The following is a 113294-nucleotide window of genomic DNA, read 5'->3' as shown; positions in this document are numbered from 1 at the left end:
GGCGGCCTGGCATGTTTCTGGTTAAAAATGGATCTGTTTAACAAATGATGGAGTGCAATCATTTAGCATCCGTGTCAGACCTGAAAAGATGCTGATGATGCTGATGCAGTGGATTTTGCGCTCGTTTTGGTCCCGTTATACCTTTGATGTTGTCACTGCTTGTCATAATCAGTCGGTTTTTAAAGAAATGAACAGTCGGAGACTATAAAGACGCATCACAGCTGTTGCAACTGAGCATCATTGGTATCATATAAGGAAAGATACAGATTTGGCTGCCATATGGAATATTGCATTTTTTGGGGAAGAAACGCTACCGTTATTGCCTTAAAGGCACGAGCCTCTTTATCAATAGGCTACACATTATGCATGTGTATGTCATCAAATATATGCATTGAATGCATCATTGCCATGCGATCTTAGAATGACAATATGTCATTGTCCTTCATTATAGTTTAAACATTAACGTTTAGGATCTATGGAAGCACAACAGGACATGTTTAATTGTAAATGAAGCCATTTCATTTCCAATGTGCATCATTGTCATGCATGACGTTAGAATGACAAATATATATCTAATATATGAGCCAGTACAGGATACATTGCACTTAATGTAGTGTATTATTAGTGTGAAGATTAACACTTATTATATGCAACGACAGCAGAGCAATATCTTAAATTTGAAATATTTTGATGCAATGTCTTAGGTTTTCACAAAGACAAATGCTTAAAGGGAAATGTGTACAGGCGATATGACCTTTCCATGCATGTCTTCATTTCCTCTGCGGGCCTAGTGGTTCAAGGACTCTGATGTATATGAGTGACATTTGTGTATCCTATAAGCCTGGATGTGTGTGTTTTTTGCTTGTATTTGAATGCAGATGATGATTTTCTTCATCATCATTTGTTGTTTGCGGATAATGTCTGTTTGTGTGCTGGGATGTTGGTAGTGTGATTCTCTGCCACAATGCATCTATTTGCAGACTGGTTTTCATTGGGTCACGCTACACGCATCGATTTTTCCACAGGCTGTAACTTTTTTTGTGACATTATCCTAATAATACCTCTGTCATTTAAGCGTTATGGTCTGCCTTTCTTTTTTGCTGCCCTGGTTTGTTTTAAGCCTTTAAGTCTTTTTTTTTAAGTTATAAGAAGATATTTTTAGTTTACACTGGCACATTGTAGGACTATATGGTCCTCGTAGTCTTGTTGCACTACCTCAGACTTTTCAATATTAGATGCTCCTGGTTTCATGGTTTTGATTTGATTTTGGATTTGAAGCAATAAAACATGACAGTTATGTCAGTAATACAGTATTTGCATTTTGTGACAAGTTTGATGGCAAATGCCTTTTGTCATGCATCGTGATACGGAAGTTCAGAGATGTAGAATGAAGACTAAAGGGATAGTTCACCCAAAAAAGAAAATTCTGTCATTAATTCCTCACCCTAATGTCATTTCAAACCCATAAGACTTTCATTCATCTTCGGAACACAAATTAAGATCTTTTTGAAGAAATCGGAGAGCTTTCTGTCCCTCCATTGATAGCTATGCAATTACCACTTTGATGCTTAAAAAAGTTCATAAAGAGATTGTAGCTAATCCACAATTGAGCGGTTTAGTCCAAAAATTTCTGAAGAGACACGATCATTTATATAATGAACAGGTTTAATTCAGGCTTTAAAGCACATATAGACATTGATCAGTGCACATATAATCAGAAGCCCAACCGAACTTGCTTGACGCGCCAGAACAAACCTCATTGGTTCTGGAGCTGAAGCTCAAACTTGCTGCGTAACACGAGAATGAGCCCCATTGGTTCTTACACGTCAAGTGAAGTTTGAGCTTCTGTTTACCACAACTGATGTGTGTTTATGAATGTTTATATGCGAATTAAAGCCTAAAATTAAACCTGTTCATCATATAAAGCGATCATGTCTCTTCAGAAAATTTGGACTAAACTGCACAATTCATATGGATTAGTTTTCTCATCTCTTTATTATCTTTTGAAGCACCAAAGTGTTGGTTGCGTTGCTGTCAATGGAAAGTACAGAGAGCTCTCAGATTTTTCAAAAAGATAATTTGAAGATTCATTTGAAGAACAAGTTTTTCTTCGAATAACGACTTAAATTTTGGTCTAATTCTCGTTCATAATGCATGAAATAGTCCTAGTGCTGAGGGCCACTTTTGTGGTAGTTTTCAACATGAAAGTGATTAAATAATAATATAATTTTTATAATTAGATAAGCTATGACTTTAAATATATTTTTAATGTTAAGTCCCACGTCTTTCACACATTGGACTGCTCGCGATCCTTGGTTGAGACACTGGCCTTTAGTCCCAAAGACATACTGTATAAATCTTTTAGTCTTACACCCACATAGTTGCATAATATAATGTAGCGGTGAAGGAAGTCACTGCACAGCCTCCCACTATATTCTCTGCGCTTTCTCGTGTTCTCTCTTTCAGACCACACGCATCCTCTTACTCTCCTCTCTCTATCTTTTACAGAGGCAAATTATGCAAGCAGTACCAGAGTCCCTCTCTCTGGTGACGTGCCAGCCTGTTGGTGAGACCCTCCGCTCCAGCGCCCACCCCTGTGCCCTCTCCCCTGGCAGGCCCATGCTGGTGGACGCCCTGCTCAGGTCTACGCCCGCACCATGAGCGCCAACGGCCCTGCTGCGACTCCTGCCGCAGCCCCCGCAGCCTCCGTGCCTGTACCCTCGGTGGTACCGGTCGGGTCGCTGGCCCAGAAGAAGCGGCAGCAGTATGCCAAGAGCAAAAAACAGGGCAGTTCGGCCAACACGCGGCCACAGAGAGCTCTCTTCTGCCTCAACCTCAACAACCCCATCCGCCAGGCCTGTATCAGCCTCGTGGAATGGAAGTATCCTTTACCATTTGTAAAACATCGGTTTCTGTCAAGATCGACCAATATCTAAACTCTTTCAGTGTTCAAAATGTTTGAGATGTTTTTTTCCCCAAATTGAAAGTTTTGTCATTTACTCACCTTCATGTTGTTCAAAACCTGTGTGACTCTCTTTTTTCTTATTCCACACAATGAAAGTTTATAAGTTCCAATGTTGTTTGGATCCCAACGTTCTTTAAAATAACTTATTTTGTTTTCTTTAGAAGAAAGAAATGCATGTAGGTTTTGAACAACATGATGGGAAGTAAATCATTCCAGAATTGTTATTTTTAGGTAAGCAGACAATTATATGTATGAAAAGTATGAATACTGGCTTTGTGGTGCTATCAAAACATTGCAGTTTGAACGTATCTAACCAATAAAATTATATTGACCTGACCACTGGTGTGAGTTGGAGCTCTCCGGCTGTCCAATGGAGGACAAGGGGAGTGTTCTTGAAGGTTGTTTGAAAATTGCAATAGAGTGCTGCAATGATGATGTATATTTGTTGGCCAACCCAGAAGTTAGCATCACCCTTGTTCCCTCGACAAAAACCCAATAGGATTTTTCCATTGACTGGATTATTGCAGAAAATAAGCTCTGTGACCAACAAAAGTTTAAGAAGTTTTATCATGATAATCTTCACCAATAAACACAACGTTTATGAACTCTGAAGCTTAAATACAATCTCCAGAGGTAAAAAGCTAAACCTAGACTATATATGAACTACACCCTGATCACATGACTTGCATGACAGCATGATGAATTTTGATTTACCTGAAAACCTCTGTAGCAACTTGTTAGCAATTGCCCATTTCAAGACAAGTCACAAGGGTGCATTACTGATGTATTTTAAGTCATAGAATACATGAAGATATCTTGAGCTTGTATTCACCACAGACCTTATTTCAGTCATTTAACCAAAAACCCAATTCAAAAAACCCATTTACTTAAGGCCGATGGAACCAGAAGTGCTAAAATGTGCTAAAAAAGTGAAAAACTCGTTTCCGGGTTTTGGCCAACAAAACGTCATAGCTGATAGAAAAGTGGGATCAAATATTCTGTTTGCGTTTCATGGAAAAAATGGTGGCATACACGTTTGCTATGACAGAATGATAATTTTTGAGTGAACCATTGCTGTAGGCTATGTGCAGTGGATTGCAGTATATTCTATTTTAGCATTCGAATATGTGGTGAAAAATGGTGGTCTGCTGCTGTTTGTTGTTTGTAAATACGCTTTGAAGGTTCAATTCCTCAGGAAAACTAGCATATGGTGTGGTTTGCTTGTGGCCTGTGCTGAAAATAGTTGAAGGCAGGATGAAGTAATTGAGCGAATCATCAAAAGAACAGGTAAACAAATGAAAGTAGTCCACCTTTGCGTCTAGCAGACATCTCAGCTTGATATCTCCAGTAGACGCTTGTCTGGTGGTCTTTATTAGAGAGAAACTGTGTTCCCTGCAGTGAGGAGCACCTTAATCTCAAGCGTGTATAACTGAGCTTTGAAAAGAACATCTGTTCCCCGGCCACACAGGAAAGATAAAGGTGCTATGCCTTCCAAGCTGCAGATCTCAAATGTATCTCTACAAGAGAGGATCTATAGACCTTAATCAGGGTAGCATCATGTTTAATTTTGATAGGAATCAAAACGTGGCTGTGAGGGATAGAATACAGTGCGTTCAATGGATTGTACTGTTGTTTAACAACAATCCACTGTCAGTTAGGTGTCTAACAATATATCGTGTCACAATACTGTATATCGCAATACAAAAATGCAACATGTATTGTGGATAGTGACAGTGTATTGTGTATAGTTCAACCAAAATGAAAATTACTGTGTGAGAAAAAAATTGAAGTTTACAGAGTTTTAGTGACAGTGCTACATTAAACTACTATATAATTTTGAATATAATGTATAATAATTCAATGGGGGAATATTTGTTGGTCATGATAATGCCAAATGTCTTATGTTACCAGTAAACAGTGGCCTACGTTATTTTAAATACATCTAGCCAGTGACAGAGTGCAAGCATTTTCGTCTAAAATAATTCTGTATTTTCAGCTTCAGAATCATGAATATTTTTATTCTGGTGTCAACATTGGCCTGTGCATTAGGTTTCCATCCCCAAGTCCAAGTCTATTCATTTACACCCCCAATGTAATACCAAATTTAGCATTTTAATCAACAGTAATTTTTTTTGTTAAGCTTTTACCATATGTCTTGGAGTATCGCAATAATATTGTATCTTGAGTTCAGTATCGTGATATGTATCGAATCGTGACATGAGGGTATCATTACACCCATACTGTCTGTAGACTTTAGACCAAAAAAAGTTTTGAAAGGTGTGAGTTAATACCTTTATACAGTGCGTGCCATTGTAAAAACTGTATGTATATTCCTCACAGCATTGTTTTCATCTGTTTTAAATTCAATATGGCGTCTAACATAAGGTCTGTAGCCCAGGATATCTCTTTTTTTCTTTTTGTTGTTGTCATACAATATAATATACAGTGAAAAAAGCAATGCAGATGTGAACATTTGTGTATGAACATCCAAACGCTAATGTTAGCTTAGCGCTACGAAATTCCCAGCTAACAGGGAATGTTCTCAGAACATTAGCTAACGTTCTGGCAAGGTTCTCTTAAAGTTATGAACAAGCGAATCTTCCACTAAACAGAATGTTCTTTCAAAGTTCTCTCTCTTTACTCAAGGGAACAATGGGAAAGTCAAAGAGAACTTTCCCCTGTATGGCGCATAATCCAACATTTTAGTGTCCTAGCTCATGGCCTAATAAGAGTATTTAGCTGTGTAAAATTAGAACATTGCGTTGTACTGGATTTAAAAAACGCATTATGTGAGTACAAAAAGTAATGCGAGACGCAACCCTCAATCTAGCACAAAATGTTGCTTTTTTTGTGAAAGCAGAGTATAGATGTATATTATGTTGAATTAATGTAGACTGCAGCATTTTCAGGTCCTCTGACTCACACTTTTATTTACAATTTGTCTGTCTCACTAGCAGGAAAGCACAGCGGCTGATTCAGTACTGTTGTGATGGGCTTTTAGCTGTTAAAACACATGCAAGTAGCTTCTTACTGCTATTTCCTTCTGACCCTCTTGACCAAACAAAAGATGAGATTTAGCTGGGCTGGGGTTACTAATAAAGATGTACCGATGAACAGGGGTGTGATGCTTTGAATATTATTGTTTTTCTTGACTTGTTATTAGTTTCGCGTAGCCAGACCTTCAGACTGATGGCAGAAGGTCTGGACTACACAGTAGCTTTCATTGGACAAGGACCGCCCCAGAGGCTGTCTGATTGACATGTAAAGCAACCAATCAGAGTTTGTTTTGTTCAGCGTCATGCTTAGGGCCATGAAAATGTGAAGCCAGTGTCCCTACAATAACAGTGCGGCATGCAACTAATAAATAATTAATTCAAGAACCAAAAATACCTGTTTGCAAAACACCTTAGAAGTCGATTGGAAACGTGTGTAGATTTTGTTCTGAGAATTTCAAATCATCTAAATGTCACGACGGTTTTGTTTCTGGGCGGACTTTTAAATAAGTCCTTGTAAGCAATCCTGTAGGATTCAACCAATCAGATGAAAACTTGAAGTGATGAAGTGTTTCCTATTTTGTGTGCCTTATGTATCAGATGTTCAGCCAATTTTGAGGTCTAAGGCTGAGACTTGTCTTGGAGACATAAGTTAGAATGGTTTGGGAAAATACAATTAGAATGGTTTGGGAAAATACAATTATTACCCCGGTTTCACAGACAAGTCTTGCGCCAAGTCGCAGATTAAAATGCTTGTTTAACTGAAAACAACTTGCACTGACATATCTGAAAAAATATGAAACACCAGTAATGTTTATTTTTATTTTCATAAAAGCTACTTAAATGCATTGAACTAAGGCCCAGTCGGTTTAATCTAAGCCCTGTCTGTGAAACCAGTCCATTGGGTTATAATCAATGTTTTTTTTATGTAATTTTTTTTAATTTCTTTCTTTATTTAATTAACATTAAGAAAATATTTTTGTGTGGGAGCCAATGACAATGTCAGTGCATTTCTGACAGAAATCACATTTTTGAGCCTTGTTTAGTACATTAGAATCTAGCAAATTCAAGGGATGAGCTGAAATTCGACCTTGGAATTTCTTTTCTCTAGTTTTCGATGTACAGAACTGTACTGTCTTGTTTGATTGATTCCAGTAGCAAATTTTACTTGTAAACCTTTACAAGAATGTGCATATTAACAGCCTCTAATTTCAAATATTTAATACTCTCTTTGTTCTACTCCTTAACTTTCATCTCAGGCCATTTGATATCTTTATTTTGATAGCGATTTTCGCCAACTGCATGGCCTTAGCTGTATACATCCCCTTTCCCGAGGATGATTCCAACTCAACCAATCACGACCTGGTGAGTAAATGACTTAAACCTTTTGACCTTTCAGGATGTTCCAGCTTGACCCCTGCCATGAGCCCATGACCCCACACTCACATTAACTGGTGTGTACATCTAAAGATGGATCTTTGGTCAAAGAGCATCTTCTACGGGGCATATGTGTCATTGTTTAATAGACGTTAAGCTCTTTTACTGTGTGAAGGCGTCTTTATAGAGCACATAGTTCTTGTGGCTTAAAAACATATACTATCTTCTTTTAAAATAATAGCAAATGAGGACTTTTTTTGGCAAGAATTTGCTTAAATAAAGACCAAATATTGTTAGAAAAGCAGGCCGGATTTCAGTTGTTCCATAGTAATTTCTTCCTTAGACAACTGGTGAATGTCTTTCTCTCCTCAAACAAAACCACGGCATTGTGATTATATGTGTATGTTCCTGGAAGGACATCGAGGAAAATCTGTCTCGTTTTAATCTCGATGATCTTTTCTGAGAGCAGATGCAGGCTCAGCTCAGACATTTTCTTTTCAAACTTGCTTCTCTTCCTGTCGACAAAGTGTTTCTCTTGTACGGTTTAAATTGATCTGATTTTGCACTCTTTAGATTTATATTTAGACAAGCGGAGCATTTGGATCGCAGAATTGGTGAGTTTGGAGGATGTTCTTCGCCGTACGTTAGACCGAGAGGACGATTGTGAGTTGAGATAAGACAGCTGTTCAATCTTGTGGCGGAGTGGAGCTCAGCACGAGGGCTTCGTGATTTGTGAATAGCTCTCGTGGCTACTGGCATGGTTTAATTTAGTGATTTAAACTCAGACAGGAAAGAGAAACGACAGGCAGAGATGTTGCATTGTGGGTTTTTTCCCCCCAAGCACTTTGGGGCTGCTTTTGACGAAGTGTTTCCCTTTTTTGGCTTTAAAACTCAAGAGTAAGTTTGTATTAAAATTTTCTTGAAATGTTCAAACTGTGCAGGGAATGTTTCTGATAAACGTTAATGTGCTTTTTGATTTATAGTCTTACAAATCGTCGCTGTCAGGAGACCTTAGGCCAGATTTACCAACAGATTGCTCCAGCGCAAACCCTCTTTTGGTGTTAAAAACTACTGTCAGGATTTACTAAAGACATGCAGTGAAAAATTTGGGTTGAAAAGGCATGGACAGGGTCATTTTTGCAGCTCAACTTATTGCATAATCATTTGTAGCAGTTTCCCTTTCAGACACAAAATTGATGGGAGGAGAGTATTTAAATGAATCATGCAAGGGGATTTACTGAGGTTTGCGCTAGTCAATTTACAGGTATTTGCCATTATTTAGCTACCACCCAGAAAAAGCATGTCTTTGACCAAATGATCCGGCTGCGTCTGTGTTCGTCAATTTGCGTGTCTAATTTGCCCTGTTTAGTAAATCTGGCCCCTTGAATCTCCATATTTCATAATGTTTTTTTTCTTTTCGTAAATCATTACTATAATCTTTATGTCTTTCTGTGGGTTTTTGCAAATGTTTAACCAATGGAAAGCATCAAAAAAGAGCTTGTGACTAATCCTCATAACTCCATTGGATCCTCAAACTGTTGGTCAAACCTCATAACTCCACACGGCCTCTATCATGAATAAAGTGTTGCGTCAAGTTTGGTCCCTCTCTGCTTGTTTGCAATGCAATGGTAAATAAAGAACTGTTTGTTTGCATATGTTCAGATTTTTCTTTAATCAAAGAATATATATATATATATATATATATATATATATATATATATACTGTACGACTAATGTTTTGTATATTTGTGGAGCGCGGAAGAGTGTCTTAGTCTAGGATTTGTCGGTGAGTCACAGCCCATACTGTCTTAAATAGCCATGCGTAGCACGTCCTTGTCTTTAATAACATGAGATATTGGCCAAATGACAGAAAAAACTGAGCAACTGATGAAACCGTAATGCAATGCACTTTCTCTGTCAGATGCGGACGTTCTAATGACGGACAAAACACTTGTCATACATTCACTGGTCAAAAAACTTTTGGTAAAATGACAATAATATATACATGCAAGTGTCTGACCATATTTAAAGCCACAATTTAAACTTTTACAGTTACAATACAATATGTAATCATTTAAAGAATAATATTTTTTAAAGTAGCGGTTTTGGACGTATGAGGTTTCCACCGAACGGCAATGAAATGTGACCATCTGCACCACCATTATGGTACAGTTCAGATTACCGTAAACCTCACATTGAGCAGGGCATTGTTCTTCAGTGCACACATGTGACAACAATACACGTCCAATAAACATCCTTATCGTCCGTTTTGTGGCGGCTGTTATCTCATCCGTCTGCTCTCCCATGTGTGTGTTAAACAGCGGTAGGTAATCGCGAGACAAAATTTCATCAGAATCCCAGCAGGCATGATAACATGCATCCCCTGTTCTTTTCACACGGATGAGCAGAGGTCATGCTGGGTAGCCTATAGCCTATAGTTACCATATAAACTGCACCATGCACGATCAAGGTCTAAAGATGTGCTTTTATCTTTGTAGATTTTTTTTTTAATGTTACTAGGTAAAGCATCCCTGTTAGTATTACTCATACTTAAGGTTAGTGATTTAAATAAACCCTTTACCATAAGTCATGCTGTTTTAAGTATTCTGATGATTTTTCACCTTGCGTATGATAAACTAATAAAAATAAAAAAAATTCTAGAGACCCAGGGCCGGATTCACAAAACATTCTAACGTCCCCCTTTGGTGAAAATCATGTTTTTAATGTTGTTTAGATGTTTATATGTTGTTTTTAATACACTTTAAGACAAACCATGTGTAAATTCATAGGTCAACACCATTGCTGAGTATTTTCTCCTTAAAACTGCAGTGAACAAACTATCTTGTAACCAATCACGTCAACGTGCGGGCGGGCTTTCGCATATCATCATCATCATTACTCTGCTGAGAAGCAGGGGAGTCTCAAGAGAAACCAGGTTATCCCGGTATATTTTTCTGTTGATATGAAAAATGGGTACATATAGCAATATAGCTTGTAAATAGGATGTATATTATGATGTTATGATGAACTATATATGTTGTTCAAAGTGTTTCTAAAGATACTGATTGTTAGAAGACACTACAGCTCACTGACTCTGGGAGCAAATGGGAACATGGTTTGTGTAACATTAGCAACACATTATTAGCTGTTTGATAACGTAGTCAAGCTAAAGGCTAATCATATTAATTGCCGTTATCTGTCTTGAAGTTGTAGAGAGCTATAGATAAAATGCATTACCATTCTGATACATCGACTTGTGTATGAATTGGCCAAGTGGATCTCTGAGCTGGTATGAGTGAGTGGAGGCGGGGCTAATTTCCATATTCATTGATCTGCGTTTACTAAATGAGCCAAGGGTGTAGAGTTACATTCAAGCTATTTTAAGGCATGAAAAAAAAATTCACTGGAAAAAAACGTTTAAATATGTAATGTTGTTGATCAAAGATGAGTTTTAAGGGATAAAATTGACTACAAGAGGACTTTAGGACAAAACTTGAGAAGAATTTGAATTCATCGTAAATTGTCGTAAATGACCTCTTAAAAGTTAGGATAACCTCAAACTTAAAGTCATAAACAAACATTCTTCCAGTAACATTAATAAAATGTTTGTTCAAAGTTACCAGGTCTTTAATAATTTTCTCAAAAATTTAACATAAAAATATTAATTAATTCAGTCATTTAATGTTTTTTTCCCCCCGAAACATTTTAGTAGGATGTTTGTCTAACCTTTTTTTAAATGTTAGAACGTTCGCATAACCAATAATTTTTTTTTTTACAACTTTTGAACATGCAGAAAACATTCCTAAATAATATAACATAATCTCAGAACATATTTTGGATATTACTACTATTACTACTGGGGATGTGCACGAGTACACTGAAGTGAAACCAGTGATCGATAATATAGACAATGATTATGCGTGACATGACTTTTTAGTTCAAGATAAAGAGAGAGAAAAAGAAAGAGTGATGGAGATGAGGAGAGAGCAGGTACTGACAAATAATCTAGTGCCCACTGACATGGTTTTAAAGCTATTGCTATCCAATGTTTTTGACCTTCAAACGTCTTGAAATACACATATAGACTAGAGAAATCAAAATTTTCTCCACTGAACCCCGCTAACCACCGCAAATCTGTGACCTCTGTGATTTATAAAATTGTGCCTATGGCCCTAAATGGCTTGCAAATGTTTTGAAGGCTGATATCTAATAGAAAGCGAGGAATTTAAATAAATGGGTACAACCTAGCAGCATATTCCTGCTTCTCATAATACCATGGAAATGAATTCAGAGACTGTCTATCACTGATTTTAGCACCACAGAGCACGAAGCACAGAGAGCACAGAAATAGCGTCAGTGGCACAGATCAAGCATTGTTACGGACTACAAGGCAGGTTGGTTGGTAATTCTCCTCTGAATTTTTTTCCTTAGCTGAACTTTAGTTTTAATTGTGGTTTTAGATGCAGCTCAGGGGAGTTTAATTTAGAACACAGACTCCAATTAGGGGGTTGGACCGGTTCAGGATCAAGCGTCTCTTAGTCCATTCAAAATTTAAGTGTTTTTCAAAGCAAAACTTAATCACAGAGCTCACACAGACATCTGAGGAAAATTTCCAGCTAATAGTTTTCCAGGGTGCTTTTAATCCTCATCTAGAGTGTGTGCATACATTATACGCAACACTATCATTCAAAAATCAGGGTTTTTGTTTTGTTTTAATTAATATTTTTATTCACCAAGGACGCATTAAATTGATCAAAAATGAGAGTAAAGATACTTATAATGTTCCAAAGTATTTCAATTTCAAGTAATTGCTGTTCTTTTGAACATTCTAATAAAGGAATCATGAAACAAATGTATTCCACTAAAACATTAAGCAACACATCTGTTTTCAACATTGATAATATTAAGAAATGTTTCTTGAGCAGCAAATCAGCATATTATAATTATTTCTGAAGGTTTGTGTGACACTGAAGACTGGAGTGATGATGCTGAATAAATTACATTTACAATATATTCAAATAGAAAAAAAGTTATTTTAGTTTGTAGAAATATTTACAGTACTACTGTGATCAAATAAATGCAGCCTTACTGAGCACAAGAGACTTCTATAAAAAAAACATTTAAACCATCTTACTGACCACAAACTTTTGTCTGGTATGTACACATAGAATGAAGTATAATAAAGCAGAAATACAGTGTGTGAAATGTGATCGACCTCATGTGTTTTAGTAACCACCTGTTTAACGCTACACAGTTATGAATAATGTAAATGCTTCTCAGTGTATATTACAGTAGCCATGCATCTTTTAATTTGCCATTCTGCCACTACTGACCAACAATACCGTCTGTGCTGTGTTATGGGATGTTTCTATGCCTCTTTTTATGCATGAGTTCTCTGCTTATTAGGTGTCCTATTTCTAAGGGACTGCATTACCCAAAGGTTTCAGCTTTCATTTGGCCTTTATAGGTGTTAAAGGGTTGAGTATTGGAGTATAGAAAGTGAAAACTCTCATAGGAGAGTTCCTGGTTCAAAACAAGCGGATTCATATGTATTGTGAGGATGTTTTAAACCTTTTCTAACCCGTTCCATAGGGCATGTGAACACTTGTGAAACACATGAAAAACTGGAACTTTCTGTGCATGTGTAATGACGTAGAAATTAGAGCCCGACCGATATACCGATATACCGATATATCGGCCGATTTTAGGCATTTTCCTCACTATCGGTATCGGCATTTATAATGGCCGAAAAATGAATATTTTAAAAAATGCGGGTACGGTGATTCATGTAAGGGTGGCGCTGCCAATAAAGCACCTAAAAGCTGTCACAAGAACTGGCAAAAATAATGATTATGAATACAACAAATATAGCAAGGAGACATTTTAATTGTTTATTAATAAACAAGTGTTTTCAGTCAGTGTCAGCCAAAGATGAAGTTGACGATGCTGACTCGCGATCTTCAGTGAGCGCGCGCCAGAGAGAAATGCACATTTCATACGATTACATGAGTCTGTCTGTCTTTCGTTTTGAATTGTTCTGTTTAAAAGTAGACATTTCAATATAGATATATTTCAATTCTCAGGTCTATACGCTGAGTTTCGGTTCATGAGACGAGCTCCAGATCACCCGCAGGCGCCTCCGTGTCGAGATTATCTATCGTCTGCTAAATTTACTTCTTATAAATTAAATCCAGGCAAATGGCTGATGAAACATTGATTAAAATTAAGATACAATTAATACAAAACGAAATTCACTTTGAAACGAAAGGTTTTGTGCTTTCTGTTTGATGTCTATGTGAAAGTTTCAAAGCATTAGTGCCGCTTTCAGAGCGCTCACGTCCGTAGTGCTGTACTGTCGCGTCTGTAACATTGTTTTTTCCTCATAAATGCAAACACGAAAAATAAAATAAAATAAAATAAAATGAATATTTTATGTAGCCTGTGGAGACTGAGAGCCAACCCTTCTTCATCCGGTGGGTAGTAGCCTACTTGTGATTTGCGCAGTGTAATTCACAGAATTGATTTCTCTGCTACAAGCCTCTGTCACGTATTGTGTGAGCTTGTGACTATTGCAAGCGCGCAGCTGAGAAGTCCTGATTATATTGTCTGCTATATTTAGGCCGCCTTCTTATTTATTAAGGCAATTGGTTGATGAAACATTGATTAAAATGCGTGGCGCGAGCGATCTCCGACAGTAAACTGATTCTGCTTTGTCTCGGGTAAACAGCTGTTGCGACGCGAGCAGTAACGGCCGCGTCCGGTGTAGACACAGTGTTAAAGCTCATTCTGCCTGATAACGCTACGTTACAACATCAAGCAATATTCCAAAAATGTATATAATTATAACACTTTATATAGGGCCATTTTGCATTAAGAGTAGCCTAGTTTCACGTTTAGTACATTTTGCTTACTAATTATTTAAAATAGTATAAAAGTACTGTACATATGTAATTAAAAACGTTTTCATTATGATATTATTCATTTTACTTTAGTAAAAAGATCTGAGTTCTTCCTCCACTGGTAGAGATTAGAGGAATTAAGAGTAAAAATAGAAGATAATAAGGTTTTGTCAGTGACACTTTTTATATATTTATTGATACAAGTTATGACTAAATTAAAAGACAAAGTCGTCGTTAGTGAAGATTATGCAACAGTATTTAGAATATAATATAATATAATATAACATGCAATGCAAACAAGTTTGGTTACAGCTCAGCTGTATAATTCTCATTCTATCATTCCCCCTGCCTCCATTACATATCTGTGTCACACAAGTGTTTGATTACCACATTTGAGTGATCATTGCAAAACGTGTTTATAAAATATATTTATTCTGTTTATAGCTACTGTGTAAAGTACCCATCAAAAGTTTGTACACACCAATAGGAAAGTGTCCAAACTTTTGACTGGTATACTGTACTATAATACACATAAATAATATTGCTACTGTATTATAATATACACATAAATAATATCGGCCGATATATCGGTATCGGGCTTTTTTTACTCCCTAATATCGGTATCGGCATCGGCCCCCAAAAATCCATATCGGTCGGGCTCTAGTAGAAATGGCATAATGGCATATGACACACAGAACAAGCTGTTGTTGAATATGTAAGGGATGTGCGTTAAACAATTTTAATCCGTAATGTCGAGACGAAGAACTGCCTTATGCAAAGTGCATTCAAATCGTTAAAGGCACAGTTAGCCGTGGATTGTGCCGTTTATACCATGGTCATTTTCCAGAATTTACAAGTTAAAGCTGTTTTTGATGTTTGCAGCGCATTATTTATCAGTTACAGCTCATTAGATCTAGTATTCTGCCCGTTTTAAATCATACCAGAGATGTAGTGCGAATTACAAGATTACATTAATTTGAGTTAATGAATTTAGGATTTATTTGAATTAATTATTTAGAGAGAGATGAGAGATCTTTATGTGAATTACCTGCGTCTTTGCAGCGTCTCTCTTTCTCTAGAAGGAAGCTGTGATGTTACTTTAAAAACAGGGGTTACCTCGTCGCTGAGAAATATAGTGTAGCGAAGTCACGGAGCTATTTCATTAATAAAAGTTACAGGGTAGCGTTGATGTTTCTGTGTGTGTGCACAGCGTAATCTCCAATCTATGTTCAAGTCTATATATTCACTAAGTTGTCAATCTCTAAAGCTCAAGCTCAATGAATTCTGCACTCTTGCAAAAACTCCCATTATAATAAAAAAAGCTGTCTTAGTTGATAAATTAATCTCTTATTTACATCGTGTGTACATTTAGTTGGTTATGATTAAAGAATTTGTGAGCAAGTATTGAACAAAACAAAATGCATTTAGTTTTGCATTTCCAGAAGTGTTAAGCGGATTCCGATTAACTTACTAAGCATAAAAACACATCCGGAATGACCGGTTACCTTCAGGTAGCCGAAGCAAGTCGATCATAAGCATGAAGGATGTATGGCAGGGTGACGCAGTGGCTCATTTCCTTCTCAGGGAACTATGGTTACAGTTGTAACCTGAGACGTTTCCTTTCGAGGGAACTCGTGCTGCGTTGATGGCGCTTTGGGAACGATAATGCCCAAACGCTATGCTTACAAGTGCCTGTCCATGTGAATACTGAGAGCACAACTAAGACATGAGCACCTGTGAACCTGGGGCAGTGCCCAGTTATGGTTTTGAAACCTACCGAATGTGAGTGGAGAGGACCAGTCTGTCGCATGCCACATCCTGTAGGGATACCTCCTTATATAATAAGGCTTTCTAAGCCGCCATACTCCTGTCCTGGCCTAAGAGCACCACGGAGGAAACGTGTCACCAACGGGTTTCTCCCCAGGGATACACCACCCAAATGGACATGGTAGGCAGCTAAGGCCGCCATGTGCACCTTCAGTGTGAAAGGGGATAACCCTGCGGAAAAACAAACCTGCAGTAACTCCAGCACTGTACCAATTGGGCAGTTAAATGAAGCTCTAGCATAAGTTCTGCCGGGGAGACTCAATTGTTACGTCACTCATTACCTTCTCATCTATCCAATCGTGTTCTTATACTTGTGGTATATAAGATAGGTACTTCAATTTACCTCCATCCCCCCACCACCACCAGAATGGTCCCTTCCCGTACCTCACAGGGGGTCGGCTGCGCCCCTGCCTTCGTCTTCAGGCAGGAAATGATACTCTCAGATTGCGAGCTACGGACGGGGCCTACGCCAAAGAACTTTATCATATATTGCTTGCTGGGCTGTTAATAAATGGTTAATTGTTACAGTATTATCCTCCCGAGTCTTTCTGGTTGAACTGATTCCCACTGTCGAGATCCGCACCATGAAGTGAAAACCCTCCGATTTAATGCATACAGTTTCCTCGTGGAGGGAACTCAGGAGTGAAGTATGGTCCCCACAGACCAAAGTCTATGAGTTGGGTCCCCTCAGAGGCCAAACCCACAGGTTCCATATCTCTGGACGGGGTGAGGGGTCACTCCTCCCACTTGAGACAGAAGGTCCCTCCTGACTGGAATCTCCAGGGGAGAGCCGTTGAGGAGGGACCCCAGGTCCGGGAACCATAATCGGCTCGGTCAGTACGGCGCTACTAATAGTAGACTTACTCCGTCCTGGCGGACTTCCTCCAGAACTCCTCGGAGCCGAGCAATCGGGGGGAAAGCGTTCAGACGTAACTTCGGCCATGTCTGTACCATAACGTCCAGCACCAAGGGAGCTGGGTGTGTGAGGGAGAACCAAAGTGGACAGTGTGTCGTATCCTGAGACACAGACAGACCCACTTCCGCTTGATCGAAAAACCTCCTATATACACTTCACCACCTCAGGGTGAAGTTTCCATTCCCCGGGCCTCAGCCCGGGCCTCGACAGGATGCTCCTAAGTTTTGGTACCCTGGAATGTATACTGCTCTCAGGGAGATCTGTTTTCCTTGGAACCACAGGAGAATTTGGTGTGCCAGTTTGCATAGTGGGCACGGACACAGACCCCCTGATGCTCTATACAATAGGCCACTGATGTGTTGTCTGTGCGAACAAGCACATGATAGCCTCTCAGGTCTGGGAGGAAATGCTTCAATGCTGTGAAGACAGCCATCATTTCTATTTTGGGGTAAACTAACCCGTTAATTAGATAATGTACTATTACTAGAATAAAGTACTAGAATTTTCAAATCATTTATTGCTTATAGGCCATAGATATTTTTTTGTATGTTTTTATGTATATATCTTTAAAAAAATTCAGTTTTTATGAAATGAAAGATGAGTTGAAATAGTTTCTGTGGTAATCGACAGCATCTGTTACATATACGTATTGAACCCTGAACATTCGTTTAAGACTTTTCATTATTGATTACTAGTGCATCAAATTAAATTAATTATAATGCAAGCACCATATATTACAAGCAATTTGAATAACTGTTCAAAAACCTGAGGATGACTTGCATTTACATTTCACACTTTTTGAAAGATAATTAGATATTATTGCAACTTTTTGTTGTCTATTCCGACCCATAAGAATTTTGCTTCAAATAGATCATGCGTCAGTTGACAAAAAAGGAACATCTTGAGTCGAGTATTTGAGAAGCAGTCAACACATCCTGAAGCCCCAAGCTCTCGCTCCACTAATGACGTATAGTACCTGTCTGAGTCAAACATTCCCTAGACAAGTATTCTCTACAATACTTGCCTAGCCGTTACCCTTCCTTGCATACAATATGCCACTCAGAAATGTGGTTTGCAGCATGTATGAGAAAGAAAAGCCATCATTTGGTACCTCTAAGGTGCACAATGCGACACACAGCCTCTTAAGACACTCACATTTCTTTTTCAGACACAAACATAGATGTGGGGTCTGAAATAAGGTTATTCCTGGCTGTTTCTTGCACTAGATTGAAGGCTCCAGGCAGCTCCTGCTGAACACTGCTGTGTACAAGCGTGCCCTTTTCATAGCCAATAATATTCATACTCTCCAACCTTTACCACACACACATGCGCATGTCATGTTGTATATCACGGAGGAAACATTACATTCACTTCTGTTGTTAAATTAAGCTAATTATTATTACTACACCATCACGTTGCCCCTTGCAGGCATTTTTACATGTAAAATAACTCTTACAAAATACAATACCATAGTGCAGTGATTATAATGGGCTTCTGACATGATATTTCATTCTCTGACATACAGCATTTGCCTGCAATGCGACAATTTTAACTGCAGTTTCCCAATTTGTTTATAATTAATTATCCATCTTGTGTTTATGATCTCTTATTTTTTTGACAGACTACATGGATAATTTGGACATTAATACATGAATTGATCACGTTTGAGTGAACTACAAAAAAGCTAGGTGATGTTATGACTTGTTACAACACCTAAATATAAATATGTACACTGGTGGTCTAAAACTTGTAATAATTATGCTTTTCAGTGTTTCTGAAACAAGTCTCTTCTGCTCATCAAGGCTGAATTTATTTGATCAAAAAATACAGCAGTGCTATTTCAAATTTATTAGAATGATTTCTGAAGGATCATGTGACTCACAAGTAGTCTGAAGTAATGATGCTGAAAATTCAGCTTTGCCATCACAGGAATTTTTTTTTAAAAATATTTTCAGTTTCTAAATCTTAATAATCTTTAACAATATTACTGGTTTTACTCGATTTTTCAGCAAACAAATGCACCCTTGTTGAACAAGATTTTTTTTTCAAAAACATAATTTACACCAAGGTAGCCTACTCAAAAAACAACAACAACAAAACAAAACACCATGGTACCAGTGTCTGATTTTTTGTTTTGTTTTTTTGGTATTTATTTATTTATTCAGAGATATTATATGCCCCCTGTGGTGGATTTAATGGGACTTTTTTTTCTGAGGGCATTTTTTGCAACTATGTAAAACATGCACCATTTATGTCAAATACTTCAACTTAATTTAAATAAATGTTCCATCTGAATAATTAATATGATTAACTTGGCTTAGAATTTAATGTTATGTATACAATTTTGAATAATGAAAGCATTGAGCTCTTTGTCTCACACAATTTGAATTTGCTGGCATTTTGATCACTTTTGCTGGCATTTTTGCCACAAACCCCCCTTTTTTTGCCTTGCATGTCAAGAAAACTTGGTTGTACTATGGTACTTTTTTGATAGCAAATGTATGAATCTCTTTTCCTTTGGGGACCATGAGGTTGACCACAATTTAGATTTTTCAGGTTTTAACATCATTATGAAGACAATTTATCCCTGCAAAAAAGGACAGCAAACACAACACACTCTGGCAAATGTAAGCTTTACACCAGCGTTTTCACACATTTGTCAGGTTTAACCTACATTAGAGTCACTGTGAGATTAAAATAGAGCAAAATGATTTGAGAGGAAATCAGCCCCAAGCGAAAACTGCACCATAAGGGCTGGTTCAAACAGAACACGTTTTTGCTTTGAAAAACGCGAGACTCGGGCAGTAGAATGGCAAAGAACCGCAAGGTCTCGAGACTTCTTTAAAAAGTTTAACTTATTTTTAATTGAGTGCGACGTTTTTAGAACGCCATGTCATGCGCGAGACGCTGCAAAAGACGCAAGATGTGAGCACAACGGAAAAGTAGTGCAGTGGAATGGAAAACGCGTTCTTTGTGTACGGCCCCTAAGAAGTATGAGGGAAAATACTGATGTTATATGGGTACTTCACTGAGAGAAAACAGAGAAAAAAGGCTGTTGTCTTCTCCTTTGCAAATAGGAAGGAAAACATCAACACCCATAATGCACTGGGCATGTTGCTGTCCAAGGCCACTCCCACCAGTGCTATGGCTACGCTTACCAGAGTCGAATACCGCCTTGCTTTAGTAGGAAATACTTCTTAGCAACCTTTTAGTCCTGATGGTGTCAACTTGTATTGTTCCCGGGTGCACGAATTCAAAGAGTAAACGTTTAGCGGGAGTGAGTTACTTTCGGTTTCCAGTGAAGGATCCAGCACGTTGTAGGCAGCGGCTAAAAACTGCAAAGAAACGTAAATGTAGAGAGAACGCGCAACGGAAAATCTGAAAAACCTGTGTTTGTAGTCAACATTTAAAACTGGATGACCACGAACATAGTATTTTAGTTCAAACAGAGGGGAAAACTGAAAGAAACTGCTATTCTGACAGTTCCGACCAACCCTCAATGCAAAACGCTGTTGCATACAGATAAGAAAGCTGTTGCCTTAATGTTCCACTTTAACTATAATGCTCTTTATAGAGTAGGCATAGTACATAGCAATTTTCAGTGATAAACCTAGCTTTACAATAATAATAACTGTTCCTTCAATAACCCTTTGTTTGTCTGACTGTCCTTGGGCAGGGATACAAAATGTGGAAGTATAATCTGTAGTTTTCACGAAAGCCCTTGAGCTGTCAAACACGTCGTCCAGCGGACTTTTACTGTCAAATAAACATGATTTTCTCGGTCCAGCCAGGTAACACTGAGAATGAGTAAACATTGTTAATTTGTACCAACATTGTAAGCCGTTGACTCTTCTGAGGTAAGTCAGACGTGTGTGTGTGTGTGTGTGTGTGTGTGTGTGTGTGTGTGTGTGTGTGTGTGTGTGTGTGTGTGTTTCTGTGTTTGTTTCTGGCTGTGTCTCCGGACCCCAGTGGTGATGAAGGCTGAAGTGTATGTTTAATCACTTAGCTAACTGCTTATTTTCACCAGATGCGCTGACTTCCCAGTGCTCTTTATCTTGGCGTGTGTGGGTTTGACGCTTTGGAAAGCCTCTGTCCGTTCATGTGTATATGCATGTGAAATATTGATGGGAATATTTGATTTTGTGTGCCACACTGAGTATGTGTTTTATATGTTTTTCGATTTGTAGGATTCTGTGTAATGGAGTGTGTGAAAGGAAAGAGAGAGTCATATGGAGTTTTTATTATTATCATTTTTGTATATATATATTTAATGTTCACTCATTGTTTTTTTCTTTTCTTTATGATAACATGCATTTACAGCATTTAGTGAGGACTCCATGTAATGCAGCTTTCTATGGAAGCTTGTTTTTGCCCCTGAATAAAAAATAAAAGTACATTTTATCTCACAATTCTGACTTTTTTTCTGAAATGAATGATTAAAGCGCAACTGTGTGTTATAAAGTCAGATTTGCAAGATATAAACTCGGACATCAGTAGGAAAATTAGGCTGCTGTCACGTCAAGAGCTAATGCACGGCTCCAATATATTGATGCACATTTTTTCCCCTCAACTGTTTACATTCACTTAAGACATAACTGACTGTTTCTGAGGATACTTGCCAAGATGAGCTTTTTGACATAATTTTGTTTGAATATGTCCGTTCAAGCACAAGAAAACGTGAAAGTGAACTCAAAACTTGGTATTCGCACGCTGTATGAGATGCGGATTTCTGGAAGCAGATCCCTTTTGTGTCTTCTTGCCCTTGCGTTTTCATGAAAACTCAGCACTGGCCCGCCATCTGTCCCGAGCGTCGTGCACGTTTGTTCGCTTTCATCGTCTGCCGATTTACAACTTTTCATACATTAACCAACGACGATTTTTACTCTCATTTGCGAGTGTTAATTTTAGGCCTTATGAGTAACGTCTCAGGTTACTATTGTAACCATAGTTCCCTGAGAACAGGGAACGAGACGATGCGTCCATCGACGCCATGGGAACGCCCCCAGCGTGACTGCGTCTGAAGCATCTATGTCAACTAGTCCAATGGAAAGAATGAGCGTCACGGGCGGGTGACGTCATGACCAGGATATGATAAAAGCACATCCGGTGCAAACCGGCATTAGCTTCGAAAATTGCCGAAGCAAGCCGATCACAGGGATGCAGGAAGTATGGCAGGGTGACGCATCGTCTCGTTCCCTGTTCTCAGGGAACTATGGTTACAATAGTAACCTGAGACGTTCCCTTACGAAGGGAACTCAACGATGCGTCCATCGACGCCATGGGAACGAGAATACCCAAAGCGCCAGACTTTCAAATGCCTGAGTGTCAGCCTGTTGTCACACTGCACCAAGCACCTGGGATCCTGGGGCAGCATCCAGGTCCAAGCTGTAAAACCTCATGAATGTGAGCGGTGAGGACCAGCCCGCCGCATCACAAACGTCTTGGAGAGAACTCCAGATAATACGCTTAGAAGCCATACTCCTAGTGGAATGAGCCCTGACCACCAAATGGTTGGCCAGAAGACTCACAAGCAAGAAGAATAGTCTCGACTATCTATATGCTCAATAGGTTGGATTTTCTCGACAGAGAAGTCCGATGAACATAAGTGTCCAGTGCTCGCACTGGCACAAGAGGTTCAGCTTTTCCTGGTCCGAAAAATGGGGGAGGACAGAAACCTGCAGCACAATAGGCCTCGGAATAATGGTAGGCACCTTTGGAACATATCCATGTTTCGGGTAAGATTGCCTTGGCCATCCCGGTGCACTCAAGGCAAGTGGGGACCGAAAGGGCCTGAAGGTCTGACTCTTATAGGGACGAAATAGCTAGCAGAAAATAGTCTTAAAAGAAAGGAACTTCTCTGAGACCAAATCTAAGGGCTCGAAGGGAGCCCCAGATAGGCCTTCTAGAACTATTGCAAGGTCCCAAGCCAGCACCTTAGTGCAAGTTGCATGCCTCAGCCTCAAAGTGCCACGAAGGATCAGGGGGTCTCGACCCAAAAATGTACTACCCACCAGGGCGTGGAAAGCCGCAATGGCCGCCACACATATTATACCTTAAGCGTGGAAGGACATAGACCTGATACAAAGCGTTCTTGCAGAAACTCGAATACTGTGTTTACTGAACAGTTAACCGGATCCCACTGACGCTGGTAACACCAAGAAGTGAAAAACTCTCGAAATAGTGAATATAGTTTCCTCGTAGCGGGAGCTCTGGAGCTTAGAATGGTCTAAACAACCTCGGTTGAGAGACCACTCTCTATGAGTTGGGCCCCCTCAGAGGCCAAACCCACAGTTCCCAAATCCCCTGCCGGGGGTGCAATATTGCATCCCCTGCCTGAGACAGAAGGTCTCTCCTGATCGGGACCTCCAAGGGAGGTCCGTCGAGGAGAAAAATTAGGTCCGCAAACCAAATTCAACTCGGCCAGGGTGGTGCTACTAAATAGGCTTATTCCATCCTGGCGGATTCACTCCAGAACTCCTGAGAGCAGAGCAACGGAGGGAAATGCGTACAGACGTAGCCTCGGCCACGTCTGCACCATAGCATCCAGCCCCGAGGGGACTGGTTGAGTGAGGGATAACCAGAGTGGACAGTGCGTCGTATGCTGAGACGAGAACAAATCCACTTCTGCCTGGCCGTAAAACTCCCATATTTGCTCCACCGCCTCGGGGTGGAGTCCCCTGGCCTCAGCCCCTGCCTCGACAGGGTGTCTGCTCCAATATTCTGGCCCCCCCCCGGAATATACACTGCCCTCAGACAGCGTAATTTCTTGAGGGACCAAAATAAGAGGCCACCAATGTGTTGTCTGTGGGTCAAGAACCAGAGTTTCCTCCATATAACCAAGGCGCGGGGATACTGCCGCGTGATCTTGATCGTAAGGAGTGGGTTTCCCCTCAGGGAGAACCCTCTGGTCCTGAGCCACCTCTGTAAAGGTCTCACGTACAGCAGGTCAAAGGGTATCACATTGGACGCTGCTGCCCTGAGGCCTAACAGTCACTGTTCCAGAACAACACATGATGGCCCCTCAGGTCTGGGAGGAGATGTCTCAACGCATTGAAGACGACCATCATCTCTAGGCAATTCATGTGCCAAGAGAGATGATGACTCCTCCACAAGCCCTGAGCTGAGCGGCCTTCCAATACCGCTCCCCAGCCGGTGAGGGAAGCATCTGTCGAGATCACAACTCGATGGCAAAGAGCTCCCAACACCGGACCCTGGGTTAAGAACCAGTGTTTCCTCCATATAACCAAGGTGCGGAGACACCGCCGCGTGATCTTGATCATACGAAGTGGGTTTCCCCTCGGGGAGAACCCTCTGGTCCTGAGCCACCACTGTAAAGGTCTCATGTACAGCAGGCCAAAAGTTATCCCGTTGAACGCTGCTGTCACAAGACCCAACAGTCTCTCTAACTGTTTTACAGTGCGTGACTGGCCTAGCCTCAGCTCTTTTGTGGCTGTTAGGATAGCAGCTACACGAACGGGCGACAGAGTGGCCCGCATCGTCACTGAATCCCATACCACACCAAGGAAAGTGGTTCTCTGTACTGGAGAAAGCACACTCTTCTTGGCATTGAGCCTCAACCCCAACATCTGCATAGGAGCGAGAACGACACCTCGGTGCCGAACCGCCAACTGTTCTGATTCCGCTAGAATCAGCCAGTCATCTATGCAATTCAGAATGCATATGCACTGCAGCCTGGCGGGGCCAGAGCTGCGTCTACACGCTTCGTGAATGTGCGGGGTGATAGAGCTAGACCGAAAGGAAGTGCCTGATACTGGTGTTCTTTGCCCCAAAGAAAACCTCAGGAACCTCCTGTGCTGAGGGAGGATGGAGATATCGAAGTATGCGTCTTTTAGATCTATCGTGACAAACCAGTCCTCGGATCTGATTTGAGTCACGATCTGTTTGAGTGTCAGCATTTTGGACTTGAGTTCCAGCACCAAACACTCCAACAGACGAAGATCTAGTATGTGACGCAGCTCTCCATCCTTTTTTGGAACAATGAGATAACGACTGTAAAGACCCGACGCAATGTCGGGTGAGTACACCTGCTCTATAGCTTTCTTTGCTAACAGGGCCTTTACCTCTTGCTCCATTACCAGAGCCTGCTCGGAATGCACTAACGTGAGCAACACCCCGTGTAGCCTGGAGGACGAGAACCAAATCTGCCTCTTACTACTAACTGCAGGACCCATAGAGATATATTTGGCAGTAGCTTCCGCGCTGCCAGAAAATCTACCAAGGGAACCAGCCCCTCGAGGCTGGCCTCTGGTGTAATAAAGACAGCCAGTTCGGGGACCTGAAGCATACTGGCAGGAACCACCCGAACTGACTGTTTTCGAACCCCCCTCATAGGGCGCATTCCGACGCAATGTCGAGTTGACGCTGCGCCAGAAGCTCGCTGGAGACCGCTGCGCCCCGAAGCACCAAGGGTGGCGGGGTTGGCAGAACGGTCCCCTGAGGGCACCGAGATGGAAAGGGCACCGTATAATGAGGTGTACACCATTCCACCCCGGTTGGGGCTGCCCTCACCGGTCTGACGCCGGTGGCGCCAGACCTTTTCTTTTGAGCCGCAGCCTTCTCAGCGTGAAGAACGGTCCTCGGATCCGGCTTCTGCTTTGAAGGCTTTGGCTGCTGTGTTGTGTATGAGAAACTAGACGGCTGGAGCTGCTCACGCCCAGCAGCCCCAGGGGGTTGGACATAGCGAGGGAGAGATTATCTTGTATCTTTCTCTATGATTCCCATCAAATTGAGCCAGAGGTGTCTCTCAGTGACCACAAGGGCTGCCATCCCTGAGAGATAAATCTGTGGCCCGACGGAGTTCTCAAACCCCATCGGGCCAAACTCCCTCACTTCTGTCCAAATACCGCAGCAGGTCAGCCTGATATGCTTGTGCAAGCAGGCCCATGCTAGACCCACTGCCATATATGCTTTTCCCACTAGATTAAAAAATAGTTTTCTTTAATGGTTTAGTGAGAGAAGCCGACGCCTTCAGGTACGATACTGAACCGGGAGACAGATAGCTCGCAAGCGTCTGTTCTACCCGGGGTATTGCCCCATAGCCATACCCTCTTAACCCCCAAATATCTGAATATACATGAATGTGGGGGCTAAAAGACAAGAGGAGTAAGGCTTTTTCCATGATCTAGACAGCTCGCTGTGCAGATCGGGAAAAATGGAAGGCCCCGTGATGGAGGTGGAAAAATAGAGGGAAGGAAACTCGTTTAATCTATTTTATTTTTAGGACGAGTGCCCCCTTATTTCTGCTGGCCATAAATATTTAATTTATCTACAGCCTTAGTAAACACTTCCACCAGCTTATTATTTTTTATATATATTTTTTATATATATTCACTTTATTTTATATATAATATATAAACTATCATATATATATATATAGGCTATATATATTTCTCATACGCTGGGGAAAGAGATGGCAAATTCACTTCCCCCATGATTGTGTCACTTTCAATGCCCAGCACATCTACCTCCTCGGAGGTAGAGCACTGAAGCATTGATTTCTCTCTCTCCCCGGGCGGAAGAGACCACAGCGCGGGCTTCCGAGACCGGCGAGAGAGCACTGGATCCCTCGTGGAAAGGGAGGAGATAAGATCCGCGGACCCGTCTCCAACCCCGTAAAGAGATCCTATCCGCGATCCACAGGAATGCATTCTCCGCGCTGCCTCGGGAGACGCGGGACCTGTCACCCTGAGAATTGCGAGCCCGGCCACTTTCCTCGAAAAGTGACAGGCGGGAGCGGAGCATGCGAAGCGAAAGCTTCTCACAATGTTGGCAATCAGCCCCCTCGGAGGCTGATACCGCATGCTCTACTCCCAAACCCATCACACAAAGCTCGTGTGTGTCCCTACTCGTTAAATAGCGCGAGCAGGGAGAACACAGAGTTTGTGCAATTGTTTAGTTTCCATAAATATATATATCAGACAGACAACAGTAAATATAACAGACAGTTTGACACAGATCGCTTGCTGAGGCAACAGAAGCTAATGCCGGTTTGCACCGGATGTGCTTTTATCATATCCTGGTCATGACGTCACCCGCCCGTGACGCTCATTCTTTCCATTGGACTAGTTGACATAGATGCTTCAGACGCAGTCATGCTGGGGGCGTTCCCATGGCGTCGATGGACGCATTGTTGAGTTCCCTTCGTAAGGGAACTATAGATACTGGTGTTGTTCTCTGTGTAGATGCATCATTGGCATCAGCACTCTGTCCTAGCTGAGTTTTCCTCAGGTGATCTCGTGCTCAGGCATAAATAGGCATCGAGACTAGTCAGATTTTAGAATCATACTTACTAACATGCAGAGGCACACAAACACATAATAGATGCAGATACACCCATTCAATAAAAGCCAATTTTTTTCCTGCTACTGCAAACAGGCTTTATTTGTAAAGGTGGGTGTAAATAAGTTGATAAGGGATCTAGAAAAAAGGATTCTGGATTATTAGAAAAATTTCTGTCACATGTTGGACCAAAATAATTGTCCATTTGTGTTAAGTGTATCATAAATTGCTTTAGAGAAGAAGCGCCTATAATGACTAACTAGCGATTTTTTATTTTTTATTTTTTCATTACAAAGACATTTCTAGATAGTTGTAGTTTGCTAGATGTGATCGATCTCTTGCTGTTCTGACTTCTTTGCTGATGTTTGGATACAATACAACCTAATTGGGTCTTTACTGGAATTCTGTTGCAAGTTGTTTTCTGCATGAATGGAACATCCATCCATTTATTAGGAGATGTTGGGAAGCATTTCTTAATGTTTGGTTAACTAATTTCCTTTTATATTTATTTATGTATATGTGTATATACAGGGGTTTAAAAAATCTTACCAGCAGCTCTTGTCCATACAATGAAAATGAATGGCCATGGGAATCCCTGCTTCCCTTCCACTTTCATTGTATGGAAAAGAGCTGCTTCTGTTCAACGAATTAAAAAGAAAGTTGGGTGATTTAAATAATAGGGTCAGTTATAGGAACTAGCGACCAGGGCGGTTCCCAGAAAACTTAATGTTCCCCTAGGGCCATTTTCCTAGTTGCATTCACACCACCAGTAGGAATTCTGAAGTGACGTAAAACGCCCTGGTTGTTGTGACTTATTTTGACAACGCGGTGCACATTTATTTTGATGGCGTTGAGAACGGTAGAGCCCGAGCACACAGCGCTCCCATTCTCTGTCTTCATTAGTTTACGATCTGTTTAACTGTCCTATCTAATACGTTATTAGATAGAACTGTTATAGAAAGTAAAACGTATATGAAAAAGTATTAGCGTATGATTGATCCTCAGTGTCGCTAGCTGAGCAGAAAGGTTGAGAGGTCCATCTTTCATTGTTTTCCATGTTCGTAGAGTTAGTTCTTGCATTAAATATATAGGCTCAGTGAAGTAAATATATATATATATATATATGTGTGTGTGTACACTGCTTTTAAAAAATGGCAGGTGCTGTTGTTTTGCGTGTGTTTGGCCAATCAGCATACACTTATGTCACTGGTTGTTCCTATTAGGGCTGCAGGATATTGGAAAAAAAATGCATTGCGATATTTTTTCCCCAACGATATATATTGCGATATTGCAAGCCATCAATCCAGGCTAAAGTCAATAATTACCATTCCATGATATTATTAATTTCACTAATAAGCAAGCTTCATTACAAGTGACAAAAAGGTCACTTCATATTTTATTCCAAAATTAGAACATATTTCTGTAAACAGAAAAGCAGAACACATTTTTAAATAAAACAGCAGATTTAACATTGCACTAAAGCCCCTTTCACACAGAGATTCCGGAAAATACATGGATAAAGTGACCCGGGATTTGACCCGGGTTCGTTTGATTTTGGTTCATTCACACTGCCAGTGATTTTCCGGAATCAGAGCGTGCGTTCACACACAACCCGTAAAAATCCCTTAAAGACACGTGACATCGATGTGACATGTAATGTCTCAGCAGCGTCTATAGTTTGCTTATGAGCTGCGATTTCTCTCTCTCTCTCTCTCTCTCTCTCTCTCTCTCTCTCTCTCTCTCTCTCTCTCTCTCTCTCTCTCTCTCTCTCGAGAAACTACTCTCGTTACAAATAACTAATACAAATCTTATTTGATCATGAACTAGTGCATTACGTACCGTTTCACTAGCCTGCTTTCACTTCACTTCAGCGTCATCATAACGACACGGGATTGATTACGGCTTTTGTTCACACAGGTTGCGTTCCGGGACTGATCCCGGCAATGTTACTAGGTCCCCAACCTGGCATCGATCCCGGGATCAATCCCGGGTCGTGTTTGCGTTCACACAGAAGGCGTTCTGGCAATATCCCGGCAATTTCCCGGGATCAACGCGCTGTGTGAAAGGGGCTTAAGTGATCAGACAAATTGGTGGTGTTTCCTAGTTTTGTGGCCACAACTTTATAACACTCCAGGCAAAGTACCTGTTTTTGGTCAACATCCTCCTTTTTGTAGCCGAAATAGTCCCAAATAGCTGATTTTGACTTTCTTTTTGGTAAGAAGTCATCCTTTTCTTGCAGCGGATCCTCTTCGTCGCTCTTTTTTAGCTACAGGATTGCCAGAGAATGTTGGCTGTGAGCGGTGAGCAGTGGCACAGCGAACCAATCACTGTGCAGGCACGCGGAACGTGCATGTCACCCCAGCAACAAGCCATACAACAAACTTGTGTTTACTGTGTGCTACCGTTCTCTTAATACATCCATGGGTGCTACCCTTCTTCACATCGCACGTTCCGGCGATGTGACTATCGCGCATGCACACATCGCGATGTCGATGCTAAAACAGAATATCGTTCAGCCCTAGTGCCTATCATGCTGGGTTAGACCCTACTCGAAAATAGGAGCTAACTGAGTTCCCCCAAAAGGCGTTCCTAAAACTAACATCGTTCCCAGTTCCTGTGGTGTGAATACGCCAAAAAGTGGGTACTTCCGTCATTAGTTCTAGGAACTATGAAAAGGTTCCTCCTTTGTGGAGGTAAAAGCCCCTAATGACAGATTTGTGAGTGAACAGTCCCTTTCATGCTCTAGCTCAAATGTGTCTGCTATAGTTCCCGTCTGTTCGATCATTTACCACATTTTCAGGTGAAATTGCTTTGCTCCAGAGGTCATCATGATAAATGAAATCTGAATTGAATGTGAGATGGAGTTTTGAATGCATTTGAATTGCAGTATGATGATGTTTTGAGGGGGATCTTTGGTCTTATTAGTATTCAGTCCTGTATTGCATCTGCCTGCGTTCTCCCGCTGCCGCCCCCACACACTGCCCCTCAGTGGTCAGGGGTGGAACAGCGTGCAGAAGAACACATGATTCTGAGCCGCTCTGCGTAATGTGAAAGGATGCGGTTGGTTGCTGGGTTACTGAGCGAGAGGAAGAGGTTCAGGATTGCATGGCTATAGGAGAGAGGAGGTTGAATAGATGCTGCATTCATCTGGCTGTCTTTATGCATTCAAAGTTGATCACTGCAAGGTCATTTGAAAAACCGTCATATTTCTATTACGCATTTGTATTCAGGATCTTTTCCATTTGTGAAAATAGAATAGAATGGCTGGATGGCTGGCTGGCTGTCTTTTTTCCTGAAGAAAAGCACGTCCTGTTCCGGGACACAGTTGTTTGTCACTCTTGTTCCACAAGCCCACACACACACACACACACACACACTGTACAGTAGGAGGTAGAGGGGGAACTCTATGATGTGGTCTGCGCTTCCTCCAGCGTTCCTGGTGTACATTGACTGATCTATACAGTCGAGAGAGAGAGAGAAAGAAAGATGGAAGTGGAGGATGTAGCGAGATGTCTTAACGCATTTTTCCTATCATTTAGAAATCTCAAACTTCGGTCATGTCACAATGCTTCTACTACCTTTTTTATACATTAAAACTTAGGCAGAGTGATGAAAATAGAGTGAATATAGAGTGATGAATTAGAGTGATGAATTATATGTTAATACTATACATTCAAAAAATATAAATTGTATATATATATATATATATATATATATATACATATATATATATCTTAACATCATGGTGTTAACATTTAGTTTATGCAATATATTTTGAAAGCACATTACATTTTTTTTTAAATGACTGATATAAGGACAGTCGATGTATTGATGTTTTGTTGCGAGATGGATGTAGTTCGTGTGGTGGTATATGCGGTATATTCTGTTACTTTGAACAGAGGACATTGTGATGTTTCCGGGATGATAAACGACATGATGTCACACTGACTCATGTCACGCTAGCTATTCGCCACATGCACGAATGTGCCTGTTTGTGTATGTGTGTTTACATGCTTCATTTCAAATCCATGGATATGATAAATGACATGCTGTTTTTACCAATTATAGAATAAATCAAAACAATACGTTGAACCAAATCGGAATCAAATTAGCCGTTTACTCGGATTAGCATTTAGAATTTGTTCATGGCAATATTTCTCTCCTCACATTTTTCTGTAAATCAGGTTATTATCAATAATTCCATCAAGAAATGTTGGATTTGTTTGATTAATCCTGAAGATTTGCATTATGGTTGTGGCACTAGCGTAGCCAGAAAAGCGTCTCTGGGTGTGCATAAGAAAAACTGGGTGTGCCACATTTATTGTCAGATACATGTGCAAAAAAAACCTTGACCCGGCGTATCACTAACTTTATAAAATAGACTGGGCTGATTTGTGAAACTATACTCAGGCTCGCCACATACAGTGCCCAGCTTAAGTGAACACACCCATGCTAAAGTTGACTAAAAAGAGGAATAAAAAATCATCTTTTGGAAATTGATCTTAATGCCTTAGAGACAGCAGATTTTTATTTTTAAAGGCCAGTTATTTCATGGATAAAGTTCCCTTGGCCTTTGGAATTAAACTATCCCACATCATCACACACTCTTCACCATACCTAGAGATTGGCATGGGGCTACTTTCCATAAGATCATCTCTCAATGCAAATCATACCAGCTATTAGGCTAACTGAAATAAAACCATGTCAATCTCTAGGTATGGTGAAGGGAATGTGATGATGTGGGATATTTTAATTCCAAAGGCCAAGGGAACTTTATCAGGATGCATATTATCCTGGATCCATGAAACAACTGGTCTTTAAGAATAAAAATCTGCTGTCACTATGGGAATTTAACATAGGGGTGTCCTGACTTATGCAACCTGTATTTTAAGGAAGAACATTTATTTATTTACGATACATTATTCATTCACAAAGAAAATTGGTGTCCTTAAAGGTTGGATTTTTCCTCATTTTTTAAATTAAGGCATTAAGATCAATTTCCAAAAGATTTTTTTTATTCTTCTTTTTAATCAACTTTAGCATGGGTGTGTTAACTTATGCTAGGCACTGTAAACATAATACTAGACCTATATAAAATATAACTCCGGGCTCAACATTAAGGCTTTTCATATGCTTGTCGTTCGAACAAGTAAATCGGTCATTCACTTGTCCAAGTAAAAAAAATTGCTTGTCCAGAAAGAATTTGGATTTTTTGTGTGTTGTAAATACAAATTATTCTGAAGCAATATTCTCATCAGTGTTCAGTCAGCTTTTACATATTTAAATCTGCATATTTATCATATTTTAACCTTTATGAAGAGCATTTTTCCCTTATCGGTTTAAATATATGCTTCATCTTTCATTTTAAATGCTTAAATTTGATCAATAAATTCAATTGAAATAATAAGAAACTATACGGCTGTTGCCAATCAAATTAATTAATTTACACTGAAATTTTACAACTGCATTAAATAATGTTATGAGATTGTTTAAAATATTTTTTGAATATTCAAATAGAATGATATCCTACTTTTAAACACGAAACTAAACCACCAGTAGGGGGCGTCAGGTGACCATGTTAATGAGTGAGTTATTGAGTCATTTATTCAAATGATTTGTTCAAACGGCTGAATCGTTCAGGAATGAGGCAGTTGTTTAATGGGTCATTGAATCTTTGACTCAACCGATTCATCCAAAGCGCTGAATCATTCAGTAATGCGGTTATTTTTTCCGGTGAGATTCTGTGGTTCTGCTGTGATCTTTGTTTTGAACTATTTTCGCTGCTCAAATAGAACAAAAACAGTCAATATTGTGTCTAAAATGTAAGTGACTTGATATTAATTACCTTGTTTATTGAACTGTCATATGAAATTGTCATATTTTCAGTTGTGATGGTATTCAGCACTCGTGGTCATGTGATGTTGCTTAACTGTATCATATCATATGTTATAAATATAAAAACTCCACATTAATTTTTTAACCGCTGTATGTTCATTAAGTTTCTTTGTGTGAACTGCGCTCATTTGTTTCCATTTCTCCTCTTCTCCGCGAGCCTCAACAGCACAATCTTGTTACCGTCAGTCAGCGGCTGTTTGCGGATTTGGCAGTCCGAATGTCGGCAGATATTTTTTTAACGATGATAATTTCAAAAATTAAAATACATTTTAAATGTACAAATATTGTAAGTAAACAACAATAGTCCAAGTTTAGAAAAACATTTTTATTAAGACTTTAAAAAATATTTCTGCATCTATTTTTAGGTGTGCCAGCTGCCACTGTGGGTGGCACCGGCACACCCTGGCACACCCGTGGCTACGCCTATGGGTTGTGGGCTGATCTCAGCTTAGTAAATGTAACTCGCTGTAGCTTTGAGTGTAAAGGAATGTGTTCCCCCTAAAATGTTGAATTTATTCTTTCTCTCTTCTGTGGAATACAAAATAAGATTTTTTTTTTTAATGTTCATGCTGCTCTTTTCCATGCAATATGGAGAACAAGTCATATGGAGCACTTTCATGGTGTGTTTGTGTCTTTCTTGGAGCTTGACAGCCCCTGGTCATCTGCTTTCATTATATGGAAAAGAGCAGCATGAACATTTTATTAAAACATCCCCTTTTGGGTCCCCCGGATGGAAGAAACTCAAGCGAGTTTGCAATGACGTGAGGGTGTTCATTCTTGTGTTAAATATTCCTTTAAGTGTGTTGGACACATGAGTCACAAAAACACCTCAGAGTATTTACAACTCAGCCTTTGAATTCATAATTACTGCATTTGATTAAAGGATTGAGCCAAATTAATGTATGGCTGTAGATAGAGTTGATATTTTATTTTGCTCTTATCAAATATCCAGACAAATATGTATCAGCACTAACCAAAACAATTAAAACCGACTTCATTAACATAAAGGGGATGTTGAGCTTTTGATGTTGAAGGTGGAATTTGCATGTGTGGAACAGTAGGGCATGTGTTTGTGACATGTTTTTGTTTTAGTAAACTAGCTAATGGTTTGTGTGTGTGTGTGTGTGTGTGTGTGTGTGTGTGTGTGTGTGTGTGTGTGTGTGTGTGTGTGTGTGTGTGTGTGTGTGTGTGTGTGTGTGAGTGAGAGTATGTACAGTTAGTCTTTAGAGCATAAATAAGCAGATATGAGTCAGAGATATTTATGGATTGCCCCACAGGTCTTTGTTTTCCCCTCTCTCTCTCTCTCTCTCTCTCTCTCTCTCTCTATTCTCACACACTCTGCTGATGGATGAATAAAAGTAGAGGGGTAATGGATTGGGAATGCTGTATTACTTTGTCCTCAACCATATATCGCTTAATGAAGCTCTCTAGCCCCCATTTGTTTATTTGATTATGTAAAATTGTGTTGTTTATTTGCATGATATGACAAGTTAAAGGCTGCTCTCTTAGAAAAACGTCTCGGTTACGTATGTAACCCTAGTTCCCTGATAGGGAACGAGACGCTGCGTCAAACGCTGCGGGAACGCCCCTGCGTTGTGCGTCATGAAGCACGTATGGAATCAGCCCAATGGAGAGATGAAACGTCATAGGCGGGTGACGTCATCGACCAGGAAACTATAAAGCACCCCAAAAACACAAGCGCATTAGCTTCTGATAGGCTTGAAGGAAGCGCTAACGGGAGTGCCGGGAGTATGGCGGAGCGACGCAGCGTCTCGTTCCCTATCAGGGAACTAGGGTTACATACGTAACCGAGACGTTCCCTTTCAAGGGAACTTCGAGCTGCGTCAAACGCTGCGGGAACGCGAATACCCACGTCGCCATAGGACCAAATGACCGTCATGTGAGACTAGCGCACAGAGGACGAGAGCACCTGTGCCCCAGGGGTAGAGCTTAAGTCTAGGTCATAGAACTTAATAAAAGTATGCGGTGAAGACCATCCAGCCGCATCACAAACATCACTCAGGGAAACCCCCGACAAAAGAGCTTTAGAAGCAGCCATACTCCTGGTAGAGTGAGCTCGGACAACCAAAGGTGAAGGCTGGCCAGCCGACTCATAAGCAAGTGAGATAGCCTCAACCACCCACTTGCTCATTCTCTGTTTAGACGCCGGACACCCTTTCCTGGGTGGCCCGAAACATACAAAAAGTTGTTCTGATTTCCTCCACAGGGCAGCTCTGTGGACATAAGCGTCTAATGCCCTAACAGGGCAGAGTGAATTAAGTTTCTCCTGGTCCGATGACATAAATGGAGGAGGACAGAAAGCCTGCAGAACCGTAGGTCTAACAATATTAGTAGGAACCTTAGGAACGTAACCTGGTCTAGGATGCAGAAAAGCTTTAACCATGCCAGGTGCAAATTCCAGGCACGAGGGTGAAACCGACAGAGCCTGCAAATCTCCGATTCTTTTTAGTGAAGAGATAGCAAGCAAAAAGATAGTCTTAAAAGTGAGAAACTTCTCGGGAACTTCTTCGATAGGTTCAAAAGGAGCTAGGGAAAGACCTTCTAATACAATGGCCAGATCCCAAGTCGGCACCCTCGTACGAACTGCTGGCCTCAGCCTCAAAGTGCCACGGAGGAAACGAGTTATAAGCGGGTGTCTCCCAAGAGAAACTCCACTGAAAGGGACGTGGTAAGCAGCTAGTGCCGCCACATACACCTTTAGTGTGGAGGGGGATAACCCTGTGGAGAAGCGCTCCTGCAGGAATTCCAGCACTGCACCCACTGGGCAGTTAACTGGGTCCTGCAGGTGTTCTCCACACCAAGAAGTGAAAAGTTTCCACTTCAAGGCATAAAGCTTCCTCGTGGATGGAGCTCTGGAGTTAAGAATGGTCTCAACAACCTCGGTTGAGAGACCGGAGTCTATGAGCTGGGCCCCCTCAGAGGCCAAGCCCACAGTTTCCACAATTCTGGGCGGGGGTGAAGTATCGTGCCCCCCGCCTGGGAGAGTAGATCCCTCCTGACCGGGAGCTCCAAAGGAGAACCGTCCAGGAGAGAAATCAGGTCCGCAAACCATACTCGGGCCGGCCAGAACGGGGCTACTAGTAGTAGACTGACCCCGTCCCGGCGGACCCTCTCCAGAACTCCTGGTAACAGAGCAATCGGGGGAAAGGCGTACAGACGTGACCTCGGCCACGGCTGCACCATAGCATCCAACCCCAGGGGGGCTGGAAGAGTGATGGAGAACCACCGATGACAATGAGTGGTCTCCTTGGAAGCGAATAGGTCCACCTCGGCGCGACCGAAACTCAACCAAAGGAGCTCCACCACCTCGGGGTGGAGTCTCCATTCCCCTGGCCTCGGCCCCTGCCTCGACAGGGAGTCTGCTACCACATTCAAATACCCAGGGAGATACATTGCTCTCAGAGATAGTAGCTTCCCTTGGGACCACAGGAGGATCTGACGGGCCAACTTGTAAAGCCGGCGAGACCGCAGGCCCCCCTGATGATTTATATAAGAGACCACCGACGTGTTGTCTGATTGAACTAACACATGATGGCCTCTCAGGTCTGTTAGGAAGTGTTTCAGAGCCTGAAACACAGCCAACATCTCTAGACAATTTATGTGCCACGAAAGATGATGATCCTGCCACAGACCTTGGGCTGGGCGACCACTCATGACCGCCCCCCACCCTGTGAGGGAAGCATCCGTCGTTAGCGTTATGCGACGACAAAGAGCCCCCAGCACAGGACCTTTGGATAGGAACCAAGTTTCTCTCCACATGACCAGAGCACGAAGGCAGCGCCGCGTGACTTTGAACGTGCGGAGCGGATTTCCCCTCGGGGAGAATCCCTTGGTCCTGAGCCACCACTGTAGCGGTCTCATGTACAACAGGCCGCAAGGTATAACGTTGGACGCTGCTGCCATCAGACCCAACAGTCTCTGAAACTGCTTGACAGTGAGTAGCTGGCCTAGCTTCACTTGTTTCACAGCTGAGAGAATCGAAGCGATGCGGGTCGGAGAGAGTCGCGCCCGCATCGATACCGAATCCCAAACGACACCCAGAAAAGTGGTCTTCTGGGAAGGAGATAATACACTTTTCTTTGCGTTCAGCCTCAACCCCAACTTTCTGATATGAGCGAGGACGACATCTCGATGCCGAACCGCCATCTGCTCGGTCTGAGCTAAAATCAACCAATCGTCGATGTAATTGAGAATACGAATGCCCTGAAGCCTCAGAGGCACTAGTGCTGCATCCATGCATTTCGTGAAAGTGCGGGGAGATAAAGCTAGGCCAAACGGAAGAACCCTGTACTGGTACGCCTCGCCCCCGAAGGCGAACCTCAGGAACTTCCTGTGTTGTGGAAGGATGGACACATGGAAGTATGCGTCCTTCAGATCTATCGTGACAAACCAGTCCTCGGACCTGATTTGAGACACGATCTGCTTGATAGTGAGCATCTTGAATTTTAGCTTCCCTACCGAGCGATTCAATATGCGCAGGTCTAAAATTGGACGCAACCCCCCATCCTTCTTTGGAACGATGAAATATCGGCTGTAATAACCTGACTCCAAACTGGGAGGAGGAACCCGTTCTATAGCCTCTTTTTGAAGGAGCGTTTTCACCTCTTGTTCCAATACCAGAGCCTGCTCGGGGCCCACCACTGTGTGCAGAACCCCTCTGAATTTTGGTGGACGACACCTGAACTGGATAGCATAACCCTTTTCTACTGTCTGCAGGACCCAATGAGATATTTTTGGAAGGCTTTTCCACTCTGCCAGAAATTCTACTAAGGGTACCAGCCTCTCGAGACTGGCCTCTGGTGTAACTTGAGCAGCAGACGCAGCGCCCTGTAACGGCGCACCGGCAGGGAACAACTGGTCTGACCGCTCTGAGACCCTCCTCAGAGGGAGCGAGCGTCCCTCGGGAAAGCGCTCGCTGGGATCGTCTGTGCCCCGGCATAAAGGCGGGGTTGGCAGAACGAGCCCCTGAGGGCACCGAGGAGGAATGGGCACCGTAAAAAGAGGTGAACACCTTTCCGCCTCGGTGGGGACCACCCTCAGCATCCTGAACGGCTTGGCGTCAGGACTTCTTCTTAGCCGAAGCCTTCTTAGCCAATATAACTGTCCTCAGATCAGTTCTACTGGGAGAAGGCTTCGGCTGAGAGTGTCGCGGCTGAGCCCACTGTCCAGCAGGGGGAGCACGAGACGCGACACTCTGCCTCTGCTGCGCTCTATGTGATGAGCTCGAAGACGGCCGGGGCTGCTCCCGCCCAGCAGCCCCAGGGACATGAACTTTAAGGGGAAGAAACTTTTTAAAAGCTGCAGTTTGTTTCTTTTCTTCTTGGAATTTATCGATAACTGAATTCACAGCATCACCAAACAACCCCATGGGAGAAAGAGGAGCATCTAAAAGAAAAGCTTTTTCTCTCTCTTTAATATTAGTCTGATTTAACCACAAATGTCTTTCTGCGGCCACCAGAGCTGCCATAGAACGACCCATTAATTTGGCCGATTCTCTGGTGGCACGCAGGGATAAATCAGCAGCCTGACGCAGTTCGCGAACTACGTCAGTACTGACCTCCTCACTCTCACTCATGTCCCTTAGCAGATCAGCCTGGTATGCCTGCAAGATTGACATAGTATGCAGACATGACGCAGCCTGACCTGCTGCCGAATATGCTTTACCCACCAAAGCCGAAGTGTTTCTTAAAGGCTTGGTGGGTAATGCCGGTGCCTTAAAAGATGATGCTGCTTCGGGGGAGAGATGGCTCGCAAGCGTCTCTTCCACACGAGGCAACGCACCATAACCATGAGCCTTGGCTCCCATAATATTAGCGTATGTTGAAGTCTGGGGACTAAACACTCTATATGACACCGGTTTTCTCCATGATTTCGACACCTCGGTGTGGAGATCATGGAAAAACGGCAGGCACCGGCGTGGAGGCTGCACACGTGACGGCAAAAATCTCTCATCCAACTTTGATTTAGAAACAGACTCCTGTCTAGTCACTGGCCATTCAATATTAAGTTTTTCAACAGCTCTTGTTAACACCTCCATAAGCTCATCACTCTCAGGAGTGTGGGGTGGCGAATCCTCCACATCTCCCTCAACACTAACAACATCAAGTTCCTCAGAACTGGATAGCATTGGTGCCTCAGCCCGAGCGGAAGAAACCGCAGCGCGTGCTTCCGAACCCGGGACTGAGGCACTGGATCTCACAGGTGAAGGGAGAGATAAGGCAGAGCCCGTCTCAAACCCCGCTGTGAGATCCATCTGCGATCCCCACGATAAGCGCCGCCGCTCTGCCTCGGCAGAAGCGGGACCCGAACCGCGGGGAGCGCGCACCGAACCGCTCTCCTCAAAGAGCGACCGGCGGGAGCGGAGCGTCCTTAACGGCAAACGCTCGCAATGCTCACAGTCTGCTCCCTCGAGAGCAAACTGGGCATGCTGAACTCCCAAACAAACAACACAAAGATCATGTGTATCCCCGCTCGTTAAATAACGCGAGCAGGGAGGAACACACTTTCTAAACTGCTGTTCGTCCGCCATAATCTCTCAATATATATATATATAGGGATAAATTGTTTGTGTGGTGCAGGGTATGTAAGACAGACAATATCACACAGGGACAGATTCACATGTAGCGCGACTGAAAGCACAGAAGCTAATGCGCTTGTGTTTTTGGGGTGCTTTATAGTTTCCTGGTCGATGACGTCACCCGCCTATGACGTTTCATCTCTCCATTGGGCTGATTCCATACGTGCTTCATGACGCACAACGCAGGGGCGTTCCCGCAGCGTTTGACGCAGCTCGAAGTTCCCTTGAAAGGGAACACATCATTTAAAGCAGCTATATTTAAAATAGGATTTACATTTTTTTTTTGCTGCTCGTTCTGTGAATCTCACGAAAAGATTTCCTGGCTATATTTCACCTTAGAATTGATATTGGAATATTATGAAAATATATATTTTTTTAGTACCATTGTAGCATTTTTAAATGAAACACCCAAATGTGTTTATCATCAAATGTTTATTAGTGATGCATTTAAAACTTTTTAACTTTTCAAATGTTATTTATAGGCAATGGTGTAGGGCTGCTCGATAATGAAAAAATATCGATACTGAAATTGCGATATTTTGTTTTTCTACGATATATATTGTGATATGAAAAAAATTTCACCAGATGATTTGAATAGCTCTATTTGTAAAGAATTAACCATTCTAGGATGATTGGGGTGATTTTGTATGAGAGTGCACCTGAGAGTGCATTTATTAATTATTATTAAAACAATAAACAAATTACAAGCATAGATAAATACAACAGAACAAAGATGAAAAAAGCAGTTCTTTGTTTTTCAGGTAAATCTAACTATATTCAGGCAAAGGAAATGAATAATCAAATGTAAAATAACACATCATAGTCTTTACTGTATAAATTAAATATAATTAATACAATTTATCTTTGTTAAAGCTACAAAAGGGATTTTCTCTTTTATTTGGTTGATTAACTTTGGTGACACAAACAGCTGTATATATTAGGCTGCTGTCACTTTAAGACGAATGCACGGGCCCAATATAATGATATTTAGAGGAATGCTCTTTTTTATATTTTTTTCTTATAATTAATTTAAATAATTCCATTGTTTATCATAATAGATTTTTTTAGGTGGATAAATGTGTGCTATACATATATATGTGTACTACAAAGTTAATGCATTAGATCTTTGGCAAGTGCATTTGTTTGTTTCATGTGTTTTTCTGTGTCATGTGTTTCAGATTGCCTCTTTGACATCCTGTAAATATCTCATATTGAGTGCAGTGACTTCCCTCCGCTGCTGTCACTCATATCACTCTCTCTGTGAGCCCGGGCTACTCTTTTCCCGCAGTAACAAAAGGCTCTTTTTCTGTTACACAGGGCTAAGTGCTTCATTCAGTCGTCTGTAAAATGTTGGCAAAACGAGGCCCACAGCGTATAAAAGCTTCCCAAATGTCCTTACACTTAAACGCACGCGCACGCACGCACACCAACTAACCTCTTTCATTGTGCAACCTTTGCACAGCTGTCACACACACATAAAGGAGAAAGCTTGAGTCTCTGTGTGTTTGTATAAAGAGATGGTATTTGACAAGTTAAATGGCTGTGTCTAACACCATCAATGCACAGATAAAAACCCACTAGCCACTGCCATGACTGAGCTGCATGCTGCAATGCCTTAAAAACAGAACGCAATCACGTCTTTTCCCCTATGACACGTATCCAAGGAATATTTTAGATGCCATGGATCGGTTTATGCTAGTACAGATTCTCCAAGACTTAATTAAAGATATCATGAGATTCATTTGCAGATCTTTATATTATGTTTCTGGAGGTTAGCTTATGAAGTTAGCCACGTTTTTTTTTGCATTAAATATTTAAAAAAGTATCATCATAAACTCAGTTGTTTATCTTGTCAATGAATTTCTCTCTCCCTCTTTTGTCTCCCACAGGAAACAGTTGAATATGCCTTCCTTATCATTTTCACGATCGAAACCTTCCTAAAGATCATAGCGTACGGCTTGGTGATGCATCAGAACGCGTATGTCCGAAACGGATGGAACATGCTGGATTTCGTCATTGTTGTCATAGGGTACGTTTATCCGCTTATACTACAAAGCTTAGCTACTGTTTTAACATCTTAAGTTAACTCAAAGTTATTGTTTTTTTAGAGTAAAAAAAAATTACAGACAGCACATAACAACTTTTTCTGTCCCTTTCAATTTTTCTCCCCAATATTATATTGTAAAATTTTGCATTTATATTTACAAAGCATTTTCAGGTTGGTGTTATTATTATTATTATTATTATTATTAATAAATGATTTGTAACAGTATAAAATAAAATATTGATCTATTTAAATAATAAAGGAACATAAAAGCATGCAAACATTTGGGGTCTTTAAGATTTTTTGTAATTATTCAGCAAGGACTAGGACTGTCAAAATTAACATGTTAACACATGTGATAATTTTATTTGTAGCTTTAATAAAATTAATTAAAAAAAATATTGCAGGGAAGACTGAAGTGTTTGATAACCTTATAACTTTACTTGATGATTTTATTCAATTTCTACACATTTTCTACCTGTTAGATCAAATAATTAAAATATACTGTTTTTATTTTGTTTCTAACTTAATTCAGAGATTAAATGTGAAATTATTACAATTAAAAATATATTAAAAGTGTTAATGTTAAGTGCAACTTTATCATGATTAATTACAGAAATGTGCTATTAATTAGTTGGATTATTTATTTATTTATTAATTATGCTAACGCACTAGCATGGACACATTAAATTGATCAAAATCGACAAAAACCAGACCAAATATGCAAATGTCTTACTCATTTTCTTTCTCTTTCTGTTTTGGTCTTTTTTCCCAACATCCTCTGGAATGTCACTTTCACTAATTTTCCTCCTTTGAGGCCCTTCACCTTCTCCTCAACTCCCAAAGCACACACACACACACCTACACACACTCCTCATGCAGCTATATGACCCAGAAAAGACCCGTAAAATAAACTAGCGACGTGAGCTGCAGTCTCTCTCTATTCATTATAGTCATTGTACCAGCCTCTTGATTTTAGATTAGAGTTCAGCGTGGACTGTATTACTCGCTCTTTATTTTCAGATGAAATGCATATTTATATTCAAAAAAACATGTTTGCTGGAGATCATCACTTCCTGTGCCAGTCTTTTTTTTTTGAAGATGTAAATGAGGAAGAATCCTTGAGTCTCTTCCAGGCTGGTTTTTTATTTAAATGTTTTAATTTCATGTCACTTTCTTCTGTACAGTATCAGCCTAAAAAAAGGTGCAGAAGCCTAAAGATAAAATGAGGAGAAACGCACTCCTCTTGTGTCCGTGCCGCAGGCATGTTTCATACTGCATTCGTAAGCAGTGTAAGCAAAAGCAGCGTAACTGCACCATCAGGCTCACGCTGTGCTTTCACACTCACAAATACCTCTCGATACAGAACATAAAGGGTTTCTAGATTACTACATCCAGCATTTGCTTTATTAATGTCTATAAATTATACAATGGTTATCGTGAGTGTTCTATTTGATAATTATTACGAACTTGATATTCATGAAATGTAATTAGCGTGAAGAGTGAGATCACATATACTGTACATCCAAATGATAATTAAAGGAATATTCCGAGTTCATTATATACACGCTTGATCAGCGGCATCGTGGCTTAACGTTGATTACTACAAAAAGATCATCTTCTAGACTCATCCTTCATTTTATTAAAAAAAGCTAAAATCAAGGATTTAAAAAAAAAAAGAAGAAATGTGAAGTTTATGATTTTATATTAAAAAACTTAAATTAATTGTTCTGTTAAAACTCATTTATTTTTTTTAGCAAAATATCTCATTAATTTTATGATCGTTTTAAGATTTTAGACATGGTATTAGTCAACAAAGTTGTAAAATTGGATCTAACTTTACACAGAATAAGTGTTTTTAACACTAAAATCATAGTAACATTAACAAGCATACTGTATCTTTTTGTGTCTTGTGGCTATACTTTTAAAACATTTAGCATAACGGATTGACCCGATTCACTTCCATGTGTCTAACTTTAGTTTTTTTGTTGTTGTTGTTTTTAACTTTTAATCAGCAAGGATGCATTAAATTGATCAAAAGAGACAGGGTTTGGAAAAGAATGGAATTTGATTAGAGTAATTTCCAAAAATATGTGTTTCTAGACTATCGATTTAATTTTCTGATATATAAAATTAAGAATTTCTAAAAACATATATAATACAAGTAGAGTGTTTTTGTGGCAAAGGTTTAGTGAAATATGGTCTGAAAAGTCTACAGAGAGGTTTGGAATTTTGAGGTTTGGAAAAGTATGTAGTTTTAAAATGGAACCCTGCAAGACATGTATAATTCATCAAAGAATCCTGACAAAACTGTTTTCAACATTGATGATAATAATGTTTCTGAGCAGAAAATCAGCATGTTAGAATGATTTCTGAAGGATCATGTGACACTGAAGACTGGAGTAATGGCAGGAATAAATGACATTTTTTAATGTATTAAAATACAGTTATTTTAAAGTATAATGATATTTCGCAATATTACTGCTTTTACTGTATTTTTGATAAAAAAAGTACAGTCTTGGTGAGCAGAAGAGACTTTTTTCAAAAACATTGAAAAAGCATACCGACCCCAAACTTTTGTATAGTTGAAAAGAAAACTCTTATTGAACCCAGGATTTTCCTTTCATTTTAAACCAGACACTATACATTGTAGCCATAAACTGCTCAAATCATCCAGATTCAGTCAATCATTCAATCATCACCATGAAATGGTGTTTGTGTGTCTGTAAACGAAAAAGTAAAAGCACACGGCTTACGTGTGCGATATGAAACTGCTTTAACTGTTCTGTCCACTTGTGTTGTCGTTCTATGTCTGTATCTCTCACCGCTGATGTCTTGTTCGCTACTCTGTAGATCATCAGCATCTCTATCTGACACACACACACACACACACAGTCCACTGGGCAGCTAGGTCACATTTCGATCAGTTCGCCTCATGCAGAAAGAGCTGTCTCCCTCTCTCTCTTCACCTACCCGTCTCTCTGTTCACAAGGCTGTCGCTCTTCATCTTTAGCTCTGGAGCAGCAGCCCCAAATTAGCCACGGATACTTACAGATAGGTAGTCCCTCTTTAAAGTCACCATGAAATCAAAAGTCTTGTTTTTTATGGAATATTGCAGCATTTATTTTAAATGATTTGTCCGATTCCGTGCACATCGTTATTTTTTCGTATATTTTTATCCATGCGCCCTCGTAATCTTGAATTAAAATAATTACCCCTCCCTCTTATAGCAACATCTCTTTTCTTCTCTGATGATGTGTTTACTTGCGCGAGGGCGGCGCAACCTGTCACTCACATGAGATCCACCAATAGCAAACCACAACCATCCAATCAATTCACTCCCTAATTTCGTCTTGTTTCACTCGGATAAACGGCACAATAGGGAAGAAAACACTATTGCAACTTCTGTTTCATGCTGAAATTAAAAGATTATTCGCTGGCATTAATAAGGCTTTATGATGGTAATAGAAGCAGATGCATTCAAAATCAGCTAATTTTATACTTTGAATATTTTTTTTTGTTATTTTATCCGCTGTTGTTGAGATCCTGTCATACATCACCATTCAGATGTGCACCATGGTCATTTCAGGTTATCACATGCTGCTTTTTTTCTTGTTTACAGCGGATGATGCTGTCTGATGTTGTTCAGATTGAATGTCTTGCTGTTTATGTTTTGGCACCTTCATGAAAGGTCATGCTGTCGTGTGATGCTGAAAGTGTTTTTTCCATTTTATAATCCAAATATGTTTTGATATTTCAGCTATTATCTTGCTACTTTATATCAATAAATAAAGCAAAAAAATATTATTTTCAAAGAATGTAATTCTTTTATATGTTAATTTATTATAAATAGATTTTTTATATAGAATTTCTTATATTTTAATAGAGCACACAGCAATTTCTTGAATAAATTCTAAGTTGAATGTTGTAAAATAAAAAGATGATATATTTCAAAATAATGGGAAGATTTTGTGTTGTTTGCTACACAGAACAAAAAATACTGGACTGCACTGGTTTTGTTTAACTAAAACAATACGTTTTAGATAATTGCAATAAAGTTGAAATAAAATATAAATATTAGATGAAAAACATAAACTTCCCTTAAATGACAAGAAATATTGCCTTGACATTGAACTAAAATATAATAATGAAAGCAAAAAAAAAACAAATAAAACTTAAATAAAATAGATTGATGCTAAAATGAAATATTTAAAAACACCAAAAGCTAATCCAAAACTTAAAATGAAAACTGAAAATATGCAAAATAAAGCTAATTTAAAATATTAATAAATACTATAGTAGTATATAAATAGTAAAGTAACAATGGTGCGCTCCACTGGTGCTTTCACATGACTCTTTTGAACAGAATCTTCTGATGAATCTTTAAACGAAGGATTTCCTGCTTTGAATCAGTCTAAATCCATCATAGCGCTTACTGAACTGCAAGTTCTTTTGTCTCAGATTGTAGCAGGTTTGGTGCACTTAAAGGGATAGTTCACCCAAAACTGAAAATTCTGTCATCATTTATTCACCCTCAAGTTGTTCCAAACCTGTATGTGTTTCTTTCTTCCTTTCGTGTTCAACAGAAGAATTTTGTAACAATATGGGTAACCAAAAAATAACTATCCCTCTAATGAAACTTTAATTGTTGTTCAAATGACATGGTGTAGGTAAAGATAAATTGAGACATTAAGTTATTTTTCAGATTGATCACTGACCATCATTGTTCTTCAGAGTGTTAATTTTTTTTGCCATTCATTTTTTTTTTTTTTAGATTGTTTAGTGTTGTCTTGGAACTTTTGACCAAAGATGGGGAGAAGGAGATTGTTGGAACCCACCCGCCTGTGCACGGCCACGGAGGAAAACCAGGAGGTTTCGACGTCAAAGCCCTCAGAGCCTTTCGAGTGCTGCGACCGCTCCGCCTGGTCTCAGGAGTGCCCAGTGAGTCAAAAAACATTCACCATTAGCGGTTACTAATAGTAAAAATAACAGTAGGGTGGTTATGGTCTTTAAATATAGTGAGTATACAATATAAATCTCTAATGTTTTGATATCAGTGTTATTTAGTATCATTGATATACTATTATAGTTTGTTAATATTTTGAAGTAGATGTTATGTTTTGACCTTTAGTTAAAGTTTTAGTAATTTTGTGTTTTTTTTCCTTTTTTTTCTTGTTTTAAATATGTCTATATAGTTGTATTTATTACTTTTAGTTTTTAGTTATTTTAGTATCGCAAGTTAAACTTAAAGTGTGTTCACACTTGTAGTTCGGTTCACCTGTTTCTTTTGGTCCTGACCAAAAAAAACAACATTTAGTCCTGGCCCGCTTAGCGTTCACAGTGGCATTTTAACACATTCGAACCTAAAGATACCGAACCTAAAGGCATTGGGATATGTTCACAACCTGATTGGTCGGCTTTTATTACGTATATATTTTGTGACGGAACTTACAGAACATTCAAAACGATGCTGTGTGTTGGTATGAATGCTCTTATTGTATGTGTGTAGCCTACATATGATGGTGTTTAGACCAGCTGAGAACTCGTGAAAAGCTTATAAAATGTGTAAAGTCAAAACAGCGACAGAAATCCCTCCAGCTCTCACACACACAAATGAAGATCTGCTGCGAGGTGGTTCAGATGTATGTCCCGAACTGTGATGGGCAACATCACGACTACGATGAGAAAAAACACGTATACTTGAGCATTCTGTCCTTTTTATGGTCGCATCTTGTGACATCATGTCCCGTTTTTGGTTTGTTTGATGTCTTTGTCCGTATTGAGTTCATATTTCATTAGAACCGCACCAGAGTTCGTTTGGAAGCGGACAGAGACTCATCTTTTCAGCATCTCGGTCCGCTTGTTTGGTGGTGCCAGGGTCAGAGTTCACACTTATTCAAATGAACCACACTAACAGCAATCACACATGTTTTGTTTTAATCAAACCAAACATGCCAAATGTGAACACACCCTGAAAGCAAATGAGAAACATTGCCTTGGCAACTTGCAGAAATAAAATATTTCATTTAATACTTATTTTGTTTCAAGATATTAATTTGTTTAAATGGTTTTAGCTTTAGATAATGATAATAACCCTAAGTGATATAGATTTATATTTTATTTTAGATCTTTAATTAGTGTGCCGACAACATGTTAAGCAAGGTTTTTTAAACAGCCCCTTAGAAATCTGATCAAGCTAATTACATAATCAAGGATTAAGACGTTCAGGCAACGCACGGACTAGTCAGTTTCTAAAATATGTCGTTTTGCAGCACACTAATCATGAGGCAGTTTGACAGCTTCCCCTTCCGAGCGCCCAGAGCTCCAGACCCCCGCAGAGGGGTGGATTTTGGGTGAGAGATGGCGCGTGATGTGACCATATGGCGGGAAAAGCGCAGCATTTCTTGCTGCATCCCCTCAGGATCGTTCTCTGAGAACAAGCTGTCAAACCCAATGCCCTAAAGACACTAGTGTGTGTCTGTGTGTATGCAATAGGAACTAGATGTGAAAGTTTGGACTTAAACGCGCCCAAATGCTGTATTTTTTACGTGCGTTTGCATATCCTCAGGTTTACAGGTGGTGCTGAACTCCATCATTAAAGCCATGGTTCCTCTCCTCCACATCGCCCTGCTGGTTCTGTTCGTCATCATCATCTACGCCATCATCGGTTTGGAGCTTTTCATTGGGAAAATGCACGCCACCTGTTATTATCAAGGAACAGGTTTGTTAAACCTCTGTGCCTTACATGAATGTTGATACATTATACATGATACATATATATTATGCTTGTTAATATTTGATCTTCTCCTCTCTGTGCAGAGATGATAGAGGACGAACCTGCGCCGTGTGCTATTAACCGTCACGGTCGCACATGTGACATTAATGGCACCGAGTGTAGGGAGGGCTGGCACGGCCCCAATGGAGGCATCACAAACTTCGACAACTTCATGTTTGCCATGCTCACTGTGTTTCAGTGCATCACCATGGAGGGCTGGACGGATGTACTCTACTGGGTTAGTATTAGCATGAGACTTCTAGCACGTCGTCTTGTTGGCGTATAATGAATGTTAGTCGGTAATTATATTTGTGTATAGAGGATGAAGTGCTCATACAGTCATTACTGTTTTGAGGAGAGTATGAGATGCTCAAACTAGCAGCCCACACACTGAAGCAGGAACTCAAGAGTCTGTGACTGACCAGTGTGCTCTGATGAGATCCACCCACCTTTCACATCATCCTGTGGAACATTTTTCCTCCATTTCATCACAGCACATGGTTTATTTACAGCTACATAAACTCCAGCCTAGATTTCATGTGAATCACCACCCAAAAATTTCTTCGTAGCTGTTTTTAAACCTCTTTATGGATTTTTAAAAAGCCAAATTTACTTTTGGACCACCATACACTGAAGAAGTGTCCTCGCAATGTTCACATTTGTGTTTAATCGCTATGGGTTTTTCCTGAGCTAAATCCCTGCTTTTTTGTTGCTGCTTATTTGACATGCTCAATATCTAAATAATGTGTAATACAGCATGCACGTTAATGCAAAAAAAAAATATATATCAAAAAATTATATATAAACAATGTAAACAAAATTTTTTATGTACTGTAGTATGTACGTATGTGTGTGTGTGTGTGTGTGTGTGTGTGTGTGTGTGTGTGTGTGTGTGTGTGTATACCAGCATTTTATCCAGACTAGAATAGATAAGTTTATCCATCCGTCCGTCCATCCGTGTGTGTATTATGTATGTTTATGTGTAAAATGTGTATGTTAATTAATTTATTCAGACTATACTAGAGGGGGAAAAAGTATTTATTTATTATAATTTAAGTATTTATAAGTATTTGTTGCAACTTTATAGACAGTGTGTGGGATTTCTCTTTTATCTTTCCTTTATATTGACTCACATTTCTTATTAGAAGTTAAACTTGTGAAATTCTTCTGGTATTTCTTCAAAACATCTAAACATGTTAAAACCGAAATCCAGATTGATTTTGAGTAGAAAGTCTTCTCTAGACCTGTTTATTACCTTCCTCTCACAGTTTCTGTTTCATACTTTCATTCTTTCATTTTCTCTTTCTCCCCACCTCTTTTCCTCTTCTTCCTGCATCTCTTCCTCTCTTCTCTCAGATGAATGATGCTATGGGGTTGGAGCTGCCCTGGGTGTACTTTGTGAGCTTGGTCATCTTCGGCTCTTTCTTCGTCTTGAACCTGGTTCTGGGTGTGTTGAGCGGGTGAGCAGCTCCTCTTTTCTCTTCACTACGCCCCCTGATATCCATTTCTTTTTTTTCTCTGTCTTTCTCCCAAGACTAAACTCCCATCTATGGAGTTTCTCTCAGCTAAATGTACTCTCTCTCTCCGGGTTAACCGTCCTGTTTGGGCCCTTGTAGGTGAATGACGCCATTGGCTGGGAGACGCCGTGGATCTACTTTGTTAGTCTGATCATTCTGGGCTCGTTTTTTGTGTTGAATCTTGTGCTGGGTGTTCTCAGTGGGTAAGAGAATGAGAATCGCTGTGTGCTGTGGAGACTGCTGTGAATTTCTTATATCTATAAGTTTTTCTTGCATGGGGTTCAGTCATGGACAAAATTTGAAAACGAATCTGGTGATTTTTCATAAAACTAGGATGGTTTCAGGTAAATAGTTTCTTTCTTTTTTTTTTGTCACATCAATATTAAGAATAATTATAATAATATTAATAATACAATAATATAATTATAATTCCGTATTAATAATACGGAATAATTTATTCATTATTAAGTATTAGTGTGTTTATTTATTTATTAGTCTATTATGCATGTTTTAATTTGAATAACATAATACAAATATAAATTATTCTACATTTCAATTAATTTTATTTTATTATTCCGCATAATTTCAGGCAAGGACTTTCAAAGAATATTTATTGTATATATATATATATATATATATATATATATATATATATATATATATATATATATGAATTATATATCTGCTTGTGATGTCTGCAATGCTTTTTCCATGACTGCATATTCCTAGAGTTTTATTTTTTACGGGTTTCAGGTGTTTTCTGAAGTGTTGTGTGCTGTGAGATGATCTTCACGCCTGCCGGGTTGATTTGTTTCTGAGCTGATGACATTATTAAGTAAAACTGTTCCAAGGACAGAATGAAATGAGAGAGGAAGTGATTCAGACCAATGAAAGTCAAGAAGGGGAAATGAAATTGTTTAGATTAGAGGACAATAACTAGGGCGAAGCAGGTGAATGATGCTCATTCAGCAGAAACATTTGCTTTTTGGGGAAAAAAACATTAGTCATTTGGATGATTTAGCAATTCAGCACTTAAATATACTTCCGTTCAAAGGATTGGGGTCTGACATTTTTTATGCTCAACCAAGCTGCATTTATTTGTTCTAAAATATAGTAAAAACATTAATATTGTGAAATACGGTTACAATTTAAATTACTTTTATTTTAATTTTCAGCATTATTCATGATCCTTCAGAAATCATTATAATATGCTGATATGCTGGACAATATACAGTTTAATATACATATAACAGTTGTGCTGCATGTTTTTCAACATCCTTTAATGAATAGAACTTTCAAAAGAACAGCATTTATTTGAAATAGAAATCTGTTATAACATAAATACTGTCATTTTTATCCATTTAAATCATCCTTTCTGAATAAAAGTATTAATCTTACTGACCTCAAACTTTGTGCTTGATAGTGAATGTCAATATAGGTTGACATTCCCAGTAACATTGCAAAACATGGTTCATCATAATCTTACAGTTCACATACATTTTTTGGTTCTTAATTTTTGAGTGAACCTTAATCTGGAAATAGGGTTTCGTTAAGACAGAAAGAGGCTAAAGGAACAGAAGGAGATGAGAAAGAGGAAGGAAGGGTAGATGGAGGAGAGGAAGGTGACTCAATTCGAAATGGTTATTTAGGTTTTTTTTTTTAAATCAGAAAGATAACATCTCCTTCAGAGAAGGGCACAGATTTTCTGACCTCCTCCGGAAGGGTGAAATGAATCTGCTTCTTGTGTCCGCAAGTCCTACAAGCGCTTTCTTCGAGCTGCAGGGTTATTAATATTCTCCCACGAGAGTCGCTGTGCCCGTGGTGCAACATATACAATTCGCAGATCGAACAATCTTCTGAAATTAGGTTTAGATTCCATTTTTGTGCTCCTGACATTTTATTAAGGATGCGACACACGTCGTGTAACCTTGCGAGCGCGTTTATGTGATGTTTCTCCTGGTCCTTTGTGGACAAGCATGCACCCTGCTGGCAGGACGCTGAAACATTTACACTTACTGTACGTTTAGATATATGTAAATATGGTAAGCATGCACATTAATCGTGAGAATTGGTTTAGGTTCCAATTCTCACTATTAACTAACTATTAACTATGACTTTTCGCTTATTAATAGTTAGTAAGTTAGTTGTTAAGTTTAGGTATTTAATAGGATTGTGTAATGTAGAATATGGTCATGCGGAATAAGGCATTGATATGTGCTTTATAAGGACAGCCAATATCCTAGTAATATGCATGCTAATAAGCAACTAGTTAGTAGTGAGATTGGACCCTGAACTAAAATGTTAGCTATAATATTTCATCACATTTATACATTATATTTAATATATATTTAATATTTATACTTATTCAAGAAACAGATCAGTATCGTCATGTTATAAAACCATCTAAAACCCAAGTGTTTTGGAATTGATGATGGTAAAATCTAATCTGAATAGTTTTTGTCATGGTGGAAAGTTTATTCTGAACGTTAATCGGATCCTTTGTGGGTTTAGTGTAATTAATTAGTTTAACTGAATTCTATTTGATTCAGTAAATGTTTGAAATCACATTCAGAGATTTATGTTTCAGAGATACCAAATATGCTTTATTCTTTATTGCTAATCAATATATATATATATATATATATATATATATATATATATATATATATATATATATATATATATATATATATATTCTTTTTTAATAGACATTTCCATCACAACATTAGCAATGTCCATATAATTATACATATGAATTAAGTAATTTTAAGAAAACCTTAAATAAATTGTTTTTTTTAAGTTTTTTTTTTAAATAATGCAAAATACGTGTATATTCAGGTGTAAACATGTTGTTTGTAAAACTTTAAAAATCACATATCTGTTCAAAATATATAATATATTGTATTTTCATACTGTATCATCTTGTGAAATGTTATGCTTGAAAAGTGACATCTTTTTTAAACTAAAGTACGTAGTAGTATAAGTAGTATGTAATGCAATCATTTAGACATTTAGTGTGGTTTAGGTTAAGTATTATTTAAATGTTGGATGATTAGTAGTGAACTGAAGGTAAAACTGTTTTCCTGAACCCAGAGAGTTCTCTAAAGAGCGAGAGAAGGCAAAGGCTCGTGGAGATTTCCAGAAGCTGCGGGAGAAACAGCAGCTGGAGGAAGATCTGAAGGGTTATCTGGACTGGATCACACAGGCTGAAGACATCGACCCTGAGAATGAGGAGGATGAAGAGGAGAGCAAACGCAACCGTGAGTACCTGAATACAGCACATGACAGGAAACCATGTGAGGGACGTTTAAATGGATACTAGGACCTACACAATTATTAAGCACACATTATACAGTCCATATGTAGAAAGTTATTTCAAGTCAGGATTCAGAATTGAGCTGAGAATGCTTTTTAAATCGCAAATTAGTTCATGAATTTCAGTTAAATTAAGTGTAGCAAACAGGATCGATTTGATCAATTTAAATGTGAATTTAAGGAAGTTGAATAAAAAAAATCCTGTTACTTCTGTAAGTATAGTTTTTTTAATAAAGAATACTTTGACTTTTCTGAAATACACTATTTCCAGAAACATTTGATGATATTAATAATGTAGTAATATTCACCACCTACAGTATAGAAGTTGTGATTTATCTGTAAATTTAATAAATTGTAATTTATATGTAAAATTGTGTGTAATTTATTAATTTATATATACACTACTGTTTAAAAGTTTGGGATATTTTTTTTTCCGGCAGCATTTATTTGTTCAAAAGTGCAGTAATATTGTTAAATATTATTACAATTTAAAAAAGAACTGAATATATTCTAAATGTAATTTATTCCTGTGATGCAAAGCTGAATGTTCAGCATCATTACTCCGGTCTTCAGTGTCACATGATCTTTCAGAAATCATTTTAAAATTATGATTTGTTGCTCAAGAAACATTTCTTATTATTTTCAATGTTGAAAACAGTTGTACAGCTTACATTTTTGTATGGAAACAATGATTCATTGATGAATAGAAGTATTCAAACAAACAATAGAATAGAAGTTCAAACAAACTGCATTTAATTTAAAATATAAATATTTTGTAACATTATAAATGTCTTTACTGTGACTTTGGATCAATTTAATGCAACCTTTGTACAGACCCCGACTTTTGAAAAGTAGTGCATTTCATTTTTTGCATTGCATTTCATGCATTGCATTTCAACTTTCATATTATGCAACAGTCCATTTCCCAGAATTCCTTAATTTACTCCTACAAAATGGTCGATCAATGTAAAGTTATCATAAAACAATGTGGTTGAGATTGTTGAATGACAGAATTAAAATCTGCCTATGTTGATTGTTTTTACAGTATTTGTTTAGTTTAGAAAAATGTCATATATCAGTAACGAACAATCAGCATATCAAGGAATCAATAGCCATGATTAGTCACAACTAATCATTTATATTAAGTGTTGAACTAATGAAATTTGTTCAGTGAGTGAACTTCTGAATTGCACTTTTCAGACTTGTATTAAGGGTGGTGTTTCAACCAAAGCTTTGCAACTTTTTCTAGCAGCCACTGAACCGTCTTTAATTGTCCCGTCATGCCCATCAAACTGCAGCGTGACACCGAACAGACGTCAGCAAACCGAAACAGCTGCCTCTGGTGTATTTTTGAGGAAAGGGTAAGCAAGCGCTGACGCCACGAGTGCTGCCTCTGCCGCAGAACCGCAGATTTGTCAATCAAAGTCCAAGATCTTCAGGTCAGAGGGTTCAGTACAGTACTGGACCGACATCTAGGTCTGATTATGCTTACAATTTAACTGTGATCAAGTCACTGTTTTCAAGAATTGTCTAAAAGTGACATTTAATGAGCTGAATGTAAGTCAGTCTGTATGTCCGGTATCTACTGAACGAGAGGAGCTTGCTCATAAGGGCGTCAAGTGGAGAAACGAAGCAAAATAAGGACTAATCCTAATCCCTTTTATATAAGCAGCACACATGATTCTGAGCGGTTGGAGCCGCTGCTACAGTAACAGCAGATTTTGACTTCCACTGTCACCGAAGCTCCAGCGAGCCGCTCTCTGACTGACCTCAGTTCTGCGAGAGGACGCGAGTGGTTAGATTAGCCGATTGGATTCTGAAAGTTTTTTTTTTTTTTTTTGCTATAATTGATTGATACAGACCCATGAAAGTCGCTCGTCTGGAAAGCTTAGCATTTATGCAGAACTTATTCTGCAAATGGAAAGTCAAGCTGAATTCTGTTTCCGCTCACACAAGTTCACAGAATGCTTTATCTCTTAGAAGTGAATTTATTTCCATTTTTAATCAGTATGTTTGTCTTGTTTTCCAGTAAAACCTGTTTAAAACAACTCACACACATACAGTGTGTGTGTGTATGTATATATATATATATATATATATATATATATATATACTGTATATATATGATACATATGAAAACAAAATGCACTTATAAACAAGTTTTATAAATAAACTCATATTACTTCTGTTATTATAGATTTAATAAAGAATACTTTGACTTTTCAATGAACAGCACAATGTCTAGAAACATTTGATATTAATAATTTAGTTATATTTGCCACCTACAGTATTTAAGTTGTAATTTATATGTAAAATTGTGTAATTTATACACTACTATTCAAATTTTGAGATCATTAAAGCTGCATTTATTTGCTCAAAAATACACTATTGTGAGATATTATTATAATTTAAAATATTTTCTATTTTAATATATTTTAAATGTAATTTATTCCTGTGTGCAAAGCTTAATTTTCAGCATCATTACTCCAGTCGTCAGTGTCACATGATCCTTCAGAAATCATTCTAATATGCTGGTTTTTATTATATAAATGAACTCTAAATAATAATTTAATAGAAAAACAGATAAAGTTCTGTTAATTTTCTGCCATCACATTGTCTTTTAATGTTTTGAACATTTCCTTTCACCCTAAAACACAACACAATGCATTGTGGATTCTAAATATGGGTCAAAAATCAATATGGAAAATCCCATCATATTAACGCAGCACATTGGACCCTATTTTTATGGGTTGTTTTAAATTTTTTACTGAAAACAAGACAAAGACATTGATTAAAAAAGATTTTTGTTTTGACATGATTTAGTCATCATTTGCAGCTAATTTGGGATTGGAACTGTATTTGAACTGATATGATAATATTCAACATCTCATTGCTGTTGCTTAGATATCACAAAACAGCATAAAAGTACATATAAAAAAAAATTAATTATTGTTATTTGTTATTTAATTGGTTGGCCATGTACCTGTTATATTTCTAATGATTTTAGATGTAAATTTAGGAGTAAAATGGTTGTTCATTTTCTAAGTCAAAAAACAACAAAGTATAAATAATAGCTTGAATCTCCAAGCAAACAATTTCATCTCCATATTGATTCGTACCACTTTTTGTGGTTTCAAGGCCATACTGTTGTTTAATTCAATTAATTGTGCAGCCTCATGAGAAATAGCAATATGCAATTGAGCACTGTGAGAAATAATAAGATTTGTTTCAAAAATATAATCAGTGACATTTTTTTACTTAACTTATTTTTTCTGAACTGATGAACTTCCATGCATGTATGTGGGGGGCATCGATGTCAGAGGTCAGCTTCATATCATACACACACGCAAACATCTGCACCATCGAATCTCAACATTTGGACCCTCACTATGTTCCTATGTTTTCATTGAATTCATTGCACCCTGTTCCTAATAACCTGCTCTTGCTCACTGTTAACTAACTACCCTTCATCCTTTGCTCCCATCCAGCAGACCAGTTGCCTCAATGTTGATGTTGTTGTCGTTGTTGTTGTTTACTGTTGTTAATGGTTGTGTTTGGTGCTGTTCTTGTTCCCGTGCTTTAACCTGTGTCGATGTGGCTACTCGTTCTCGCCCTCGTGACCATGCCACGGCTGTGCTGTGCTGTGTAAATCATGCATGGGCTTTGGTTGCATGGGAAATGAAGGGGTTACATTGGCCAGCCTCATGGAGAAGAAGAAGAAAGGGTTTGGCTGGTTCAGCCAGTCCTCTGACACTCATGGTAAATCTCCCTCCCACCCTTCTGTCCCTTTCATATGTGTGTGATTACTTGATGATATTTATGAATATTACCTGTTAGAAGCCTTACATAGAGTTTGTTTAATAGGCTCTCTTTTGAAAAGAGATATGTATTACTCATTGACTTAGGCACAAATGCCCTGTTTTGGCCTGTTTGGAAGTATGTTGTGAAGCTAATAATATGTCTATGTGTGTGATGCTTTTGCAGATGCTATAGTGTTTGAATGCTCTACTTGTGCTTTGCAAATGTGTGTGTTTTCCTTCTCTATGGTCGTCAGAGCCTATATGCTGTTTGTACCCAACAGTTTTTCCTCAGCATTAGCGTTATCAAAATCCTCGCTTGCCCATTTCCACCTTCTTGTACTAATTTAGTCTTCTCATTGTCATTCTCTCAAAATCAGAGTGAGTCAGAGATCAGATCCGGCGGGAGTGGGAGCGCAGCGTCTCTACAACTTAAAAAATCCCACTTTAAAATAGTGAGAGGCGAGTTTCTAACATAGAAATGAGGTTAAACCCAGATCACCAGGCTCATGGTCAGCAGTTTATAGAGAAGTCACAAAAAGTCTGATCACACTCGCTTATTACTGTCTTTGGAATTGTCAGAATTTATCCGTATATCCTAAAGGAATGTGAAGGCTGAGCAGAACTTACATTTTGTACTTTTCGCCTAAAGCGGCGTTTTGTTTTACCATTACTCAAGTCATGATTGAACTATCGGCCTTTTAATTCGATTCCTGTAAATATCTCTCAGCACAGATACAGACTGACTATAATTGAGCTGTCATATAAAAACACTTCACATTATGACTTTCTGCTTTAACATTAGTATGGAAGTAAATTAATGACGAAAACATAAACCATGTTGAGTTGCACTAATTTTAATGTTTTACATTATTTTTACATTTTAAAGTTATTTTTTCGTTCAGGACTTGTATTTTTATTTTATTTATTTTTTGGGAGGGGGGTGAAATTCAACAAGATTGTATATTTAAGCTATTTTTTTATTTATAAAAATTGGTAACACTTTACAATAAGGTCTTATTTGTTAACATTAGTTAATGCATTAGTTAACATGAACATTGAGCAATACTTCTACAGCATTTATTAATCTTAGCTAATGTTAATCTCAACATTTACTAATACATTTTAAAAATCAAATGTTGTATCTGTTTACATTAGTTAATGCACTGTGCACTAACATGCACATGAACATTTGTATTAACTAATATTAAAGGGTTAGTTCACCCAAAAATTTAAATTCTTTCATTAATTATTCAGCCTCATGCCGTCCCAAACCCATAAGACTTTCCTTCATCTTCAGAACACAAATTAAGATTTTTAGATGAAATCTGAGAGCTTTCTGTCCCTCCATTGACAGCTTTCAAGCCCCAGAAAGGTAGTAAAGACATTTTTTAAATAATCCATGTGACTCCAGTGGTTTAACCTCAATTTTCCAAAGACACGTCAGTGCTTTGTTTGCGCAAAAAAACATAATTTATCCACTATATTACAAAATATTAATCTCCAATGCGCAGCAGTGCCAATACAACACGCATGCGTCGTGGTGCTCTTGCACGTTGGAATCCAATCATTGTCCAATTATGTTATCTATTGCATTAACATACACAAGTCTATTGTCCACAACTTTTTTGTAAAGTGTCACCAAAAAGTCACGTGTTGGGAAACCAAAGGCTCAAGATCAGATTACATCTTAATGTCAGAGTTTAGAAATTGTGTTTATACTGACTTATATTCATACATCATCAAAAATTTATTTATCACAGAAAATATGTATGATTTTTTAGCTTTCCTTCCTCAACACTATATTTTTTTAAGAATTTCTCTGTTTCACTAAGGATGCATTTAAAAATTACATCTTTCTTGTTGAATATTTTTCAGAAAGATAAACAATCTTGTCAAGTTCTTGTCCACTAAATTTGACTGAGAATGTTTGAACTGTGTGTTTTGAGTGGTTTAATGCGTGTGTGCTGAACCTTGTGTTTGTAACACAATAGCGAGTATGCCGGCGAGTGAGACCGAATCCATGAATACAGAGAATGAGAAAGGAGAAGAAGAGAAGGTGACATGTTGTGGCCCAACATGGTGAGAAAATGAAAATCATCAGTAATGAATCATTGTAATATGCTGTATCAATATGCTGTTTCTTTTTTAACTTTACAATTTGTTTCAATTTACAGTCAAAAAATTTCAAAATCAAAGTGCAGGTCAGTAAAGATGTGATTAGTACATGCTATTGTCAGTTTGTTTACATGTTATTGCATGTATTTACATTATTATATTTTTCTAGTGTAGTGTTGCTCTATTTATCATTTTAACGCATACCTATCTAAATTCTAACATTCAGACTAGCATTGTATTGCTCTATCTAGTTTTCTTTTTATCACTTTAGGGTTCTGTCAAGTACTCTAGTATTCTAACGTTGTGGTGTCCTTTCTATCTAGTGTTCTAGCTAGTGTCCTGTAATTCTGTCTGTATGTTATTTATCCAGCATTCTAGTGTTCTGTTTAGTTCTAGCATCCTGTCTATCTACAGTAGCATTCTATTGTTCTATTTAGCGCTCCATCGACTGTTTAAGTGTTCTATCTATCCCACCATTTTGTCTAACATTCTGTATATCTAGCATTCTATCTCTCTCTCTCTTGCATTCTAACGTCTATTATTCAGAATGCAGGCGTTCTATCTAGTGTTCAATCTCTCCTTTAAATGCATCATTCTATTTTCATTTCTTCTTGTGTCTATGTTGTCTGACTTCACTGCCTCCTCTTTCAGTCGGCGCTGGCGTCGCTGGAACCGGTTGTGTCGAAGGAACTGTCGTTTGGCCGTGAAATCTGTGCCGTTCTATTGGCTTGTGATCATCCTGGTGTTCCTCAACACTTTGACCATCTCATCGGAACATTACAACCAGCCCATGTGGCTCACACAAGTACAGGGTGAGCTCTGCATGTATTTGTACTCAAAGCAATGAGTGTAAAAGATCATGACTGCTTCATGCTCTCACTGTATCCTCTCTTTTCTGACCCTGATTGGTTTTCTCTTGTAGACGTGGCCAATAAAGTGCTGCTGGCCCTGTTCACATGCGAGATGTTGGTGAAGATGTACAGTCTGGGCCTGCAGTCTTATTTTGTGTCTCTCTTTAATCGTTTTGACTGCTTTGTGGTGTGCGGTGGCATCACTGAGACGATCCTAGTGGAGTTAGAGATCATGTCGCCTCTCGGCATCTCAGTGTTTCGATGTGTACGACTTCTCAGGATCTTTAAAGTCACACGGTAAGGGATCGGAAAATGAAAATTGTTAAAGTGCCCCTATTATGCTATTTTAAAGGTTCCTAATTTTGTTTTGGAGGTCTTCTACAATAGATTTACATGCATTCAACTTCAAAAAATACTTTAATTTTCTCATAATATACTTTTCTCACAGTGACTGAAATGGTATGATAAAGGATTCGGTCTCTCTAAACACCCCCTTTCTGTGAGCCAACTCTGCTCTGATTGGTCAAATGGCCCAGTTGTTGTGATTGGTCTACCACTTACAGCACATGTCAGAAATGAAACACCCATTGCCATATCTGAATTTCAGCTCCAGAGGCTTCCTCAGCACTTGATAGAGATACTATCAATAATGATGCCATTGTTTTTTACTGTATCAATTCTAACACAGGTCCTCATTCTTCGGAGGTGCATGTGAAGTAAATTTGCTTTAACAGCGCAGAAAACAGCGTTTTCTCGACATGTCGACAACACAAACCAAACTCTTCCAGGCCTCAGCTACATCTACAGTGTTTGTGGGTCAAAATAGACGTTTTTCACGGGCAGCCAATGAGACTATGGCAATGTGCAGTTCCGAATCTGTTTCTTTTGGGAGACAATAGCCCCAATTATCATAAACTTTAATCTTTTAAACTTTGCAGACCTTTTACAGTCACAAACAGCTATATTACACATTGCATGAAAGGTAATATCTGAAAAAGAATAATGGGGCACTTATAGTTCATCCTGTTTTTTGACAGAATTTCATTTAAGAAAGAAGAAATTTTCGCAGGGCTCAGAACACTTTTTTACACAGTTTGTTTTTTGCCTTTAGTCATTGGGCGTCTCTCAGTAACTTGGTGGCATCTCTGCTGAACTCCATGAAGTCCATCGCATCTCTATTGCTGCTGCTCTTCCTCTTCATCATCATCTTCAGCCTCCTCGGTATGCAGGTGTTCGGCGGCAAGTTTAACTTCGACGAGACACAAACGAAGAGGAGCACCTTTGACAACTTCCCTCAGGCCTTGCTCACTGTGTTTCAGGTGTGTATGTGTTTGTTCTTTTAAAATGTTATTTTAATGGGATATGTGTTTGCTCATGTGTAACAATGTTGTTCTCAGATTCTGACCGGTGAAGACTGGAATGCCGTCATGTACGATGGAATTATGGCATACGGTGGCCCATCATCGTCAGGAATGATCGTGTGCATCTACTTCATCATTCTCTTCATCTGTGGAAACTGTATCCTCCTCTTACTGCTGCTGACTTCCTAAAGAAGCCAAAAAAGGAAACAGAAAAACAAAGGGACAAAAAAGCTGCAGTCCGTAACTTTTTTGGGTTAACTTTTTTTGAGCAAGTACAGTGTTCAAGACTATCAGCTTGCCTTCGCTCTATTCAGAACGGTAAGCTTGTAATAATGTTTTTAATTCCAGTGGTACTGGTGAATTTCTGCAGGAAATTCGAGCATGTCTTTGCGTCATTACGTCACTTCTGTACACATACAGAAGAAGTCTCGGCTAGTAGGCTATAATGCGTGTGAGGATGTTGGAGGTGGAGATTTATAGCCTTTTCTCACAGCACTTGATATAAATTAAACTTATCAATTAGATGGCGGTTCAAACGACAATCACCATTGACAACTGGAGATTCACCCGTTATAAAATGAGACATCAAAAGACTTCGAAAGACTTCAAACTTCAGAGTGGCTACTGGAAAAAAGAGACCGCAACCAGGCCCATTCGAAAACAAGGATAAATATCGGAGGGACATTAAATATAGTCACGCAATGCTGATTTTGTTAACATTAACAATTTGAGAACAAACTATAATTTGCACGGTTTGACGTGATATAAGTGATCGTTATATTTAATCAGCGCAAATTACTGCAATGCTTTTTTTAAATCTGTGATTCTGAATGACAGTATCCACATCGGCACGGTGACTGACAGCCACACATTCTCCTCAAACTATTGGATTCATCCGTGCTGTGCCGTGCCGAGGCAATACCCACGTAAAGTTGATAATTTCCCGCGAATAACTGAAATTGCAGATTTTGAACAGAGACGGCGACAAAGAGGAAAAAGTACAGACTGCAGCTTTAAGGAGTCAATTCATCTTCTTAGACGTTAGACATGTTGGTGTAAGCCTAATTGTTCGGCTAATTGTAGATTAGTTTTTAACTATCTTGGAGTCAAGAGAAAAGTTTGTAGTTTTAGTTCCTGGGATGTTACCCTAGAATCAAAGAGTTAAGTCCCGCCCCATTACTGTTTTTATCTTGAATGAGGCAGTTGAACCCTAGTGCCTAGTTACTATATATATAGGGGTGTGCCGGTTTCAGAATTGGTGATGACGGTTATGACGTGAGTCAAATGTCGTCATGCGGGGGAAAACATCTCTTAGAGCGTGCGAGTAGGCTACAGAATAGATTAAAAACGCTTGAATGTTTAAACTGGTAACACTTAAAAAGACGTGCAAATGATAAACGTTAGTTACGATACAATGCTGGTCCAATTGTGCAAGTGAATATTTCATCATGTCCCGACCCCCAAACGCAAGAGTGTAGTATCGCCACCTGCAGCGCTTGATGCTTGCCTTCTGCAACCCATTTGAGAGACGAGAGAGAGAAGACACAGCACCGCTGAACACTTGCGCTGTTTGTGAAATTACGTTTTTCAGAAAGTTTTAAAATGACTGATTTGATTTTATAATCTGTGTGGATTAATTTACTAATACAACCTACATGCTAAAGTGAATCAATGTTTGCGGGAATTTCCCGAATTTTAAGTGGGAGACCTGCGGGAATGATTAAAATTATGCGCAATACATAATTTGTGCCGGGCTTGTGCCGAAATTGGAGCCCTGAATTGGCTACATTCAAAAGAACGACTGTATTGATACGCGCATCGTCAGGAGTTCGTTGTATCGATATTCTGAGCACAGCCCTAATGGAGATGGCGGGTTAACTCTGTGTCATCGCGCGCTCTGATCGGTAAAGGGGCAGAGATTTCAGACCTCCGTTTATTAAGGAGATCTCCAAGATTTCTCTTCTTGGGAGGGGGAATCCCTCTCCCGAATCATCTCCAGCAGTAGCAGCCTCCGAAGCACCACTAACTCCGCCTCCGTTTCCCTCGTCAGCTGATACAACTTCCCCCCGGAGTCTTTTTTATTAAAAAATATTTTAATAACACTGTTTTGGCAGTTATAGAGTTCTAATGACGGTTTTTAACTATAACCGTCGGTCTCACGGTTATATAATAACCGTCACACCCCTATATATATATATATATATATATATATATATATATAGATACAGGATATTGCAGTTTCTGTAAAAATATTAAGCAGCACAACTGTTTTCAACATGGATAATAATAAGAAATGTTTCTTGAGCAGCAAATCAGCATATTAGAATGATTTCTGAAGGATCATGTGACACTGAAGACTGGAGGACTGTAATGATTCAGCTTTTATATCAGAGGAATAAATTGCATTTTAAAATATATTAAAATATAAAACGGTTATGTTAAATTGAAATAATATTTCACAATATTTTACTGTATTTTGATTAAATAAATGCACCCTTGGTGAGCATAACAGACTTAAAGAGACAAAAACATAAAAAAAAAAATCCAGACCCCAAACTTTTGAATGGTAGTGTTTGTTTGTTATGTAGCATATGTGTAGACAATGTACAAATTAAATGTAATGAAAACATTTATTTAATTATAAAGTTAAAAATTATGAAGTTTTTTAGCTTTAAGAAATAGATTTGATCATAAAATCTCCCAATATTTAATCATCTTCATATCATTCCAAATCTTTCTGCTGTTATTTGCTTCATATTCCCACAGTTCATAGTGACGTAATCTGTCAATCTCCAAAAATGACACCAACAATTAAAGAAGTTTTGGTTCAGTATATAGCAGTTTGCAAACAGTAACTTTTTTTGTAGTTTGCTATTTCATAATGTCAAGACATACAGTATATTGAAAATTGTGAAAAAGCTTAAAATATTGAGCTCTGGTAGAATTGCATTTTGTATTGCATTGCAAAATTGTGTTGTTTTCTTATGAGCATTACAGTGTAAAGCTGTTGGTTTACTTAACACATTGACACCTAGACATTCTTCTGAATGTGTTCTTGGCTATCGCTGTGGACAACCTTGCAGACGCGGAGTCTCTGAACACAGACACCGACGATAAGAAGAAATGGTAAATGAAATCAAACATTGAAGGCCTGGATCTAGTTTGCACTGCTCGTGTGCTGCATTTTACAGTGCTTGTTTTCGTGCCTTTTTTTCCCAAGTGAGGAAATTGATGAAAATGAAGATGATGCCAAGGTAACTAGTCTGTGCCTGTTTTTGTGTTTTATGTATTTTTGTGTTAGTAGTAGGATATTATAGCGTTGCTTTCTTTCCTTCAGGCTGGAGAGGAGGATGAGAAGGAAAACGCAGGTAAAGAACTAAATCATGTCCTTGCATATCCAAGATTTGTTTATATACTTGTCCTGATCATCGTGTCCGTGTAACAGAAGAGGAGGAAGAAGAGCCGGACGTTCCTGCAGGGCCCCGTCCACAGATCTCAGAGCTTGTTAAGAAGGAGAAAATCACTCCAATCCCAGAGGGCAGTGCGTTCTTCATCTTTAGCAACACAAACCCGTATGTGTCACATTGATGTCTGCTCAAACATACACACAACTAGATAGGAACAAAGACCCATGTAAACCTTTACACACTTCATTTCTGAATCAGTCTTTTTACATTACTTTATGCATTTGGCAGATACTTTTATCCAAAACAACTGATATTGCATTCAAGGTATTCATATCCATTTATGCATTCTCTGAGAATCAAATCCATGACTTGGTGTTGCTAGCATTTTATTTGAGCATTATTTATATGCGAATATAGTATTTGATAATATTGTGGATTAGTTTTATTTTTATATTTTCAGTTTTCATTTTAGTTTGTCTTTGTAATTTTATGTGCTTTTGTCATTTTATTAGTTTTTTTGAATTTCTATTTAGCTTTAATTTATTTTTATTTCAGTTTTAGTTTTAATTCTATTATTTACTAATCTTAAGGCCACATTTCAAATTTTTGTTGAAATGTATTTTTTTTTTAATCTAATATTTTATTTCAGCTTTTTCAATTACCAAAAACATTAACAACATTGTTAATTTCATTAAAATTACTAGACTTCTGTTTGAACAGAGCCTGTCTCAAAAACATGGCAAATTTGTTCTTCAGATGTTCATTTTAGTTGCCATTAATGTGTCACCACAGCATTAGTTAATCGTTTTGGACAATACAGTATAAGAAAAACCTGATCAAGCGTCAGACTGTTGTTTTTGCATTTCTATTAAATCCATGTTTCTAATGACTAAATAAAGTCACAAGGCAAATTATTTTATTGTTTTAATTGCTTAGAAAAGCCTTTTTTCTGTACATTAGATGCTTCTGGGTCTTGAACACACATATAGTGTTTAAAATGTTTTTCAGTGTCTCCTCCTCTGTCTGTCTGTAGAATTCGAGTCGCCTGCCACAAGCTGATAAACCACCACATCTTCACCAACCTCATCCTCGTGTTCATTATGCTAAGCTCCGCCTCCTTGGCCGCTGAGGACCCAATCAGAAACTTCTCTGCCCGGAATATCGTGAGTACAACTTGCATATATATACAAAAGCTATTTGGTTCTGCAAATGTCACATTATTCATTAATGTTCAAAACATATTCATACTCAATATATTCTACTAAAACAACACTGTCCTCGAAAGTTTAGTGTTATGATAAAGCATAAGTGCAAGGGTTTTTAATTGATTTGTTTTGTTTATGGTTAAGAGCTATGTAGTTTATGTACTCCGATTGTAAATATAAAAAAACCTACATTTATTATTTTTATTATTTAATTGTATGATTAAATAATAGCTTTCCAAAGCATTTACAGATAAAGTAAAACAAGTATGTTAACAAGTAATTATATGTTACTCATTCTCATGTCGTTCCAAACCTGTAAGACTTTTGTTCATCTTAGCAACACAAATAAAGATATTTTTTAAGGAAATCGGAGAGATTTCTGTCTTTATCGTTGATCAATGTAATTTAAGTTAAACGTAAATTAAATCTGTTCATATAAAGCAATCGTGTCTCTTAAACTGCTCAATCTCTTTTTGAAGTTTTTGAAGTGTCAGTGTTTTGGGTGAATGGACTTTCAATGGAGGCACAGAAATCTCTCAAATTTCATTAAAAGATCTTCATTTGTGTTCTGAAGATGAACAAAAGTCTTATGGATTTGGAACGACATGAGGGTGAGCAAATGACAGAATTTTTGGCTTAACTAACCCTTTAAAAGGGTTAAATGTAGGGGTGTAACGGTTCAAATAATTCAGTTTGGTTTTTATCGCGCTTTCAAGATTTCGGTACGGTTCGGTATGTGCTATGTTCAGAGAAAAAAGGTACTGTCAAATAAAAAAAACGAAAATAAAAACAAATAATCAAACTACAAGCAACAGCACAAAATAATTATGATAGAGCAAAGATACAAAAAAATATAAACAGTGCTTTTCAGGTTTTTCAGGTATCAGTAGTTTTCAGGTCCAGAAAGTAATCAAATGTAAAATAACATTGCATATAATCTTCACTGTATAAATTAAATGAAGATTAATCATTATTAAAGTAACAAAAGCTATTCAGTCAATAGCAGTGAGTGATTTTTTTTTGTCTTTTGTTGTTTGATTAACATTAAAAACACAGATGGGAGGAATATTAGGCTGCTGTCACTTTAAGACATAATGCACGGATCGAAGATACTGATACTGTACACATGCGTCCTCTTTCTCGACCGTTTACGTTCACTTATGACATAACCTACGATGTTTGCTAGGATACTCGCCAAGACGGGCACGTTGACAATAGCCATGTTTCCATCCACACGTTTTTATCCGAATTAAGTGATATCGAATGAAAACTGCCTTATGGAAACAGTAAAATACGATTAAATTTCATGAATATCGACTCAAATGAAATACGTTCGGTCTCATCGGATTTTATCTTGATCGATATACGGCAAATGCGATAAAAGCTGATGGAAACGTTATTTGCCGAATAAATAATGAATTGCGATTAAGTTTTAGGCCCTTTTATGGTCGCAACACGCCACAAAACATAGAAGAAGACGAGTTCATTTCCGGCCAGTATTCCCGCTCCGTTTGCGCACACATGGCGGATGTCAACAAAGACAGATGTAAGTGGACAAAGCAAAAAAATGCTTCAACCAAAGGGTTTCCGTGAAGTGTCTCTGAACCATGATATCCCAGAACTGATGGAGCGCTGTCGTTCCCACACCACAGGCCGCCTCCGTTGTCGTCGGGCATTTACGTGCATCTGCATCATCATAGCAATGTGTTTATAGCGTCGTTGTTTTCTTATGTTAGGTTTGCTTGTTATTACGTGGCTTGGTTGAATTCTAATGTAGAATGCGGTGTGTTATTTCTTGTTAACAGACTGCGGAGCTGCTAAGTATAACACTCCGTTGCCATGGACGCAGTTCAGAGACGGAACGGACTATTTTCTTTAGCAGAAGCACTACTCGTTTTAAATCAATAAACTACTTTTTAAGTCAATATTTTGTGTAAAATTATTGATTTATTTGGTAGGTAGCCATGTAATAAGCAGGATAATGTATAGCGAGGCGGTTGTTATAGCGAATACAACCCCTTCAGGCTAACAACCGCCTCGCATATACATTTTCCCTTAGATATGTCGCTATCAGCTGGCACATAAGCACTATTAGGCTCCGTTTTGTCTAGCAAAACTTTGTTCGCAAAAGTTTGCTTGAATGTTGTTCGATTCAGTGCGAAAATGAATGGAAACACCTTAAAATGTCTCAAATCAATTCGATATACCAATTCGATCGCAAAACAGCATGTGACGTCATTACGTACAGGTTTTTATTCGCTTTAAAGCTGTTGGATGGAAACACACTTTCACCAGCTTCATTCGCATGAGGTTTTATTACCGAACTTCAGATAATTCGGTTGACAAGAGGATGGAAACATGGCTATAGTTTTTGTGTGAATCTGTCTGTTCAAGATCAAGACTTGAAATAGAACTCAATATTTGAGCGTTGTCTGAGACACGGCTTTCCGTGTGTGTGCTTCCGATGAGTGCACATACACATCTTCCCCTTGAACGATTAAATTGGCTTGGCTTAAATGAGTTTAGTTTAAACACAGATAGCAACGTGTGCTTTTAAAGTTTAAAAAGAGTGACTGTTTTGTTCACATTTTTTGATCATCGCTGTTGTAGCGTATCGGGAAGCCAGAATGCTTATCTGACAGAAACATACAGTAGCCAAACTCTGTCTGTCTGTTTTACGTGTTGATATTTTCATCAAACCATATTATAGATGCGTCGTCAGATTTAAGATGAACCACGGTGCCAGTGCGTGCCAGACTATTGGTGGATTTTTTTTTTCTACAGAGAACCGTTACACCCCTAGTCAAATGTGATATTTGAGATAAACTAGTGGAGTTGTATGTTTTGTGCATCTGTTATTCCTTCATCTCTTCCTATCTGCTAACCCTTTTCTTCCAAACTAAGGACTTCCTTCACTGAAAGAGTAATGTTTCTGTGCTGTTACCATAACAGACTAATAATTAACTAAAGGAAACCACATATACCTATAATTCTAAATCTATATTCTGATGGTAAATGATGATTGCTAAATGTCCTTGATCTTTGTTAAACATGTACATTGCTCTTTGCAGATACTTGGTTACTTTGACTATGCTTTCACGGCTATCTTTACTGTAGAGATCGTGTTAAAGGTAAATGTCCTGCCCTGTGCTCGTGTTGTGTATGTTCAGTAACGCTGTAACCGTCTGGTTTATTCCAGGTCCTAGGCTATGCAGATTATGTCTTCACTAGTATGTTTACATTTGAGATCGTGTTGAAGGTAACCTCTCGGCACACAGGCCTGGCTGCATTCTCTCCATGTGTGTCACCTGCTACTTCAGTACTACCTGGCTTGATCAATCTCTTTTCTTTCTCTTTTTTTAAACCATGGCACCTCTTTTACTAAAAGACTAAAAGAAAAGAAATGTCTCAGAACATGAAAGCGCATCTTCATCAAACACAGCACAAGAGTTGTCAGGTTTTCACTTTTCTTTTGGGGAGAATGACAGGGCTTGAACTCAACCCTAATTGGTCAAAGTGGGGTTAAGGAAGTTTTGAAGGAAACCGATCTGGAGAAATCACACAGGATGTGTCTGTGAAACTAAAATGCTTTTTTTGTTGAGGAAAGAAAGCAATTCAAAAAGACGAAACTATGCAACTCTTTGTGAAATGAAAATAACACTGCCTCTCTCATGCCTTCTTAACTGATTGGCCCGTATCCAGTCCATAAAAGAGGGGGCAAACATAACCATGCTTGGACAGAACATGGTTCAAACCCCTTGACTGAGTGCATATCAATGCAATGCGACCTCCAGCGCCATACAGGGCAGCACAGTTGTTATTTAATGAAGCTGCAGTAACTATCTCTGGCTGTGTTCAGAATGTCATACTACAGTACTATTATATTCCTGCAGTTTATAGTACGTATACTGTGTACAATATGCACATTTTCTCTATATATTTCTGTTTAGCTTTCATTTATATATTTCTCATTGTTAGTTCATTTTAGCTAATGCAAAAGCTTCAACAAATATGGCCATATTGTGTTACCGAAATAACCAAATAGTCTTAACAGAACATGTCAAAAAAGCACTGTAAATTTTATGTGTGGTACAGCAAACAGTATTATAAATATTATATATTTTTTTTTCTTTTTTTTTATATTTAGATATAATTTATTTTTCAGTTTAGTAACTTAAAATTATTTATTTCAATAATTGAAAAATGCAACATTTCTAATTTTCATTAACATTTTTAAGTTTACATTTTTCATATAATATGTATGTACTATTTTATTTCAGCTTTATTCCATTCACGAAAATTATTTTTAATAAATTTAGTTTTAGTTAACAATAACAACACTGATTTGAGTCGCAATGACGCCGTTTGTGGAAATCTGAGAAATCATTTATTTTGGACAAAACATTTAAAATACTTTAAATGTGTTTCAAATTTAAATGTGAAAACTTTAAATTTGTCCTTCAAATGTTGATTTTAGTTGCCAGGAATGTGTCACCAGAAGGCTTATTTTAAGTTTTCAGACAGTAAAAAATAACTTGCATTTCGATTAAATCCATATAATTGTGTAATGTAGAAACCCGGAAATAATTACAATAATTTTTAACCATTCATTTTAATCAGACTGCCAAAAATATAACACATTTTTACACAAAATTGACTTATTGTGAAATACCCAGTATTATTTTTAAGATGCTAACTGGATGCTACTCGCATGCAGGTGATGATGTCACGGGACAAAAGTATTAGCATACTGCTATTTCAATATTGTTTGTAACCATTTTACTTCCCAGTTTTAAAGACCCCTTTAAATCAAAATTAAAGTTTTGATTTGAGCTTTCTCTATGAGCTATTATGAGTCAACATGCAGTAGGAAATGAAACTGCACTTATTAAATGATTTAATTGTTTTTAAGGAATAGTATAGTAGCGGTTTACTGTGCAGTATTTAATACATAGTTTAGGCTAGCACTACGTAGGCTAGTATTACATTTTGAACATAGCCTCTTGTTTTGTGGAGAGATTCTCATAAGAGCTGATCTTGGACCAGCAACTTCAAGCAAAAAATGTTTTATGAAAATTTTGTAAGATTAGTGATTTATGTAGTTATCTAAAATTGGTCTCTGATCAGCAGCCAACGTTCGCGTAACCCAGTGCTCGCCTTCGTGGTGTGTGGTTGCATCTGTATTCATAATCATTCAGCAACGACTCCTTTGCATTCATGATTTTGGAGCGACTTGCTTTGGTTTTGGCTGGTCTTTTCTCTGCCTGCTGAATATGAAGTTAAAGTAGGTGCTTCTTCCCCCTCTTTTCTTTACCGAATCTTGCAGAGGGAACAGGGCGCAATGTTCTCAAGAAAAAGAAAAAAAAAAACGGCTCACATGAATGTGACAGTAAGGGAAGTTCTCATTTCAGATCGCCTGGTAGATAGGTTCCCTTTCTTTCTGACTCTTCTCTTGCTCTTTTATCTTTTCCTCCTGTACTCTTTCTGTCGATCCTTATTTCTTCTGTCATAAGTTAGTCTCCTTCAAAGCTCGGCAACAAACAGCATGTTTTATTGCTGGGCCCCCTAGTGGTGGATTGTGAAACAGAGCTTACTACTACATTCATGTTGACTCAAGCCGTGAGGGTTTGGCGGAGTTAGCGCTAGGATCTCGCCTTTAGTCCAACTCTGAGCACGCCACCCTTAAAAAAGAGTGATATTAAGGAGTGTAAATGTGTGTTTCTGTCTATGCGAGTGTGTGTGTGTGTGTGTGTGTGTGTGTGTGAACTCTGTCTGAGAGTGTTATTTACTGTTTTCTCTATGTCCTTCATTACGGTAGGGCAATTTTTGACCATCTACGCTTGTTTTGTTAGATGACCACATATGGCGCGTTTCTCCACAAGGGGGCGTTCTGCAGGAACTACTTTAATCTTCTAGATCTGCTGGTTGTCGGCGTGTCGCTGGTGTCCTTCGGAATTCAGTGAGTGATGGTTATGTTTTAAGGCTGCAATATTAATCGGCATAAAACCAGAATCGCAATATGGCTTAGTGTGATTATCAAATCACAAAAGCTGCAATTGAATTAAAAAATTCACTGGCAAAACTTAGCACGGCATCATGAAGTCAGTTGACCAAGGACCAAGTCTGGCTGGTTAAGCAGGATTAGAAGCCTGGCAGAAACTCCAGTATCAAAGAATTGAAAGCATGGAGTATGTTTTTTGGTAACGCGAATGCTTGTGTCTCTTGCAGATCGTCCGCCATCTCAGTGGTGAAGATTCTGAGGGTTCTGAGGGTGTTGCGTCCACTCAGGGCCATAAACAGAGCTAAAGGACTGAAGGTTCTGCCTATTGCTTTACTTCGAATTGTCTTCATACATTTCAATATGTTTATGGTGGAATGGAAAAATATAGGGCTTGCATGTCTGTCCATTTGTTTAAGAAATTATACATTTTACATCTGTCTGACAACTCTGACTTTTAATCTTTGTCTTCTGCAGCATGTGGTCCAGTGTGTGTTTGTGGCCATCAGGACTATTGGAAACATCATGATTGTCACCACACTGCTACAGTTTATGTTTGCCTGCATTGGTGTACAGCTCTTCAAGGTAAAATATGTCATATACTGTATGGGGTCGTTTTTTTTTTTTTAAATGTTTTTCAAAGTCTCTTATTCTCACCAAGGCTGCATCGTTTCAACATCATTACTTCAGTGTCACATGATCCTTCAGAAATCGTTCTAATATGCTGATTTGGCGTTTAAGAAATATTTCTTATTAATGTTGAGAACAGTTGTTTTTGTGGATTATTTGTGGAAACCTTTCCAGATTCTTTTATGAATAGAAATTTCAAAAGAACAGCATTATAATTATTATTTACTTTTTCTTCAGGGGAAGTTTTACCGTTGTAATGATGAAGCCAAGTCCACCTCAGAGGAGTGCAAGTGAGTCTAATTGACGTTTTAATCATCACTGAAGGTAATAATTAGCTATACTTGTAAAAAATATTGCTTTTATAAATTTATTGTAAATGTAAACATTTATTGCAAGTTAATGTAATAATCAAACTTATACAAAAAGAAGTGGCTATTAGAGAGGGTAAAATAACCATTTCTCTCTCTTAGGGGAACATATATCATGTATAAGGAAGGAGACGTGAACCAGCCAATCATTCAGAAGCGTCATTGGCACAATAGTGATTACAACTTTGACAATGTGCTCATGGCCATGATGGCTCTATTCACAGTGTCCACGTTTGAAGGCTGGCCATCGTAAGCATTCAACAATACATCATTTTATAACTTGGATATAGAATAGCACCTTTATTTTATTTTCCATTTTATGTTATTTTATTTTTTACACATTAATATAGATTAGATATAGAAAAGCCCCATTTTGATGCAATGTTTAATTTGGATTTTTTGTATATTAATATAGATTGTATATAGAGCTGAGATGTGTATATAGAGGTGTGTGTGTGTGTGTGTGTGTGGGTGTGTATATATATATATATATACATGTGTGTGTGTATTTATGTATATATAATATGCTCTATATAGAACTTTAAATTCACCTAGTTATAGCACCTTTTTAAAGAATTATTTGCCATCAGATATTGAATGTCTCTTCTTATTTTATTTTATTTTTTATGCATCTTAATATAGATCAGAAAAAAAATAAAATATAAAATAAACAGTACTATTCTATGCACCTTATTATAGATCAAATATATGAATGCCACCTTTATTTTTTTATGCAACTTTACCCTACTGAAAAATAATTAGACCAAAATGTATTTGAAATGCATTTATTTTATGCTAAGTATACTACAAATACATTTACATATTTATGTACTTAATATTAATACCCTGCAATTGTACTCATGGTATACTAAATTTATATACTTACAGTCTGCTAAATTGTAACAACTAATTTTGTACTTAATGCACTTTAGTTATCTAGAAGTAGTGCATGCATTTAAAGACTGATATACAGTGATCATACTATCCTAATTTTATGTGTAATATGTAATTTTATGTAAAATGACAAATATGGGTTCTTGTATTGCGAGTTCTTGCTCAGACAGTCGAGTTTCCTTGTTCAAAAGCACGGGGGTAAATGAACGAGTGTGTTATTGTAATTTTTGTGTTTGTATTGGCGCTGTTGGTAAGTGCCACTGTGAACTCGATGCCAACAGTACCACGCTGTTCCTGTAATTACAACACCACACTGCTACAAATGTTCTGTTAGTTTAACACACACTCACACACACAGTGACAGAATGATACAATATCGCTGTTCCGTAACTGGGTGTTGAAGTAGTTTTTCCTTGGCTCTCCATTCTCTTAGTTTACTTTATCTTGTCTTTTCTAAGGTTGTTGTACAAGGCCATAGACTCCAACCGGGAGAACATGGGTCCGATCTACAACTACCGTGTGGAGATTTCCATCTTTTTCATCATCTATATCATCATCATCGCCTTCTTCATGATGAACATCTTTGTGGGTTTTGTCATCGTGACCTTTCAGGAACAGGGAGAGAAAGAGTACAAGAACTGTGAGCTGGACAAGAATCAGGTAAGAGGATTGTGTGGAAACCCTTGTGAACTGCATCGATCTAGACTTTATATCGCAGTGCATTCTTTTTCCATATTGTACACAAAAGTATGCTGGCTTATAAGGATCCCCTTTTTTTAAATCAAAGACAGCATTGCATGTAGATTATCCTTCATAGATAATGCAATTCCAGAATGCAATACATTAATTGACAGAATGAAAAGCATCTCTTGATATGTGTCGTCCTCAGCGTCAGTGTGTGGAGTATGCATTAAAAGCACGTCCTCTCAGGAGGTACATCCCAAAGAACCCATATCAGTATAAGTTCTGGTATGTGGTGAACTCCACCGGCTTCGAGTACATCATGTTTGTCCTGATCTTACTCAACACCATCTGTCTTGCCGTGCAGGTAACTTCCTTTATTCTTAAGTCATTATAAGCAGTCTTAGTTTGCTTTCATGCTTAATGTTTAAATAAGTGTTTGTGTTTAAATATTCAAATCTGCTTCATATGCTCATTTTGTAATTTAATTTCATGAGATATAACTATGCATTAATACATATTATTTTTATTATGATTTATTTATTTATTTATTTATTATTTTACTGTATATTTCATATTAATTAGCTCTTTATAGTCACCATTAAATAAAAAATTTGGTTTGTAGCTTTTAGTGCATGTCTATACAGTATATTATGCATGTATATATAGCATACAATATATATATATTTTAAAAAATCTAATAAATTGTGTGTGTGTGTGTGTATATATATATATATATATATATATATATATATATATAGAAAACATTACTCAACATATTATTCGTATACATATGTATATTTTTTTCAGTTTTATTTAACAATAATGACACTGGAATGCAGAGTGTATATACATGTTTGTCTAATGAAATGTCCTTTTCACATATACATTTTCTACAATTTAATATCATTCATTTATGCGGCCAGCACTACGGTCAATCCGAGATGTTCAGTTATGTGATGGACATCCTGAATATGGTCTTCACCGCCGTCTTCACTGTGGAGATGGTCCTCAAACTGATCGCTTTCAAACCCCGGGTGAGTAATTCAAACACATAGATACACACCATTATACATAATCATACAGTTTCCCACTTGGACATTCAGAACAGTGCAGTATAAATACACTTCCCTCCTCAATATGTCATGCTCTTCCACTTATATCTTTAGATGGTTACACAAGGTTTGTAATGTTAACTGCCCACTTTTACACATGCAGGTTTGTGTTGCGAAGAAGGACAGAATGCTTGTAAGCATCTCAGTGTGATGTGCAGTGCTGTCGTTTTCAGCTTTTCTGTGTGGCGTGACTAACAGTGTCTCTTTGACACGAACAGATTCAGTCCATCATCTGACAACAGCACAGTTCTTCCTTTACTATAAAATAATATAGTAAACTTTCCTACTTTATATTAATATGCTCAAAAAAAATATTTAGGTCTTATTTTAAGATTTATATATTTGGGTTGCTTTAAAAATTTCCATCCGTTTTTATTAAACAGTTTTAACATAAACCAATAAATGTTTTTTTAATAAATACATGTTTTAATTTATTCTCCCCCCAAACGCGATCGCGAACATGCTACATAATGGTTAGATTATTTTGTTTAAAGTTATAATCACAACGATTGCTGTCGTTTGAGAGATTTATTTTTCAATTTCATTGGAAAGTAAAAAACTTAATCATGACGTTGCTGTCGTAAAAAAGGTCATCGAACCAGTACTGTTTGTCAAAGATTTCATTAACGAAATTAACACTATTTCGCATGCACTTCCAAGGATGTGGACCTAGGCTCAAACTGATATGGTAAAAACGACACCACCGTTACTGTTGTTATCACTGTGTGCTGAGGAAGCCTCCGGAGCTGAAATTCAGGTAGTAAGTGTTTGGTTTCTGATATGCACTGTAAGCGGTAGACCAATCACAACAGACTGGGCCATCTGACCAGTCAGAGCAGAGCTGGGTCGCAGAAAGGAGGGATTTGGAGAGACTGAATCCTTTATCAAACTGTCTCAGACACTGTGAGAAAAGAGGTGATGCTGCAATGGATTTCATGAGAAAATGAAATCGTGTTTTTATTTATTTATTTATTTTACAATGGATTCATGTAAACCTATTGCAGGAGAAAAACTAGGAACCTTTAAAATAGCATAATAAGGGCACTTAAAAACTGTGTAACCTAATTGGATGGAAAATGTTATACTGTATGCAATTCAAATACATAAATCTTAAATATAGGCCCAAATATGTGTACTTGGTTTGGGTGTTGATTGATACTTTAATAAATAAGTTTACAACAGTTTTTCAAATGATCAGAAATGTACTTCTAATCACACATATATTCCCTGGCCGTCCACCCCTTGGCATTTCTCAGGGGTATTTTGGGGACGCCTGGAACGTCTTTGACGCTTTGGTTGTGATCGGCAGCATTGTAGACATAGTGCTCAGTGAGATTGATGTAAGTACAGCACAGATCTAGGCCCTGTGTCCTCTCTTATATCCGCTCAACCCTTTACTTCAGACAGGCTCAGGTTTCAGCTCAGGATGAGCTACTGTACTTTTCAACTGACGACTTGTTTCTATAACTGCTGAGATCTAACATCTGTATTTCTTTCTGTGTGTCCTCTCTGCACCTTCTTTTTCTTCCCTCATTCCATTCCATTCATTTCTTTCCCCCTTTTCCTTGTGTGTGGTGTGTCTTTTATTAACAGCATTATTTCACTGACGCATGGAACACATTTGACGCCTTAATTGTTGTCGGTAGCGTCGTAGATATTGCTATCACTGAAGTCAAAGTAAGTACAACCGTTTTTTTGCCTTTCCAAGTGTAGAAGCCTTGCAAGATAAACATATCTGATGCCCAACACAGATTTTATCCATAAGAATATCTTAATTATGTGCTTCAGAACCCAGATTTGGACATCAAGTGGGACTCAACACAGTAACAAAATTGTTTATTGTACAAAAGTGAAATAAACATATTTATCTATTTTTATTTTAAATGTAAATATGTATTTATGTATATTGGGTCTATTTTTTTAAAGAAATATATTATGCTCACCTAGGCTGCATTTATTTGATCAACATTACAGTAATATTGTCAAATATTATTACAATTTAAAATAACTTTTACATTTGAATATATTTTAAAATGTAATTTATTTAAATTATTATATAATTTAAACATTTATATTTAAAGAATATTTTAAATATATACATAATCAGTTATGCTGCACAATTTTATGCTGCACAATTTTAAAAATTTTATACTGTATATAGATTAAGATTTTTTTTTTTTAGAAATCTCTTACATTCACCTAGGCTACATTTATTTGATATCAGAATATATGGAAAGTATTATTTATATATGCTGTGACAATAGTTTAATTTCTTGTAATGGCACTGATGATTTTTTTGCAAGGTTTCACTATATGTTGTCTTGAGTTATTCGTGATGTGAGTTGAGGTCGTTTAGCTAACCTTAATAACATTAACAGTCACACCTTCTCTTTCCCCTGCTTATCTGAAATAAAAACAACATCTCGTGAACCTTGAGGACTCTGCTGCTGAGAAAACTACTGAAATCTCTTAGCGAGCTTTTTGTTGTATATTTGTGTGGACCTTTAAACCGTTGTCTCGCATCCAAATGTGTGTAAATGCAGCAAGAACTGCAGAAATCTATCAGCTGGTTTGTCTAACGCTTGTTCTTCCATTCTTTCTCCATAGAAACTTTTAGAGGCAAGTATGGCAAAATGTGATCTCCTGTTTGCTTGTGTTCTGCTTCATAATGACTCTATTCCATGAAGTGCTGTGAGGACCAAAAAAAATTATTGTTAAAAGTTTGACAATATTGTTCCGGTTTAAGAGTTGTCATCAAGATCAGTTCAAAATAATGTATTTGTGCCTTGCTGATTTTTGTGTAATGAAGTAAAGCCCTCACTGCCTTGGCTTTACTGATTACATCAAGCCAAATCAGCATTAATGATTAGTTTTGTGGGCAGGAAGATTGATGACTTGTTAAAGGAACAGACCACCACTTTTTGACATTACACTTAAAATGTTCAGCATCAAACAAATCAATATGGAAACTTCAGCAATTTAATTATCTGCTTTGTTACTAAAACATTTTATATTAACATTATATTATCAGTGTTGTTGTAGTATTTTTATACATGTATAGTGTTTATTCACATGTTGAATTGGCTTTTATTTTTGTATTGTCAGTTTCCATTTTATTTGACTTCATTTTAATACTTCGATTAAAACTTATTTTATTTCAGTTAGTTGCAACATTAAGTACAGGGCCTAACACTAACTTCTTTGCCATACATATTTTTCACCTGCTTTTTATTTGTCTTTTGTTGTTCGATTAACCTTTAAAACAGACTGCAACAGGAATATTGGGCTGCTGTCACTTTAAGAGCTCATGCACATATCTAATATAGTACACTGATACTGATACACATGCGTTTACTTACTCAACTGTTTACGTTCACTTAAGACATAACCAACTATGTTTACTACTAGGATACTTGCCTTTTTTTTAACACAATTTGTGAATTTGTCCGTTTAAGTGGAAAAAAGACGTGAAAGAGAGCTCAGTTTAGTATTCGCGTGCTGTCTGAGACGTGGCTTTCTGGGCGCACGCTTCGAATGTTTGCACACCCAAAACTTTCCACACAGCGCTCGAGTAATGGAATGTTTGTTCATTTTGATGCATTGTTAGAAATAAAAATGGCGAGTGACACCATTTCATATTCTCGCCAACACAGATTTTTACTCTCATGTGGCGCTTGACGGGAGTTAATTTTAGGCCCTGATTAATTGTACTATTTTCCATCCAATATTCATATTTTATTTTGTTTTATTCTAATATTTTAATTATTTATTATTTCAATTAACAAAAACATTTAAATAGTTTTAGTTAACAATATCAGCACTATTATATATATTTTTTAAATATATAAAATGACATTTTACCTAGTTGTGCTATAAATACTTGAACTGTTGTTAAGTTTAATGCTGGACATGAAGAGGGTGGTGCTGGAAAGTGATGGTGTTTAGCAATGGTGGAGTTTCTGTGTGTGATCTCTTTGGTGGTGCTACTTAAAATCCTGTATCTCACAATCACTGTCCAGTTTCAGACATGTAATGTAGGGAATACACACACATATGTATTTATTGGTTTGTGTCTCCTCTCACACGCCTGTCACTCTGCTGTCTGAGCTTCAGTGCTATCTCTCTGGAGTTTCTCATGTCCCAGCGTCCATATATAAATGTATATATGTGTATATTGTATATGTCCCTATAGGTGTTTGTATTGTGGCCATTTTCATTGGATGTGTTGTGCATTGAGTCTCTGTACGTTGTGTCCTTGTATAGTTTGATCGTGGACTTGTGATATGTATTTATGGGAGTTTGTGGATGTTTGTGTGAGAGAGAGTTTGAGAGTGGCTATGTCTTGTCTTTGTATGTTTTTGTCTATTTTCTTTGTCTGTTTTCCTCTACATCTTTATTTTCTGCTGTGTTTGTGCATTTCAGTGGTGATAAACTATTAAGAGGTTTCACAAGGTCTTCTTCAAGCCTATCTGACTAGATCATTGCAATCCGCTAACTGTTTCAGAAGGGATCGTTCACCCAAAAATGGTCATTATTTCCTCACCCTCATTTTGTTTCAAACCTTTACAACATTTTTTCTTGTAGAAATCTTCAATAATAAGTTGAACCTCTTTTTTTCATGCAACTACAATAAGCAGAAAATGAATAAAAAATATCATAAAAGTGGTCCTTATGGCCTAAGGCCCGTTCACACAAAGGATGATAACTTTAACGTTAACAATAAGGATATAGTTCTAAAAATTGTTTATAAAAGAATAGCAGAATCACGACTATAATGATAACAGCACAGAGAAACAATATCATTGGAATCACTTTCAGAAATGTTTTAATCCAGCTGATAAACAATAAAAATATTGACAGCCAATCAGAATCCATCCTGCTTTCAAAAGCTCAAGCATTTAAAGTGGCAGACGACAAACTGCTGCACACTATTATAATAAACAGAGCGATATTGTACATTGATAGTTATAATTTTTAGCGTGAACAGACATTTAGTTATTATTTTTTTATAGTCTTCTGGACATCACACAATAGCTTTGGAAACATTTATATGCACGTAATTATTCCCCTATTTTCCATTGCAACTGGATCTTTGAGTCAGTGAGTTGAACTCGAGAACTGGAGCAGTTTGATTTGTGAATTAATCATTCAGACAGACCGGTTTTGTGAACTAGATTCGATGAAAAGATTCAAGTCACAAGAATGTTTTGTTAATGAATCAGACATCGCTATACAAAGGTATGGTTGTGAAGACTTGGAAAATGGCATAAGTTGTGTGGAACACTTTTAGTATAATGTACATTTATGTCATTTTTGCTGATATTGCAAAGACTGGTCAGGAAATTCTTCAAAAAATCCATCAGGTTTGAAACAACATGAGGCTGGTTAAATAATGACAGAATTGTTCTTTTTGGGTCAACTATTTCTTGAATCTGTCTATCAAATAATTCTTTTTTCATTTTAAAAGCCTTGTGAAACTCATTTTATCACTGTTTTTAGTGGCTTATAGGCATGCTGAATTTAGATGTTCAATTTAAAATCTGCAATTATAGATCTACAGTAAAGCATTAGATGAAGGACAGCAGGTACAGTGTCCCCGGATGTGTCCTGCTGTCTGATCTGAGATGCTCATACAGTATCTATACTCACTAATGCCCGCTCAGGGGAATGTGTGACTTTCACCCAATCTTGCGGTGGTTGGAGTGACTGGTTTGCCCATCCCCTGTTGCATGCTGGGATATGTCCTGCTAACATTAGCTTGATTCTCTGCAGATGGCGCTCGGGCACCCGCTCCACACTCCTCCGGTCAGTGCCCAGGCGGTGTAGTCAGTTTGAAGTTTGCTCTTCCTCTCTTTCACCTCCAGACAGAATGGCCCTGGAGCTCAGAGCTGATTTAAATAACGACTGATCCAAATATCCAATCACTAGCAAACTAATAAAACACCATCATTCTATATACAGAGTTCATCGGGTAGAATCATATGAATAGGGCTCAATAGTATCGCCGCAGCCTGTGTTTCATTTCCTTTATTTTTTTTTATTTTTTTTTTTAAGAGCTCTAAGCCTTAAACTAATGAATCAATTTTAAGTCTGAATCCTACCTAAACTTGATCCAAACCTGAAATGACTCCTCTTTGAGCAAGTAGACAGGATCTGACTCAAATATGAAATGTAATGTTAATATGGAAGTAATTGTGACAGTATCATTGCACTTTACAGTCTAAGAAGAGAGCTCTTGGTTGGTCTGTGTTTAAACTAAATTGTGATATTCCTGCTGTTGAGTTCTGTTCTCTGACAGCAGCACAGAGATGCAGTTCATATCTATATCTATATCTCTGTAGTCTGTCTGTCTGCTGAGTGACTGTGTGTCTCTCTGTTCTGTCTTTCTTCAGTGAGCTGTTAGAGCTTGAGTAGAGCAGGTGTGTAGACGTCAGACAGGCTGCATGACCTCATCACTGCTTCTTCCTCTCTGCTGCTTCTCCTTCCTTCCTTACCTCCTTCCTTTTTTCCTTATCTTTCCTTTATGATTTTTCTCATTCCTATCCTTCTTTTCTTGTTTTCATTCTGCTCTTTCCTTCCTACGTTCATTCCTTCCTTTCTACTTTCCTTCCTTTGTTTTCTTTTTTGCTCTTTCTCTCCTTCCTTCCTCTCATTTCTGCTTTCCTTCCTTCCTTCCTTCCTTCCTTCCTTCCTTCCTTCCTTCCTTCCTTATGTTTTTCTTTCTGATTTTTCTCTCCTTCCTTCCTTCCTTATGTTTTTCTTTCTGCTTTTTCTCTCCTTCCTTCCTTCCTTCCTTCCTTCCTTCCTTCCTTATGTTTTCCTTTCTGCTTTTTCTGTCATTCCTTCTTTTCTTAGGTTTTCCATTCTTTTTTTCCCCTTTCTTAAGGCCCTTGCACACTGAGTCTGAAATATTTGTATGTGTTTTTTCGTATTCGTGATTCGGTGGCTCTGAATTGTCAAAACACCATTCAAACTGCTTGCTACGGATGTGAAAAATGCTGGAAATCGAGCCCGATCCAATTTTTTATATGACGGACGAAAGTTTCGGAGGCAGCGTGCAAGCGTGATTGACATAACGTGAGGTCGTATTTATTTTTTAATGTGCGAAAATTTCGGACGTGAATTTCGGACTCAGTGTGCAAGGGCCTTTATTCTTTCTTTTTTGTGCCATCCATCCTTCCCTTCTCTCTTTCTTCTCTTGCATTGGACTGTTAGAGCGCCCTCGAGTGGTGACTCTTCAGCAGGGCACATGCATGGAGGTTCTGCGGTGCTACTGAAACACTGAAGTTCTTCAAGGCTTGTGTTGCTGTTATGGAGAGAAAGACATTGTATGTGTCTAAGCGTGTACGCACATGCCCGACTGCTTAACGCATGCACCATCAAATGCTATACAACCAGAAACTGCATCTTATTATTTCTGCTTCTCATGCAAATGTAAAACATTTATGATGAAGGATGTCAGGCTGTATGAGTGAAGCCATATCTGTCTGGAGTCTCTTCTTTCTGCACAGATGAAGGATTCATCTTTTTTTCTGATTAAATGCTGAATTTTCTTCCCACTGTGTGAGTGTTTTAATGTTGATGAATGTGATGTTTGATAAAGTTGATTGACTTTGCAAAAATAAATTACAGAGTCCAATGGACTAGAACAAAGATGATGACAGGACATAACCAACTTTTATTTGTACATACATTGTTAATTATTACAGAAACTTTAAATGTTTTCACTCCGTGGAATTGGTTGCTAGTTAGTTTTTAGTGTCACACTGTACTTTGTATTTATTAAATATTGTTTCAGTGAAACTCTTTTTACAAGGAATTATTTTTAATAATACAAAACTACTGAAACATAATAGCATTCATCTGGTTATATAATTTTTTTATCACAACATTGACGCTGTCAATGCATCTGAATGTAGAGGAGTGTATATTTGTATTTGTTATATTTGTCTTTTGATGATGCTTAGCATTTGTTTGTTTTTTGGATACGCTCTTGTTTTCAAAGTTGTAATAATTGCATAAGTGTGCGCTAGTCCATCACTGTCCTGTTAATTTGTTTGTGTGTGTGTGCTGTATTGTATGCCGATGCTGTCTACAGCTGCTCATGTAATCCACGGGATAGAAATAAGGTCACATGATGGATCTTCGTGTTATATAAGCTCCTTATGTGAATCTAGTCCTGTTTGTCTCTGGTCACTGGTCATTTTTCAGTCCTTATAAGCAGTTTTGAATAGAGGACTGTCTGTCATGAGGTCGTTTGAGCCAGTTTGCTGTCCTGATATCTGTCAGTTAGAAATGTTATTATAGAATTTGATATAATGAGTCTCCGTGAATGCGTTTTAAAGCGTAAGTGGCTGTGCTAACATCATGTGTGAGTGATTAATTCAGGTCTTTGATTTTAAAGCCCACAGAGGCACCTCAGGTGGATGAGTCGGGGGTAAGAAATTCTGCCCCTCTTGGGTTTTTTGCCCAATTTTAGAGTCTGCATTCCTTTTCAGGTTTCCGTTTGAGTTCTGATTTGAGTTCTTTTGATTAAACATTGTTACCTCTCATCTTAACCCACCCCAACTTCAATTTGTTGTTTCTTTGCATTTATATCTACGTTTGTTTGATCTTCGTTTGCTTTGGTTTTACATCCTTTGACTTTTTTGTCATTTAGGGGGAGTGTCACGCAAACGTGACAAACTGTGTGAGTGTGTGTGTGTGTGTGTGTGGGGTCGTCGGGGCCCTCACGTTTGTAGCGCTGACACTGCTGCATGGTTAAGGGGCCCCTGAAGTCAGGTCAGATTAGGTCGGATCGGGTCAGGTAAGGTTTTGACCTCAAACTGACCTTTCACCCATGAGGTTTGGGGGCCCACTGTACATTGGCATGAAGTAACTCTGGGTCAAGAGAGCCATGCTTGTGCTGATGTTTGCAGTCAAGTATGGCAAGGTTTATTTTATCCAGCATGCACCCTTCTTCCCCCTTCCTTTCTTCTCTAGGATGTAAGCATGAAACGCATGGTCTCTGGTTGTGTTTCTGCATCAGTCATACCAGTCTAAATATTACGTTCTCTTAAAAAGCATTGACGTTCTAAATTATTACATTTATTTTCCATTCCTAAAATCTAAATTTGGTTCTTTCAAAAAGTTTAAAACTATATTGTGCTGCCCTCTGCTGGTCAGACTGCCTTAATACAGCCCGATGCCCTGTGTTATCTGTTTTCCCTGATTGGTTCACTGATGCAAACTCCGTCCCCACAGAACACAGAGGACAGTGCTCGCTTTTCCATTACCTTCTTCCGTCTTTTCCGAGTGATGCGATTGGTCAAGCTGCTGAGCAGGGGGGAGGGCATTCGAACCCTCCTCTGGACCTTCATCAAGTCCTTCCAGGTCAGAAGAACATAATGAAAACCCAATTATATAGATATTCTTGATGCTTTTCTCCTTGTTTTACCACAAAGCAGTCATGCACTTTATTAGAAAGGTGACTCCTTTACAGTAAATGTGTTTGGGGTCAGTTTGCCATAGTATTATAGTATATATATATATACTGTATTTATATGTTATGTTCTTTTCTCAGGCCCTGCCATATGTCGCTTTGCTGATAGCTATGCTCTTCTTCATCTACGCTGTCATTGGCATGCAGGTTAGTTTCATTGATTTTCTCCATGGTGAATTGAATGGATGGTTGGACGATTGTGGTTTGCTATTGGTCGATCTCACTTGAGTGACAGGTTGCCCCGCCCTCGTGCCAGTAAACACATCATCAGAGAAGAGATGTCGCTGCAAGAGGGAGGGGAAGTTATTTTGATTAAAGATTATGAGGACACATGAATTATTATTTTTTTTAAGTATGATGTGCACAGATAAATCATTTATAATAAATGCCACAATATTGCATTAAAAAATAGGAATTGTCAGTTTTGATTTCATTGTGACTTTTGCAAAATGTCATTTCAGTGAGTATATTTGATGACAGGTCTAAAATGCTAATCACCCACATTCAGTGTAAAAATGACGCACTTCAGCTTTTAGTACTGCACAGTGCAACTTGATTTACCATCAGAGGAACTCACTCCATCTTTCAGGTGTTTGGGAAAGTTGCCATGGTGGACCACACACAAATCAACAGGAACAACAACTTTCAGACGTTCCCCCAGGCTGTGCTTCTGCTCTTCAGGTCAGTGAACGGCACGGCGAAGATGTTAAAGCTTTAAATCTTTATGAAGATGCCATTGCATTTGTTACAGTTCCCGTTTTTCTTATGCTGTCGGTTCATCTAGGAGTTTGTGTTTAATATAAAATGCTTTATTGGATTACATTTGAGATTATGCATTGTTTTTGTGTTTTGGGGTGTAGATGTGCAACAGGTGAAGCCTGGCAGGAGATCATGTTGGCGTGCATGACAGGGAAGCTTTGTGACCCGGAGTCAGACTATAATCCTGGAGAAGAAATGACCTGCGGGAGCAGCTTTGCCATCATCTACTTCATCACCTTCTACATGCTCTGCGCCTTCTTGGTACACTCATACTAACTACACTTCCTTTCGATTTTTTTCCTAATATTATAATTACTTGAATAATATTATTTATAATATTACATGTCCTCTGAGAATTTATAGAATTTATTTAAAGCATTATTTGGTATGGAAGATTGTTTCCTCCACAGAAAAAAGAAAAGAAAAAAAAAGGTAAATGCGTTTATAGAATATAAAACGAGTTTATAGCTCATAATTTCAAGTTATAAAACTCATAATTGCAAGTTTAAAACACGTTTTCCTTAGAATTGCATGAGTCTCACAATTCTAATTTTTGGGTTTCTACCACTGAAAAAAGATTATTAAAAACGTAATTGAGACTTTATCTATTTGGACTACAATTACAAGTGTATATCTCACACTTCTGACTTTTCTTCTCAGAATTGTCAATTAATATCTCAGAATTGCAACATATGAACTCACAATTATGAGAAAAATGTCAGAATTATAAGTAAAAGTAAAACGTACTGCAATTACGGTACCTTCATTTTTTTTATTCTGTGGCAGAAACAAACTTTCTCAAACTTTCTGAAGCCCCAAAGGGATTTTTTTTTTTTCTGGGGAGAATTATAAACAATTTTGTTCTCAAAAATTGTTCATGTGAATCAAATTGAATAATATCTTGTTTTAGATCATTAACCTGTTTGTGGCTGTCATCATGGACAACTTCGACTATCTGACCCGTGATTGGTCGATTCTGGGGCCACATCATCTTGATGAATTTAAGAGGATTTGGTCTGAGTATGATCCAGAGGCCAAGTAAGAATATGTGAATGTGTTTGTGAATGTACCTGTATGAAGGAATATCACAATATGCCAGTTGCTTGTCCATGATAGCAATGAAATGAAGAGCAAATGGGATTTTTCAGTCAATGTTTCTCTCTTGTTTTATCACAGAGGCAGAATAAAACATCTCGATGTGGTGACGTTGTTACGGCGGATTCAGCCTCCTCTTGGTTTTGGGAAACTCTGTCCTCATAGAGTCGCTTGCAAGGTAAGACATACGCATTTATTAATAATATATTTGATTTTGCAAACACACCCAACCCACCTCACTATCTCTATATCTGTTATTCTTTCTCAATTCCAGAGACTGGTGGCTATGAACATGCCCCTGAACAGTGATGGCACGGTCATGTTTAACGCTACACTTTTTGCTCTCGTGAGAACGGCATTGAAGATCAAAACGGAAGGTATGTGAATTCTTCGCTGAACTGCTTATAGCGGTTCGCAAAACACTCTGAATCAAAATTACAGTCGGGAAGTTCATAAACCATTTTCTTCATTAACAAAAGTCATAAAAGTTAAACATCGTCACTGTCGGGCGGAAACCTCATATCTCTAAAAACACTACTTTGGAAAAATCACTGTATTTTTTGGATCATTAAATTCATTATACTATTTTTAACATTTGACTAAAATGTTACTTTTTCATCAACTATGTGGGTGCTACTTTTTTTCTGTCATTTGGCCACAATCTCATATTATAAACGATTAAGTGCTATGTAGCTTTTATACTCACCAAGACTGCATTACAATTTAAAGTAACCGATTTCTACATGTGATGGTAGTGAGTTGAAACTGCCCTTATAGTTGTGTTGATTACATGGTGTGTGTGTGTGTGTGTTTTGACCCAGGTAACCTAGAGCAGGCGAACGAAGAGCTCCGAGCTGTGATTAAGAAGATCTGGAAGAGAACAAGCATGAAACTTCTGGATCAAGTGGTGCCCCCTGCTGGTGGTCAGTTATAAATCCCAGAGCCTGTCCCTGTTAATGGAAATACATTCACAACAGAGCATAGACATACACAACAGCACTAACTTCTGCGTCTTTTAACTCACACCTAAAGCCTAGTTCACACTACATGATTTTAAGCCCGATTTAAGCCCGATTTGCAAATCGTTGAGCTCGCCGACAGGTCAGGGTGTTATCGCGTGCAAATCGCGGGGGATTAGCGAGCGATGAACGCTCGCCAATCTGTTAGTATGAAAGAGCCAACAACGCATCAAAGACCCTCGCAGACGCCTCGCAGACGCGTCGCCGAGCCTAGAAAAATATCTAGCATGCTAGATATCCAGAGCTGTCGCACAACTCAATCTCACTGATGTCATGAGCAACAGCCAATCACAGCAACGCATGAGTTGAAGTCACCGGGTAAATACGTGATTTTTGCCATCAGGTAAACATAAACATGCAGCTACATCTCCAATAGGCTATAAACATGCTGTACTCACCTCCAACTCTCTCTGTAGCACAGACCTGCTCTTCGCGTATGCAGATCCACTCTTTCCCCCATACTCTCTTATTTTTTCTTTTTTTGCGTTTTTTCTCAGAGCAAATCATCGCGCAAACAGTTTGCAGCACTAGTTTCTGTCTGACGTCCATATTCGCGTGTTGTGTTGTTCTTTGCTGTGTATTGGCACGTGCTGTTTCGCGCCAAGATAGACATTAGACAGATAGATTTGTAGACAAGATAGAATCGTTGGGTGACAGAGTTGTTGTCAACTCGTGTAGTGGGTTACCTCCTGTTGCGGATCAATCACGTTGTGTCGTGTGGTGTGAACAGCTCAACAACTTGAACACTCCTGATTTCTCAGAGAGCAAGTCATGTAGTGTGAACCGCACAGTTCAGCCCGACGTTTTAAAATCATGTAGTGTGAACTAGGCTTAAATCAACCATTTAGAAAAGAACAAAAATATAATGTTTCAACACAATTTAGTTTCCTACATGTAGCATATGCACACATACTCAGACCTGCCAACCTGTACGCATTTTGCGAAGTGGGTACGCATTTTGACCTCAAAGTACGGTGGTACGATTTGCTACTCTAAACTACGCAAAAACCTGGTGACGCTTCTGTGCACGCGCAGTCCTCAAATCAAGCAACAGCAAAAGAAGCGGAGTTCGACCAATCGTAGCGCTGGGTTCATTCCCCAAATAGCAAGCGGGGATGATTGACAGATGCGTAAGGCCTATCACTAAAAAGAGTGAAAATCGGCAGCAAGCCCGATCCTCTTCCACTCCCGCGGCCCGACGTCTGACTGAGTTCATAAGCGAAGGCAGTACAGTAGTCACAGCACTTCTGACTCCTGAAGGTAAACGGGCTGGGGTGGAAAGTTGAAATATTGTTTTTAGTTAACTTAATCTGGATTCGATGATCATACGGGAGTGATCGCATGGATTAAAATACTCCTTCATTCATGGTCACTCAGATAAGAGGAAAACATCATTCAGCCATGCAAATTATAAAATGCTTAAGTATGTATTTTAAATCTAAATGAACAAGAAATCTAAATAAAATTAAAATCGCTATGGCTTAGTGATTATGAAAGTTTTGTAATTTGTGGATTACTGATAAGCACGAGTCTGGAGAAACGGGCATTTATTTATTCATTCTCAGTGTTGAGAAACGTAGTCTGCATGTGTTATGTTATTGTTAATAACTAAAGTACCTAATTATGTTACATAATTATTTTGTATGAATACTAGCGTATTAGTTACTTATGGATTAAAAAGTACCGTTCTATCAGTGCTGCGCGAGCTCTCTCTCACAAACACAGACTGCGCGCACAGAGAGAGAAGATAAATGTAAATTGACGGGCTAAGTTTAAATTTTGTTTTTAGGTTGTGTTTTTTTTCTGTCAAAATGTCAAAGCATTTTGTATTATCCATCCGTGTTTTTAAAATTCGTTAAAAGACAGACGTTTTACTGTTAACACAGCCCCATATTTCGGATTCATCTAAACTTATATACTTGATATTCTTTTTAGAATAAGTGATTCGTTTCGCTATTATTGGACTCCTGTCTATTCATTGTCAACTATTTTCTATATGTTTGTATTGGCTAAAATATGTATAAAATATACATCTAAAATATGTCTATTGGCTAACGTTTATTCAGCTAATGCGTGTCCTGTTTAAAATGTGCAATGTTCAAATGCAAAGACAGCACGTCACAAATAAAAGTCCTTTTTCCTGTGTGATTTAGTATCATATTTGGATATCGGAATAATAAATTAAGTAGCCTATCTTAAATGTACACATCTATTTGTTGTTGTTTTTTTACTGTTTTCTAGGGGTTTCTTAATTTTAGACTAGTTATTAATCATGAATAAAAAATGGCCAAAAATATGACAACCCAACCACACCCACCCCCCACCCCCCGCTGATGCTACGCCAAAAATATTTTCAAGGTTGGCAGGTCTGCATACTGTACATTTGTATTAAACACACACACACACACACACACACACGCCAGTTGTCGCACTAGCTTTTTCCTGCTTTTCTACTCTTAGTTTCTCCTGGTCGGGTCTCTGCAATGTTTGTTCTGTTCCGAATGTGTCGCAAATGCTTTCCTCTCCTGCTCGGTACTTTCACTGCGTCTACACTGGAACCTCAATGGTGTGTGTTTGTGTGAATGAGTATATGGTTGGAGGATTTGAAGAAGGTGTGTATGTGCGTGTTTGTGTGTGTGTTGAGCTTTGGGCTTGCATGGCAACTCAGGCATGCTGTGTCCTTCTAAAAATGTCTCTTTCTCTGTTTACTACACGGTCGCTCTCTCTCCTGTATCTGCTTGAGCTTTTCCACAGCTTCCGTTCCTCATTAACTGTCTTTCTGTTCATGTAAAAGTTCAAATCTTCAGAATATTCTGAAGCAATTCTGTTTTAGGGTGGTGGCATGGAACTAATGTTGCCTCTTCTATCCTGATCTGTCCCCAACATGTTTGTTTAAAAAAGTGACAGACCCCTGCTTCAGAATGATTCTCACACACACACTTACACATACATAAACACAACACATAAACTTTATATACACATAGAGGATCAAAATACATACGTAAAAACAGTATTAACTTGCACAAATGCACCCACAGAAATGCAACGCTAATGTGCTAATACATATTGCTCATTGTTGCTTGCTTGCATGTTCCCAGTAGAATTTAAGTACACATAGGACTAGATTTTAGTCAAGTTAAATGACTTAGCTGATGCAGTTCTTTGCAACCCCCTTCCCCAAACTTCCAGTAATCTCTCTCACAGTTGCTATGCTAATGCTAATGTGCTAATACTAATATGTTTACAGATATTTGATGGGTGCTAAACCATGAAAATGAAATATTCTACTCCCGACATGGCGTTAAGTTGGTAGCTATGTTTGGAATAAGATAGCTGGTTTTTAGCTGGTCGATTAGCTGTTTGACCAGCTAGTATCTGGTTTGCTGCTGGTCCAGGATGGTCTTGGATCAGATAATAACCAGCAAATTACTAGTTTAAACCAGCAAGAATCCAGTTACTATGTTCCAAAACATAACTTCCAGGTTAAGTTAGATGTTTCATGAGAAAATACATAGGAACTTGTCTTAGATTTAGTTTATTTGGGCTTTTAATTGTTTTTATATTGCAGTGGTAAATAAAAGTTTGAAAACCTAATTATTAATTGTAATTATCTATATTTCTTACATGAATGGCTTTAAAATGTAGTCTAGACTTTAGAAATACAAATTAAAGGAATTCTTTTTTACCAAACATCACATTTTAAAGTGCCATTTGGAAACATTTTTTATTATAATAAACTAAAAAGTTTGGGGTCAATATTTTTTTTTTTAAAGAAATCAACACTTTTATTCAGCAGACATGCATCAAATTGATCAAAAACGACAGTAAAGACATTTACTGTATAATGTGACAAAAGATTTCTATTTCTTGCTGTTCTTTGGAACTTGACTTGGAAGATTTGAAATCTTGGGGAAAATGTAGGACGGTTTCCTCAAAGCTGTTTTCAACATTGATAATAATGAGAAATGTTTATTGAGCAGCAAATCAGCATATTAAAAGGATTTCTGAAGGATTTCTGTAACACCTGAAGACTAGAGTAAAATTCAGCTTTCCCATCACAGGAATAAGTTGCATTTTAAAACATTTTAAAATAGAAAACAGTTATTTTAAGTTGTAATAATATTTCACATTATTACTGCTTTACTGTATTTTTTGATCAAACAAATGCAGCCTTGAAATAACTTTTGAATGGTAGAGTACTGTATACACATTTAAGGTGGTAAGGGTTCATTAGAATTTAATTCACAGATTGTAGCTGTTTTTCTCTCTCAATGACTACATAGTTACAATAACACAAAGCATCTCTTGGCGTCAATTTCTGTCTCAATGTGCGTCACGCAGAGGTGTGTATGCGTGCGTTGAAGCCACTTGCTGACAGCAAAGCCGTGTGTGTGGTCTGTTCACTCAGATGATGAGGTAACGGTGGGGAAGTTCTATGCCACTTTCCTGATACAGGACTACTTTAGGAAATTCAAGAAACGCAAAGAGGAAGGCCTGGTAGGCGTTCACCCAGCACAGAACAACACGGCCATCGCCCTGCAGGTAAGCGCAACGTGCATGTGTGTTTTTTGGAGGATTCATTTCGTTGATTGTATTAAGTGGTGTGTTTTTTTATTTCTTTTTAAGGCAAATTATTGTCGTCAAATTGGTATTTGCGAGCTTACGTTGTGTGTGCATTAGTTTTGGCCTTGAGGTGCGTTCACACTGACAGAAATTACATCGCTGTAAGTTACTCTCAAACTTTCTTGAAAAGCCATTTATGTTGAATTAATGTGTTGTTGGCACAAATTATTGCTCTTTAATTATTTTGGAATTGGATATAATTGAGTCATATTGTACTCTAAAAAACTAAAATGTGTGATCCTCAATTTATCCAGAATCGTGCAGCTCTAGCATCAACTACATATTTTCGTTAATAGGCATTTTTACGGTGGAATAAGCTCCAAATCACTGTCATTGTGAACACCCTGTACGATTTGCAATAGTTTTAAACAAATTTGACCGAATAAACTATTTCCTTTTCCTTTGCATGAGACCTTCTTTACCTCAACTGTATCTCTCAGTTTTTGGATGTGCTGTGGTTTTAGCTTGAATATGGATCCCTCTGTGTGCAAATGGTGATCTGTAAATGTATTTCTGTCTGTTTTACATGTGGTTGAAGTGTTTGTATTTGTTTGCCATCACTTCGGAGGTATAATTCATGTATCATCGTTTTAAGACATTTTGTTGGTCTCCATCCTCATAAATCAAACACTTTAATGTGTTTGATTTCTTTTTAAACATAAACTTTGTTTAGAGGTTTTCAGTGTTATTAACTAACACAATTTTTCTTTATACTTGAAATGTTTTGTTGACAGAAAAAAAAAGTTTTGCGATATTTCAAAATGGCATCTGTGCCTAATGCAGTCCTTTTTTAGAAAGTCACAGTAAAGGATAGTACAGTAAGTGTATTAGTTGTAGTGTACAAATATGAAGGAGCTTTCGTGTTTGTCCTCTTTGTCTACTGTGATTGTTGTCATCTTTCATGAATTTGTCCTGTCTGGAACTGTCTCGTCAAGCCTGTTTGTGTCAATGTGTCTGGTAAACTGCCCGCTGGTGGCATGTGTGTGTGAGGGTCTCCGTTTTCAACATGTCGCTGCTGTTCAAGGGCTTTCCATTGAAGAACAGGTCCTTAGCTATCTTGTCGTCATGGTTACAGGCTGGCCTCCGTACGCTGCATGACATTGGGCCAGAAATACGCCGTGCGATATCATGTGACCTGCAGGACGATGAGCTAGTAGACTTTATGCCAGAGGAGGACGAAGAAATTTATAGGGTAAATTACTCACCTTTTATGACCCCTTTCTCCTTATAAAATCGATCTGTCTCACTTTAACCGTTCTGAGTTGAGTAGTAGCAGTTCCTTCAGGGAGTTGCAATGAATTATTCGCCGTCCCTGTACTTTATATGCCGTAAGTCTAAGATTAAGACACTAAACGAGGATAAATTCATCAAGTTGATCATCAGTTGTTGATTTCAATGATACTATCAATGTTCAAACAAGGTTTATTGTACTTACAGCTGACTGTTAGCTTTAGTGTAGCATATATATAATCCAGTGTAATCCACTGTATCTGCATTTCTCTTGATTTCAAATTCAGTTGAAAATTCACTCACACCATACGCCATTTTACCTCCTTTCCAACTTCTTTTTCCCATGAGATCATGAAAAATGGCAATCTCAAATATTTTAGCACTGGATATAAACTGTCAAAGACGCCATATTTAATTTTTCGTAAATGAATAAAAAGTTTTACTTGAGTCAAAGGGAGTTTTTTTTTGACAGCAAGAAAGACATATTTTAGTTTTTTGCATCAGTTGAAGCTCAATATTGCAACTAAAGCTTGTACATCCATCCCTTAAAGGCTATTCACACCAAGAGCGATAACTATAACATAATAAGTATAACTTTAAACTTTTATTATCATTCTGATTCTGAGAATAGCAAAGTCCACATCACGACTATAACGATAATGACACACATGAACAATATCGTTGGACTCACTTTCAGAATGATTTTTTCCAGCTGATGAACGAGAAAAACATTGACAGCCAATCTGAATCCACTTCGAGCATCTAAAGTAGCAGACGACAAAGAATATACTGAACGTTATTGACCTGTTGTGTGGATATAGATATCTTCATAGCTATTGTTCTTGGTGTGAATGGGCTTTTAGCCCGCATCTCATTTGCGAAAACTGAAATATGGCGCAATTTTTTCGTCCATTGCACATTTTTTTGAACTTACAAACACAAGTATTTTTTCCCAGCGAAATGGAGGACTCTTTGGCAACCACATTAACCACATAAACGGAGACCCCCGGAGGAGCTCCGGCCAACAGACGAACGCCACACAGCGCCCCCTGCAGGTACAGCCGCCCCCACATTACGCCCACATGGAACAGCCTGTGGGGCGCCTGGGCCGCGCCAATGTCATGGCCCAGCAAAACCATCATCGGCACCATCATCATCACCATCATCATCACAACTCCTACAACAAGTCGCCCAAGTCTACCAACATCAACCTAAATAACGCCAACATGTCCAGTTTACCTAACGGAGGACACAATCGGTACTATGAGCATATGCCCGCTAACGGCTACCCTGGATCGTACTATGGAGAATATGATAAGCCCAGGACCCCACAAGGGCAAAGGTGAATGCTTGTTTTTTGTTCATCCAACATCGTTCTCTCAGCTGTATGATATATCTATTCATATGTATTCAACGATTTGACAAGTAGCGGTATGCTAGCAGAGTATGGCGTAATCTCATGAATATCAACAACTTCTTAAACCAATTCCTTTGATCCCTTCGGATTGTCTGGAATTGCTTCAGGAAGGAATTTTTTAAGGTCAATACAACTTCTTAAAGGTGCAGTAAGTGATTTCCGAGAGTCTTTGTTGAACACTGTTGAAATTTAACTCAAACAAACACACCCCTCCCATCATTGCTTCGCCCCCAAAATGCAAAAACACGCAGTGCAAGAGTGGATGTCTCTTTACCATGGCAGAGGCGCAGCAAAAAATAAAGTTAAGACGACGAACAATGACAAGTAAGAACAAAAAATTAACCTAGGGGTAAATAACACATGGGTACCGAGGCTACCGTTCTCTGGGATGCGTTTTCATGATAATCGAAAGTACCCAGTTTTATCTTTTATCTCGTGTTAGTGTGGGGCTATTTAGTCTTTGTTAGTGGTATTAACTAGCGATTTTTATTTTAACTTATTCTATGCCCTATATACTAGCGTTATAAGCTAATCTGTGGTAAAACTAAAATTAAAGATAAAACTGGGTACATTCGATTATCATGAAAACGCATCCCAGAGAACGGTCGACTTGGTACCCATGTGTTATTTACCCCTAGGTTCATTTTTGGCCGGAAGTGTCCTTTAACATACAGTACACGAGTATATAAAAGCAAGAGTCCGTTGTTAGTCGCCGGAAGCACACTCTCAAAACCAATATTACTTGCATATGGAGCAGAAAAACGCAACCTTGGTGTCCATTTTCAAGCCTTCTCCAGCACTGGAAATCTATTCTAATATTAACGTGGATCCTAAAGCTCTTGCCTGATCATAACCCTTCTTTTTCAGGTGATATTCCTCTGAGTTTTTCTCTTTTGTAATGTCACTCAGCCCTCTCTCTTTCTACAGTCTTTCTTCAAATCTCCCTCTTGCTCTCTCTCTGTCTCCTCCCCCATCATGAGTGGACACGCCCCCTAATGCTGATTGGCTACAAGTTTGTTGTGGTGCTTGGTCCGATCCACTTTCAACAGCATTTTCAGAAATTGCTTACTGCACCTTTAAGTACATCTTTAGTAGATTGGAAAACAAGAAAGTGACTTTTAAATCCATTCACATTTATGCATTTAGATGATTATTAATTTGCATTATTATCAGCTTTAAGGTGTAGTCACGTTTAATGTTTAGCCAATTTTTGCATGCGAAATCCATTCTCAATAGGATTTTAGGCACTTGCGAATTTTGTGTGAGGGTGAAAGATTTTGCAACTGGTTCAAGTTGGTCCCGTGAATTTGCTGCCTTGACCAACAGAAAGCTGCTTGGTTTACACTAACTTCTGTGTGAGCAGTACTTCATACATCTGTACACTATTGACAATAGAAAATTTACCTTTTTAGCCCGAAGTCTAGCCTTGAGATTGGTTTTTACTCCCCGTCTCATCACTTTAATGAGGCCATTACTGGGGAAGGGTTTCAAAAACCTATTGATAAGATTAATGGGGAGTGACTTGGTCATCTGAGCAAAGATTAGACAAGATATGTATGATTAGCAAAAAAATCTAAAGTTTTTTTTTAAATCCTTGTTGGACTGCCCCAAGAAATCAGCGGAAAACAGAAATATGTTTTTCGACCACTTGGTTCATTAATAAGCAAACAAAGGTCACTTTTGGTGGCTCAGGTTTTGGGAGACGGACCCCAAAATAAATTTAATTTATGTTCAGACCCATGGTCGGTTTTTACCAGTTTCAAAAAGTAAAGAAAACCAAACTTTCCATGTTTTTGGTGCTTATTGAGCTAGTCAAACTTAAAAAAAAAAATGACGTGGAGGATGGGGTGTAATTCAACTACCAATAATTTGGACAAAGCCATCAAAGCAAGTGTGTAAACAGCCTCACATATATAAAAATGCTGTATATATCCTGTATATACTGTATGATATATATGCCAATCCATTCCCCTTTCCTATTCCCATGCTTTTCTCAACCTTTCTCTCTTTTCTTCCTAATCGAAATGCTTTCTCTTAACCATCTCTCTGCTTTCTGGAACAGAAGGCGCTACTATGAGACGTATATTAGGTATGTTACATTAGGTATTATATGTTTACATAGCAGGTACTGTTGCTTGTATAAAAACAGATGGTGAATGATAAGCAGAACTGTGGCCGGTGGGCAAGAGCGTTGGGCTATCTTCTACCTCAGCCCCGTCCCACATGGCGCTTGATGTTGACTTTACATGTCTGCAAAAGTGCACAAGAATGGTTGACTGGCGCTATTTGGGACAGGGCCTTTATATACATACACAGATAGACTTTCAAAACTGGAAAGATGATAGGAGCATCTAGTAAAGCATTAACAAATCAGTCTTAGACAAAGTCTTTGAGTCTCTGTGTGTTGTGATTGGGTGATGAATAGAAAGAGGAGGGGCTTGCTGCATGTGTCTGCTGGATAACTGTTGCTAACGTAATGAAATGCTTGCCTTAAAGGATGACTCGTTAGATTAATACTTTATAGAAATGTAAATAATACTTAAACAGTGTTTATTTTTAGTTAAGTACATGTTATGTACCATATTTTTCTAGAACAAGAGTTGTCCTTTAAGTTCCCCTCTGTAGGAATGTTGAGATGTCATATATATTGGGCCAGTGGGGTTGCTAGTCTGTTTAGTATATAGAGCTTAGAGTAGATGCAATATCTTTTACAAAACGCATGGCTGGGAGGGATAGATGTATAGTTTGCTCAGTATGTTGTACTGTACATTAAGCAAACACGCCATTCATAGGGCTGTCTCCATTTATCAACTAAATGTTAGTCGACGAGAAGAGGCTTAGTCGACCGAATTTTAATTAGCCGGTTAGACGCAGAAAATCTCCACTGGAATTGCCGTTGTCACGCAGTCTGTGACGGACAGATTTTTAACACGGCTGGTCCATGTGGTAATTATGTCGGGCAAGAAATCCAAACATTCGTTATCATTCATCAACCTCAAACATGGCTTATCATTTGAAACATGCAAGTAGTAGCCTAGCGGCGTTAGCCTCCTAACATGGCAGCTCACTCTAACGTTAACCTAAATAAATGTGCGCTATTATACTAATTATAATAATTATACTATTTTTAGTTATTTCCTCTACATATACATTGACAAGTAGAACGTCCCAATAAGGTTTTGCTTATTTACTAATGAGGTCTAACTGCCTCACTGCGGTCTGGAGCCGCACATCTGCATGGTAGTGCATGGTCTTTTGCTGACTCGTTGACCACAATCTAACCGGCCTCTCGTTGACCTCTTGACCTTCACGCAGGGCGCAGGGCAGCGACAGAAGACGACCCACTATACGCCGCGAAGAGGAGTATGAAGAAGATCGATACTCTGGAGAGTACTACAGCGGAGAAGAGTTTTACGAAGATGAAAGCATGCTGTCGGGTGATAGGTAAAATTATTGTCACTTGTGTCACATACAATATTGTAAATAAATCATTTACAGAAATATATTGATGGATATTTACCTATGCAGGTACCCCAACAGTGACCAGGAGTACGAGACGCCACGGGGTTACCACCATCCTGACAGTTATTATGATGATGACGAGCAGCCCCTTTATCACGATTCACATAGGTCACCAAAGAGAAGACTGCTTCCTCCAACACCACAAGGCAAGTCTTGGTGTTCCACATGGAAAATTGAATTTGTGTTGTTCTGTACAAACAGCCCCTCTGCTTTATGGTTCAGCGCGGATGTCAGAATATCAGGGTTGTGATGAAATATTTCATTATTTTCTAGGATTTTGTCGATTTTTTTGTGTTGACTATAATATTGCACACCCCTATAGAAGATATTAATCTCTCTCATTAATAGGTAATCGGAGACCATCATTCAATTTTGAGTGTCTGCGCAGACAGGGCAGTCAAGACGATCTTCCTCACCAGCGAACTGCTCTTCCGTTGCATCTCATGCAACACCAGGTAACATTAAATATTACATTAGCGTTTAACCAAATGAATAGTCACTTCATGAAGGAATCATGATGATATTATACAGAATTTTCATTTTATCTGTTAATATTTACATGTAATATTTAACTTTATAAATAAAGAAGAGTATCAAATAGCATGTAAAAATTGATATTGGTATCGACTAATGAAATATGATTAAATATTATGATTATCCTACATGCAAGTATACAGTAGTATTATGTGTCAATGCATTTATATTCTGTACTTGTGGTTCCAGGTGATGGCGGTAGCGGGTCTAGACTCCAGCAGGGCTCGCAGGCTTTCACCTACTCAATCTACCAGATCATGGGCATCACCACCTCCCACTCCTGCAAGTAAAGACAGAACGCCGTACTACACGCCGCTGATCCGCGTGGACCGTCCGCTGAGGGACAGCGCTAGCAGCAGTCACTCATCCATCAGGAAGAGCTCATGGTATACAGATGATCCCGAGTACCAGCAGAGGAACTACTCACCCGTTCATCTGCAGGTCCCACCAGAGTATAGAAACCAGTACCACCAGAAGAGAGGTAGCGCTACCAGCCTGGTAGAGGCGGTGAGTCTGACAACTACAATTTCTATTAATTAGATGCAAGTAGTCAAAATAGTAGTTAGTTGTAATAGTAGTTTAAATTTAAATCGTTAGATTTTAACATGTGAAATAGCACTACATCTACATAAAGCCCAAAGTATACTTTGGCCGTACAGTTATTGTGGCGGTTTAGACGGAGTGCGTACAATGGTGCATATGCAAGTGATTTGAAAACAAAAGTGTGTCAGGCAGTGTGTAAACGCGTCTTTCAAAGTATACTCCTTTGGCTGAGAGAGTGGAAAGACGGAACGGAATGCGGAAAATATACCCCGGGGCTTTAATCCGGATACATTAGAAAAGGTTTTTGTTTCAAACGCACTCCCTCCACATTTTGTATTGATGTTTCCCATTAGAAAATTAGAAGTTTGTTCTGTTCTTGTGTCGGTAGACTACAGATTTCTAAAATGAGGGACAAGGGAAATAAGGTGCTTTCAATTCTATATCATTTGAACCCATAACCAGGCCAGACGTACATAAGACACAGTTTTTATTCCCTCTTTTGAAAGGTTTTTAGTTTCAGGACAAAATGTTTCTATAGGCTGTGACAGTACTGTATGTCTCACTATGTGTCAGCAAAGAAAGTATGTTAGAATTTATGCTGACAGAACAAGCCATCATTTCATCCTATCTGATCTTTGAGCAGGTCTTGATATCAGAAGGACTGGGTCGATACGCAAAGGATCCAAAGTTCGTGGCTGCCACGAAACACGAGATCGCAGATGCGTGCGAGATGACCATCGACGAAATGGAGAGCGCCGCCAGCCATCTCCTGAACGGTGGCATTACGCCGGTAGTCAATGGCGTCAACGTGTTCCCCATACTGGGCCACAGAGACTACGAGCTGCAAGAGGTCTCGGCTAGCTACAGCGATGAGGAACCGGACCCCGAACCCAGACCGCCATACGAGGAGGACCTGGCAGACGAAATGATATGCATTACCACTTTATAGCGCCTGATAAGAGGCTGCTGCTGTTCCTCAGAAACTGATCAGCATAACAAAAAAATATGAACTATATTTATTGGCTTACTACCTAAAGAAGTGCCTTTACAGCAGAGCAGAAAGGCACCACAAGAACGGACGCATCGGTGCTGCTCGCTCACTTCCTGTTCACACAGGAAGTTGGCAGCCACGGCGCCGGGGAGGAGCTAAGAAAGACCGCCCAGAACTTTAATTGGCTGCTCGTACCGGAAATGGACCAATGAGCAGCGAGGAGCGGTACCCAAGGGCAGGCTGTTTCCAAGGTGATGACAATCAGAAAGAATATGTCATTACCTCAGTCACTTTATTAAGGGTTTTGCATATCAAGCACGTTGCAAGCTCAATGCAAGCAAGTATGGCATATCCCTCCACTAAGGCTGTAGTTTCGACTCGCCCCGTATGATTATTTTAGTAACGTTTAAGGCATATTTTAGAGAACAAACGCTAATTCTACAACACTGGTTTACAATAAGGATATCATGCAGGTTTGTGGATTTCAAGAGGATTTCAGCATTTGTGTTGAATGCACTAGCAGACAGGTTATTTTTTAATTTAGGATAGCCTGTTTGATATTTCATAATTTGCTGTAAATTACTTGTAATATAAAGCAAAAGAAAAACTTTGTAAAGAGACATTCTATATTTTGTAATTATGTACTGTACAAAAAAAGCAGCAATATTAATCCTAATTGATGTTATTGCATTACGAAAAAGACTAAATTTGGTGTTATTTTAATAGGTACTGTACTTTATTAAATTCTTTGCCTTTATTCTTTGCTCATATGCATTCATACTTGTTTGTAAAAGTATAGAACAAAAAAGCCAATTTTATATGAGGTTATTATGTCTGTGACACTCCCGCACAAGATATGCAAATCGTTTTCTCAGTGTCCGTTTCATAAGCGTAACCGACGTAGTGTTCCCTTAAAATCTACGGTATGCAGTATGGGTCATGAACGTTGACCTTCTTTATGGGGAATTCAGTAGGGCTTACAGAATCGTGTCTTAATCGTGCTCTTGTTTGTGTATTTTGAAGGAGTCGGTCTCATTTTAAGGGTTCGTGTGCGTGTTTCGTTGCATATTTTGTGCAGGGGAGGTGCGCAGGAAGGTGCAATGGTAAATGCTTTGTGCATTAACGATGCTGCTTAATTAGTCTGCAATTAAACTGTACGACCCTCACCAGGAACATGCTGCCACTTGGAAAAGCCTGCTGCCACTGGCTGATCTATAGCTGATCTCGAATTCAGATCAGCGAATCCTTTCCACTAATGTATTTAGGTGTTTTGAATACTGAAATCTTCCTTTTAGTTTTATAATAATGATAATGAAGATGATTAAGATGACAAAATAGGATTATGGGGGAGTTTTGGGTTGTTTGAAGAGTATGTTCGCATCATGCATCCTTAAAGGAATAGTTCAGGCTAAAATGAAAATCCTGTATTCACTCACAGTCGCCGTCATGTCATCAAAACTGCTGTTTTTTCCCCATTGAACACAAGGATAATTTTCAAGCTTAAGTTATATATAGCATTTCTCTGTGGGGGCAAAGACTAAATGAAATGCCTAATTGAAATTTAGTCAGATGATCATATTTCAGAACTGTCCAAATACAAATGAAGCCTTGATTTATGCAATGGAGTGTAAAATCAAAGACTTTAGATTTACAGAGACAGTCCACTCATGAGAATTAGTCCCGCCTTCTAAATTAAAGCGCCAATCGCCAATTGGTAAAGCCGGGGGCAATCTGACCAATGAGAGGACAGTTTACTCGCTTGTGACTTGTATTAACAAATTTTGGTCTGTTTAGAAATGTTACCTTGTGAAAGCGATTCAACCAAGAAGAATAACAATAGTAACAATTTGAATCCCTGTTTCAGAACAAAACAAACAATCTACAGGTCAAAAAAAGCCCTACGTCACTTTTGGATAAAAGTGTCTGCCAAATGCATTAACCCTTAAAGATCTAGAACATTTTTGAGGCACCTGACTCGTATCACCTGACTCGAATGTAAAAACAATTTTACATTTATTTTGTCTGAGAATATATAAATTAACTAGAAATACGAAAAACAGCAGCAATTTTTTTTTTGGTTTTATTTACTGACTATGATGATGTTTTAAAAAAAAAATTTCAGTAAGTAAAATTAATAGAGACTTAGTTAAACAATAACAAAACACTGAAGTAAAAGTGACTATATATTCAATCTGAACATGAACAACAAACGCAAGTAGTGAAAACAATTGTGAAAAATGTCTTGTGCAACAAAAATGCAAATGATTAAACATGCTAATTGGTGGTTCAAAAGACCAAAACTTTGTTGATTGGTTGAGTAGATGACAGTTTCAACCAATCTGGGCTTGGGGGTGGGACTAAACATCAACAGCTGTTCCTGTTTGACTCAGAGGAACAAACCGCATGGGTTTCTTTGACGGCAAAAATGTATTTGAATAGAAAAAAAGCATGACATAAGAGTGAGTATCTAATGACAGAATTTTCATTTTTGGGTGCACTATCCGTTTAAGCAAGGCAGAATCTGGTTAAGCAATACTGACCCCCTTTCCCCCACTTTTGCTTTTCTTTTTCTTTCTTTTCACCTTTCACTTCAGCTCTGGCTTCTGGAAATACCTCTTTGAGCAGGGGAAACATATCAGCATTTGAAGCGTCCTTTTTGTGAGTGTTTTTGCCTTTAAGGTGTTGTAAATCTCTGTCCTTAGGCCTCAACATGGGATTACATCAATTCAGTTGACCTTTTGTCACTTCCAACAGGCAAATTACTGCCGAGCACTATGGGCAAAAATAAAGAAGAAAAAAAAAGTTTGACTGCAAAGGCCACTGCCTTGAAGTGTTAAGCTTCACTACAGCTTAAATAAAGGGAAATGTGGGGTTTGTTGGAAATTGTTGTTCTTGAGTGTTATTGATCTCTTGTGTTTTGAAAGAGTACTGTGCTTTTCAGTCAACCGAATACTGTCAAGAAACACTGCGTGTGCACATCTGAAAGGGCTGAAATGATCCGTGCGGAGGAAAAAAAAAATGAAACATTGTGTTCTGGTCTTCATGTCAATTATACTGTATCTTGTAAACGGACCAATGCACATTCTTGGCACATTGTACTATTCGTAGCAATTACTGGTAAGGACAATAAAATATGCATTATTTTTAATAAACTAAGAAAACACTTTTAAAAAAAAACTTATTAAACTAAAGATTTAACTTTTACCTCGTGTCAGGGACTCCTGAATAGAAAGAAAAAATTTGATTTCTTAATATACCAATGGGATATTACTATTAGCACATTGCTGTTCGTCTTTGCACAAATTACTGTAACGTGCAATTTGTTTTCCCTGTTTTCTATTCATATTTTGTGTATCAAGGTGGGCAAATTTTGTACTCTTTTCTGTGACTGTGCGTACGGTTTAGTGAAATCTATATGTCATTTACATTTCATCTTTCAATGCTGGGACAAACAGAAGAAAGGGGGGGGGGGGGAGTACACTCCTCTTTATTGTTAACGCTGATGTGTTAACGAAAAAATTGAAAAAAGTATTATACAGTACAAGTTTTCAGAGCCACATCTGTTGATTATCACATTTTCATTTAGAGTTGTTGCTATACTATTATATACTTTTTCTTATTAATGCTGTAAGGAAACTTAAGATTATAGTGTAACATATGTACATATGTAACGGAAAGATGCGTGGTGATGTTCTCCATTTGAAAATCTTTGCTCTGTTATGGTTTTTATTCCATGAAGAAAAAGAAAAAAGGGGTTTCTCTTCGTAGCAGATGACTTACAATATCCCTCTAGGTTTTGTATTGATGCATTTTTTTGTAATTTTCCTATTTATTTTGGCCTGGACTTGATTTTAATTAATATTGAAATTTTATTTTCGAATGATTAATACAGAATAAACTTAATGAATAAACAAACAACTGTCTCACTTTTTGAACTTGCATTTTTGAACTGCAATTCGTAATATAAGACTTCTGTACAGCTACGGAAAGACTTCAGAGCTAATAAACGAGTCTCTCAGTAGATCTATGGATTAAGGCTACTTTAATTGGAAAGTATTAAGAAAGATTTAATCAGATTGTTTTGCAAAATTCATCTGGGGCTTTGGGATCTAGATGACCATCAGATGATGTAGTGTTCTTGAGTAATTTAAAGGGATAGTTCACCCAAAAATGAATATTCTGTCATTAACTATTCACCCCCATGTGGTTCCAAACCCGTAAGACTTACGTTCATCTTCCGAAACACAAATGAAGATCTTTTTGATGAAGTCTGAGAGCTTTCTGTCCCTTCGTAGACAGCTACACAACTACAACTTTGACGCTTATTTGTTTATATGTGAATAAAAGCCTAAATTAAATCTGTTCATCATATAAAGCGATCGAATCTCTTCAGAATATTTGGACTAAACTGCTCAATTAATATGGATTAGTTTTACGATCTCTTTATGAACTTTTTGAAGCATCAAAGTGTTTGCGTTTTTTTTTTTTTGGGGGGTGAACTTAACTCTTCAATGGTTTTAGAATAATAGTGAACTTCAATATTTGTAGTTACACTTGCGTTTAAAAGTTTTAGGTCAGTGACATTTTTAAATGTATATATTAAAAATAGCTGTTTTCTATTGTAATATATTTTAAAATTTAATTTATTCCTGTGATCAAAGCTGAATTTTCTGCATCATTACTCCAGTCTTCAGTGTCACATGATCCTTCAGAAATCATTCTAATATGCTGATTTGCTGCTCAAGAAACATTTCTTATCAATGTTAAAAACACTTGCTTAATTTTTTTTCAGGATTCTTTGATGAACAAAAAGTTTAAAAGAACACTTTGATTTGAAGTCATCTATAAGCTAGTATACAACCTAAATGTTGGCTTATCTTGCACTCAGGAGATACACTTTTTTGTCCAAGCAAATACTGTCTAGAATGAAAATGTCCCTAGCTAGTTCTGAATAGCATTTGCAAGTAATAAATCACAGATGAGATGTGAATGAAAAACTATTGGCCTTAAATACCCACCGTTCACCATCTTCAATAGGAAAAACATACAGGAAAGAAAACAGTGTTCATTAAATCATCTCTCTTTAAGCGGAGAAGCACCTTTATCATGCACTAACAGACTGTAGTGAATGGTAAGTCACTCTGGGCTGATTTTGTTGTTCAATGGTGACACGACGGTCTGAACATCAGATGCATCGTCCTCTGAAGGCCTGGGATCCTTTCCACACATCAGAAGTGGTATCGCATACCTCTGGAACTAGAAAAGAACATTATCATTTTTAAACAGCTCACCAAACAACACTAGCTATTTGGCATTGGAAAACCCTATTCCAACAACAACAACAACAAAAATTATATCCAAATTTGAAACCTTTTTGAAGTCCAATTAATTTTTGCTTGATCTTTAATTTTCTCATAATATACATTACAGCATCACCTCTTCTCCCACAGTGTCTGAAACGGTTCGATAAAGGATTCACACTCTCTAAACCACTCATTTCTGAGAGCCTATACTCTACTCTGATTGGTCAGATGGCTCAATCTGCTGTGATTGGTCGCCGGAGGCTTCCTCAGGGCTTGTTACACAGTGTTACGAACAGTAACAATGGTTTTACCGTATTAACTCGAGCCTGAGTCCTCATTCTTTGGAAGTGCATGCAAAGTGAATTTGCTTCTACAGCGCTGAAAATGGCATCATCTTGACGTGTCGACAACATAAACCAAACTCTTCCAATCCTCAGCTACAACTACAATGTTTGAGGGTAGGACAAAGTCGACATTGTATCGCAGGCAGCCCATGAGGGCCATAGGCTGACATTATGTAAATTTGTAACAAACCGACATAGGCTGGTGCATCGGTTCAATAACTCTCCATGAATGTCCTTTGTGTTAAACTATAGGCAAATCAGACTGATGAACATCTGATTCACTCACCTGTTTGTTCATGTATATGTAGATCATAGGGTTGTATACAGTGCTGCTCTTGGCCATGTATATGGGTACCACCTTCACCAGCACAGGCAACTGGACATCAGGGTTGAAGATGACCATTAGAGCCAGAGTAGCATATGGTAGCCAACTCACAAGGAACGCCAAAACCATCATCACCACCATCCGCGCCACCTTAGCCTCTGCCCTCGCAGCCGCTCCTCCACCTACCTTAGCTACCTGTCAAAGAAAATATTCTTTCAAACGAACAGTGGACGAAAAACACTAATTAAATACTTGAATAAAAGGACAGATACCCAAATAAAATATAACTCCAGTAAAAGTTTGTCACTTTAATTTTACTTGAGTTAAAGTACAAAAGCACTTGGTTTTTAATGTACTTAAAGTCAGCATGAAAACGATATTGCAATGTATATCTGAGTAAACAGGGCTCATGAACAAAAAAGAATATAAGGCGGGGCTTGATTTGGTCCATGAGGAATTGATTGGATGGTTGTTGTTTGCTATTGCTGTGATGTCATGTGAGTGACAGGTTGCCCTTGTGCCGGTAAACAGCATCAAAGAGGAGAAAAGATGTCACTGCAAGAGGGAAAAATAAAGATTACAAGAATTAAACAAAATTGTCAGTTTTGATTTCATGGTAACTTTAAGTACTAAAATTTAAAGGTACTGATCGAAGAACCATGTTTTATTATTTATTTATGTTTTGTTTTATTCTAGCCACCCTAGTCAATAAGAAAGATTAGTGCAGACATTTAATATGTATTAATCAAATTAGGAAACCTTTACTATTTTTACCAAAACTTATTATAGCCTACAATATCAAAACATTAAACTTCAATATACTAAAATATCAATTTAAGTTACTGATAATTCAAGTATGCAAACAAGTGAAAGAAATATACCATGATGAAAATGATGGGAAAATACAATATGTGGCAAATGTACAGACGTCACATGGGACAAAATGTCAGAGTATGTCATAATTTCATTATTCTCATAATTTTTTATGTCTTAATTATAATTTACAAAACAGAAATTATGACTAAATTATGATTTAAATTTTTTCTTATGTGACAGGTAGGCTTCCATAAACAAACGTTATGTTTTTATGAATTGTAGTGGAGTAAAAAAGCAAAAATGTCAAAAGGACAAAGTTATACTTGTCTTAGCGTGTAGAGCAGCCATGAATATGACACCACAATGATGACAAATGGCAGCGTGAAGCAGAGTGAGAAATAACAGATGATGTAAGACATGTTTTTGAAATCTCGACTCTGCCAGTCGGGTCCACATGACGTGCCGACTCCCTCCAGCTGGTAGCTTCCCCAGCCAAAGAGAGGTGGAGTATTCCAGATGAGAGACCAGAGCCAGGATAACGCCAGCCCTCCGGCGGCGTGCTTGCTCTGGAATGTGATGGTACCCAGAGGCTTGCACACTACAAACAGCCTTTCCACAGCTATCAGGGCCACTGTGCACAGCGCTGTTATACCTGTGCAGTCAACAGAGGAAGAAGAGGACATTAGAGTTGAGATCAAGTTCACTTAAATTAAAGGTTAACATCTGTGGCTGTCGGCTGATCATGCTCAGTGTTGGATGTAATTAATGACTAAGTAATCTAATTACTGTAATTTAATTACTTTTCCCTTGAAAAGTAGAGTAAGGGATTACTCTTTATTCTTCTGTAATTGAATTACAGTTAATTCTGATGTAATTGTATTAAATAATGTATAGACTTAACAATTCTATATAAAACAATAGTTAATTTAACATTAAAATTTAATGTTAAAATGTTTTTTTTTTCTGAATGTAACCTTCTCCCTTTACACACTTTGGTCAGTTCAAGAATTATTTATGCAATTATATAGGCTATCGTTTATTTGAAAGAATCAAAAGTGCAGTTCTGTGTCTGTCCTTGTATTGTTCAACTCGAGGTTGATATGGGATTTAGAAAGTAATTAGAAATAAGTAATCCAATACTCTTTAGAGAGAGTAATTAGTACATTAATCTAATTGTACTGTTGAAGATTAGTATAGCAAGTAATGAATTACTTTTTAGAATAACTTACCCAACACTGATCATGCTAATGATGGTTACACAATAATGACACAGTAGGCCTAAGATTTCTCAGTTGGACACTATATAACTTGAAAAGTCATTTGATTGTAAAACAAGTAGATCTTAATATTTTCTGAAAACCAAAACAACGTTATTCAGATATTCCAGTCTCGAACAAGTGACACTTGAGTCGGTTCTTTAGTGAATCAAAAACAAACAAGTACAATCAGTGTAGACCGATTCACAAACAAGTGTTATGGGCTGATTCTTTTTTAGTGAATCAAAAACCCAGTGCAGTGCAATGCAATGTAGTCCGATTCACAAACAAGTGACTCTTTTGAGCCAGTTCTTTTTAGGAAATGAAAAAATAAAGTGCATTCAGTGTAATTCGATTCAAAAATAATAATGACACGTATGAAACGGATCTCTTAAAGAATGGATCAAGAAGACTCGCGTTCCCTCTCTGTTTTACTCATTCTGATGAATCCTTGAATGTCCAGTCTTTAAGTCAATATCTAACCTACCTAAGGTAATTACACAGGAAAAAAGACACAGGAAACTAAAAGTGCTGGATGAACTAGTGGTTGGCTAAAATTAATATTAATGCGGGAATCATGCAGTAGGCCCTATACCACGGTATTTTTCAAACTACCATAGTATTACACACTGTACCTCCGACACAGCTATAGTACAGTATTGTACCTACAGTGCAGTCTGTACCTGATACCATAGCTATGTAATATTATGGTAGTTTGAAAAATGTAATTTTGAGAGACTAGAGCAGCGTCATGGAAATAAAGAGAGGCCAAAATTCAGTAATACTGTATAAACAAATCCCCAAAATTCAAATGCGCAAAAGCCTAATAATAGGGATCCTTGCTTTATCAACACTAAATATAAAATATTTGACAGAATAATAATTATTTGGGTTTTGAGGCTAAATCAGGATATATCTAATTGAATTTGAAGAAAGTCATATTTTCTTTTAAATATTGCTTTTTCAGTGTCTGGAAGCCCATCAGGGGTGCAGTTTACATTATACAGTCTAAAATAATTATTTAGTGTTTGAATGAACTCTAAACGGACTTACCAAATAATGCAACACAAAATCCCTCCAATACACAACCGACCCGTCCCATGATGTAGTAGCCCACAGCATTGCTCACCACATATGGCACACTTCCTGTTAGTGTGATGCCCAGGTCGGCCACAGCGAGGTTGACCAGGGCAAAATTCAGTGGATGTCGCAGCTGTTTGTGCCGGAGGGTGACGACTATCACAGTAGAGTTCAACACGACAGATGTGATCGAGAACACGGCCATGAGGAGGGACAGCGTGATGAATCCGGCCCACGGCAGGGGCACCTTTGCACCAGAGCCATCATGGATAGACGAGCCATTCAGGAATTCTGGGAAAGAGTCCATCTCTCCAAGTGTGATAAAAATACAGACAAAAAATAGTTTTGGTAGTTTTTCAGTCAGTTCCAAGTTATATTCTTCTCTGCTGGTTCATTCAAGTACATCAGACATGTACCTTTGCATCACACGTCTTATGTCTGCACCTTCAAGTAGGCGACACACACACACACACACACACACAAAAAAAGTTCTTATTCAGATTAGGTGCTGTAAGAAGAAAAATCCCAAAGATCCGTACTTAAGACACAATAAGTCCTCCTGGGTGTGTGATCCCTGATCCAGCTCTTCCCTTGATTGCAGTAGTGTCACAAAAAAATACTGCATTTTCTGTTTTTCCTTTTAGAATCATTTAAATCTAAAGATTCAGAATCACAGTTTTGTGGCTTTTTGCTATATACAGTGTATATTTAAAATATAGGTGTATTAAATTAAACAATATATATGTATAGACAGTTTATGCAGAGTATAGAATGAACCGCTTGAGGTGTCATTCCATTATCTTCCAGCAGGGGCAAAATGGTCATGTTAAAGGGTTAAAATTTCACCCATAAAAAGAAATTTTGTCATTAATTACTCACCCTCATGTGTTCCAATCCCATAAGGCCTTCATTCATCTTCGGAACACAAATTAAGATATTTTTGGTGAAATCCAAGAGCTTTCTGATCCCTTAGACATCAACGTCATTACAACTTTCAAGTCAGGTAGTAGCCAGTAACCTTTCTACCCAGAAAGGTAGTAAAGACATCAGTAAAATAGTCCATGTGACTACAGTGGTTCATATGTATTATTATGAAGCGACGAGAATTCTTTTTGTGCGCAAAAAAGCCCTAAACCCCTCCCCCTAAAATAACGACTTTATTCAACAATTTCTTCTCTTCTGTGTCAGGTTTCTTACTCTATTCGAGTAGTAACCGCAGTGCAAGGCTTCAGCGTTCTACACCAATGCCGGCTAATTATTGGCCGACGCAGACACCACTACACATGCGTGTGATGCTGATGCAGGAGCTGGCCGATAATGAGCGTTGACGTAAAACTCGGGAGTGTTGTAATGTGTTTTTGGGTAATTTATCCCTTTAAGTATGTGCAGTTTTGTAGGCTACTTTTCTGGACTAAAATCATGAAGTGCACTGCTCAAAATATGCTAAAGGTTAAAGTTTGCATTGAATTTTAGATAATAAAACAGTAAAGTGTTGAAATGAATGGCAAAAATCGTCTAATTTACAAGAATTCACCATGTGTCAATGCATTGAGGCCTTTTCAGGTTTTTGTTTTATGTTTTGCTTTTGCTCCATCTCTATCCATGTATATAGTATTATTGTATATTCTGTGATAAGCTGAGAAGTGTGATTCCCACCAACTTCAGTGCCAGATGTCACATTTCCCAAGAACTATTTTTGACCTACTAAGAGTTTTAACTTCCATTAAGACGAGACAGAGATTACTGTGTGTTTGGTGCCGTGCATTAAAATAGCCAAGAGTGAACTCCAGAACAGACTAACCGGATTTGCTTCAAGAGTTGTTAAAACTATTGCTTCTGTCCCTGAAAGACCTACAACTGCTTAATCTTATTGTTTTTGTCATTCTAATTAAAGAAGGATCCTTTAAGACTTCTATTTCTGGATGTGCATTTTAATATACATGAGTAAACATAGGAGACATTTGAATGTAGGGTATGCAGGGTATGGTATGTTTTTGTAATACTAGTTGAAAGTCTCTTCACATCCTGGTAGCAATCATTAAGTTAAGTAGTCTAAATGTATTTATATGTATACTGATCATCTGGAAGACCATAAAATGTTCGTCCAATCATTGCATTCGGTCCAAATGCATTCATACGATGTCGTACACCTGCCTGTCAATGAATTTCAATACTTCCGTGCAGACATCACGCATCATCAGCGCGTTTCATGCTATGCAGAGATAGACAGATGTCAGTCGGCACCGTCCGCAACCGAAACCGCAGACATATAGTCCTTCCTGAACCAAAACTGCTGCGTTCATGCCATAACTACTGTTAATGGGATGAGATGGAAACCTGTGATATTATACTCTGAGAAGTTTATGAATGTCATTTAGAGTTTTGCGCGTTGTAACAGCATTGCAGTAGTACAGTATGGCTTGTGTTCTTCAGCTTCAGTCACCGCTGTTTAGCTGACTCTGTGATGTATGATGCATTTACCAGCTAATCATGACTAAACAGAGACGCAGGCCGCGTGAAGACAGATCCATCAGACCCCTTACCACACACACGCAAATGCACCTCATCATTTATGTGCTCATGATAATTAGAGGAAGAAAAAAAGAGATGAGAGAATAGCAATTAACTCCTGGATTCCATTGTAAAGCATCAGAATCGAGAGGTCAGTGCTATGGCTGGTCATAAATCTTACTCACTTACTTTCTTTGAGTATTATCTGCTCTTTTATGGCATCTTTTGATGAGGAGCAGCCATAATACAGCTGAATCTGTACATCACATATTGATGTTTTTATTAATCTGTATATAAATTAGAACAGCAATATGCAGAATTGTATTGTCAGCAGCCTATATGAAAATACTAAAGCATTTTGAGGACAGAAATATTATTAGATTCTCCTAACGGAATAGTTGTTTGAAACAAAAAACGATTATTTCTATTACAACTGACATTTATAGAACTGGACTCAAATCACAGTTACGGAGATATAGCAGCTTTTGACAACATGCCTAGGTAAAATACATAGAAAAGTGTGTGTGACCAAAATAGTTAAAAACCGCAATATGCAGAATCATACAGTCCTGTTATCTAAATTAGTCTTCTATCAATGTG

General features: G+C 38.2%; 2 protein-coding genes across 12 annotated transcripts; one reads left to right on the top strand and one right to left on the bottom strand.

Moving 5' to 3' along the window:
• The first annotated feature begins 2528 nt into the window (after window positions 1–2528).
• Window positions 2529–104974, top strand: cacna1da (calcium channel, voltage-dependent, L type, alpha 1D subunit, a). 11 transcript variants are annotated; one of them, XM_077203921.1, is made up of 48 exons: window positions 2529–2881; window positions 7218–7323; window positions 41659–41798; window positions 46588–46754; window positions 48382–48534; window positions 48633–48826; window positions 49945–50048; window positions 53199–53365; window positions 57105–57179; window positions 59212–59299; window positions 59395–59421; window positions 59987–60147; window positions 60258–60483; window positions 61298–61505; window positions 61584–61704; window positions 64583–64673; window positions 64768–64801; window positions 64885–64915; window positions 64993–65119; window positions 65988–66117; window positions 69359–69418; window positions 72012–72118; window positions 72388–72475; window positions 72635–72742; window positions 73025–73077; window positions 73258–73404; window positions 74508–74709; window positions 74939–75097; window positions 75657–75767; window positions 77439–77522; window positions 84250–84282; window positions 85089–85217; window positions 85408–85473; window positions 85916–86007; window positions 86187–86346; window positions 86996–87123; window positions 87262–87358; window positions 87455–87557; window positions 88002–88103; window positions 92608–92741; window positions 93898–94014; window positions 95009–95394; window positions 97532–97558; window positions 98785–98913; window positions 98998–99137; window positions 99340–99446; window positions 99715–100032; window positions 100712–104974. In XM_077203921.1, the coding sequence occupies exons 1-48, from the start codon at window positions 2658–2660 to the stop codon at window positions 101015–101017; spliced, it is 6267 nt and encodes a 2088-aa protein (XP_077060036.1). In that variant the 5' UTR covers window positions 2529–2657; the 3' UTR covers window positions 101018–104974. The 11 variants fall into 11 exon arrangements, with proteins under 11 accessions (XP_077060036.1, XP_077060037.1, XP_077060035.1 ...); XM_077203922.1 differs by lacking the exon at window positions 69359–69418 and adding an exon at window positions 69231–69290 and having other exon boundaries at window positions 97535–97558; XM_077203920.1 differs by lacking the exon at window positions 69359–69418 and adding an exon at window positions 69231–69290.
• A 949-nt stretch (window positions 104975–105923) lies between these two features.
• On the bottom strand, window positions 105924–110490 carry parapinopsinb (parapinopsin b). The gene is made up of 4 exons (XM_077204335.1): window positions 110157–110490; window positions 108171–108499; window positions 106993–107226; window positions 105924–106315 (listed from the first exon to the last, which is right to left on the bottom strand). Exons 1-4 carry the CDS (start codon window positions 110488–110490, stop codon window positions 106196–106198), a joined length of 1017 nt encoding a protein of 338 aa, XP_077060450.1. The 3' UTR covers window positions 105924–106195.
• Between the last annotated feature and the right edge of the window lie 2804 nt (window positions 110491–113294).

Source organism: Siphateles boraxobius, unplaced genomic scaffold, assembly GCF_051911475.1.
Source record: "Siphateles boraxobius isolate OS27281-9 unplaced genomic scaffold, OSU_SipBor_1 5, whole genome shotgun sequence".
Classification (NCBI taxonomy): Eukaryota; Metazoa; Chordata; class Actinopteri; order Cypriniformes; family Leuciscidae; genus Siphateles; species Siphateles boraxobius.
This window is presented reverse-complemented; position numbering and strand designations above follow the sequence as displayed.

Excerpts from the sequence above, each read along its gene's own strand:
- cacna1da (XM_077203921.1), top strand. The coding sequence starts at position 2,658 with ATGAGCGCCAACGGCCCTGCTGCGACTCCTGCCGCAGCCCCCGCAGCC. Across the intron at positions 57,180-59,211 it reads CCAGTCCTCTGACACTCATG|CGAGTATGCCGGCGAGTGAG; the intron begins GTAAATCTCCCT and ends GTAACACAATAG. Across the intron at positions 98,914-98,997 it reads AGCATGCTGTCGGGTGATAG|GTACCCCAACAGTGACCAGG; the intron begins GTAAAATTATTG and ends TTACCTATGCAG.
- parapinopsinb (XM_077204335.1), bottom strand. The coding sequence starts at position 110,490 with ATGGACTCTTTCCCAGAATTCCTGAATGGCTCGTCTATCCATGATGGC. Across the intron at positions 108,500-110,156 it reads ATTTTGTGTTGCATTATTTG|GTATAACAGCGCTGTGCACA; the intron begins GTAAGTCCGTTT and ends TTGACTGCACAG. Across the intron at positions 106,316-106,992 it reads ACATATACATGAACAAACAG|TTCCAGAGGTATGCGATACC; the intron begins GTGAGTGAATCA and ends GTTCTTTTCTAG.